General features: G+C 46.9%; 2 protein-coding genes across 3 annotated transcripts in view; both read right to left on the reverse strand.

The window, feature by feature from the left end:
* Positions 1-16,591, reverse strand: part of LOC136047826 (heparan sulfate glucosamine 3-O-sulfotransferase 3B1-like) — a 21,462-nt gene extending 4,871 nt beyond the window's left edge. Inside the window, exon 1 of the mRNA XM_065735127.1 lies at positions 16,140-16,591. Within this exon, the coding sequence (XP_065591199.1) occupies positions 16,140-16,555 (416 nt within the window). The 5' untranslated portion in view covers positions 16,556-16,591. The remainder of the gene's footprint in view (positions 1-16,139) is intronic.
* A 9,971-nt stretch (positions 16,592-26,562) lies between these two features.
* Positions 26,563-119,409, reverse strand: LOC136047833 (protoheme IX farnesyltransferase, mitochondrial). 2 transcript variants are annotated; one of them, XM_065735134.1, is made up of 7 exons: positions 119,305-119,409; positions 118,624-118,748; positions 117,533-117,854; positions 109,705-109,829; positions 59,077-59,147; positions 38,348-38,580; positions 26,563-27,521 (listed from the first exon to the last, which is right to left on the reverse strand). In XM_065735134.1, exons 1-7 carry the CDS (start codon positions 119,345-119,347, stop codon positions 27,079-27,081), a joined length of 1,362 nt encoding a protein of 453 aa, XP_065591206.1. In that variant the 5' UTR covers positions 119,348-119,409; the 3' UTR covers positions 26,563-27,078. The 2 variants fall into 2 exon arrangements, with proteins under 2 accessions (XP_065591206.1, XP_065591207.1); XM_065735135.1 differs by lacking the exon at positions 26,563-27,521 and adding an exon at positions 30,722-31,361.
* Positions 119,410-144,179: the final 24,770 nt, after the last annotated feature.

The following is a 144,179-nucleotide window of genomic DNA, read 5'->3' on the forward strand; positions in this document are numbered from 1 at the left end:
TAGCCTAAAGATGGATTGGCCTACTTTACCTATTAACCACTTAGACTAATGTAATAAAGGCCCTCCTCATTCAAACAGCCCTAATCCTCAGCCCTGCTCAGCTCTGAAGCCCACATTTAGACGGGATGCTAAAATAACCCCGCCAGGCTGCTGCCTGGAGGGACATGGGAGAGGGGGAGGGGACGGGGGGGATTTTATTTTGCTTTTTAACTGCAAACTTCTCCAATGTGAAAACTGGACCCAGAGAGACATAAATTTACAAAGTGGGAATGACAGGTGGCCCCACGGTAATCCAATCCTGAAGGCTAATGCCCTTTGTGGCAGCTTTTGTCTGCACAGGGGGGCTCCTAGCTAATCTGCTGCCACTTCTTCAGGAGGGGCCGGGGGCTGCAGGTAGGACAGAATGGCATGCAGGACAGACTGCAGCCTCCTGGGGAGTGAGGAGAGCAGAGCTGCTGGAGCCCAGTAGGACTGGGAGCATCACTCAGCCAGGAATCCCATGGCAAGGAGGGATGAGTGGTCCCTATAACTGCTAAATAGGAGGGAGCCAGCGATGGCTCATTCCAGTCTCAAAAGCCCCCCACCTCCAGCCCAGTCCTTCACCTCAATCCCCTCCAGGTGCCTAAGCTGTCTGTTTCCCCTTGAAAGGACAACAAATCTTCACTCCAAAAGGGAGAAAGCCACCAAAGTGACTGCAGGCTATGGGGCAGGCTGAGCAGTATTCATGTAGTCCCCGAGCCAGATATGGTGAGAATAGCTTTTTGTGCAAGATTTCCAGACTTCCCCCATAGCTGTGCCCCAGGAGCAAGAAAATATAGGAAAAAAAGGGGAGAAGAGCAAGTCAAACTGTTTTGGATACCAGCCATGTTCACATCGAGCTCAGCCCTGTAATCCAGAACCAACTGCTCGGCCACACAGCAGCGGGCATGCAGAGCACCCAACCTATTCCTGGCCACTTTCTGCCCAAATTCCTGACTGATGTTTCAAGACAACCAGAAGCAATTTCTTCCAAGACAACCAAAATTTGGAAACATTACACCTTCTGGGGAAGGTACCCCCAAAACCTCACAACAGGCAGTGTGACAGACCACATGGATTAGATAGAACAGAAATGGAAAAAGCAGACCCAGATTCCCCCAGCCCAGGAGGAGGCTTTTAGCCCTATACAAAGGTCTGGGAAGGAAAAATCCACAGCATCCCCAGCATCACAGTACAAGGCCAAAGGCCACCACACTGGACCCATCTTGATCCCATGCCTTTAACCACTGCTCACCAGTTGGAGAACCAACCCTCTCCCAGTTTCACTGGGATGCAGAGCAAGAGAACTTCCAAGGCTCTGTCCACAAAGTATGGCAGCACCCAGACCCATTCACTGGTATTTACCCTTGGCTTTAAGGTGGCTTTACAGAGCTTAAGTTACACACTGTTATCTCTGTTATCACTAGCAAGCAAAAAGCCCTTGTATTTCTTACAAGAAAGCAAAAGCTGAAACAGGCTGTACTGTCACGAGCACTTTTAAAATCCAGGATGAGTTTTGCAGAAGATTGGAACATCACCAAAGTAAGAGCCACAGGGACAAACAGCACGGCTGAGTCACCCCACAAGACTCCAAGGATTTAATGGTTGCTTTCCCCCAAAGGCTGATCATAAAATCATCAAGTTGCAGAAATATTACTTTAAAGCAAGAACCTGGCAAGCAAGGAAGGAAAGAACGTGAGAATAACAGAGGTTTAACTACAAGGCAGATCAGCACCGAGGTCCACTGGCTTTGGCATCACCAGTGTGGCTCCTGCTTGGCTTACTGCTGGCAGCAGATCCAGCTGGGAAAAGATGAAGACGATGGAGAAGAAGGAGCAGAGAAGACACAACAAAAAATTCCTTCCACTTGCTGGTTTATTATTTGATACACTCATTTTCTTGGTGAAATTTCCCTGCCTTGGGTTGCCCTCTCCTCCCACCACTGCACCGAGGACCTGTGCAGTAGCACTCAGCCTCTCCTCTTTTTGTTATCAGCCCTAAGAGCAACATGTGTGCCTTTGTCTTGAGCAGGAGCCCATTGTTTGGGTTGGCGAACCGTACAACAATAAAAGGGAACGGCTGTGAACTCAGCCTCAGCCTTTTTGAAACGGGTGTAACTCTATCCAGCTCCATCAAACACTCGCCATGACATTTACACAAACCAGATGATGGGAATTAATGAATTTGGGGGGTGAGAAAGGGGAGATAAAGGAGAAGGGAAAGGGGGAAAATAATCCATGGGCATGAAAGGCATGTTTTTCCCACCCTCCTTGCTCCCTGCCCCCAGATCTGCCAGGTCCCTTCACCTGTTGGGGAGTCTGGGGATTAGGGGAGGAAGAGGAAGGTAACAGTGTGAAGGCTTCCCATCAAGAAGCCGCTCCTCCCGTGGGCTTTGATGACGTCTGCAGGTCCAGGTGTCCACCACCACGTGGGAGCAGACTCCAGCCATGAAGTTTGATCTTAGCTCCTTTGACACGGATGCAAAACCCCATTACGTGCTGGGAAATAGCGGGGACGTGGGGCACCAGTCCTTACACCGCACAGTACAGCAGGAGGGGACGGTGCAATACCTGGTGCATCATAGAGTTGTAGCCTACAGGGGAGGGAATGACTTCTAGCAGCAGCAATGCTAATCTGGCAGTGCTGTCTGCATTGGGATGGGGTTTGTGCTTTCACAGGACCGAAGTGCCTCAAAGGTTCCTTGAGGAACATGCCCTTCCTCAGCAATGGGCACAAAGGCACCAGGTAGGTCTCTGAGGCTCAGGCTCCTGGCTTGAGCAGTTCCCTGCCCCAACACAGAGCTGCTGCTCCAGTGTTAGGAGGAGGGGCTGAAGGGGACAAAAACTTGGGAGGCAGATATGAAAGGAAGACCTGCTTGTTAGCTGAGGGTCCCCCAAGCACTAGTGCTGCCTACACCAGGTACTTGCAGCAGGGCAGGGGCAGCAAAGCAGCTCCTGGATTGGGTTTCTGTCCCAGGCCTTTGTCCAGGTCCCTCCCAAACCAACACAGACATTCCACGTGCACAGCCCACCCCGGCTTCTTGCTCTGCTCATCATGCACCAACCCAGCATCACATTTACAAACACCAAGAACTTTCTTCCCTCCTTTGCTGGAGCCAGGCGAGATATTCATCAGCTCCACCAGTTCATTATATCGGTCCCTTCTTTATGTAAAGAGAGAAGCCTCTTTCTGTCCCCCATCATACTTAAAAGCTCGGAACTTCCACTAAATAATGATCTCGCTGAGGGGAGGGGGGACAGCACTTTACATATCAAAGAGCTGCTTTGGTGGGATTTACAATAATTTGAGATGAAGTAGTAAATATTCCATTCACTTCACTTTATCTCCAATAATAATTATAATCCTATTAGCAAGGTCCCAAGAAAGTGACTGCATTATCATCTAGCGAGCATCTATGTGGATTTCTTGGAGTGGGAAGGCCATAGGCAAGTAAAGAAGGAAAAGCAACAAAAGATGTGATTGCCAGCACCTCCCTTCCCCCAGCAGGATTTGGTCTCCATTGTCCCCACGCTTCAATAGCGCTTTGCTCTGAAAATAACAGCTTTTGAGTGCGGAAAGGGGGTGGGGCTGAAATGAGCATCTTGCTCCTCCTGGTCAAGCCCGGTCCCATTCAGGGCCACCAGGTCCCCCCGCTGCTGCTCAGGGCACAAAGAGCCCCAGTTCCTCTTCCTGGCGGGCACAGAGCGTCGATTAAAAGCTAATTGCTGTTTCTGGGTGACTTCTTCAGAATATCGCACAGCAGCGAGGGGAGTCCACTGCCCACCGTCACGTGAGATTAATCTGTCGCCGTTTCCAAGAAGAAAAATAATAATAATTAAAAAAAAATTAAAAAAAGACTGTTTTTGTCTCAAAGAAGGACAAGGAGGGGGAAGTTCTGTGATTTAAGGGGGAAACCAAACCCTAAATGCAGCAGGAACCATGCCTGAGCTAACCTGCAAAGCGGGACCGAAGGCTTTTTCTCCCAGCAGATCCTGGGGCCAGCTGCCCACGCCAAGCTGTGTGTTTCACTGCGTGCTGCTGCCTCTCAGTGCACCCCAGCAAGACACGAGGCTGCCATTCATCCCTGTGCACCGTGTCACCTCCATCCCATCCCACCAGCAGCAGCCTGCTCTGCCTCCACCAGCAGCTGTCATCCACGTGCGGTGGCCCCGGGCTGCAGCACTGCCTTCTCAGTGCCCAAGTGTTCAGTGTAAAGCAGTTGTAATGTTTCTCCTGGTAAACAAAGCAGACGACAGTCTGGGAGGGGGGAAAGAAGAGGAAGAATTTTAGGCATCTGCTGAGATTCAGCACTCACAACTCAATCCCTGGGAAAGATCAGGATGCCTCTGCCTGACTTGTGGCCCTTACGCTGTCACAAACAGGAGGACCAGCTGCTTCTCTTCCCTGTAATGCATCTTGTGCCAGAGATGCTGCTTCTCAAACACCCTGTACCTGAGCAGCACAGGGCACAGACTCCATGGGAAGCTTCAACCGGCACCTGCTGAACTCGCAGCCGCAAGAATCAAAGTGAGGTCCTCATCCAAAAGCAGGCTGGCCTGGAGGAGTGCAAGAAGAGCTCCTCGGTTTGGAAATACAGCTCTTCTGCACCTCCTCTGGAGCCTGAAGGGGGAAATCATGGCTTCAGGAGATGATTTCAGACAGTCTGCACTCCCCTAGAAGATGGGTGGCAGAGGCTGCGGGTTTGAGAGCTGACATCTCTCTGCCCCTCAGATATGCCAGTACTGCAGAGGGGAACAGCAGCCGCCACCAGCAGCAATCAGCTCCCAGCAGCACATGCACCAGCCCAGCACAGAGTCCATAGCCCCAGACTGCTCCCACACCCACTGATTTTCTCTCCTAATTTGTAGGAACAGCACTAATCCTCTCAAAGACATTAAAACACCACAGGCACCGACCTTTAGACATCTCTCCTCCTCTTACTTCTCAGGGAAGCGTCAATGGGATCAACTCCCAGAGGGTTAAACCCCATGGATGTGAGAATGTGGGTGAGTACAGCTTGCTGGGTTTCAGTGGGTTTCCCAGAAGCAAAAGGTCTTTCAAGAACCCCAAACTCAGCAGCACTATGGCTAATGCAGGAATAGAACTGCCCATCAGCCCTGAGCATCCTCCTGGCTGCCCCAAAGGGAAAGGGATGTGCTTTGGGGTCAGACACTGCACCTTGCCCCAGCGTGGGGCCTCTGACAGCCTCAGGCTGTCACACTGGGGCTCTGTATCTCTCATGCCCTTCATCTGGAGGTATTTCCTATCCCTGCTATACCCCTATAACAGAGGAAGCCCATGAGAGGTTATCCCATCAGCCTCACCCCCAGAGCCCTTCTCCAGGGACCTGCTGTGCCATGTGCTAGGGGTGGGGAGCCTAGCGAGCACAGCAAACCTCATGCTGGATCCAACAGGCACATCTTCAATATCTTACGCAGGAGACAGTGGTCACTTCAACCATCCCCACATCACTACAGGACACCACTTTAGAACACCTCAGCACAACCTCACAAGCTCCCAGCCAGGACAGGACAGGGAGATGAACTGGAAAGCACGGGCACACAAAGCTCATGCACTACAGTTCATCCCAGGGACGAGCCACAGCACAGGGATGAGCCAATGCATCTGTACCCCTTCCCCTCCCCACGCTCTCCCTGGAGCAGCCCAGATACCACATTTCACCTGCTCCAAATACAGCTAGAGGAGAGCTAAAAGATAAACCCAGCAACTGCACGGCCAACCCTTCACCAAACACCGCACGAATCAACAGCCACCCAACAAAACCACCCCACGCTCCCCTCCTGCCCCGTTCATCAATCACAGCCCCACTGAGAGCTCTTTTGTGTCCTTCCCCGAGCACACAAACGAAAGCCCCCAACCTGTGTGCCTGCACAGGCAGGTAACAAGCCAAACTGATAATGCTGCCTTTTGTCCAATGCCCCCGAGCAGCCCCACGTTTGCACAGGGAGGGCTCTAAGTGCACCTAGACACACACTGCTCCCATCGAGCCCTGCCATTCAAAGGAAAGCTTGGTGATAAAGCCTGTGCTGCCTGCAGGGATGCCCTGCTGTTTGTTGCTCCTGAGGGGGCACCCTTGGGGAGGGACATGCCCACGGGGTGTGCAAAGATATCCGAAGGGAACTGGTGCTGGTGGCAGCTGTGTGACGGTTCAGCTGCTCTTCCTTGCTATGGGGAGAAGAGATAAGAGGGGAGGAGGGAGACTGCCTTGCCCATGGAGCAGAGATGTATGGGCACTTGGAGCCTCTAAGAATCCTCCAGAGCAGCCCAGCTCCTCCAACAGAATGCAGGAAGGAAGCAGTTGGGGTAGCAAGGTCAGGGCAGGCTATGGGGCAGCCTCCAGACAGATGTAAATATGCATCAAGCACCCCAAAAAAACCCGTACAATTATTTCTTCTGCCCTGTTTGCCAAGATCCACGTGTGCATGCATGCTGCTAACAGAGGCACAGCCCCAGTTCCCCTTGGATCACCACTCGGAACTGTGGGCAGCCCCCACGATGGCCCCGAGGACAACAGGACACCCCCTCTGACCATCACAGGTCACTGTCCCAGTGACAAGAACCACAGTGATGGACAAAATTCCTCACTACCGGAGGTGACAGCAGCTGTCGGGTGGCACAGTCGTGACCTGACCCGGTGGCCATCCGGCCACCAGCTTGTCCCACCTCGGGGTGAGCTGTGTTTGCCACCCACTGGAACAAAGGCCTGGGAGTTAATACACCGGTGATCCTCTCAGCACTGATCCCTAAATGCATTTTAGCACAAATGGGATTGCTGTCTCACCTCATTCCTTAATGGATTTGCGATTACAGCCAGAAAGGTGTAGGTGGTGCACTGGAAATTAAGCTTCCCATTGTAAACAGATCAGGTCTGACAACACATTTGTCCAGGGTGGGATTTCCCCCCCCCGGAATCAGACCAGTATTTGCCCCCCCCCCCCCCCCCCAGTCTCTCCCCACCCTTTCTTCACAGACAAGAAAAGCAATTAAACACCAGGACAAAAGAGTAGGGTGCCCAAGGAGAACATTCTGCTGGGGGTGGCTGTGCCACCATGTCACAAGGTGGGTGCCAGCAATGCTGCAGAGCTCTGTGCAGCTGAAGGAGCACCAGCAGCCCTGGGAAGGAGTGAGATTCCCAGCAGAGGAGGGAGACAGGCACCAATTAGGGAACAAGAAGGAGCAGGTCTGTCTGCAGACACCCCTCCTGCCCCCGTCATTACGTGGGACCACGGCTGGTCATAAGCAGTCAAGAGCTCTTTAAAGAGCAGACTCAGCTGGTGGAGATGCTCTGCTCCAAGTACAACAGATGCAAAGCACTACTTCTAATTAAGAAGGCATTCACTTAATTAGACACTGCGCATTGCCATACCAATGATTTGATCTAATCCTACACACTTGGGCTGTGTTTAGGAGGGCTCCTCGTGCTCGCTGCTCACTTCTGACTGCTTGGGTTGTCTTCCTGCGTGCTCTGATGGCTGCAAGCTGGGTCCACGGCTGCAGTGCCACCCCGAAAGGACCTCGAGCAGCAATGACACACTTGCCAAAACCCAACTACCAGCAGCAGATCCACCCATCAGCCAGGTCAGAGGAAACAGAGGCACAGATCAACCCTGGCTTTCGTGCTGAGAGCTGATATCCTCCTGAACCCTGCTGACTCCAGTCCCTGATGTGGGGAACACAGAGGGCTGGTATGCTGAGGGAAGGAGCACAACCCAAGTGAAATGACTTTTCCCTGAACACTGAAGAGTCTGAATGAGATCCATTGTCATTCAGATGAAACCGAGTGTCAGATTAACAAATCAATGGGCATAGGAGATATAAAATGGGTTACCATTGAAGCCTTTCAAATACTCAAACATATGGATGAACCAAATGTGAATTGTAATTGACTCACCCGCACCTTTGATCTCTACACCCTTGGGTTCCCAAAGAGACGGCCGGCCACCTCTGACTGGGACTGAACTCACCCGGGGCTCCATTGTGAGCCCTCACAAAGCCTTTTCTCTCTGCCTCCATCTCCTGGATGTAGCCACATCCTGGCACTTGGAAACCGAGACGAGCCCCTCTATCTCAGAGAGCTGCAGGGCTGGAGGAGAGTGGCTCAAGTCCTGCAGGTACAAGCTCACCCATGGAGCCCACCGACCCCAGGCTGCTCTCCCCACCACCAGACCATGGTACCAGGAGCCATGAAGGAGCAGCACAAGAAAACAATGAAGTGTGCAGCAATGATGCTCACTGCCCTCACTTCCTGGAGCTGCCCGTGGGGCGTGCTTGGCATTTTCCAAGGATTTCACTGATGGGTTTTGTAGCGTGGATGTGCCCTGACTTCCAAACCCAGCCTGATCTGGAAGTGCTGAGAGCTGCTCCGCTTCTCCTCCCAGCAGCATCTGACAGTGCAGATCACTTCTACTTGATGAAGAGATGCAGCTTTTAGTTTTCCTGGCAGGTTTCTGCAGCTACATCAAGAATAACCTGACTATAAACTGAAGTTTACCCCTAAATGTTTACTTATGGAGTTTGCACAGAGATTTGACCCATTTTGGATATCTATCCAAAGACACTTTGGAGCAGTAAAGAACAAGCATCGGTTTTGATGCTGTACGGATCTCAGCTCCAGAGGAGTCACACAGCAGGCATTTGTTTGGCTCTAATTTCATGCCTCGTTACATTAGGTTGCTCTAGGCCCTCCAGAAAACCCAGTACAGTTCATTCCTCCACCTCCACGCTCCCAACCCCACACCAATCAAACTTCTGTGGAGTGTTTCACCCCACACTGAAGTCTCCTCATCATCACAGTGGCAAATAAAAACATTACTGCTATGCTGAGCCTCACACCAACAGTGGTCTTGTAAGACTTGCTGTTGAAGGCGAATCCCATCAGGCACCAATGTAGAGGGCAGAGATGCTATATGTGTTTCCTCCCTCCATCCCCAGCAAGATGACTGGGTTTAATAGTGGTCTAGGGGAACTGGGGGGCCCAGGGGCAGGCTTTTCTCTGCCCCCACCATTCTCCAGCTCAGCCCCAGCCCTGCAGCTGCTCAGCACAACTGGTGAGCCATGCTGGGATGGCTGAGCACGACAACTGCATGGCTCACTGCAGAGGAACCCAGCGAGGAAACGGCCGTGGGGAGGAAACTCCTGTGCTTCTAATCTGCTTTAGGACTGCATGAGCTTGCTGTTTATATATAGCTTAATTAATTATTACACTGCATTTAGCAGCGTGACCTTGAAACCATCTCTGGGGGAGCCAGCAGCCCCGGTGCAGCGCGGAGGTGTGCGAGGCACTGGGACACCCCTCCCTGCATCACACTGTAATTAAGAGGCTTCAGAGCAGCCAGCAGCTCCCGGCCCCTCTCAGCTCACAAAACACTAACCTGCTATTCCACTTCTGCTTTGGCAAAGCCGGTATCTTCTCCCAAGGCTCTTCTCGCTGCTCAACAACCCCTGTTAGCTATTCCCTCTGAAAACACCATGCAGACAGCCCAAGGCTTGCTAGATACCAGATCTGCTCAGAGGGGAAATTTAAAAACGAAACTGTGAGCTCTGTGTTAAGCTGCAGCAAGCTCGGTGCACGGTGCTGGGGAGGACAGCAGGGCTTTGTGATTCCCATCCAGCCCCCCCAGGAGCAGCGATGCTGCAGCTGCTCAGCTCTCACATGGCTCTGTTTGCACCACTGCTGCCCAGAGAAGTCAAGGCAGACACTGGGGGTTGTTCAGGGATGCCCACAAACCCCATCACCCCACCGAGCACCTCCAGGAGCTCTCCCATCTCACCCCCGTGAGCAGAGGTGGGGGGTGGCAGTGCAACTGGCTCCATGTGTGGCCACAGTGGGGTGAGAGACCGTAGGCATCACGTTCACCATCCCTTATCCTGGTGCACGGGGCAGAGGAAGCTGCTGCCTCCCCCCAGTTTACTCCAGCACCTCCCACCTTCCTTCCAAGTCTAGCACAGCTTAAACAACAACAAAAACCAAAGCAGCAGGCATGCCAGAGCTGCAGGCCTTGCCAGTTTTTAAGCAAATATTTCATAGCTTGAAGAAGCAGCAGAGCACCCGATGAAGAAAGGCATTGGGGTTTTGTCCTCCCCCTAGTGTCGGGAAGGTCTCGGTACCGAGTGCAGAATCGTGGGGCTCGGCCTCCTGCACGTGGGGCACATGGGGTGAGACCGACAATCCCGATGCAGCTGGTCCCCTAATGACTGTGCCCCCCCCCCAGCTCACCAGTGTGCAGCAGACCTTCTGATGTTCGGACAAGATTGGATTTGATACTCAGAGGGGCTTTCCAGTGCAGTATTTATCCACAACACTGTTTTTTCTAGTTGTTTTTACTGAAGTTAATCAACAGAATGGGTTTTGCCCAAGAGGACGACGTGCATGATTCAGAGGCAATGGTTTCCAAATGCACCACCACTCAAACACACAATGGGCACCTGATCCTGCTCAGAGGGCACTGAATGCAGCCAAGTTCTGGGGCCAGATCCAGTTGGTGCAAAGCAACCTGCCCACGCAGGATCAGTGCCCCCACTCCAGTCACACTGTGCCATAGGTCTGCGGTGCAGGATTTGGCCTCACGTTCACACTCAGCAAGGGACGTGTAACACATATATATCCACCTATAATGCACTACACAGGCCTATAAAACACAAACCTATGCACAATCCCTGCTTGCAGCTGGAAGAGCTGACTGCAGGGCTGCCAGCAGCTCACACCGCTGGGAACTGGCTGTGCCAGCTCGACAAGGAGGCTCCAAAATCACTCCAAAATCACTAATCCTTTCTAACACAGCAGGCACTCCAGTGGATTTCGGGAAGGCCCTGCAGCAGCATGGAGCAGGCTGGCTGGGTCACAGCTCTGACCTTGGGAACTGGAGCAGCGTGACATTGACGGGGTGCTATCTCACAAGTGGGTCTGCTGCCCTTGAGCTGCAGGTAAGCTCAGGGGTGGATGCTGTAACAGCGTCCAAGGCAGAGGGAATGATTCATTGACTCAAAGTCAGCTTGAGGTCCTATGCAGGCACTTCTGCACGGCTTCTCCTCGGACGTTCCCACCCCCAGCAGCATCACAACCCCCAACCATCTGAGCCTCTCCATACAGCCCTTGAGGCAGGAGCATACACCTCCAGAGCCAGCACGCAGATCTGGGATGCCAGCAGCCCACAAACAGCCCCTCACGTGCCCACTGCTCTCCTCCGGAGGTCCCTCATGTCCTCCAGCACGAGGACACCGCATCCACAGCCACCATCTGCGAGCGTTCTCCTCTCGGAGCTTCAGAGCTATTGCAAAGAGAAAACAAAGCATAGGGAACATCTGGAGAAGAGATAAGAACTATCTCCTTTCTGCAGCACTTAGGAATGAACAGTAAGGTCTTCTGCTCATCGCACCTGCACAGTACCTGCTGCCCCAGGCAGGAGGAGCACGGGGGACCCTTTGGTGGGACCTTGGTGGCCCTTCTGAACGTGGCTCTGGACACCTCGCAGCCACCTCCATGGAACCACAGAATATCCCAGGTTGAGAGGGAAGCACGGGGATCACCAACAGCAACACCATGACCCCACATTAACCCAGGCTGCTAACCGACATGTCACCCCAAGCCCCCTCCTTGCTGCTAACGAAGCGAGGACATGGGCCATTGACCCAGCAGGCTCTGCTGACAGCCACCAGCCCGAGCTCCTCACCAAAGCAGCCAGCATCCATTGCTCACGAGCTAATTAAGAAACTCCCCATCAGCTGCTGAAAGACCTGAAATTGGGCAAGCCGGGTACAGTCAGCAAGTCCCAACCCAGCACTTAGTCACTGCCGGGTGGAGGCATCCCCTCCAGTCACTCCCTGCAGGGTGACAACAGGTAGCGTCGATAGCCCCTGACCCCCTAATTATGCTGCTGAAATAACGAGCCCTGGGATTTGTTGCTCCTGGAGCCACGTGCTGCCTGTCCGTTCGTTAGCCCCGTGACCTGCTGCTCACCCACGGTCACACCGGCAAGAAGAGGTGAGCGCTGCCGCTGAAAGATCGCTTAATTAGGATGGATTAATGACACAGAGTCCGAGCCGGAGCAGACAGAGCAGTTCAGCGAGCGGGGCCTGGTGGTGAGACAAGCCCAGGATCTGACTGCGTCAGAAATACATCTCCATGAGGGCAAGTTTTAGAGCCACCACATCCAGCCTCGCGTGGGGAAGAGACCACAAAGCTCAGCCCACCATAGAAAGGAAAAGAAAAACCAACACAACCCCCCCCAGCAGCTCGACAGGTGAGGCCGTGAAACCCGATCGCCGCACACAGTGCCGTCCCCCCCAGCGTCGTGCCGGGAAGGACTTGTCACGTGCGTCGTATCGGGCAACGCGCTCGAACCGCAGCGACACGAATGATCTTTGCCATCTGTTTGAACAACTCAACCCTCCTCAGATCTGGAGGAACGATCCCATTGCGCACACGAGGGCCTCGCTGACTCGTTCCAGCAGCTCAATGTGGGGCCGCTGGCTTCAGGACTTCGCCCGGCGCTGCTGGCACGCGTGGTGGAGGGGCACATGGGACCCTGCCCCCATGGCCATGGCACACAGGGCTGGGGACTTCGCATTGCTATGTATCACATTTCTTTATATAAACATTATATATAGGAATATAGGTTGATTTATACGTATGGATACATTAACTTTTTATTATTATTATTATTATTATTATTTTAGCGTAAACCAAATAAAATCTCAACCAGAAACTGCGTGGCAAAGCGACCCTGGAGGACACAACCATCCCACTGGGATGTGCTCGCTGGCAGAAGCACAGCTCTCGGGATCACAATGGGGACGCTGGTCCTTGCCCAGCTATGGGGCTTTCACACAGAGCTGCTGCGAGAACCACCTCTGTTCCCAAACTCCCCAGGGACGAGAAGCCTTTGGGAGCAGTGGGAGTTAGCAAGCAACCCGCTGGGGGGACAGAAGACATCGGGGTGTGACAATTGCCACGACCATAATTTCAGGCTTTACCATGGCCAAACGCAGGGTAAAATTCTGCGTCGCTCAGATTTACAGCATGGCTTTCAGCCCTGCTCCCACCCAATGCGTTACCCTTCCTCTGCTCAACACCACACAGCCATCCTTGGGGGGACAAAAAGACACTCCTGGGGATAAAACCAGGAAATAACACCAAGTGAGGATGTGTTCCCATCATTTGGGAATGGGTACGAAGCAGCACCCTGCACAGTAACACCCCCGCTGCTTACTGGGGTGACTGGGAAGCCTAAGCACATAGCTGGACCCTAACCACCCGGGTGGGGGGATGAACCCGGAGAAATAAAAAATAACAATCAGAACAAAAATATTAAATAGAAACACAAAGAGGAGGGGGAAAATACACAGTCTGGTTTGTAGAGCAGCCAGAGCCAGGGCACGGGGTCTGAGCGCGGGCTGCACACTCAGCACACGGATCAGCAATGGGCAGCAGGGCCACGAGTGCACAGTGCAGCCCTGTGGGGCCCAATATGAGAAATAAAGGGGAAAAAAAAAGCCAACAAAAAAAATAAACCCAACCCGAAATGTGTAACGGTAACAGCATGATGTTGCTTCCTTACCGTACATTCATTATGGGACAGAAGGGTTTTGAGTGCCTGTCTTATTAAAAATACAGCATTACTGCCTGAAAGGAAACTAAATGTATATCGATATCTATCTATATGGATATAAAAGTTATTTGTCCTTGTTTCTTGGGGAAGAAGCACTCCCCCACAGGAGCGGCAGCCCGTCCGCACGCAGCACCTTCCCGCGGGACCGAGGAAACTCATTTATTGCCCCAAAGCTCCACGTGCTCCTCACAATTAGTGCTCAGCATGGCTGGATCCCATTTCTCCTCAGTCATGGTGGATGCTTTCCCTCGGAGCAGTTAACATGCTGCTTTCATTACCGGGGAAAGCCCCACACCACGCGTGCGGGAGTCGTTTCCATCCGACTCCCAGCGATCTGTCTCAGTTATGGAGTTTTTCCCTCTGCTTTTTAGCAGCTCAGCACCACTTGGTGCTGTTCTGCCTCCCGCGAGAAAGGGGGGGAATATATTTTATTCCATTTAAAACTCCTCCACGTAATAAATGGAGCGAGAAGAAGTTTGCACTCCCTCCTTCCCACCATCCTCGCTGTGCGCGGGACCTTCCAGCACGGCACAGCAGCGAGATCGACGCAGTGAATCACAAACAGCCCCGAAATATAAGCTCTCCTCCAGCAAAACGAGCGAGGCTTCTGCCTCTCAGCCATCCGCACAAACTTTCCACTGGAAGGTGGAGTTGTGGGGCAGGAAGAAATTGGAAAAGAAAAAGGAAAGAGAAGAAAAACTCTACCAAACCAAACCAAACCAAACCAAACCAAACCAAACCAAACCAAACGCGTCGGATGCGACCACGCTGTGTCAGATCCACGGGGATAAATTCTCCTTCCAGCAGCCGACGGTCGTGCCTCCACTTTCCCAATGGTGATGGGTGGGGGCTGCAGCGATGGGCACTGTGGGCACAGAAGTGCCCCATGGCGGAGCAGCGCGGTGTGAAAGCCCCCGAGCAGCAGAGCCCAGCGCAGCAACGCAGATATTTTACAGCGGTTTTTATCCGGTTTTATTGGGCCGTTAACAAGCAAACACGAGCGCTTCTCCTTACTGATGTTGAGATAATAAATAAGAGCCTCAGTGGGGCTCGTGGCAGTGAGCAGGCTCCTGCGGAGCGGCGTGAAACCACTGACGTCCAGGGGAAGTTTGCAGCTACGCGGGACCTGATTTGTAACAGCAAAATTCATCACGACCAACTCCTGCGCCTCACTGAAACCCAACTCAGAAACTAAGGCAGAATTCACCACGCACGCCAGCATTATTTGGGCAAATATTACCGTCCCCCTCGGTGCACAGAGCACTGCTTTCCTTCCCCTGAGCCCACTCGGGTCCCGGTGCCCCAAGGCACCGCGGCCATGCGCTGCCCAGAACGCAGCTAAAACAGCGAAAAAAAGCCACGGCTCGGCGATGCAGCAGCGTGCTCGCAGGGGTAGGGCCCGCGCTGCTGAAAATGAAGCAGCTGATAAGGAGAACCCACGGAAGAAGCTGCGCCCAACTTTGATGACAGCTCCTCGAAACCTGAAAAACTCCGTACGTCCCTCCCAACCGACTGCCACCCCCCGCTCCGGGACAGCGCGGCAGCGCAATCCTAAGCGCCATTCTCTCCTTCTCCCCCTTCCACCTCTTCCTTGTAAAAGATTAATCAACCATTTTACGGTCTAATTTAGGCGCCTAATTAAAAACAGAGTTCAACACCTACAACACCGCTTTGCTAATAAATCCTGACAGCTCCCCCGCTCCGCAACACGTAGCTTCTCCTTCCCGAACGCCGAGTTAATGTTTGCTGGGACCGGCCGAGCGCTCAGCCTCACCCCGCGGCCGTGGGACACCGCTCAAACCTCAGAAATCCACTCCACGAAACCCTATCCCGCATCCCCTTCGCGATGGGATAACGGCACCAGAATCCCATCCACGGGCCCCGGGCTGCGGGGATGTCACAGCCCCAACTCCGCCGCTATACCACCCGACCCCGAGCAGCTTCGGTACCGCACGGACCGACCCCGAGCGCTCCGGGCGCTGGGGGGGGGAGGGGATGCGGTGCAACTTTGAATCAACGCCTCGCGTGTTTCTCGCTCCGTAACCCCTCTCCTTTTCCCCCGCCCCACTCTTCCCTCTCTTTTTATTTTATTTTTTTATTTTTGGGGGGATGTTTCTGCTGAAAGCCGCGATCCGGAGCGAGTTTTCATCTCGGAAGGAGAGAACGGAGCGCAGCGCAATGGGACCGCCCCGCACCGGCAGCGCTGCTCCGCTCCGGGCGCGGCCGGGGATCCCGAGGAGGGGGGGGGGGAAAAAACAGCCAACCTCCGTACGGAGAGCGCTGGGGAAGGAAAAATGAAGATGCGACTGTAGTTCAAGATAACGTGCGCTTCGCCGAGCGCGAAACCCGCAGACGCCCGACCGCTGCCCGCACCGCCTCGGACAGCGCGCACCGCGCGGAGGGCTGACAGCAAACCGTGGGGTTTGAGGGGTTATTTCTTTAATTTGAAGGGTGTCCGGAGCCTCCCCCCCGCTCCCCCTCTCCGCCCCGTACCTGTACCAGGCGAGGCCCCGCTCGTAGTTGCGGTCGAAGAAGTGGGGCTCGGCGCCGACGGCGCGCACGTCGGGGTGCACCCGCAGGAACTCCAGCAGCGCCCGCGTGCCGCCCTTCTTCACGCCGATGATGATGGCTTGCGGCAGCCGCTTGCTGCCCGAGCCGTTGAGGAAAGCGGAGATGGGGCTGAGGGCGGCGGGCGCTGCCCGCGGTTCCCCGGGGCCGCTCTCCTCCGGCGGGGCGGAGCCGCGGGGCGTCAGCCCGGGCAGCGCAGCGCAGGAACCGGCGCACGAGTAGAACATGTAGAGCCAGAGGAAGAGCATGATGGAGAGCAGCAGCAGCCTCCGCCTCAGCGGCAGCAGCGGCGACGGGAGCGCGCCGGGCACATCGAGGCAGCGGTTCAAGCGCTGCCCCATGTGCCCGCGGGCGCGCCGGGCTGCATGGCTGGGGCCGCCCGCCCGCCTGGCTACCGCCCGGCCCGGCTCAGCGCGGGGACACCGCCACCGCCACCGCCCGGCGCCGCATGGGTCCCCCCCCCCCCCCGAGCCCCGGCCCCGCGGCCGCTGCCCGCCCAGCTCCGCTCTCCCCGCCGCCGCCGCGGGCGGCGCAGGCAAAGGCAGCGGCGGGGGCGGAGAGCGGGGCCGGTCGACGGGCGGCGCGGGCAGCCAATCGGCGCCGCTTCCCGTCGCATAATGAGCGCGACCGCAGCCAATGAGGACAGAGGGTGGGGAGAGAGGGGCGGAGCGCCGGCGAGGTGGGCGGTGAGGAGAGGCGCTGATTGGCTGAGCGCCCGGCACGGCCGGGAGTGGCGCGGCCCTCTCGGCGCGCGGTGCGGTGGCAGCGGCTCCGCGCCCCGCCCGCCCGGGCCCGGCTGTGTCGCGACAGGGCGGCACGGTGTCGCGACGGGCGAGGCTCACGGCGGAGCGGGCGATCCCGATTGCGGGAATGAGGCCGCTCGTCCCCGGCTCGAACGCGGCCCTGGAGCCCCGACCTGCGGCGGGACGGCGCGGGCACGGCCGGTCCAGCGCGGCGCCCCTATGGCACGTGGAGCCCGGCAGACGCACCGTGAACATCCCATGTCCGCCCGAACTGCGGCACTGTCGGCTGCGGGGCTTTCGAGGCCGTTTCCTCCGCTTCACGCCCGCCTGCTGTCGTCCCAAACGTCTCCGCCGAAATACCGCCTCTCTCCGCTCCGACGGAGCGCACGGACCGGCCGGCAGCCAGCCGGGACACAGCACGGGGACAGACGGGCACCGCCCCACGGCCGCGTGCCACCCCGACCCTATGCTGGAGTGGGGCTGGGGTGGGATGCTTTGCAGTGGTCCGCACACCGCACGGCGCTGCGAGTCTGCCGTTTTCGGGATGTGAGCACCGCAGACCGTCCTACCCCGGCAGGATGAGGCTCTCGGGATGCCCACAGCTCTCGCGTGGGAGAGGTTCCCCTCCCCGACCCTCCGTGTGGGCTCCGGACCGACGCACCCCGTGCCTGCACCGTCCCCCGGGTCCCGCCCTCAGGAATGTGAAGCAGACCCACCCTTATCCCCAAACGAGGTTTAATGACAAAATAGTAAGCTTAATTGCTACAGTAAAGACCAGGGTTCAGAGGTTCCTCTGCTGGATGGGCACACACTAAGTAAAAAAAAGGAGCCGTAAGACAAAATAATGCAGTTCTGGATGATAACTGTCGGCCCGCGTTTCCCTCAGCTCCCGTAGTGTCTGTTGGCTGAGGATGCGGCCATCCCACGGGGGGGGGCACAGCCCTGCTGGAGGCAGCAGGACAGCACTGTGTGCTCCTGAAGGTCCTGGGCACGGTGGGATTTGTGCAGTCACGAAATGATAGAATTACAGAATGATAGAATTACAGAATGATAGAATTACAGAATGACAGAATTACAGGATCATCCAGGTTGGAAAAGTTCTACAACGTCAAGTCCAACTGTCACCCTAACCCCACGTCCTCAAGCTCTTCACTCTCCATGCACCAAGCTGGGGCTTGGGCACGGGGACATCATGGTGTTGTGGACATCTCAGTCAGTACCTGCTCTTACCCAAAGCATTGGGAAGTGCCTATCCTATGGACAGAGGGCACTGAGGTTGGATGTGAGGAGGAAATTCTTCACTCAGAGGGCAGTGAGACCCCGGCACTGCTGCTCAGAGCTGTGGGTGCCCCATCCCTGGAGGTGCCTGAGGATGTGGGTGGGCTCTGGGCAGCCTGAGATGTGGGGGTACCACACCTACAAAGAGTTACACACGAGCTAAACCAGAGGGAAATAAGACCCTGAGGAGTGTGTGACTTCCCAGCAGTTACCCAGGGGGTAAGAGCAGAGCGAAGAGCACCCCAGACCCATCAGTGCTGGTGCCAGGGGCACCACCCTGCGTGAGGCCAGGAACTGGCACAGCACGTGTTGGGAGCACTGTGCTGCAGCCACAGTCACACAGCAAAGCACTGCAAAGCACTTCTCTGCTGCGAGCTGAAATAGATGGCGTTGCTGGGCTATCTATGGTGTGTAAGTGCAGGAGATGGAGATGTGAATCGAGTGGGGATGAAACGCAAGAGGAATCTCTTTCCAGTTCCCCTCGGTGAGCTGGTGAAGCTTTGCTGGCTGACCCAGCGTGGTGACTGGAGCAGAATTCAACAGGAGATGGCCACGAAGAGCCTGTGTGCCACCTCCTCCCCCCGAGGTCCTGCTGCCACCTGCACAGGTTGCTCTTACGCCCATGAGGAAGGAGGAAAACCCTTCAGATGGAGTAATTCTCGTTGTTGCTTACATCTACCAGCACCAGCCGGGATAACATCAACAAAATGTCATCGAAAGTTTGGTTTAAGCTCTTAATATATGTCAGCTGGAGCTTGTAAAAGTTGGATTGGCTTTTTAAGACAAATAGCCCCAAGATAGGTTTTGCTGTAATTGTATCTTCTGCAGTTGGGCTTCGGGAGTTTTCTCCTTAGGAGTGGCAAAAGGGAGAGTTATCCACTGAGGGGTCCGGGCAGAGGGGGACGGATCCATCCCTCTGCCCACAGCAGATCCCAGGGAGCAGTGCTGGGGAGGAAGGGCACAAATAGAAGTGTGGGGCTGCAGTGCCTGGTCAGAGAGCCCAGAGAGCCTCCTACTCTGGGGAAACACAGCACCTGCAGTGCACTGAGCTGGAGGGTTTGGCCTGGGGCTTCTGCATGCTGTTGTGTACTTATATGTGTGTCTGCCTATAATGTTTTTGTCTTCTATGGTTTGTCACAGCACACTCACGGCCCTCATTTGTGCATTTCCCCCACCCTTGCCCCTGCACAGGGTCTCAGAGAAGAGAGCTCCTAAGTAGGTTTACTCCATTTCCTCCACCCCAAGGGGTCCTCAGAGTTGTTCCCTCCTCTGCCATGTGTGCAGGGCGCGCTGAGGGCTCTGCACCGCTGTGATTTTGGAGTGGGAGAGGAGCTGAGGGCTGGGGATGAACAAACTCAGTGCATCCATCGGCAGCTGCCTCTGCTCTTGTCCCACAGCAAAACACCACCGTGCACATCTGCTGCTCATGTCGATGCTATGACAGTGAGGTAACAGCCAGCAGAGAGGGCTAGGGGCATTTTACTCCTGAAAAACACATGGGTTAGCATTACCCCAGGGAGGCACAGGCAGGATCCTGGGGTCAGATCGCTGGACCAGCAGCCACTGCCCATCCCTGGAGCTGCCCAGGCCCTCACACCATCCCTGCACACCCACACCAGGTGCCACAGCTCTCAGATGTGGCTCAGCCACAGCAGTGCTTGGGGCCGTGCACCCCACTATGGAGCCGGGCAGTGGGCAGCACCGCTGTACAGATGTAAGAGGAGATCTTGTTTCTCTCAACCTGAAACCATTTCCTTTCCCCCGCTGCCCTCCCTCCCCTCACCCCCTAATTTGTCCCTGGGGCTTTAATATCTATTTCTCCAAGTGCCATGGGCCGAATTTACTGCTCGCATAACTCCGCCGACTTCAGTGGGGAAGAGCGTTTAGGGTGCTCCAAGGAGGCGTAAGTAGGAGTGATGTGATGGAATCGAGTAAAGGAAAATAGAGCCTGACTGTCAAGAAGAGTTTCCTACCAGGGAAATCTATAGGCTGTGGAAGTTCCCCATGGGAACAAGCAGAAACCAAGTTGCTGAAGTCATTTTCAAACAGCACAAGAGAATAGGAAATCAGCCCAGCGACCGGCCAGAAGGAAAGGCGAGATGACATAATGCTACTTCTCCATCTCTAATTTCTGTGGCTGCATTGCTTTGTCCTTGGAGTTCTTTCCCTGCAACTGGATTTCTCCTCTCTGTCTGAGTGATGCACCGGCCCTCGCTGCTTCTGTTTCCATTCCTCTGCTAAGTTCTGCCCTGGATTACAGTTAGTGCTTCTCTTTGTCCTGCAGGGCACACATCTCTCTCCAGGTTTCACCCCTTTCCTTTCTGAGCAATTGGCTCCTGTAGTTACAAGGCCGTACCAAAAGGGTTGGTTTAATCTTAGACTGGCTGTGGTGAGGACAGGAGCAAGCAGAGGTGTGTCTGTAACTCACAGAAGAGCAGAGGACAGAGCAGGGCTGGGAACCTTCCTTATCACCACGGCTCCTCAGGCAGACTCCTGGAGATCATCTGCTGGAAACCCACGGAGGCAGTCAGCACATCAGGAAACCCCGCTTCCCCTACAGCGTGGTTCCGAGCAGCACTGCCTGTTATGGGCTCAAACAAAATCCAGGTCCTTGCAGGGTTTTTTTTTGGGGGGGGGGGGTGCCCGGCTCCCACCCGCTGCCTCTGCAGTCTCTCGCACACGGCGCTCCCTCCTGTGCTCATTAATGACTTCACATTCGCTCACGTCTCAGCATTAGTGACTTGCAGCTCTGCTGCTCGCAGCCTCCTACCTCGCACAGATAATTACAGATTAGAACCGGCTAATTTTTATTTTTGTAAAGCTGTCAGAGATCTGTGTTTGTTATTATTGTCTCCTAGGTTGCCAGTTGCATAAATACATATGTAAAACCCCCTTTGATCTCTAAGTATAATGACACAGATTTATCAAATGTTTGCCTTTTTCTGTCTCTTTGAAAAGGCTGATTTATGGAGTGCAGTCCCTACCTCCCTTCCTCTCTTGAAATATGAAGTGTTTGTGAGCAGCCAAGGTAATATTTAATATCCTGCCAAGAATCCTTTGCACTTCCTAACAAATGAACTACAACCTAACCAAATGGTTCACATCTGTTTAGCCTCTTCTCCTTTTTAACTAAACAAATTAGCATTAGAATACCTGGGAGGCACACAAAGTCCCTTTCTAGATGACAGAACACAGACAATTATTAGCAAGGGGTGTAACTGTACTGAAAGGCGCAGGCAGGGACCCAGCAGATGCTTTCACATCTCCTGTCGTGCCCATCAATGACCCGCGTGGGGCTGACACGTGGGGCGGGGGGGGTGCTCAGTCCCCTCCCGAATGCCATCAGCAGTGTCCTCAGCCACTTTGGTGTTTCGTTTCATTCATGCACAAGTACATTTTGGGGGTGGATTTTTGTTGGTCTCCACCGTAACAAATGCTTGGATTTTAGAGCTGCAAGGTGTGGACCAACATCTGCACAGTGCGGCTTGTGTCAGCGTGAGCTTGTGCAGTTGGTATGTAAGCAACTCCAGGTTCCCCCTGTGCCAAGCAGCCCCGTGCTGCCGGAGCCTCAGGTACCCCAGACTCACACATTTGGGTCCGGTTTGGGGCTGTGCAGGACGGGAGATGCTGGGATGAACTCTGCTCACTCCGTTGGATTCATCGAGGAAGAAGAGAGCCAAAGGAAACACACGTTTTATGAGGGCTAACGCTCGGCTTTTGTTGCAAATGTTTTGGAAAAGAAAACACTTTAAAGCCTCACACTGATACTGCTATTAATATATCATCCAAAAACCAAGTGATTAAAACCAACAACAGCTACTATGAAAACGCGGTTTTGTAGCGCAGGACCGCATGGGATGCAGCAGGGAAAATCATTATGAGCACAGCAGCAGGGTGCAATTATAAATAAACCCAGCTCTGTTCAGGCTACAAAAGCAGCAATAATCGGTCGGGTCTGCGGTTTAGGAAGGACTAAAAACATTTAGCGGAGGTGCTATTTATTACCAGAGACAGAGACGCAACTGGGTTATGGGGTGCAACTTCAGGAGAAGTCAACAGAGGGAGTTCAGTGCCATCACGGCCAGGCGCAGCCCCGCAGCCTGGCAGCCCGCCTGCCCTCCATCTGCCTGTCCACCAGCACGGCCTTCCTGCCATCCCCCCCCCTAAGCAAAGCATCCGAAGGGTTGGGGGCTTTGGGTCCGAGCTGTGGATTTGGGTGATTTCTCCCTGGTGCTGCTCTAAGGACTGAGCCACGGAGGCTGAGCTCTGCGGGGCGCTGCCATAGGTTGTGCAGCAGAGGAGAAGCTGACCACCATTCCTCTCCCTGCCCCAGGGTGACCGTGTGGCCTCAGCATCCTGCTGCCCCCTGCCTGCCTACGGGGGTGATCACTGCCTACACCTGCCTCAGTTTCCCTCCCGTGCTGCTTGGTGGGGGGGGGTTACCCAGGGGTTGCTCATGGCAGTGTCCCCATGAGCCCTCGGGAGCTCAGAAAACAAAGCTGAGTCCCACCAGCGGGCGACAACCACAGCTGGCCCCTTCCTGCAGCTCCATCCCAGCCAGGCACCACACTCTGCTCCCTACCCCTTTCCCAGCCCAAGGACCTCATCTTCCTTGCTGGAAGAGGATGCAGGGCAGCTTGGCAGGGTCCCAGTTTGGACAAGGACATTTCAGGTTGGATATCGGGACACGTTTCTTCTCCGAAAGAGCAGTGACACATTGGCACATGGTGGAGGAGGGGTTGAGTCACTGTCCCTGGTGGTGCTTCAGAAGCATGGAGACGTGGCACTGAGGGACGTGGGCAGGATTGGTGGGTTGGAATTTGGACTTGAGAATTTGAGCGGTCTTTTCCAGCTTTAATGGTTCTACGATTCAGTTTTCAGTCTCTCAGGGCCATTCCCCAAAGTCTGTGTGTCTGTTTAAGGAAAAGGCAGCCTGGCTCCAGCTGAGGTTTATACTGGTACGAGCAGTGGATTTTGTAGCACATAGCTCACGTCCAAGACAATAGAAATAGAAAGCGCAGAGCTCGTGAATGGTGGCCAGAATGGAGCTCACCATTGGGCAGCACTGCAGGACGGCCCCAGCTCCCTGCAGCAGTGTGTGCCATCAGTGACCTCTCAGAGGCTCCCAACACGTGGTTCTTCCCAGAGCAGTTGAACACACCAACCCCGGCACAGAGAACCCACTGCCAGAGCCTCAGTTCTCGTTCCAAGGCCCTCAGGTGCCAGAGCTGGTTAGGAGCAGGAGGAAAAACATCACCACGTTGTGGGAAAGCTGCTCGCTCTGCCAACCACGCTCTGAGAGACACTCCAACTGTGCCTTTCGAAACACTGAGAGCTTCAAACCAGCCCGAGGCACTGAGCAGGGCTGGAAAATCTTCAGTGCAAACAGTTCATTCTGGGAGCACAAAACCAGAGGAGGTGGAAAGCAAGCAATGCTGCTGGGCTGTTCCTGCCAGCTCTGCCCAACACACGGCTGTCTGAGCGTGGTCAGTGGCTTTGGGATGTTGGAGTAGGATGGCCGAGTTCTTAGGACAGACTCTTTAGTGGGGTCTGTTGCAACAGGACAAGGGGAAATGGCTTCAAACCCCAGTCAGGTTTCTTCATTCCTGCAGGAACAAAGACACCAGCAAGGCTGCTTTAAGGGAAGCCCATCACAGAGTTAGCACAGACATGGTGTGGATCCATGCAGCAGCCCGGCTGCTTGGGGCAATGGCAATCACACAGCTGAGCCTCCTTCCTCGTCCTGCCAGGCAGGCATTGTTCCAATATTAAGTGATTTGCTGCAGATCAGCACAAGGAGCAGAAGCTGTAAGAGCCAGCTATCTTAATGCTGCTCAAACGCCAGCACATCCTTAAGGGCTGTAGGGGATAATGGGAAAGGGACTGACAGAAACGTGAGCTCGTCCAGCCAGGCAAAATATCATCATCTCCATTTTACAGATGGGATGCATTTCTTAAGCAGAGATCTGGTAAGAATGAAGGCTGCTTGAACCTCAGGGCTACCACTTCGTCCACAAAACCATGCTTGGAGTCACAGAAAATGTTTAAAGTGCAAACAGAACTAAGCTTCACCTCAAGTCACTGGCCCAGATCCCTCCGTGAGCCTCAGCACAGGCTTCTGGAGGTGCAGTGCTGCCAGTGAGGGATTTCCCTTGCAAAATGCTGTAACAGCATCACCCAGATGGACCATCACTGCAGCTACCAGCAGCGCTGCAGTTCTGAGCAGGAGCCACTGCTTCAGGTGCATGGAGCTGTGCAAAGCAAGCTGATGCTCACAAGGTCCAGGACCCAGCTGCAGGAAACCCAACTTTGGCAGTCACAATCACAGCGAGACACCGGCATGCACCTCGCTGCCTCGGATCCCAAGCAGCCCAAGCAGACTCAGTGATCCTCTCATTTCTAGGGGCTGCCCCAAAGCAGACACCTGACAGCTCCTACCACTGTCTGTACGTAACCAACATTTCAGCTGGGTGAAGTTTTCATTTCTAAACCATGTGCAGCAGCATATATACCGTGCTGAAAGGGCACTTTCTTCAAGTCCCCCCTCCAGATAAAGGATATTTTTACCTTCAAATGGCAGATCCACTCGTTCTAGCAACGGGAGCTCCCTGCAGGCCAGGCTGACCAGGCTGATGGTGGACGGTGCATTTTGCAGACACTCAGTGATGATTACAAAGCTCCCATCCAGATCCAAACCTGTGAACCTTACACGTTTTGGCCCAAGAAAAGGCAGCAGCCACTCTTCAAAACTGAACCACAGGCATGTCCTCAGGCCCTCTAATCACAGCTGAGCCTGGCAGGCCTGCACCCCAACCTCACAGGCCATCCTGAGGCCGGGCTGACCATGACCTAGGAGAAAACCACAGCTCCAGCCCCACTTTCTGCATCCGGGAGCCAAACCTGTGGCTTTTGAGAGCCATCTGCTATTTTCAGGTTCCTCTCCCAGCTGAAGGATCATCTTTAGCTTTGCACAAACCCCTTCCACTCACACTCAACCTGCTTTTGGTGTGCTTTTTGCACAGCAGACCACCACTTCGCAAGCAGTCCTCGCCCTTGAGGATCAGGAAGAAAAATGTTGCAGGGGAAATGTCACAAAACGATTGTCGTAATACCTCTGTGATGAACAGGATCACAGCTTCAATTACACACCAACTATTTAAAACAAACAACATCCAAGCACTCCCCTCTTCCTGTACAGTATGCACTTTATTGCAGAGAAGACTTGATCCATTTTTTAAATGAATGAAGTAGCTGCACAGTTGTACAGTACTGAGATATTCCCACAATGTGTTCCACCCAGTAACTCAGACAGGGAACTCAATGCCATCTCCTGCAGAACAGGGGGCCCTGCTATGCCAGCACCTCTGCCAGCAGTGCAGGGGTTAACCGTGTCACTCTGGATTTGAACCAGTGTAACTGAGCCCAGAGTTTGGGTGCATGGCATCCAAGCCACTGGGGGACATTTACAGCAGTGTGATGTGCTCGTGGTGCAGAGCTGTGACGTTTCTTGGAGGGAGTGATTAGGGAAACTGTCTCCTGTTTCAGGTATTGCTGCACCTTTGGGGTGATGCACAACAGCTCTGCTCACGTGGGAATGAATTCTTGGCAGGAGAGCCCTGGCAGGTAACCACCACACAACTGCAGCAGGCTGTCTCTGCTGGGTGCTGGTGTGCCTGGCAGCACCTGGCCGGTCACAGCCCACCCCAGGCATGCTGAGGGCTGGCACAGCCCTGGGTGGGCTGCACAGTCACATCAGATCGTGACCAGAAACGTGTTTCAGCTGTCAGCTAATGAAGGTGATGCGTTTTCCTAATCAGACCATCCCCAACAGTTTCTTTGGAGAGACACCGTCCGCAGCAGCAATGTGAACATTATAATTTTAGCTACAAATCCTAAAGTACAAATCCTAAAACGTTTCCTTCCTGATGACAAACCCCCGAGTGAGACCTCTGTGAACCACTGCGGTGCGATACCAAACACAGTTTCAGCCGTTGATGCAAGCCCAGAGCTTACCTGGGGAGCAGCACAAGGCACATCAGCAGAGAAAAGCCTTATGAAGAGCAGGCTCTGGGCCCTGGCCCTCACCTTTTCCAATACCTTTCCAGTTGTTTTTTTGTCAGCTGAAGCTCTGCCACGCAGGGCTCAAACCTTAGTGATGGAAATGTGCTGTGAGGGATCTACAGTGAAATGGCTATGGGAGTGCTCCAGTGTGTGCTACACAGTGCTCGCTGGGAGGCTGTGTGAATGCTGATGCGTCGTGTGCTGAACGACAGCTTTCCTAACTCCTTTAGCATTGTGAAAGCCTCGTGGAAACGGTATGGACACTACAGATCTACCAGGCTGAATGAGAACCTTGGGAAAAGCCTCAGAAGATGAAAGCTTCTGTGCAACAACAGAGCAGGGACAGCACAGAACAAGACAAAACCAGCTCACCCAACCCACCGTGAGCATTAAAGCTTAATTTGGGAAGGGTGCTTGGGGCAGGGAGGGCAAATCATTCATTTGTTGCTTCCTGACTTCTTCGCCAAGGCTGCCAGGGCTGGAGGTCAGTGTGTGTGCGCTTGTGACGTGTTATGGGAGGAGCCAGGACCCACAAGGATCTTGGAAGGCCGTCTCAAAGTGGTGTGCTTCTGGCACAGGCTGCATTTGAATCTGTGATGAGTGAACGGGCCCGTGGCAAACGAAAGCTTGATGCTCCCGTGTCTATTCCCTTTAAGAAGAAAGTAGAAAATTATCGCATGAAGTGGTCACTAGGCACAAATGATTCTTCTTCTAACAGATCCCACAGGTTTCCCCCTCGTAATCACTAAAATATACCACCTGATGCGACAAGCAATTGACATTTAAGGCAATCTAATTTCCATAGCCCTCTCATGACTTCCACTGAGCACGTCGCCTTTCTCTTCCTTCTCCAGGAGAGACTTCTTGCACGAGAGCATGACCAGCAGCAGCAGGGGCAAATGCCAGAGGCTGCAGAAGAAGAGCTTCCTGGAGCTGCTGCGGTCCGCATCCCTGTAGAACCGAAAGCCGAGGTAGGAGATGTACAGGTTAAGGGGGAGTGAAACGATGGGGAAAGTCCACGTGGTGATGTGGAGGACGGGAGCCACCGTGCAGAGTCCGATTAAGGCCACGCAGTGACGCAGAGCCACGCGCCTGCACAGCGCCGGGTGGGTCACCGACATCATGCAGTATCCTCCCCGCGAGTAATCCTCCCGCAGCCCCCAGCTCAGCGCGTTGAAATGGGGGAACTGCCACGAATAGAGGATGCCTCCCAACAGCAAAGCTCCTGCAGTGGGAGAGAGAGGAGAGAGGCGTTAGAGGGCCACTGCAAATGAAAGCTACAAACCTCAGAAGGCAAGGCTTGTTCTGCAGAGCAAGGCACGCTCCGCTTTTAGCAGCTCTTACATGGGGCAGCAGGCGCCGACTCTTCTGCTTTTTAAGTACTTCATTTGCTCCTTCCTAATGAACTCCTGCTGATTGTCTCTGCCTGAATGAAGCAAACAGGGCAGGGGGCTTTCCTGGCAGCCCTGTGCTCCCAAGTTGTGAGTTCAGAGAAAGCCAACTGAGTCCTGTCAGCACTGTGTCCTGTCTGTAACAGTGACCCTGTCCAAGGAAGGCAGAGGAGGAGAAACTGATGTCCTGCAGAGAACTGGGGAACCACCAGCACACCCTGGCTGCCCGTTTGTCCATTACACGAGGGGAGGAGATTAGTAGCTCACAGACCTCAAAGCCAGCACAACAGGAGCAAGTGGCTAACGATGTGACAGCAGATGGAGAACTCTCCTTCAAGCCCATTTCAGTGTCTTCTAAGCAATTTGATCAATTAGCTTTTATGTTTGAAAAGGAGCAACGTTTTCCACATTGTCCCAGCTCTCCTTGGGACACAGGGTTCAATAAGCACAGGGCTTATGGAGGCAGAAGCAGTTTATGCCAACTTCAGTGAGCATCAGGAAGGTGCTCAGACTGAACTCTGCTCCCCAATTTTATCTGAAGATACAAAAATCCCCCACAACTAATGCACATTAGGAGCATTCCTGGATTTTCTTTTTGTTTCCAAACACTCCACTCCAGCATTAACACTTCTGTTGCATCTTCCTGCCTCCGTAAGCTCACTCTCTATGGAAATGACCTCTCAGTCAGAGCCAGGAATCTACCATTTTCTTAATAATTTGATGCAAATAGCAATATGTATCTCCACACAGGGTAATGTCCTTCACCTCTTCCCAGAATGCTCGCTTCTTCCCCAGCATCTCCTTGGGCTGTAACAAAACTGAGTACCATCTCCTCTGAACTGCTCTGGTTCGTGTCTGCTATCCCACTGTTCTGGATTCCTTGGGGCTGGGCACGTCCTGTTCTTGTCTTACAGCACGTCTATTGCTATGCAAATAATAATTATAATTTAAGTTTGCAAGAAAGCCCTTTTGGGGCTCCCTATCTTATCAACAAGTAAAGGGATGGAGCATTAGATCTTCTGTAGGCTTCCAGTTGCCAAGAAGACACAACAGTGGTACACAAGACATACCTCGAGCACGTGCCACCAAGACCTGGCCAAGTATAAATGATATCATCGTTTAGCTTTCTCCAGTTCTTGTGAAACACATCACCAGAGCCGAAATCCCAAATTTTATAAACCTAAGATAGGAATACTCATCACGTTTCCCATCCGAGCTGCTTGAGAGATGAGAGCTCCAAGCACATCCTAAACCTCAAACACACACCAAAGCCTTTAACAGTTCTCAAATTGTAACACCATTAAAAACACACACGCACATACAAAAGGAAATATTCATCTGGAGAAACTTTTAAACACAAACAGACCGACTGAAATACTCGAGGCCGGATTCCCATTGACAAAGCTCTGGTTTTCACATGCAAGCCTTTGGAATGCAATTGCTTTGATTACATTACAACCATTGAGATAATTGATATTTCACAGAGAAGCTGAACAGTAAAACAATTTAACAGCCCATTATGAGGACTGTAACCAGCCTGATTTTTCGTTCGTTTCCCACATGCCCTGCACATCCTGCCATTTCCCTGCCTGCCTGGGATCACCAGGTTGTTGGAGATTTTCAGGAGTCACGTCGGGCTGATGACTTGCAAAGCACAGCACATGGCGAGGGACAATCCAGCAACAAACGAGTGCCAGGAAGGAGTCTGGTCAAGCCCAGAGCAGACACCATAATGCTGGCTAATTACTAGATGCATGTTAATTATATCGTAATTAGGTCAGCGGTGTTTTTAAGCAATGCTACAGAGAGACGAACTCTGGAGAATCACCTGGTTCCGAGCACTGCAGTCTGCTCTGTTTATTCTGCACAGTTCCCAACAGCTTGAAAGTCAGTTTAATCAATGCAAATCTTTTTCTTCACACAGTTTATAATTAAGTGAACAACAGATGAGGTCGTTCCCAACCGATACACAAGGAAAGCCTCAGCTCTGTGTTTGTATCGAGGGTTTCCATCACTCACACCAGGCAGCGTGGCACACAAGGACCATCTTTCAGCTCTTCCTTTAGTGTTGATACCCCGCGAGAATGCAGGTGCCTGGCTCTTGGATGGCCACGTTTTGAATAGCTGCAAATTCAGCTTCCAAACTCTTTGCTTCTCCTAGAGAGAGCCTGGGATTGCTGCAAGCAGGCACCGATAAATCCTGGTCACTCGGCAGAGGTGTCCTGTTTGATCTCCGAAAAGAAATCAAGTCTATTTAGGGAAACAGGACCCAGCTCTCCCGTATTCTTTCACTGCTGGGTGCAGAATTGGCATAAAAGTGTTTTCATGACGAGTTCCTATTGCTTAATTGCTTCGTACCAGCTTAAATCATCTCGCAAGTCAGTCCTGCAGAGAACCAGGCATGTCCCTGTATCATATGCGGTGTCAAAGAGCAGACTTTGCTATTCATCATGAACGTTAAGGTTAAGCTGCTTTTTTCTTAAATTCTTTTAAAAGTATTTAAATAGTAATAAGACTATTTTTTTTAATAAACAAGAGCAAGCTGAGATTTTTATTGTAATATCTAAGATAAAGCCAAAATGTCAGCTGGAGTTGAAGAAGGTGGAAAATGGTTCTTTCTTTCTGTAAATATATTTTTCTCTAGTAAAATACTGAAGCTCTATAAATTGCCCTTTTTTCCTAAAACAAACAAAGACACTAAATTCCACAGACATTCGGAAACTGCTTGGCAGGACATTTTAAGGTTCAACAAATTTGAGTAAGCCTTGGAAATAACAGTGAGATGAGATTTCCAAAAGCAACGAGTGATGCTGGGCTGTCAGACCAAAGCAGCTGGCAGCCCAATCTGCAGAATTACACAAGCAAGAAGCAGCCCCTCTGAAGTTACGCTCTTCGTGGTGTCAAGGACTCCCAGTACCTCTAAACTTTGATTCAGATCCCATTCTATATTCCTTTGGAAGCAGTTCACGATGACCTCATGTGCTGGATGTCCCCAGCTACTCATGTCCTGTAAAGGATACAGACTCTGCTCAAGTCTATGCATTGCCTACTCAAAATACAGTGGACTCTTTTGCCTGCAGAGCTAACAGTGACAGGAGGAATCTTGCTGGTAGAATGGCTCTGAATAAACTTCAATTCACATAACACAACCTGAGGACTGCAAACCTATTTCCTCATCCATTCTGGGGCAGAAGTAACAGCTGGTTCCTCTGTGACCATCCCATGCAGAGGATGCCACTCTCCTGAGTGAAACACGGCTCCTTCGTGCTGCCATTTCCAGCCAGCACATGGAGCAGTGGTGATGATTTCACCCACAGCTGAATTTGTTCCGTTTTCTACTTAAAACAAGGCACGACCCAATTGAAATTCTTCAAAACCTTATGGAGGAGAGTTATGGCAGGACAGAAGAGGACCAGATCTGGACAAGGTGAGAGGTTGCAGCCTGGTGCTCAGCTCTTTGTGCACGTGGCCATCTGCACAAGTGGGACAAACACAGCCAAGGTTATCAGCCAGGCCTCTGCTGTGCTGACACGGCGTTCCTGAAGCCACCAGGGACCAAGAGCTGATTGTTTTCTTATCCTTCTTGCTGCTCCTTGGAGCACGCACAGTGCGTCCTGTTACAATCTGCAAAGCTCTGCTATCACTTGCAAGCTCTAGACAGGACCAACAGCCAGCTACAAAGCAAAACAAAGCAAAAATAAAGAATGGGAGAGCTGATGTGGAGCACCCGTTCAGGAATGGACTCGCCCTTCTGCCTTTTCCTCGGTGCACTGCGTGCAGAACTGGGAAGTGGCCAACCCGGCATTAAAATAAGCACAGAACGGTTAAAATATCAGCTCCAAAACAGATGTTGAAATCTTACTGCATTTCCCAAAGCTGGTGTTTACTGCCTTGGCAACCTAAGAATGCTGTTTTGCTTAAAGCACAATTTCAGTAATTCTTCTGCCTTGAATAATGCGAAGGAATTTTCAAATTATTTCCAGACCTCAGTAGCTGCCTTATTAGAGAGAAGCACCGGCCTTTTGTCTCTGGGAAACAGCTCGGGTTTGGCTCCTGTCAGCAGGGGAAGGCTCTGGGAGCTGGAGCTTCACCTCTAAACGGACCGTAGGCAGGAAACAGCCACACGCCATTGGGAGCACCCAACTGGCCCTCCTCTGTTAAAAGATGTCGAACAAATTGCTGCTCTTGAATCCAGACGAGGTGGATCAGAGCTCCAAGGTTGAAGCGGCCCAGCCGTGCCCACCTGCTCGTGCTGAGCACGCGGTGTTTTCCACCTTTCCTGCAGGAAATGTAATGGAATCAGTGCAAAACGTTTCTCTGCGGCCCCGCCTGGCTTTTACAGGATGTTACACTAGCAAAAAGCATTATTTAACACATCCCCGCAGCTCTTATTTTCTGTCTTTTGTGCATGTTCACAACAGGTCTAGCACAGCAGCCCTCCCTGGGGATCTCTAACTACGCAGCAATTACGGGTGCAAAGAAAGGCTGTGAAGTCTCAACACGGCCTCGCCGCACACGGCATTGGCCACGTCACGTTAAACACCCGAAGGGCTCTTGGGGGGACTCAGTGCCAACACAGCGCAGTCTGAGGAGCGTGCTGGTGCTGCCCTGCTGCACAAAGGCAGCCTCAAGACGTGGAGGCTGCAATCTCTGCCTGTGGTAATCAGGTTCTTTCCTCCGACTTGTTTCAGGGACGGGAAATAAGCATTAGGGTAAACCAATTGGCCTCAGATTCCGCGTGTTCGAGACGCTGCCCCGATAAAATCTCCCTGAGGAAACACGTTACCCGCTATTCGATTCTTACCGTTGTCTCTGAGAGCAGCAGCGAGATTAGCAATATAAAATTTACATCTTAATTTGTGATTACGGAGCTTTCTCAAACACAAAGGCATTCGGGAATTATCTGTTCACCAACCTTAACAAAACCGAAACGAATTGCCCCACATTTTACCACTGAGGAATTTCCTAGGTTAGCAGCAGAGCAAAACAGCCGGCACTCCTCCTTCCAAAACAAAGCATATGCTACTGCCTGCGTGGGGTGATACCTGAGTAGCTCGGCAGCCTTGAGGAGGAAAAAGGATCAAAGTACCACTAGGAAAGCCTCTCCCAAGGTCCCTGTGCTGCTGACAATGGCACTTGGTGTGCGTGTGGGCACTGCGCTCCTGCCCGGCATTGTGAGCTGCCAAGGTTGCGTGCAGGGAACGCGCTGCGATGCTGAAAGGCTCATGGTCATGGGTTTGAATAGCTGCTCCTTTGGAGGGATGGCACAAAGAGTGTGTGGAACGGGACGGTCGCAGAGCTGCGATGGACTTCTCCACTGGAGCACAGAAAGGGGAGGGATGCTGGGTGTGCACACCGTGGGAGAGCAAAAGGAGCACCACCAGGAGGGAACGGGGTTCCTCACCTCCTGCAATGCTTCTGGCTTCAGCAGGAGGAAAGCAGGTGACTCAGGTGTGCTGCTCCAAGGAAAAAGAGAGCTACCTGTGTGCGCAGAGGTGCTGCATGCAGATGCACACAGGCAAGCACGCCTTTTGTGCAACACAACACATAACAACAGGTCACGACTGCCGACAGCATTACAGGGAAACGCCTTCCGTTGCACAGCCACGGTTGCGCAAAGCAACGCTGCCGTGCGTAACTCGTCTCTGCTACCCCAGCAACACACATCGTGTAACACGTGGGCCTGCTGGAATTACCGCAGCGCTCCTTCCTGCGCATAACGTTCACCGAAGGACCGTGTTCTGCAGAGGATGGAAAACTTCATGGTGAGGGTACACCTGTGGGTACCAGTTGTCCCCCGTGTCCCAGGCTGGCCGTGCAGCCCAGTCACCTCAGCTGCTGCCATTGAGCTCCTGGGGCTGCTCCCCCAGGTGTCCCACTGCTGGAGCTGCCACTTCTTTTGTCTCTTTTGAAGATGGAAAGAGGGGGGAAAAAAGAGGGGAAAAAAAGCAAGCAAAAAAAAAAAGCTCCCTAGCTTTTGTACTAAATTCAGACCAGCTGCTAACCGGTATTGTCCCTCCACCCCACTTTTTACAGTTTTTACCCACACAAAGCACACCCCTGGGCCCCAGCTTCCAAATCTCAGATGTCGATGACATGAATATCTCCGCTTCCTCCGGAGCGGACCACAAATCCTGTCGTCTTTCATCTGAGAAGCGAAACCCCGGTGAGCCGGTGCTGCGGGGGGAGCTGGGGGCTGGAGCTGGGGGCTGCGAACACACAGCCTGGCGAGAAGGGACGGGATGGCGAGCGATCCGAGCTCATTTTGCATGCAATTAAGCTGTTGCTTTCCTTTCTTCCTAGCAGGCAAGTGCTACGTCAGGGAAGGTATGAGAGACCCCGGGCACTGACAGGTTGGGCCAAGGCCTCCCCCCCCCCACCTCCTGTTTTCCTTTTTTTTGTGTGTGCCTGAAACTATCCATGTGCCAAATGTCACTAGCTGATAAGAACTGCCCGTTTTAAATCCCCATTTGTAAATAGATGTTGGCTGACATAATTAATGTCTACCATACAACATAATTTGAATTACAAAGTAAAGGCAATTTAAAAATCAGCCTCCACATGATTACAATTGATACGCAGCCTATAAATTCCATAGCCCCGGGAATTATTTAAATTTCTCAAAATGAATGAAAATCAGTACAAGATGTCTTTCAGGAAAACGAGACCAGAAGTGGAGCATCTGAGATAAACTAAATGGTCTCTTGAGATAAACACTCTTTGGTGCAGTAATACCTATGGCTCCAGGCCACCGCGGGTCTGTAATGTCTGCTGTACTGTCAAGGCTGCTATCTGCTACGCCACCGCCACCTACTCAGAATAAATCCCCTTAACTGATAAGCACATTATGTGGAGGACCCCTGCTTGTCACTTCCATCTATCTGGGTGGCTTATGTGAGCGCAATGGCACTGTGCTGTGCCACAAGGCACTGTGCCTCGGGCTGGGATCAGCCACCAGGGCACGGGCACGGGATGGCAAGCAGAAGCACAAGATGTACACAGCGAGATATGGGCTGAGGCACTTGGAAATGTTTCCTGCAGATTTGTTCACTTGCTAACAGAAAATAACAAGTTAAGATGAGCAACAAACGCTGCTAAGAAGCGAGGAGCAGCATTAGGACGGGGAGGAAGAACAGCAATGCAAGAGCAGCTTACAGTGTGCAGACGTATGCCTGCCTGCATGCCAAAATAAATAGCTTGGCTACTTCCTAAAGACATCTGCACTACTGAACACGCCCAGGCTCAGCAGCAGCATGGCACTGAGAGCTGCACTGGGGAGCACAGCCCTTGTGCACAGCAGCGTTGCTGAGCTGTGCCTCCTTCCCCTGTCTTTACACCACCACTGCAGGCTTTATGTGAACAGCATCATTTTCCTGCAAGGCACTCCTTTGTAAAACAGGAAGAAATGTTGTGAGAGAGCCTCAGTTTACCAGAAAAACAAATATCTGCGTAAACAAATCGCGCCACAGAGGAGCAATGAAGTCTGCTTTCAAGGAAGGAAACGTGTTACTGCAGACTGCAGGCGGGCTGTTGAGTTCTGCATAAACACACCAGATACGTGGCAGTGATATCTGTGTGATAAATTACATTTATCACGCACCTTTGACCACCTCACCTGCACCCAGCGAGGAAACGTGAACATTCTCAATCTTTCACCAGTTTCAAACAGCTGCCATTAAAAAAAAAAAACAGAAACCAAAGGAAAAAAAAAAGAAAACCCACAACAAAGAATTCCCAGAGATAACCTTATCTTTCTCTTTGTGATGTTTTCCCTAAATTGCATTGGCACAAAATCCAGGGTTGGGGGGCAGGAGGCTCAGTCAGACTTAAGAGCATGGAATTAAAGACGGGGAGGAACGGAAGGAAGCATCACTGGGAACCACCATGAGATGTGCAATAGTGTAAGAGATATTAGCATGTATTCATATCACTGGAAATAGTCTCCAATTTTGATCTGCAAATATGCATTTTTTTTTTCTGAGGAATTACCCTTTGGGATAAGAGAGTTATAAATGAAATGAAGATGAATGAAAAGAGGGGACTGCCCGGATCGGGGATGCTTCCTTGTTATGTCTCCAGTTGGGAACTGGGAATCACCTTCAGCTCCAACAGCTGAGCCAGGGCACCCCAGTGCAGCACAAACCCATGAGCAGCACATCCACAGCTGTGCCTTGAGGGCAGCACTTGGGATCCCCTGCTCGCAGTAGGAGAAGCTCGGCACTACAACCAGCAGCAAGTACAGCATGGCTGCTGTGAGATTACAAGGAGAGAAAATCCATAATAAAATGTCAACTGAAAAAGGCCCAGTTAAGCATTGAGAGCCTTCCTTCTCAGTTTTCTAACTGCCTTCCTTCACAATTCCTCTTTGTTACTGAGTGGAATAATCTCTTTTTTTTTTCTCTTTTTTCTTTTTAAATGAGGTGCAAATGCATTTTCACACCTCTAACTAAAACGAGGTTAAGTCTCCAAGCTAATTACCCATTATTAATGAGCTCAACAGCAGTGTGTTGGCCGGGCAGGGAAGGGATGTTTGTATGTCACACATATGTGTGCATGAAGATGCACATTTGTGCTCCAGGTGGGATGGATTCTTCCGAGTGCTAAACTCTTTTTTGGTAGCAGAATGCTTAACACTGGAAATTATTTTTACGGTATAGTTTTTTTTGTTTTTTGTTTTTTTTTGTTTTTTTTTTTTTTGTTTTTTCCCCTTAATTCTACTTTCTTTTTAAATGCACTAAAATATTCAGGTCACCATTTTCAAAACTCTCCCCACATCAGCTTCGTTACAAAGATGTGTATCCACTCAATGGTTTTTCTGTCATTGTTAGATGAGCTGCCCTGCCCTGCTGGCACTCACTGGGAGTGGGAGTTGAATGCTTCAGCTGCCCAGAACAGCCACAACAGCAGCAGTTATGCACCAGCACAGGTCGTTGTGGTCTGGCAAAGTCTGCTTTGGAGTAGCTGAAAAAGTTGTCATCTTCCACTAACAGCATCACCACCAGAGCTGGCAGAGGGAAATGCACCCGCGTGCCTAAAATTAACTGCAAATCAGATAGGAAGAGAAAGAAGATAGAAAGAGATGGACCCTCTTACAGCCTGCAGTACAGGGACAGCGTAGCTCATCGAGAAATGGGTCTGGAGGAGCAAGTTACAACTTGACGATAGAAGATCATTAAAGATAATGAAAACCAGTGCCCGTCTCCTTTAATGTGGTGGGCTCCAGCTGCAGTTTAGCTGCCGTTTCAAAAGGGATACAGCAATTTGAACTCCAACAGCCCCTCCAGCAGCACCCCAGGGAGCGCAGGAGCCCTTCCCCAGGGCAGCTCCCAGGGGTGCAGCTGAAGCATCCTACAGCATCAGCTCCACAGCAGCAGGACAACCCTCCACTCTGAGGCTCTAAGCCACAGCAGTCACAACGACCCAGTTCTTCAACATGAACATTTATGTTTTTGGATCATTCTCTTCACTTTACACAGAGCTTCTGATGACGTTTGTTACGCACTCCTTACCACGAGACACTACACACACACATCTGCACCACTTATAAGTCTGAACATAGACAAAAGTCTAAATACCACGTCCCTCAGTACAACATCTGAATGTTTTCTGAACACCTCCAGGGGTGGTGGGCCAAGAAACATTTGGATGTCACACTGGGGGACATGGTTTAGTGGGGAACACTGATGATAGGTGGATGGTTGGACTGGGTGACCTTGGAGGTCTTTGCCAACCTTGGTGATTATGTGATTCTGTAGAAAAGACAAACGTCTGTGCAGAAGGAGTACACGTGGGTGAAAAAACAAACAAAACCCTTCATCCCAGTTCTGGATTCGATCAGTATCAGAAGACTTGTGGCCAAAGCCTGCTCAGTCAGACATTTATAGCAAGCTCATGGCATAAATGAAGAACGGCGTGCCATGGATTTTGCACAGATTCTGATAACTCCTGGGTAAAAGCCTTGTTGGAAGAATTATTCAGTGCCACACTGTGGGATGAATGGGTGCTAAAAAAAAAATCCTTAACAGACCTGCTAATTGAACTCCATGAGTTCCTTTGGAACATAACCATGTAGAGCCACTTTGATTCTTAAGTTTGTAGCTGGCAGGACAAACAAGCCCTAATTGTGTCAGAGTTGCTGCTGAAGAGATCAGTGTTTTATGAGAGATGTAAAAATGGTTCACAGTTACTAAAACAGGAATTCTTGTTTGCTTTTCAAGGAGTGGGGGGGAAAGGAATATTTATAACTTAAGAGTCTAAAAGTGACCAATTAAAAACAAAACACCAGCAAATTAATCTTCCTAGGATATTTTCTGGCTTGTGGAAAGACAGTAGTAAACACATCTGGGACTTTTCCTGCTGAAAGCTCTTGAGTCAAAAGTCAGACCTAACTGGGTATGGGTTTAATACCAAAATTATAAGACAGAATCCCAGAACTGCAGGGGATGGATGGGTCCTCGGATCCCCCAGTGCAGCCCTCCTAAGGCAGGTCCCCTGCAGCAGGTTGCACAGGAAAGCACGAGCAAACAGCCTGCTGTGCCATGAGCACTTGGGACAGAAAGGAACCCGGGTGAAGGCACTGCCACCAATTGGTGCTGCAAGAGAGCCAGAACAGGACGATAGCGTTTCTCTGAGCCTCAGTCTACATGGATTTCCCACTTACCAGCATCTAGACTTCCAGTCGCCGCGGTCCAGCCCATCACAGGGGGAATGGCTCCGACAACGGCTCCCACCCACGTGTTGGCGATGCTCATTCTCTTCATGGGTGTGTAACAGCAGGTGTACAGGAAGATGTTGAACGCCCCGAGGGTGCCGGTGAGGGGGTTGACCCCCATGGTCAGCAGGGCGATGCCCGGCACGCCGCAGGATGACGCGAAGCATACAGCAAGCAGGGGGCTGCGGAGGAGAGCGGGGGCTGCGTTAGAGAATGATGACTACAAGAGTCTCTCTCCCTCTGCACTTCTTCCTACCCCCCCTGGAAAGCAAACCATGGATTTCTGTTATTTTTTATGGATTTTTGTTACTCGAGATTTTCACATCTGGCCCCGGCGGAAGGCAAGCCTTCCTAAAAAGTTAAGGCTAACTTTTGTAGAGTCACAGAATGGTTGGGTTGGAGGAGGATCTGAAGGCCGACCCAGTTCCAACCCTCTGCTGTGGGCTGGTTGCCCCCCATTAGATCAGGCAGCCGCAGACCGGCGATGATAGGTTGTTCTTCTGCTCCTCACTGCTGTGTTTGCCAAATGAGTTTAAGCGATGGAGGTCAATGCAATCGGTGCTTCCAGCAGATCATTTTCTTTTATTGTAATCTTAGTAAATTTTGACCTCTGGAAATGGCACTCAGTGTTCAGAGCGAGCTGAGTATGGTCGTAGCCTGCCAGAATTGTAACTGATTGCAATTTTCCAAGGGGCTCTTTGGCTGAAATACAACAGAGTTAGACACAAAATGAGGAAGCGTTTAAGAGGAAAAGAGCACATTCAATCATTTTGAAATTATGCTAACAGAAACAAAGTAATTTTTGGCTTTACTGAAAATGACTGAATTCTCTTGATTGCCTTTTAGCTTACACACTGTGCTAGGCAGAAGTAGCACACCAAAGCCACTCTGGTAACAAAATCAAAATTAAATCTTATCTCCTAAGTGTGGAATTAACCAAAGACGTTTTAGGTTTTCCTGAGAGAACCGAATAAAAAAAGATGCTAATTATTTCTGTTGATTTTTACCAGGCAAGAGCTCTAAGAGCTCAGGGAAAGTTGGAAACTCCTGTTAAAATCTGTAAGAAAGTGGTTGAAGCTGTGTAAACCTCTGCTAATAAGTTCCACAATAAACATCCAAACACAACGAACAAGGATTTTTTTGTTTGGCTACCAAAACCACATTTGCAGGCAGCAAGCACCATGATACAACACGGAGGAAGCTTTATTTGTGTTCCTCTGCATCAGGTCAACACGTTTGGTGCTGGTGGAGATCTCTTTGCATTCACTCGTTCACGGGATCGGGTAAAGTGGGATGAGAACGAAATGCCACCTAGAGAAAAAAATCATAGAATCACAGAATGGAGTTGGAAGGGACTCCTAAAGGCCATTTGGTCCAAGCCCTCTGCACTGAGCAGGGACACCCACAGCTCCTTCAGTGCTCACAGCATCCCTTGGCTGTCTGCGGAGATGGGGCACCACCACCTCTCTGGGCAACCTGTGCCACTGCCTCACTGCTTTTAGTGTACATCCAACCTAAACGAAACCATTTTCCTTTGTTCTGTCACAACAGACTCTGCTTAAGAGTCTGTCCCCTTCTTTCTTACAGCCCACCCTTCAGATACTGAGAGGTGTGGGAGACCTCTGGAAGGGAGAAAAATGCCATTAACTGAGCTGCAGTTAATACACACTTCCAGTCATACATATAAGAGCAGAAAATAAATGTGCTTGCAGCAAATGTCTGCGTGTGAACTTTAGCTTTACACACTTTGTCTAATTTAAAACTGTGTAGCCTTTGTATTCCACCATCACTCTGCCCTCTGGCCAAATCTTAACCCTAAAATATGTGTTGCAAGCGCTGCTCCAACCTCGTAAGGAAAATTTGCTGGTGGGGATGAATTTTATGGGAGTTTTATCAGCCAAAAAACCCCTACCTTTTTAAAAGCTTCATCAAACCAGTACCGTATGAAAATCCTAAATAACCAGAAGAATTACAAGGAGCAAATCTCACACCAAAAATCTGCCTCCGATTTAAATTAAATTGAGTCAACGCATCCCAACACATTAGGTTACAGAGCACACACACACCCTGGTGCTGGCTGTGGGCAGGTCTGGAGGCAGGAACGGATCGAGCAGGGTGCTGCCTGGCTGCCCAACAACAGAGCAAGGTCTACAGTCGAAGAATGTACTGCAAAGGGAGGCAGATGGTGCTGTGCCCTTTGGGTTTGCAGCGAGCAGTGCCCTGCTACGGAAAGGCAGCACAGCGCAAGCTGCATGGCGAAGCGTCTCAGCGCTGACTACAAACACTGCTCCTTCTACGTGTTGCCCCTCTATAGTGAAAGCCTGACTGGTTTTGGTTAAACAAATCCATCCTGACTGATTGCTGAATAAAACAGAGCCAGACGTACAGCTGAGCACCAGACTGGCACAATGCATGCACTGGAGGTGACAAAAGACCAGCGGGACCCTCCGAGCCGGGCACCCGCTGCCGCTCCCGCGGGGTGTGCGTGTCCTCAGCGAGGGCTCGGTGTGACCCAATGCAATGAGCACTCTTCTCACTAATCGACAGTGAAGACTCATCTGTATTCCTGCAGACGCAAGGGCCAGCACACACCGAGAGCTGGTGATGAAGGGATGACGCCAGAATTTAATCACAGAATCAGACCGTCCCAGAATTGGTTGGGTTGGAAGGGACCTAAAGGATGATCCAGCTCCGCTCGCTGCCATGGGCAGGTTGCCTCCCAGCAGATCAAGCTGCCCGGAGCCCATCCAGCCTGACCTTGGGCACCTCCAGGGATGGGGAACTGACAACAGTTGGTAAGAAATTCAGTATTTCCTTCATCTCTTGCTCAGGAGAGGGAAGCAGAGGCAGGAGGACCAAGTCTTTCGCGTTCACCCCTTCACTGCTCCCCTGCAGCACCTGCAGCCCCACAGGAGCCACGTGATGGAGCAGGATTACAGGATGTGGCTTTAGCTGAATGGGAAGGTGATGCTACAGGACTCCAAAAAAGTTTTTCACTTCCTTGTAAACAACCCTTATTTTTGTTTCTCATTTTTTATGTTTTGCTTCTTTTTAAAAGGAGGTTCCAGAAGGCAGTTTGATTAATGCCTGTATATTCCTAATGATCTCAGAGGAGGGCATCAAGTCAACGATGGCCAATCTTTACACGTGGTTTTCAGACACCTTAGTAGTATCCTATTTTCTACTTCTCTCCCATGTTTCCTTAAAAACCAAGGAACTGTAAAATCCTTCTCAAAGAGCAATTGTATGACTGACAACAGCCTGCACCAGAAACCCCGACTGAGATCAGAAACTCCAACTGTGATCTGATGATTCAGCTTTGTTATTTCTGCCCCATAAAACTCCTTGGCATTACAAAGACTACGCACTCAGAAATTAGGACCTTGCTTTCTTGGTGACACATGAGGCAGAATTCAGCTCACTCTCCCATAAATATGTCCTGTTGATAAAGTCTAGGAGATGTATAAGCAACATCTCATGGGGAAAGAGGCAATATTTGAGGATAAGGCAGAGTTTAGAATTATTGCTGCAGTTTTTACCATGTTTGTGTCTTGGAGGACTTTAAGAAGGAATGCCTGACCCTAGCTTTAAGACACCAGTTGAAGGGCACTCTGATTTCTAATAGTTGATAGCCTCCTAGGGACCATGATATATCTCCCTGCTCACATAAGATCTGTCAGACCTCATGGATGAGGTGTGCTGCTCGTTGGTTTGACACGCAGTTCCCTGCCTGCACCTCACCGAGACACCACAGGGAATGGAGATCCCAGTCTGCAGCAGGAGGAGGGCTGTGATGCTGAACTGTCACCAGCTCTATCCCTACCTATGGTCCACAAAGTCCTCCCAGGAATATGGGTACGAGGTACCCCAGCACCAGGGAATTCTCACGTGGCATGGAGAATTGGCTACAGGGTCTCTGCTGGTTTCCTTCATCCCTAAACCAGCCCCTCCACTAAGTGCAGGCTGATGACAGACGCTGGTGCATAAGCCTCATTTCACTTGGGCGTTCACTTATGCTGAGGGAATCACTCCCATGGGAAAAAAAAGGCAATCTTCCATTGGAAAGTTGGCCAAGCAGCTAGCTGGGAAAGCAAACATATTGAGTAAGAAACTGGGTTTTATGATGGATTCTTGGGAGGAGTTGGTTTCAGTTATTTGACTGATTAAAATCAGACTCTGGAAAAATACTACAAGTGCCAAATGAGTTCTCTTCACATTTCAACGCTAAAATACCCGAGTATGTCACCACATACGACACCTCCTCCAGGAAAACCAAAAACCGGTGGTTCTGCCTCATCCCTCTTCTCTCCTTCATTGAGAATGCAAATGCCCAACAATACAGCTCAAAGACATTGACATTCAGCTAAAAGCTCCTGAGAGAACTTCAGCTTGAACACTGAACAGCCAAACCCCTCCAGATCCGAGGAAAATTTGCTGAGATTTCCCTCCTGTGCAGCTCACCCTCAATGAACCCATCCCAGTGTTCAGGAGAGGACCCCCGCTCATCGTGTTGCAGCACAGCAGCCTGCTGTGACCCAGGAGCAACAGCAGCATCTTCGGATCTAGGTGACACTTACAGATGAGCTGGTTGCATGTGTATAATAATCTCACACACACGTGTGTGAAGCATGATTATTTAATAGGCTCCAGAGTCACGGGTAACAGTACTTTATTGACTCCCAGTGTTACTTGGAAAAATGGAAAGGGGAAAACAAATTAAAGCATTTGCCCATCTATAAAATTAACGTATTATATTACCTATTTCACAACAGCATTAGCAAGCCTAATGCGTACAAAGATCAATAGCTTTGCTACTGTGCATGCTCTCCAGCAAACCATTTTGTGAAGATGGCCATCAAAGTACTGATAGAACCACAAATTAAAAAAGCATATTAAAAAGGAGATAATGAATTTAAAAACAAATGGTGTTAAAAAAAAAATCACCCAGAAACTACACAAAATTTCCTCTCAAAACGTACCAGCCTTCAGAAATAGGATGAATTCCAGTATCAGCATCTAACACTTGGACGTAGCTCTGTGAATACACCGACACTCAGATACCAGCTCAGCCACACAGCCCATGTGCACTCTGAATAGGTGCATTCAAGCAATCAGCAGTTGCATGCAATTCATGTTCAGATGTTGAGTAAACACATAAGAAACTTAATTTGTGACCTTGTGTTAATGGGAAATTGGGCACGCAAAACGTATTTACATAAAAGCGTAAGCTTGAATCTAAGTGTCCATTTAAGACTGCCTGCATGTTTTGCAGGTGAAGCAGAAGTGCTTACGTTTGAAAATTAGATTCAAAGCCTAACACAGAAGGTAATAAAACAAATTCTCTCCTCTCCCTGTCTGTCAAAAACCTTTTATGGAAACATCACCCACTTCCAGAATGGCAAACTGGAAAAAAAACCAACAGATGAAACAAAACAACAGTGCCCTTTTGTTTTGCTACCGCATTCGCACAGCACCTTCAGTGGACTGAAATGTTTCAGTTCCTGGTTGAGCATTTTCTATTCGACCTTATTATTACTGACAACAGCCCCTGGAGCCATGAGGCCATTCTACCCACGGCAGGTTGCAGACCCAGAACCAGCAGGGGACGGTGAGAAATGAGATGCAGGGAGCAAATGCCCCCCACCAACTGCATCACCGCCCATCGGGACAGGTAAACGGGGCAGTAAAGGTGAGACTGATGCTGGAGATCAATCTCAATATTGTTCCTCTGGACGCAGTTTTTGGCTGCAAATAGTATCAAAACAATTTGTCACAGTAAGAAGAGGAGCAACCGGAACCAGGTTCACCCACAGCTGGGCTGAAAATAGCAGGGCTCTCAGGGAGTCCTTGGCAGAGCAGTACCAGCCCAGACACTCGGCCTCTCCGTTCTGCCATCTCAGTCTGAAATTCAAGTCCAGTGCACGAATGCTGCTCCAAAGCCATAATTAAAATCAGATTTGGGGAGTAAGCATCATAAGCTACTTATTATTTCTGGAATCTGTAGGTACTAAAAATGTCCCCAGACTCCTTGCCAGCCCGGCTGACAGAGGAAGCCCCTCTTCCCAACTTTTTCCAGGTCAGCAAGAAGCTGTTCAGGCTTCTGAAGCCAATTACAAGCTCAGACCAAAGCATCAGGCTGAGGGTTTTGCATTTTCCAACAGAAACAAGAGGTTATACAAACTGAAGTCCCGTCCCTTTGGCCGTTCCTAGAGCCAGGAAAGCTGACTCCGTGAGAGGAGGATCTTCAGAAATCCCCAGCCCCAGTGCACCTAGCCCCGTTCAGAAAACCACTGCCTCTGCAGTTCTGCTTCTCTCTTGGAATCTTCTCAGCTCCTGTGGCCAAACAACATGAAGGCTTGCCAAAAGCCAGCCCTAAAAACCAGTGCCAAAAGCCAGTACCAGGGTGGGATCACCACAGCTGCCACAGGGAGCTGAGCTCTGTCTGGGTCACCTCCCTCAGCCAACAGACTCTTTACTTTTTATTTATTTTTTAAAGGATCAGCACCCAGAATTTCTGAACCCTCTTTGAAACCTCTTTGAGACACACCAAGAGGATTCAGGAAGGCCACCGAGCCTGCCAGCTACAAGCAATCCCACCTCACCTGGAAGGGAAGCGAGGAGCCGAGGACGTTACACACTGCAACAACATATGACCGTACAGAAGCCTTCCTGCTCCCCTGACTTAGGTCATGGGGAAGGAAGTCCATCTTTTTCCAGCACACATCTGGGCTGTGTTTGCACAGTTTCCAGCCCTGCTTCCCCAGATTCCTGCAGCAGGCAGAGGGGCAGTCTTCTGGCACTCAGTTGATGGCAAAAAATGAGCCAGAAAGCTGCAAAAAGGCACATGTTGCCCCAAACAGCAACGGTAGCTTTCCTGAGATGATTTGGGTGGGAGGCTAAAAAAACCTCTCCAACAGCCTCGAAGCTCAAAGTAAGGAACAGATCATTCAAACCCAATTAGTAGTCATGGCAGACAACTGAATGATGGCAATCTACCAAGAGTGAAATTGAATTTTAACTTTCCACACAAATCCTTTCAGGCTGCGTATTTATATATTTAGTAATAAAAACCATATTCACGACCATTGTCAGTTGTAAAAGTTATATAGTAATAACAACAAAGCTAATGGAAACTGAAACTGGAACAACACTGCCTGGATCAGTAGCTTCACCGTGAATGAATGAGTGATGATTTTTCTGAAATGATTTTAATTTCTCTTCAAAAGGTATTAAATTCCAGAAGAGCGGTATGGGCAGATGGGGGGATGCACCTGATAGAAAAAAAACCCATGCCCACTCAGATCTCAGAGCCTGAATCAAAGCGGTTCCACCACGATGCAGCATGACCCCAATCAGCGCAGCCTTGAGACAGCACAGCTTTATTTTATACGGCACTTAAAGCATGACTAACGCAATATTTTTATATTCAGCGATAGCTTTCAATTACAGATCTGATTCGTTTCAAAACAGTGTTTCTTTCCAACTATAAAATAGCTTTACATTCATCTGCTGCTAGACTCCTTCTTTTCTTTCATGTAGACTTGATTCAGTGTCAGCCTCACTGAACACGAGCAGCCTGCTCTCTGCCTTCCCATACCATCTCACATGGGTATGCTGTGGCTGAACACCATGAAAAGCCCCCAGACCTCCCAAAAACAGCTTCAGTATGTTCTACAAGGAGAGACTGAAGGAACTGGGGCTGTTTGGTCTGGGCAAAAGGAGGCTGACAGGAGACCTTATTGCTCTCTCCCAATATCTGAAAGGTGCTTACAGCAAGAGTGGGGTTGGTCTCTTCTCACTGGTGACAGTGACAGGACGAGGGGGCATGGGCTTAAGTTGCACCAGGGTAAGCTTAGGTTGGAGATCAGGAGACACTTCATTACAGAAAAGGTCATTAAGCACTGGAGTGGGTTCCACAGGGAGGTGGTGGAGTCACCATCCCTGGATGTGTCTGAAAACCTTTGGATGTGGTGCTCAGGGACACGATTTAGCAGAGGGCTGTTAGAGTGAGGGCAGTGTGGTTAGGTCGTGGTAGGACTCGAGGATCTTTAAGGTCTTTTCCAACCTCAGTGATTCTATGGTTCAACTTGTGAAGTACCAAAAGTACATTAAACTGAACAATATCCATCGAAGAGCTATCAGAATTTATGGAAGAGGAAAAGGTAGAGAAAGATGCCCATAAGTACCCATTTGCTCTCTCCCAGTCACGAAAAAAAGATCATGACTTGTGACAAGGGCTGGAGGATGATTTATTTTAAAATTAAAACGTGAAACTTTTAATTGGGAATTCGATTTCTTCCCCCTTGGCTCCAAGCACCAGAATATGTGCTTGTCTGTCATTTACCACCAAAGATTGACAAGATGTCCTTTAGGAGGAGCAAATGAATGGGAGCATTGTCAAATCTCTTTTTTTATTCCCTTAATGAATTACTCAGTGTTAAATCTTAACTAGCAGAGAAGTGAAATCTTCATTCTGCCAGTGATTCAACCTCTGGTCTGCATTGCAAACAACCTCCCAGCAGGCACCTCATCCCAAAAGCCACGCTTCTGCAGCACACCACATTCTGCATGCACTGCAAGAAGTGCATGTCGTATCAAATTCCCTTCAGATGAGGATGGCACTGCCAATTTCTAAGACAGTCAGAAGCCACTTGTTGCAATCCTGCGTGCAAATGTTTTTGTGACTGGCTTTTTGCAATGCAGTTTCTAGGGGTAACTGTAACAGAGATGGTGATAACCTCCTATTGGACTGTCTTTTTCCCTATATGTAAATAAACACATATGCCTACATATATATATATATATATATATATATATATATATCTGTTCTAGGGATTACTTCTAACACAGAATCTGAGCAGAAGGGGAACCAGTCCGAGAGGAGGTGCTCCCCAAAGCCTGATGAGCTGGTTTTGAGGGCACCCCTGGCTCAGGAGCTCCAAAAGCCATCAAGCACTGCATCTCCTGCTGAAGGGTTTATAGCTACACCTCCTAACAGTGCAGATCTCTTCAATGAGAGCTGCCTGTCCGAAGGCACTGAGACCTGACTTTGCCCAAAGGGCTGAGCTCACGTGGAGGTGGTTTGCAGGACTCTGGGATGAGGAGCAGGGCCGTGGGGCAGACCCAGTGCTGAGTGATCTCTGGATATCCCCGGGAATGTCAGACAGTGAGAAGTTTGGCACTCGCAGAGCTCAACAATGGATAAACAGCAGAGCTGGCTGGCTGTCGTCAGGGAGCTGCTTTCAGGAGTTTGGGCACTGAACTGTCAAGCAAGCTCTGGCTTTGCTATCCAATATACTTGTTCAGAAGTCTACTTAGTGTAAATAAATACAAACGAGGATAAAATATCCTGTGTCTATGTCAATTCATTTCTCTCCCAGTGAAGAAACAACCCATGCATGGAGCCCAAGCCTCACTGTCAAGGCTGTGTACCACTGTTGTTTAAAGGAGTAATTGACACTGTATTTTAACCAAATTGGAGGCAATTAGTTTCCCTCGCTCCTCAAGAATCTGAGCTGCAGATGTTCAGTCTCCCTTGCCAGAGCCAGAGACTTTAAAACTATCATAAACAAACAGGGCTAATTTAAAAGAATCATTCCATCTTGAAGGACACATCTCTCTTTTTTACGCTTGCATAAATCAAAATCGCTTCAATTGATTCTACTGGAAGTTTCCACAAAGATGCCACGTTCACGCTAACAAGAGGGCAAGTTCAGCTCAGATGAAAATAAGAGAAATGGGAGTCCCACCCTCAGCACGGGGCCTTCTCCTGAGCACCTCCTGCCCATTCCACCAGCCAGCTCCTTGGAAGCAATGCCAGGATCTGCTCCTCCATTGCTCTGAGGTTTCAGACTTGGTTGGAGGACAGAACCACAGCAGTCACAGCTCTGGGATGAGACAGCCTAACACAGCCTGAGAACACTTGCAGTTTATTAACAGCACGGTCAGACAGAAATAAAACTTTTTACGCTGCCCGTTGGTATAAAGCAGAAACACCAATTGGGCTCCATCACTTCACTTGAGGTAAAAAAATAAAAATGAGAAGAACCCCTACTTCTCAAATGTTTATGCTCTCATTACGCCTGCTATACACAGCAGAACGCTAACCATAACAACCCCGAGCAACCCCGCAGAGCATCAGCACACTCCTTGTTATATGTCTCTGTTAGGTAGGAGTGAAGGGGTGAATAATAATATTCACAGCTTCCCTGCAGTCACAAAAATGTAAATATTTTGTTAAAGTGCTTACAAGACAAACCCACAGTAAATTTGAAAAATGTCCCCCATAATATTTAAACTAAATCCTCCTCTTTAACCTAACAAACCTAACCTTACAACATGGCAGTTAAGTGAGCCATTCGTTTTATTTCAAAATCTCAGTTCTCTCCTCGTGTAAGAAGCAGAGGCCAGCTGACAAACAGGCTGGATAATATGCTCTCTCCAGAAACATTTTTCTGTGATTTAGAGTGATTAAATCTAACACACGCTGCTGCTGAGCCTGCAGCCAATGCTTAGTAAGCAGTGAGTAAAGAAGTCTCAGGCTGGATCTCAATCTCGTTGAGATGGAAAAAAAACCTGAGCTTCTAGAGTATGTATTAACGTGGTCTTCAAAAGAGTGAAAAAGATGGTCCAGTCCTTGATTGTGAAGTGCAGGATTGCTGACTATTGCTTTCCAATAAATGGAAAGGAAAGAAGTTTTACCCACTACATCCAGAGACATCAGGACAAGAAGCAGCGGTCGGCAGCAGAAGGAAGACACCATGATGTGGAAGAGCAAGTGAGCAGATGAGACCATCAAATTGCAGTGCTAAGATCCTTCCTTCCTATCTGCGAGCATGCAGCTGACAACCTGGACCACTTTAGGTATTTGCTCTGTATCACCTGACGGGCAAATCTTCTGCAGAAATAGAAATGTGCAAGTGTGGAAGTTAAGTTAAGACAGAGACGTTCACAGCACCGACACTGTAGAAAATCCAGGGAAAATGACTGCAAAACATTCACAAGGAAGATCCAGGTGGTGAATGGTCAGCAGACAAATCACAGAAAGGATTAGGTTGGAGGGGACCTTAAAGATCACTGAACTCTGAGCCCCTGCCATGGGCAGGGCTGACAACCACTAAATCATATGAGGAACTGGAAAAGGTGATCAAAAAACGTGCTCAAGTAGGACAAATTAAGAGTTTTTTCATCATATTTTCGTATTTCACTGCATATTGTTCTAAATGTCATGGTTCTGACATACCCACTGCTGCCAAGCACTTTCACCTTCAGCACTGCCAGACACAGCTCTCACATCAACACTGAACTTGCCAGTAAGACTGCTTGGTTATATTCATAGTAACACATAGCTCTAAAGTAAATTTAACAGCATCAAAAAGAAAAGTCCAGCTGATGGCAGGAGGTACGGAGGACTGAGCATAGAATGTACTCCGAAACCACACTGGGTGCAGCTGCCTCTCTACAGGCTCTGTTCTACCACTTTGGGTTCAACAGTACCCTGTAAAAACAGCCTGTAAGCTGCTTTTTTCAGCTACTCTTGACAGTGAGAGCAGAGAACAAGGAACCTGTCCTTTCAAATAAAAAAAAATAAAACCCACCAACAGCCAGTCTCAGCACAGGAGTCCAGTGGAGGGCTACAAAGACGACAAAGGACGTGGAACACCTCTCTGATGAGGAAAGGCTGAGGGAGCTGGGGCTGTTCAGCCTTGAGAAAGAAGACTCAGAGGGGATCTGATCCAGTCTGTAAATATCTAAGGAGAGGGAGGCAAAGGGACGAGGCCGGACTCTTCTCAGACATTTGTGGTGATAGGATGAGGGGGAACGGCCACAAACTGAAGCACAGGAAGTTCTGCACCAACGTGTGTGGGAGCTTCTTCACAGTGCAGTGACGGAGCACTGGAGCTGCACACAGAGGTGGTGGGGTCTCCTTCTCCGGAGACGTTCAGGACCCACCTGGATGCTGAGCTGTGCAACCTGGGCTGGGGGCTGCTTTGCAGGGGGTTGGACTCGATGACCTCTGGAGGTCCCTTCCAACCCCTACAGTTCTGTGATTCAGAGACGGTCCCAGGAACAGCAGCACTGTGCATTCTGCCATCACCACTGTGATGGACAACAATTTTCCAAGTTACAAATTCATTTTTTCAAAACTGAAACCTGTATTTATGCTTCCAAGCTAGCCGTTCTTTGCTAGTTACAATCTTGATAGGCTTGTATTCTCAACGTAACCTGAAATTCTGCTCAGATGGATGGTACTGAGGATGTACAACATGGCAACAAAAAACATCTCGGTGGCCCATGAGAAAAAGACGTGTAGTTCACTGTAAGAGAACTGACACGCGAGACTGACTTGGCAGGCACCCAGGGAAAGGACCAGAAATGCACTCTCCAAGAGTGCCAGGAACACTGGGCACGATGTGCTGTTGATGCTTCAGGGCAGGTGAACCAGCCCTAAGGTTGTCCACCAAGCACAGCACCCTCACAGCGTTCATTTCTGCTGCTTAACAAGCTCAGAAGTAGGGCTCCTCTTCCCTACGGTACAATTGTACTCATAATGCTTTTGGGAAGAGAAACTCAAAGCAAAATCTTATCTGCAGAAGAAAGCTGGACCAGCAGTAGAGGCAGCCTACAAACATCTCAGCATAGGTGTTGCTTTGCCCAACAACCACCAGGCACTGCTTTCCCTGGCAAAAAGGATGAGAACGATCATGTTTGGGGACTCCTGCATTATTATTTTGGTGTTTTGTCTAATACGGTTAGCACCTGGAGTTAGAATTCACAAACAATTGGATAAAATAAACCCACACCCCTACATAGCTTCAAAGGGCATAAATGCAATACTGTCACACACAGTCAGCACCGTGAGTCACTGCGGCTCACACTCCTTTACAGCACCATTCATAATACAGTAATCCTGTGATTCTAGGACCCTAGCAAAAAAGGTTTAAATAGAACATATCAAAGAAGTTCCCTACATATCTTAACCTCAGGAATGTCACTTTTCTGGTAATAAAGACTAAAGAGAAAGCATCTGTGCTAGCAGAGCTAATTAAAGCATAAGAAAAACCTCTTTCATATCTGGCCTGCAAAGTCGCTAACATGTAAATTATAACTTGTGTAAGACATGATAAACTCTGTCCTTCACAGAAGGAAATGCACTTCTAACACGACTTACTGTAAACAGATCTCAGGGTATAGCAGCTCCTAATCAGAGGCAGCTCTGTAATGGACTTGTTGAGCAGTGACATTTCCTCCGACACTTGGCACCCTGTGAATAATGATGCTGTTGTGGTTAAACCAGATAAGGTTTAATACTAATAGAGGGAACAAAGCGTGGGGATTTTGACTGCATTAAGCCAAAATTTACAAACACGAACCCGGAATGTTTGACAGCCACAAGGAAAAAAACTCTGAATGAGTTGGAGATAGGATCCTGCGCTTTCAACTTCATTTTGCTTCTTCGTGCGGCACGAGAGGAGATATTTTAACACTGCCTCCAAATAAAACTACTCTTCCCAAGTCAGTTACAAAAGGAAAAGTAAAAATCAGTGGCTCCAAGGGCCATCCTTTGGCCGTCCCAATGGACACCAGGGGCACAAAGCAGTGCTCTGCCTCTGGCGAGGAGCTGACACGAGGGGATAAGACATCTCCATTAGCAGTGCTCCCTGGGAGCAGATGGAGTGGCTATTTAGCCAAATGCACCGTGACTCCTGGTTTATACATGAGCATCTGGGATGCTTCCTGACGGGAGGCAGTGCACAATGTCTGCCGATTTATCAACCGTTCCGCGCGCAATTACGGATTCTGATAAATAATTTGGCGGTGAAGGCCCCTCAGCTGAACTGAAAAGCAGCAAGGCGTGAGGGGTCAAGTGTTTCCACAGGATTTAGACTGAACAAACAGAGCTGCCTCCAAAGGAATGCCTGCACTGAGCTGCTGCAGGGCTGCTGGGCAGAGGAGCAAGCCGAGGAGCTGGCGGGTCCTTCGCTCCAGCTGAAACGAATCTGAACGCAGGGCTCGTTATTAAAACCACCCTCTTTATTGCCTTAAGAAACAAAACAGAGGTGTAGTTAGAGCTATATAATTTCCTGCTAATATACATTTTGATCTAAGGATAATGTGCGGTATCACCATTTTTTCTGTGAGCTCTACAAAAGGACTCTAATACCTTAGAACCATTTAATCAACATCCTATGCAGGCAGTGAATAGATAATTGAAATATAAGTACTGTCATCCATATCCCCCTTGGGGAAGTGACACAGTAAGCATTATATCATTCCATTAGTCCGCCCTTTGATGTGGGTTTTATTCTCATTACACTATGTTTTAGCCTCGAGGTTTCTCCCCCCACCTCTCCGTGACGTGGCCACGCCGTAATAAAAAATACCCTGCTGTTCAGAACACACCGTGTGCGTTTCTACAAGGACTCGTACATGTCACGAGCATAAAGCTGCCTTTCTGATTTCTTGTTTACCAAATACAGTCAATCACAGCTTCTGGAAAACAGAGGGAAGAAAACAAACCCAAGGCAGCCAGGAGGGCGGTGGTGGTGGTGGTGGCGAGGGAATGCATTTATTTGTTTCCAAATAATAAAGGTTGGCTACACGTGGGATGAAAAATGCTCGGAAAGGCTGCTGTGCTGGTGTCTGCTTTGAATCGTGCCCTGCTCAAACAAGAGGAAAGCCTCCCACTGAAAAAAAAAACATTTTTATCATTCAGAAAGATCTCAGGGCAGTCCCTTTAAAATGAGGTATTTTCTAAACAAAATATGGGAATGTTTCCCCGTGGGGAACGAGCATCAGAGCTCTTAAAAACCATTTTCCTTTGAGAACTGCAGATTTGTGGAGTTTTTGTTTTATTTGTTTTAACTTCAATACAAGGAAAACCTGTCTGAAATGACCACCCAAGGGAGCAGCCCAAGCAGCTCAGCAGGGGCTGATCTCTTAAATGGGAGCTGAAGTTGTGCTGGGAGCCTTGGGGAGATTTCAAACCGCTGCCTTAAAGCCCAGGGCTGGCTGCGTGCTGAACGCAGGTCTCAGCACAGCCTGTGCACATGGATTTCCTCTCACTTACAGCAGTGGATCTCCACCAATTCCAGCGGAGACGTTCCTGATTTGCATTAGTGTTAGCAAACAAAGATTCACGCTAATTACCCCGAGTTATCAACAGTGATTATGGGAGTGGGTTGGTTTCTTTTAGTCCTTATAATGCATGCGTGCTTTCTCAGCACGGAGTGCTTTTGCTGTAGCAGCAGTGGGTCTGCTCCGTGCAATGGAGGGAGGACTCGGCCTCATGCACTGCCACACAGGTCCGGTCCTGAGGCTCAATGAGCTTCTGAGTAAATAGGAAAGCCTGACACGCTGCAATCTCCTATCAGATAATGAACCTTCAAGCTGCAGTTGTCACCACAGCTCATAAACACAACCCATCAGCGAGAAATATCGCCAACTTCGGAGCTCTTTTTGGTCTGATTCCTCAGGAGGTTATCTTCGAGCGTAACTGACCAAAGTCAACACTGCACTCAGAAATGTCAACAAGTGGGAAAAGCATTAAAGTCTCCATTAATTGCTGTAATAATTAAGAGTGGGAATAAGAATCAGGAAGCTCATGTATAGAACACAGCCCCTTGCTCATTGCTGAGTGAGGAAGTTAATGGGATTCCAGGAAAAAAATATTTACCAAACAACATGAAGATTTATTCCTTTTGAAGCATCCAAGGCATTATCTGTGTTGTGCCTTCTGCCAAGTTAATAGACTCAAGCTTCTTAATTGCACAAGGAAAAACAACTTGAGAGAGCAAATATTTTGCATGAGGAGAATACAGTTAAATACCACAGCATATAAGTCACATGTTGAAGAGTTTTTGGACAGGACTGGATAAAACCTGGAGCAACCTCACAGCTGTCCCCGCAGGGAGCAGGAGATGGGACTCCGCTCTCCCGAGGTCCCTGCAGCCTGATGCTGCCTGCACAGACAACGAGCCCAGAGGTAAACCAAGGGAGAAATCATGGCCTCAGTCCCAAAGAAAGGCTGTAGCAGTGGGTGTGGGGAATAGCTGCAAACTGCTGCAGGGGCAGAACTGAGTGGTGTCGACATGGTCGTGAATTAGTCAGCTATTTAGAGCACGCTGTTTGATGATGGATATGGAAATTCCACCCCCCCCCCCCATCTTTTTTTTTTTTCTTCTTGTTTTTAAGATGAAAAACTATTCCTGTACAACTATTAAGTTTTTATGAGTGCTTAGCACAGCAGATCCAGCAGCACTGTAAGTTCATAAAAACAGATGCTTTGTAACAAGTGTGCACGCAGCTCCATGTCAAAGCGCAATCAAAACTGTCATTGTGAACCACGTAATGGAGCAGGACACTTGTCAGAGTAGAAGCTAAGCTCACTCAGCTACTGCAGCTAATGCTGGAGATTTATTTAAATTAATCTGCAGGAAAATTAAATCCATTACTGTATGAAGCAAGGGAATAAATCATACCCAACAGGAAACTAGAAAAAGCTGCTGCCATTTCAGGCCAATCTAAGGTTGCGTGAGCGCACCAACTTCTTTCTCATTAAGAGCATAAAAACAATTCATAGCAGGAAAAATAACATCAGCTGTTGTCCTAATGCAAAACACAAATAGGCCCAATGAGTTTAACACTGCAAGCAAAGTAAGAGGAACATCTGAAGCTGTTTGTATTTCCAAACAAGACTCGAGGGTCAGAGGAGGGAGGGGACGTGGCCAGGCTGGAATGATGGATGGCGGTTAGTGGCATGCTGTGTTTGGGTCTACCCGTGTTATTTTTGCAACAGGATGTCTCTGATTACTCTCTGAATAGAGAATAAGGATGGTTACATCTCATTGCTTGCAGGGGAATGTTTTTCAGAGCCCTACAAATTAAATGGGACATTGGAAAGCAAGCAGTCAATGAACAATCAGGTGCTGTTTGTCACAGACCTAGTAAGAGTGTCACAATTTTCCCAAGGGGCATGGGCAGCAGATTTGGGGTGGGTAGAAGGTTGTATGCACACCTCTCCAACATACAGGAGACCCCTGCTCTGCAAGGTCCATTGGCATCCCTGCCTGTATGCATTGCCCGGTGTCAGAGCCAGGCCAAAATGTCGTACAGCAGGGGCACACCAAGTATCTAGGTAAGTATTTCAGCCACAAGGTTGATGCAGTGTACAGGGGGCTTCATAAAGAATGGAAAAGAATTACTTTCTCGAAGTGCATCCTTCCTGAGAACTTGTCAGAACCGGCTCCTGGCTCACAGGGTGCTGCTGCCTGGTGTGACAGTCAGGATAAAGCTGTCTGACAGAAATAGCCCCTGATCCTCAGAGGCCGTGCTGACAGAGGCGCCCTGCAGAGCAGCCCTGCTCCGCTGAAGCCTGCTCAGGTTCGTCCATGATGCTGAAGGACAATGGCAGTCCTCAGCAATTTGCAGAAGATGATCAGCTGTGGGACTTTTGAGCCCCATGAATGTGTACACAGGTAAAATGAGCATAAAAAAGCGTTGCCAAGGTAGGTTCGCTCTGTTTTGTTTTCTCAAACTAAAGGCTTCAGGCAGAAAGGGAGGGAAACATTACAAGGCAGGAGCACAAGCCTCAAGAGGAGCAGCTGAGGAAACGGGGTTGTTCTCTCTGTTCCAGGGAAGAGGAGGCTCAGGGAAGACCTCATTGCTCTCTCCATCTCCCTGACAGGAGGTTGTGGCGAGGGGAAGGTCAGCCTCTGCTCCCAGATAACAGCGACAGGATGAGAGGTGAAGGCCTCAAGTTGCACCATGGGTTCAGGTTGGATATTAGGAAAAAATTATTCTCAGGAAGAGTGGTGATGCACTGGCACAGCTGCTCGGGGAGGTGGTGGAGTCACCATCCCTCGAGGTGTTCAGGAGACATGGAGATGTGGCACTGAGGGTCAGTGGGCAACATAGGTGGTGATGGGCTGATGGCTGGACATGATGATGATCTCGGTGGTCTTTTCCAACTGTAATGATTCTATAATTTAGTTATATGGCAGCTTCCCTCAGACCAAACTAAGCCCATCTAATCTTTGCTGAAGCTGCAGACGAAGGCCACAAAGCCAAACACATGGGAGTAATTTCCCTGCTACAGAATGACACATCTAATGAGCCAGCTCCATGAGATGGCTTAATGGAAAGGAAGACACGAGCTCATCCAGGGGCTGGATGACTCAGGGACACTCAAGACCTCATGCTGAGGGTTACCAGCTTGATTCTGACCCAAGTTCTAAAAATCAGAGAGCTGCCTACAAAAGAAGCCCTTGACCCCCAGTACAGTTGCTCACTGGGCACAGGTTCACACCAAAGCCACCACTGGAAGGCTTTCCAAAGAGGTGCAGTGAATCAGCATTAGTCAGAGTGAAGGACTTCTCACTTTTCCAAAGGGGTCTCAGGCTCAGAACTGGACTGTACGATTGTGCTGTCCATCCTGAACTGGTTCCCTAACAAGACCCGTGTGAACTAAACAACTGAATGAAAGTAAAGAGAGAAGGGAAGAATGAAAAATTAAGATCATCGCTGTATATCTATGAGCAACGAAAATGAGCGTGGATTGTAAAATGATGCCTGGATATTGCAGACATGAGTTTAAAAGGCACCAAACACTTCATGACATGAAACAGTTAAAGAGAAGAAAACATCAAAACTCAAATGTCAAATGGGTTTTGGACAAGAATTCTGTATGTACCCCAAGCTCTTTGAGTTCTTCCCCTGAGGTGAGATACTAGTCTCTTACCCATAATTTATCCATCTCTGCCCAGTCAGTTCTTGACTTATATGAGCATAATCATTTAAGGGTCTTATTTAGCCAGCCAGGAACGAAAGAGTTCAAGGAACACCAGGGAATACGTGGCAAAAAATAACAAGGTTACATCACTTGCACTGGATTACTCTCCTCTGGCACACCGCAAAAGAAATAACACCAGTCATGGTCTGCATGCTCAGAAGTCTACAGGGAATTAGGTCGGCATTATTTAAGGTAAGTGACACTTTAAAGAACTTTAAATTAGCTGTTGACAGTCAGGTAGATAGATTGATGAGTGATTACACGAAGTCCCCAGCGTTACCATTTTGTACTGAAAGTAAATATGAAAGGAGGGAAAGCAGGAAATACATTCAGTATGGTTTTGCCAATCTGTGATGCAGTTGGAAGACAGTGAAGTTCATTTAAAGATGCTGGAAACGTCTAAAACTAATTGCTTTCTCTAAATCAAGAGTTGTCAGAAGGTTTCCTAGCAGAATACCTGCAAGCAATGCAAGTAGACTACACCCCCCGCAAAAAAGGAATTAAAAAAAGAGAAAGGAAAAGCATCCCTCCATCACCTTTCCTCCTGCATGGCTGCAGGGGCAGCCCAGTGCTGCATGGAGCAGTGTTCCTGGGCTGCTCGGCTGAGGCGGATGTCCTGCACACACGACAGATGTCCTCACTGCAGTCGACCTTAAAATATGTTTTTAAATAAAATTAACTCAGCTTGGGAATCTGTAATTAGCACCATCTTTGAGAACAAACCAGGACGAGTTTATGGAAGTGCTCTCACTATTTACAAATGAGAGAGGATTTACCCTCAAGGTTCTCTTTACTGTTTTGTCTCCATTTTCTTGTAATTTCATCCATCACAATTTTTTTCCATCCTCCAAAGGTGATGGATAAAACACAGAAATAAACAGGACCAACTGTTCACAGAAGCCTAAGGGAAAACAGAATTTTGTTATAAATTATCCTTGGCACAAATCATGGAAACGCAATACTAAAATTGTTTGTTGAATCATTTATGAATTGGGCCTTCAGCTTCGGTTTGCAAATAGGTTACAGTTTTTGTTGATGTTCTTTTTCACTTTTTTAGCTGGGAAACAGCCTTTGAGAAGCTGAACTGATATATAATGCAAACAGAGTGAAGGATCTTTGTGAGGGAGCCCTATGCAAATACAGGACTCCTGGATGTAGGTGCAGGTGATGAGAAGCTAGATGATGATGACAAGCTTTTACAAGACTTTCTTAGATGCCACCACGCTGAGTTTTCACCCCAGCTCCATGTGTAACATGCAAAAAGGGCAAAGACAGCACAGTGCATTATACAAACCACTGAAAGAAAAAGACTTCCCATGCAGGTAATTTTTAGCAGCACCTCTGTGGGACGGCTTCTAGAAATGCTCAGGAAATGACATCCCTGGAGACTCAGATAGATCTAACAGATTGAGTGTGGGGACAAAAACAGCACACTGAAGCCCAGAACTGTAGGGGTTGGAAGACCCCAGAGACCTCCACAGATCATCTAGTCCAACCTCCCTGCAAAGCAGCTCCCTGGCCCAGGTTGCACAGGTAGGCATCCAGATGGGTCTGAAATGTCTCATGAGAAGGAGACCCCACATAACCTAAGAACACCCCTCCACATGTGGGGAGTCTGGTCATGCATGCAGGAATACACAACAGGAGTGGAAGTTGTGCTTTCTTGAGGAATTCAGGACTGTAAAGGACAGCTGATCGCCCGAACACCTCACATGAAAGTTACAACCATGAGACAGTATCACGGAACAGAGAAATGTGTTTCTTAGTCTTTTGTCTGTAAACTGCTAGTTTTCCTCACCTGAAGAGAGTGAGAGAGATACTTGGAGACAGATAAAAGCAGTATTAAGACCCACTGCTCATTAGCTGGAGCAGGTGTGTGCAGCCTTACCTGATCTGTCCTCGCACCAGGGGTCTGTTTTTTGTCCTGTTCATATTCGAGTCAAACGGAACCTCAAAGAACTGTAATGAAAGACAAAAAAAAGGAAGAACCGAAATGAAAGGATGCCGGAAACCGTGCCATGCGCGGAATGCCGCGTCTGCAGCTGCAGCTGCTTTAATCTCTGTTTTTTGAAGGTTCAGAAACGCAACTAAAATGGCAAACTCCTTTTACGGAGCTTTGATAGTCTGCAGTAAGACTTCTGGCATCCCTTTAGAAGGAAAATCACCTGGAGGACAAAAATAGTTTGCTGAAGTCCCCAGAAGTTCCTTATTTGAAGCAGGGGCCGATTCCAAGTTCCCGACAGGTTTGACAGAGCTTTTATACACACTGTTATATATACACATACACATACGCACAGCGCTGCCCCCAGTTTTATATTAAGACAAACAGTCCTTACAGATGTTGTGCTTCTGGTCTTTTAAAGACAAATGCCTTTTTTCAAGATTGTCTAACTTCCGAGAACCTATAACCCACCCTGAAATCAATCAGCTCTTGTAAAATGCTGCCCAAACTGCACCGAGCATCTAGCTCGAGCAGCGGGGAGCGAGCACACCATATGCTGTTATTTAATAGCACAACCCAATCTGACTTTAACCACCGCCTATGGGAACACTGAGGCAGCACTATCAGCACACTACGAATTCCTGCAGGCTGCTGTAGAGCTGCTTCATTCAGAATGGCACTGGAAAAGCTGAGTGCAGTTTTCCATGCAGTAGCATAATTTTACATGGACAAAATAGCAATAAAAACTTATATATATACATATATATATACACAAACCCCACCATACTTAAGAGATTCACCAAAAGCTATTTATAGGCAGCACAATATGTATTTATAGAAAGAATATCTTCTACTGACGTTATGTCTGAGGTTTTGGGGTAGGAACTCAATTACAGGAAAAGTTGCACAACAGATCAGAATCTCAAGTCATCAGAATGACGATATGCTGAGCAGCCAAGCTGCAGACGGATGTAAGATGACTGCTTCGTAAGATCCATGTCACTTCATCAAGCTGATGCATCCTTTCACACGACAAGACAAAGCTTGGAAACATCCTCACTCTGATAGTGCCACATTTCTTGCTTTGCTATTCGATGGGGCTGTGTTCCCCAGTGCAGAGTGGAAAAGGTCACTGAAATCTCTGCAAAAATGAAATACGTTTTTTGTTTCATTCGTCTATCACAAAATTTGAAGTGTTTCCCACACTTATCCACACACACAAAAAAAAATCACAATGAAGAATCGATGGGATTATAGGAAATCATAAAGGTTTTTATAAGGGCAGCACCGAAGCAGAAATCTTCAGCTGTGTTCGGGGCAGATGCTATCACACAGCATGGCCTCCTCGAGCAGCCAACGGCACCAAGAGGCAGCAGGCAGCACAGCGGGGCACTGCAGAGCTGGAAATGAGGGGGGAGGACACGTGGGGTGGCAGCACCCACCTTCCTCACCTTTCACTTCCAAGGAATCAGTGCAAAACAATTTGGGAACCTCTGCTGTTGCTCCTCAGTACTGCATGCGCAGCGGGTCCGGATCCCCATGGATCACTCACCTACCTGCCTGCTGGATCCCCTCCCATGGCTCGCAGGCTGAAGCACCTTCTGACAGCTTTAAGCCTTCCCAGCACCGAGGGAACAGGAAAATCCTGCCTGTGTTTGAGTGCTCAAAGCCCACGTGCTCCAGTGTTTCAGTCTGAACTCAACTCACTAACAGCACATCCTTTGGGCAGTGGACATGGGCAGTGGACATCACCTTCACATTTGAGACGCTCCTGAAAGGGCCTGAATTTGGGAACAAATGAGCTGTAGGGAGGAGGAGGCGAGGGGATGCTCCTGCTGGGGGGCTGCCCAGCCCCAAAGCTGGGGCAGCCCCTGCCCAGCAGCACCGAGCCCCAGGGCACAGCAGCATGGAGGCATGGGTCGGCTCTGCATCACTGCAGCACTGCAGTGTGAGTGCTGGGGGTCTCACAAAGACCCTCTGTCCAAAATGGCAACAAGTACACCCAGGGAAGGGAAAGCACTCTGTTCGGACTGGAAGGCAGTGATTGCTTCTGACAGCTCAGCATTTTGCTAATGGCTTGTTTCACTGTTACATTTCAGAGACAATTATGCTAAATGAAGAAAAAATGTCATCTGACATCAGACTGGTAGAGCAATACGAGGGAAAATTCTACCCAGCCAAAGTCTTTCCCTTCTCTTCTCCTGAACATATTTTGCACTCTGTGAGTTCTGTTTCATTTTGTTGGCACAACATTCCTTCATTTATATTTGCTCTGACCGCCCAGAGCTGACATCCAGCTGAAACCTGGGCAAGCACGGAGATCCTGGCTCTGAAATACTCACAGCTAAAGGTGTTCAGTGTGTGATGGGTAAATAACGTGCATGTTTTAAACTCACACTGAAACATAAGAGGGCAGAAATGAAGAACAGTCGGATGCCCAACACTGTTGAGAGAACTGAAACGTGTGCACTGTGACAGTGCTGTATCGGTTTAGGAAATATCACTGGATATTGATGGAGGGGTTGACCCCTGAATGGAACATCCTCTGAACAAGAAACTTCTCTTTGGGTCCCACAGCATCAGTCTCTGCTGTACACAGGCAGGTCTGCTCCCAAAATTAAGATGACTTCACGGCTTAGCTCTGAACTCCTTTGCTTTTCTAAATCTGACAATCTGAACAATCCGTTATGTCAACTGCATGCAAAGAAATTACATATCTCATTGAACAGCAGCTAAGAAAAATCCTCTTATTTGTAATGCCCTGGATTCTTTCACCGAGTAAAGTTGTGATCACATGTCAGCAAGATGCCATTTATCAAACTTCCTACATTTTATTCCCAGATGTTCAACACAATTCCCTCTCCACTTGAAATTATTTACCCCTGATATTCGAGGAAAATGAAAAAGATGTGTATCTAAAATACCACAGCACAGAAACGAAAGAGTGAACTCAAACACACTGTGTCATGCCAGGCCAGCTCGGTACTGCCTGCTTCAGCAAACAGTAAACTCAGCAGCATGAATCCTGGATAAATAAATATTTTAGAAGCTCTCAAGATTCTTTTGCCATGAGAAGTCTGAACGCATCAGACCAGGCAGACAAGGCAGAATACGGTATCTGGGAAGGCAGCCACCAAAGGACAGTCGGAGGGTTAAACCTACAGCATCTACAATCCCTGAGTGACAAAACTTGGCCACAGTTTTCCAGACCCCATCCTAAATTTTTATCAGTCTGCAATGAACACTGAAGACACAGTGTCGGAAAAAAATAAATCAGACCAGAGGGTGCTTTGTGGTTGATTTCTCTGGCAGACTCAACAGACTCTCTCTGTGTAGATCTCATGTAGTTAATATCCAGTAATTATATCTCAAACATCTAACAAATCTTAGATTAGCTGTCACATTACTGCTTACTGTTATTTACAGCTGTGCTTTTTGTCCTTAACTGCTTCGTATTGGTTTCCTCTTTGTTTTTAAGTGAAGCATTGCAGACCGCTTCATTTCTTCCAGCTACCTCGTGGCAATAGCAGCCTGCAGCACTGACTGGGACACACGTTAATTACGTTACTGAGACTCAAGCAGGACTCCCAAGCTCACTCCCTCTGCACCATCACCGAGCACTTGATTTGCAGTTAAATACAGCCACCACCTATTAAGTTCTCAGATCGAGTGGCCTGACTATTTGCAATTAATTAGGGATGGAAAAGTCTGAGCACGAGCTGTTTGCCTTCTGTGGTCATTCCTGCGGGAACAATTTCAGCTCCTGAATTATGACAATTCAATACCCTGATTCCTGTTAACACGCAAACATAAATAGAGCACGTTACGAGGAACAACATGTCATATAGTTTATCAAATGGATCGCCCACACGAAAGCCAGAGAGCATATCCCATGCACCCAGGGGCAGCTCTGAGTTGGGCCATGAGCTGGAACAGCAGACACCGGAGGGGACAACTGGCCTCCATGTGCTGACATCGCTTTTGCTCTAACACCAAACACACGTTCACATCAGAATGGATAACCTCGTGAGTCCAAAGCCTGAGTGTGACTTCGCTGTTAAAAGACAATTTAATTGGAGGCAATGTGGGGATCTCCCTGCTGCAATACCAATGCCAGGGCTGAGCAGGACATCACCCAAACATCACTCTGCCCTCCCACCCCACCCACGGGGCCCTCCCCAAGCCAGACCCCCAGAGGAGCTCCTGTTTAAGGCCCTGCTCTCTCACAGAGCACAAAACCTTGAGTCTGATCCTAAGCACTCCAAACAATGTGCTGTTCCCAGGGTCTCACCCCAGATCTAAGTACCTACCAGAGGCAAACAGCTTAGAGATACACTGCAATTAAAGCACAGCAGATTGAGTTTCAGTGCAAGCAGGTGGGCTTAAGAGTCATCCCACTTGACTTTGGGGACTTAAGTGAGGCGCCAGGCGAGGCGTGGTCTGCCCCTGGCTCCTTGCATCTTTCATCTGAGCAGCCTGCAGGTGGCTCAGCAGCAGAACTGCCCTCGGGATGGATTTCTTCCTCTCCCAAGCCCTCAAGAGAGCACAGGGCAGTTTGGGTGAAGCGGTGGCACAGCAGGGAAGCAGAACATGGGGCTGTCGCCAAAGGGACACCACCTCCTGCTCCGCAGTGCCACTTGTTTCCAACCCTGTGCCCTGCAGGGTGAGACTGAGCTATGGGGGTGGTGACAGCAAAGCAAATAACGATGCTCTGCTCTGTGCTGGTGTGGACTCACCTGAAGCAGCCAAGGCCTCACAGTGTGTTGAGCCCAGAGCAGAGCAGAGCTGCCCCAGAGGGCGGTGGGCACAGCCCCAGTACCAGAGCTCAGAGAGCACTGGGACACTGCTCTCACACATCGAGTTTGGGCTGTGCTATGTGGGGCTGGGGCTTGGACTCAGTGACCCCTGAGGGCACCTTCCAACTCGGTATGCTGTGATGATGTGATGAGTATCTCACGTGCTCAGGGAACAGTGCTGAAACAGGCACTGGAAATGCACCAGACTGCAAAGGTCCCAGCTCCTCCTTTGAGCTCTCTTCCCTTCTGTGCTATCTGGTTATTTCTACTCTGCGTGTTTTCAATGATTTATCTCATATTGTGATAAAGTAACATATAATTACATAAAAGGCAAAGAAAAACATAACATATAATTTATGGTAAATAAGATCAAAGTCAAGATTATTATTATAGCTTTTTCTCCTGGTTTCCTTTCAATCACTTTTATATGAAAACAACAAAGAATAATTAAAGTATATTACAAAAGTCTTTTCAATCAATTGTACACAGATGTGTCTAAAAAAAAAAAAAACAATGCAAGGGAAGGATTTTCAAAAGCACTCATGTACTGATCTAACACTATTCTCACTGAAGTCAATGGCAGTTTGACTTCAATGAGAGCACAGGCAGACCAATACTGAGTGATTCTGAAAATCCCACCCTAATTGTACAAACAAGGGAAGGCTTTAGAGATTGCTGGCTTGGAGATTGTATATTTGAGAATCATAAAGGGCACACAGCACCTGTTTGTCTTCAAGATATGAAAATAAAGCAAGCCAAATATTTTAAGGCTTAGAAATGGCTTTTTTTTTTTGTCTTTTTGTCTTTTTTTTTTTTTTAAGGAGTATCTGAAAACCCTCTGGCTCTTCACTTCCCAGCCTAGCTATAGACCTGCTTTTAATATTTTCCATTTCAAAGAGGATTCTAATTAAAAACGAGACCGGTGCAAGCCTGAACAATGTTACCTACAGGTAGAGAAGGGCAGCTAAACCCCAACTGTCACTCTCCAGTGAACTCGAGGAAAGCTGTTAGGTAAAGCAGCTGCCACACTGCGATTGTTTTCAACACACGTTCCTCATGCTGCCAGTGTTCAGCAGCCCACTGCTATCTAAAGGGAAGAGGACAGGAGGTAATTGCACAGAAAGTGTTGAGATCTGTCACTTCAGAAACATATTTTCAGGACTGTGAACGCAAAGACTCACAGACTTCAATTAGCACTTATTTGTCCTGTAAGATTAATGACATGCTGTGCAGGCTTGGCTTTTAGGTGCTCAAGAGGGGATATGCCGCTACTCCTGTGGCCACTTACGTGCATGGGACTTTCTGAAGGTCCTCAGAGACATCTGTCCCCCTGGCCTGAGAAATCTTGTAGGTTTTTGTGCTTAAACACTGAGTACACTTAACCAGAAAGTACCACAAAGCTCCATGGTATGCTGGGGACTTGTTTCAGTGTCTACTGAGTGACTGGTGATGATGCCAGCCCAGTTGCCCCAGGCACTGTGCTCTGAAACAAATGGAAACCCCAAACCCACGCGGGGTGCCTCCAGGAGTGACACCCATCTTGTCCCCAGCATCCTGCGACCACGGCAGCAGGGAGATGTGCCCGCTCTGTATTTGTTGCCAGCTCATCCAAACCCCATTAGAGACCAAGAAAACAAGGAGTTGTTAAAGGCTTGTGGCTTGGCAGCCTCTTCATCAACACTTTTGCCAAACAAAGTCCTCTGGTGCTATCACAAGTGCTGTTACAAGGAGCTGGAATAGCGTGTGACTGTGCTAACACTCAGGAGTGTCGGTGACATGGTCCAGACAGTGTGTGCCCCACTGCCCGTGTCGTCCACAGATCCCACCATGATGGCCAAGGATTGGCACAGTCCTGACAACGAAGTAGGAAAACATAATTAGGGGCTACACGTGGTCTTCAGTTGTATGAATAACTTCAGATCAAGTCACGGAGCGTTTGCACCAAATGTACTTTATCTACTTCACCTCTCCATCTTTCAATCAAGTTTACTAGCACAGAAACAATGAAGCTTGCTCTACCTCACTGTTCTCAAGTTTAAGACTTGATAGTGGCAGAAAAAATGTGAATCTCCTGCTTTGATGTTTTGTGGGACCACCCATCAGCCCAACTCTTCCTATTAAAATGGAATAAAATATAATACAGTACAATAAAAATCGAAGCCAGGCCTGCATTTTATAGGCTGTGTGATCTTGAAGCAGGCAGAAGTTCACCTGGTGGGCTCCATCCAGGAGAAACACCTTTCCATGGAAGAACATCTGTTTTCTGTCCTGCTGCCAGCAGCTTCTGGCAGTATCAAATATTTACCAGTAATAAGCGCTTTTTATTTAGGGCACAAATCCTGTGCCCACAAACAAACCTGCAGGAGGGCACTCCACCACAACTTGTCTGTCACTACCCCTGTGCTCCCAGAACCAAAAGCAGCAATTTCCAGGTGTCACGAATGCCTCTCCATCCCGTCCTCCGGGTGTGGACCTTGGCACCACGGTGCTCCTCCTTTGCACCTTAAAACCCAAATGGCCATAAAAGGGTCTCACAGGTCTGAACTCCACTTCGTGCCCATCCCTTGTGCTGATCCAAAGAATCACCCAACCTGGACACATTTCCCCCTGCTCTCTTCTGCCTAGATCATTTCTTGATCCTTTTAGTGGATCGGGTCACTTTGAGAATGACAACAGGAGAGGGGGAAGCTGTGATTCAGCTCCCACCTGAAGTGCACAACTGTGTAGCGCCTCGTAGAATCACCAAGGTTGGAAAAGACCTACAAAATCATCCAGTCCAACCATCCACCTATCACCAATAGTTCTCACTAAACCATGTTCCTCAAAACAATGTCCAAATGTTCCTTGAACACCTCCAGGGTTGCTGACTCCACCACCTCCCTGGGCAGTCCATTCCAGCACCTGACCACTCTTTCCAGGAAGTATTTCCTAACATCCAGACCGAATCTCCCCTTCAGGGGTTACACAGTCCTCTCTATGCTTGGGATAAGGCAATAAAGCAGCACATACATCATGTTTCCCTGGGATAATAAGAGAAAACTTAACCTACTTGTACAAAATTCAACAAATGGACTGCAGTCACCCAAAGTCGACCGCCTACCCACGCAGGATTTATGTATGTTCATATACAACGAACTGTAAGTTGATGTCAGATGCAGAGGTACGTGTTCTCTGCTGAACTGTTTTATTCCTATGTATTTTAGGAACGATAGTGAAGTTGAAGAAAAACACCACCTTTGTGCTTATCAAAACACACCCCAAATCCCTTTGCAATGCCACGCTCTCAAAGAGATTCCTTTGCATTGAATTTGTCATGACACCGGCGTGCCATGAGGACAACATGTAATTTAAAAAACAAACACAACTGCATACAGCAGTCCCTTTGCTGAAGATAGGAATTGCACAAGGTCAGAATCTGGTTTAAGTTACTCTGTATCCTAAAATACACCAGGCCAGGTCCTCTGGACCCAGTGCAGCTGCTTTGAGCAATACTACAGATAAAACCCGATACTGAAGATGGCTTATACAAATTCCTGCAGTGGAAGAAAGCTGCTACTCAGGAACTCTTAAAGCAGTATTTCTGCTGCCCAACGTAACTGGGAGATGTGCAGGACACTCAGCTAGGAGGCATGAGCATCCTCCAGATGGCAACTGAGAGCCAACAGGCAGCAGCTCCTCTAATGCCTGGCTGAGATGCAAAGCCTTCACTGCTCTCTAGGAACCAACCACAGGGATCCCGAGCCCTCAACAGCATTGCTATCAGCTGCTTTTTGGTCTCCTGGGACTACTACAGAGCTACAAAATTAAGTAGCCTTGTTGCTGCTCTGTTTTTTCCCAGGAGATTAGAGCACGGAAGTGTAAAGGTGAGGTTTAAATCATCCCCAGACACCTCCCGGTGCCTACCCATGTGTCCAGGATCCAGGTCATTTTAATCAGCTCTTTATAATTTGTCACTCCGACGATAAGAATACTAATCCACCACAGCGTGCTTCCTGCCAGGCACCTGAATACTAATCCATAAACTGGGCTCTTATATCATGTGTAGCTGCATTCATTTTAACTGCTCGTGGCTGGTACTGCCTGTTAGCAATGCTTTCTTACCAACCAGACAAAAGCAGCACCGTACACAGGCAGCAGGCTTGCCCGCTTTGGGCTATAGAAAGGTTATGTATTTATTCGCATACATGTAGTTTAATTACTCTTAAACACTTCTTAAGGATTGAAAATATAAAACTACTTTTTTCCTCGCACTTACTGACACCTGAGAAAAGATAATTCGCTTTGGTCTGTCGGCATTTGGCAGAAGAGTCCTCAGATCCTTCTGGAAAAGCCTTGAAAGCTCACAAATATTAAGAAAAATAATAAAAAATAACAAATCCCACACCAAAAAAAAAAAACAAAACAAGGAACAAAATCTGGGCTCAAGATTCTAAGTGCGAACAAGGGTGTAAAACGGCATTAACATTTACTAACAGAAGAACAGCATGATAACTTTGCCCAACTGTCGCAGCAGCGATCTGCTGGACCCACCAGCAGCTCAGACCTCTTAATATTAATAAAAGCATCCCTCGAGATTTAACTCAGTGAGGAACTGAAGAGCTGATGTCAGGAAGAGCTGATAAGGGGAAGAGCTGCAAGTCACATTCTTACACGTGGTGTACTTAGGCAATCTACCAAGTCTATAGGAGACAGAAGTACCTCTTATTTAAAAAAAAAATTAAACAACTTTTGCTGTTGTTCAGATGTCTGAAGAAAGAAAAGAAAAAAAAAAGCAAGAAACGTCTGCAGGGGATTTCAAGATTTACATTTAATGGGGAAGAGAACTGAGATCGAAAAGGCACTCATTTCTTTGATTCTTTTGTCAGTGTTGAAAGACTGCATCACAGGCACACTGATGAGAGCAGCACTACCTACATTTGTATGACACTGGTTTTATTTTTTAACGTAGCTGGGCGATAAAGCAAATTAAGACAAACAGCCATCTCCTGTCCCATCGGCACAGAACTTAACAGGGAGCTATCAATATCCTTAGGACACCTAGGTTTTCCTACTCATTTCCCAGACCACAGAGTCCTTCACAACACCATCGCAGTTCTGCTGATCAAAAGGCACCAAGAGCTGCCTACAAAACTAGACCAAGTTCCTGTTCAAGCCTGGGGGGTTTTTATCCAGAGTAAATTAGCTTGGGTAAGGGCTCTATCTTCAAAACACCACATTTCGATGCAGAATATGCACATTTGCCAAATATAGCAACAAGGTACAAGAAAAGAGATGCATTTAATTAACTCCAGTTTTGCAGGTAAATTGCAGTAGCTTTTTCTTTTTATAAAGCATCGTGCACAAGCCAGGACCATTCAATGAGGGTGGTCATCATTACGCTCTTCTGTTAAGGGCTGGATGACAAACCTCTGCATGGAGAATCCAAGTTACAAAGACATCTCAGACCAATAAATAGGTCTCTCCTTTTCTTCCCCTTCACCAAGATGGAGAGCGAAGCAACAGCCCCACCAGGACCCATCAGAAAGCACAAACAGCCCAACCTGTTGCAGGGCATCACATCATCCGTCTTTCTAAAGCTGTCAAGAAATGTTTGTCATTCCAGTACTGCTTGCATCTCCCAAAGCTAAGATAACATGCCCATCAATCTCAGCTGGAGTTAAAAGAGGAGTTGAAAAATAAATAGTTCTGAGTCATGTTACTAAGAGGGATTCCACACACTATTAATTTTAGCTTGGAAACCAATTAAGACACCAAATCAGCATTACCTCCCGTGGCTTTTCAAGGCATAATGACCTATTCGCTTGCTTAAATTTATTTGTTTTATGACAGGAAGCCTTTGAAATGCTTTGGGAGTTTAAATGAAAATAGGACATCATGGTCCACACTTTAACCAGAAGAACAACAATAAGGAGTGCAATGGCACAGAAACATCAGCGTGGCAGAATAAATGGGTTTCATGGAAAAGCATCTGTTGATGCTTTGGCAGAATGGTGACTAAAGGAGAGTTCCATGCCTGCCCAAGAGCCTTCAGCTCCTGAAGCACACGCTGCGGGTGTCACCCAAAGCAGCCCCATGCTCAGAGCACCTTTTTAATACTGACATGCAAATGCTGCTCTTGGCAGATTTGTTTTCCAGGTGCCTCCAATGTCACACACGGTTGCTAAGTGTTAGTCCAGTATGATGTTTCCTGACTGCTATGGAAGAAAGAAATCAGCCCCGTGGCCTCAGTCCCCTGGGTTCATGCAGGCACAGGAGAACTTAACGGGGGTCTTCACACGGGGTTAAAGCCAGGCTCTGCCTCATGGACACTGTTTTTATTTTCCATGGAACTAAATCCAGAAGCACGGGAAGTGTTTGTGTGATAACAGAAGTACGTCATGGCATCTAATCTTTGAGCAAAACCTGAATGTCTTAATTCAGAAATGTAGGAACGTACGCATGAGAAGACCAAAGATCAGATCCAGCACAAGGTCCAGCTTCCACTGCTGGCAAATGTAAGATAATCACAGAATCTCAGAATGGTAGGGGTTGGAAGGGACCTCCAGAGATCATCGAGTCCAACCTCCCTGCAAAGCAGCCCCCAGCCCAGGTTGCACAGGTAGGTGTCCAGGCGGGTCTTGAATGTCTCCAGAGAAGGAGACTCCACCACTTCTCTGGGCAGAGAACTTCACTTGCCTGTCCAGAGCCCAGGGCAGTGTATGATGCCATCAACCCAAGAGTACCTATGGGCAAGCATAAAAAAATTAAAGACCACAGGAAGCCAGGAGGAATTCTCACGAGAAGATTGTAAAATCAAAATGGTCTCTCTCATGGAAACTCTGAAAATCTAAGATAAAACCAATACAAACCAGAACTAAAATGGACACTGTTGTATTAGTAGGACAAATTCATATATCTGTTGAACATCTACTTTTGGACCCCATGCAAAATTCTTCTGCAGAGAAAATGTCCATAGTCCTGTCCTCAAATGTATGCTACCATTTCATTATGCTGCAGTTCCTGTGTCGACAAGTCCCAAGATGCACTTACATGATAATCGTTAAACACAAAGCGTTGAAATGAATTGCAACATTGGGTAATGCCTCTTATGAATGAAGATTTATAGAGGAAACATGAAACGAAAATAGGAAAGCACATGGTTACAATGCCTCATACTGTACTGAACAACAGAAAAAGGCCAGATATGAAAACAGCCATTGAAAATCACTACTAGCTGTGCACAGGCATCCTACCAGGAGTTCTGCTGCAGAAGCTGATGCTCAGCCCACCTTCTCACTAAACCCATCTGTATGGGAACTGCTGAATCACGGTCTGAACCACTGATTGATCATCCCAGGCGAGCACTGAGTCAGCCACGGGGGCACAGAGGAAGACAATTCACCTGTGGGACCAGAAGGCGTGGAGTCTGGCTCCACCTCTCCTAGACCCCACTGAAGGGCTGACCACCACCAAGGAAGGATTTCTTGTTGTAGATCTCATCTCTGTGGGGTTTTTCCCTGTGAGTCTCAATCCTTGAAGATGAGTAAGCATTTCTCTTTATACTGATTGTCTTCTTCCATCTTGATAATCTTTCTAAATTACACCATCTATAAAGTATCTCAGCTAACAATCCCATCGGTATTATTTATTTTGTTAGCTTTACACTTTACACCATGTAACAGGAGTCCTGAAGTTCCAATTAAACCCAATTGGGTTTTACAAGTCACTTAAATGCATAATGAGCATAATCTGCAGAACTGCATTATTTAGTAAATACCATTTTTGCTTCACTCCACGCTTCAGTTCTTGTTCAAACAGAGTGGTGGAACCCTCAATTTCACTGTATTAAAAATGGGCAAAAGATTCTCTTTTGCAAGACAAGCATGTATACATGGCTGCAGAAATGACATACGTGCAAAACACAGCACTTGTGCTCCCAGCCTAAACAATAAGAAAACAAAGAAATAACAGAAAAGAACAGTAATCAGCTAAAAGAAACTGAATCCAAGTGCCTTGCTGCAGTGAGGAGCAGCTGCACATCACCCTCCTTGGTGCACCTTGGCAATTCCTGTCTAAACATCCACTCATACACAAAACTTGGAGGGAGATTTTCTGCACTGAAACATACACAAAACAGGTTTGGAGGATTGCTCACATGGTTCGAAGCACTTCGTTTCCACACAAGCATATGCATTTACTATATAAATATTTATAGTTTGGCAGTTCCTTCGCCAAAGCTGCATGGGTTTTCTCTGATGGGTTGAACCAGTGAGATTTCCTCTGAAATTTCCACATTTCCAGATGCTTTGCTCAAGCAGCCTTGATGGAGAACAGTTGTGCCTATTAGCAGACAAGCTGCTGACAACTGAGTGCAGCTTCTAAAAGCTGGCAGAGAGATAATCTGGCACCGTGATCAGATAAGCTACAGAGGAGAGGCACGGAGGCCTGCAAACACTGCAAAGTCATGGGAAAACCTGGTCAGCTCTGAGCCCGTCCTCAGGTTGCTGCCACAGAATCTGGAGGAATTCACAATGAATATATTTAAAATGGGGTTCCTTCTCTGTGTTAGTTGTTTGAAATATGACAAAGGCAAAAAAAAAATAAAGTGTTAATTGTATTTTGCTATGTCCTCCTGCCTTTTCTCTCCACAAATAAGAAGAAAAGTATAATTTCTTCATTTTACAAAAGGCATTATTCTGAGGGGGGGAGGGGGGGGGAGGAATGGGCAAAAATGCATCAGGAAGGATGGAGATGCTGGCTGCCAGCTCTCTGATTTTCTCTGCAGCTCTGCAACCACCACACTCTGCTGCTATCACTGAGCATTGGTACCGAAGGACATGAGCAGAACAAGGGAAAACCAACACAGAATCACAGAAACGTAGAATGGCCTGGGTTGAAAAGGATCTCAAAGATCATCGAGTTTCGACCTCCATGCCATGGGCAGGGTCACCAACCACAAGAGCAGGCTGCCCAGAGCCACATCCAGCCCTGCCTTGAGTGCCTCCAGGGATGGGGCATCCACAACCTCTCTGGGCAACCTGTTCCAGTGCATCACCACCCTCTGAGTGAAAAAATTCCTCCTAACATCCAATCTAAATCTGCCCTGTCTTAGTTTCAAACCATTCCCCCTAGTCCTATCACTGCCAACCTGTGTAAACAGTCATCCCCCCTCCTGTTTATACACTCTCTTCAAGTGTTAGAAGGCCACAAAGAGGTCTCCCTGGAGCCTTCTCTTCTTCAAACTAAACAAGCCCAGTTCCCTCAACCATTCCTCATAGGGTGCCCCAGCCCTCTGATCATCTCAGTGGCCCTCTGGACAATTCCAAGAGCTCCACATCTTTCTTGTGCTGGGGCCCCAAGGCCCGGATGCAGTACTCAAATGGAACCAGCAAGATTAGCAATGCATCTCCACCTCAGCTGCTCACTTTCTAGACTCCTTTCTCACACTTCTTCCGAACAGCGTGGAGCCACAGTGCACAGCATGCACAGTACGGTCCGCTGCAATGCCATCCAGAAAAACAGCTATTGCACTTCAACCTCTTGGTCTGCATTGCCATCATGTCACAGCCACCTATTTCTATGAAGATGGCAGTGATGAGGAGAGCCTGGCCTCACCCCACTGGGTCTGGAGCACTGTGTTGCAGCTGCTCAGCCCAGGCAGGACAGGTCCTGGCAGTGCAGCTCCATCCATTCCAGGAGCAGGGCCATCCCAGCTCCCTAACAGGATCTGCAGCAAGACCCTGCACCATGCCAGAGCAGACAGAGGTTGTGCTCAGGCAGCACTGGAGTCATTCCATGGTAGATAAAATCTGGTGGTTATTATTATTATTTTTTTCCATGCGAAGAACAACCAAAAAAACCCCATCAAAAATATAAAACCTCATTTATACTCTTCTACTCCTCCTCAGGCAATCAGTTTTGGCCACTGTTGAGAGACAGGATTTCTTTGTTTTGACCCAGAATGACTTTCCCAATGCATTTTCCAGGTGAAGGGAATTCCCTCCTTCTCCCTGCCACCCTCCCACCCGCTCCTTAATTAAAGTCAGTACAGAAACCCTGCTGCAGACTGAAAGCTCTCAGCAAATGCAGAGGTTGGGGAAAACGCTCCGTTAGCCATTATTTTAGTGTTTATTTATCATCTTTGAACTGATTAAAAATAGGGAAAGAGGAGGATTATTGAAATTAACAAAGAGGAGGAGAAAAGCAGAAAACACATCCAAAAGAAGAAGGAAATGTGTTCAAAAGCAGAAGGAAACGCGTCCTTCACAATCAGATCCACTGCCAGGGAACAGGGATCTCTTGAAGAATGTAATTAAAGAATATCTTTAATAAAGTGGCATGGCAAAGGGAAGGGATGTTTGAGCAGAGCTGTCAGAGCTCAGAGCCGCAGCCCCAGCAGTTGGGCTCTGGTTGGGAGCACATAGGGGCTGGCAGCTCCCAGACATCAAGGCACTTGCACGGAGCCGAGCTGCCTCCGCGGTCAGGTTCACCCAAATACCTTTTCCATGAACTAATCAAACAGGCATTTATCAGCCAAAAGAGGAACACGCGAAGCAAAGGGGTTTATGGAGGAGTTTTTCCCTTCATAAAGAGTCCTGAAACTTTCAGTCCAGAAGGTCTGAGATTATCAGGGCAGAGCCAGCTCAGCACAAAGCATCCTTGATGTCTAGACCAAATGAAAAGATTAGCAGGTCTGCGGCAGCGCTGATTACACCAGGCCCATGCTATTTTTCCAGCGGATGCTTTCATAATTAAATATCAAGTAACAGGACACACTTTCACATTTATGTCATCCTCACCTAGGAAAATAATGAAAAAAGTTTTTGCACTGAGAAATAGAAAGGATTAAAACTCACTCTGTGGCTGTGGCAGCAGCCTGCCCCCGGGCTGCAGAGGGAAATGCAGATTTCAGAGAAGCATCCCCTGGGAAACAGACACTGTGTCCACGTTGGTACAGCAGAATGCCCGGCACATCACACCCGAAACTACTGCACACCATGGGCCACTGCTGGAGCAGGATCACTGCTTTGAGGCTTTAATTTATTGCTTTTGTAAGGGGAACAGCCCAGGTCCAGGCACAGCCATGGGATTGGGATGCAGAGAGGTGACAGCTTGCTGAAGGCTGGAGAAGCTGTTGTTCTGCACAATGCAAATCTATCACATTTTCAATTCAGACAGAGCCTTCTGTGGCAGAAAAAGAAAATAAGACTTCAAATTGAATGAGAAATTACTGAAGAAATAAGTAAAGAAGAACCTTTTAAATAGCAGTCATTCTTTCATGGCAATTCCATCAAAATACAAGAGCAGGGGGCAGGCTTTAAAGGGATGTTTTTGCTATAAACAGGATGCAAACCCTGAAGCAGTCCCTCACCACTTGTTGAAGCAAGTCCCCCTTTGCTGCTGGGGCTGAGCTGCCTCTGACACTCTGAACCAGGAATGGGATTATCCTTCTATTAACTGATAGAAGCTTACAATGGTTAAAAACATCCAATTTCCACCTTACATTCACTCACAGCTGATTTATGCCTGTTCCCTTATTTCCCAGCACCATTCTCTGTTTTAAACACTCTCTCCTCCCTGCACTCACCCCTGCCATGGCACAGAGCGGTACCATGCAGCCGCTGTGCGTGTGCCTTCTTCACACTACTGCACAGTCATGCTCTGATTTAAGAAACATGTCATTTTCTTTTTTTACTATTCCAACTCTTTCTACCTGAGAAGCCCTCGGGCTTGATCCAAGAGTAGGTAATATACAAAATGAGAAAACAAAACCCAGCCATTAACCCAGGTCAGGTCCTAACAGCCCTCGGAGCAATGCTGCAGAAGTCGCTTGATGTCTCCACGTTTGCTCCTTCGTTCCCACACTCACCTATTTAAATCCATAAGTCAGTCAGGACAAGAACAACTGCAATCTCAATTCAGAGCCTCTCAAGGATCCTGCTCGTGGCTGGGAAACCTCCACGCCTCCCAGCTTCGTGAAAGACTTTAATTCTCCATTTTGGTGACTTGTCACCGTTCGGGCAGAGCCACATGTGAACACCCACATGGAAATGCACACGCACAGAGGTGGGATGTGACTGTGCGTGCAAATAAAAGGACAGCTGCTGACACTGCACTGAATCGTGGCCAGTCTGAAGGCATTTCCAGCAACCTGCAACTCTGCAATTCCTTTTTGTGAATGCTCCCATAAACGTCCATTGCTGAGCGATCTTCGGGGAGGCTGCGGCGGGTGTGAAATTTACTGAAAATGAGAAGCAAAGAGGGATTGAGGGAGACATAAATTCTGTGGGCAATTTGCAATGCGTGCTATAAAACCAGCCCGGGGGGGGGGGCAGCGTGGGTTAGACTTACACCAGTCTCACAGCCTTATCCCCTCCCATAAACACAGGATCGTGGACTGAAGATGTATCTTCTCTGATATTTTTTAAGCATTTCTCTATAAACTATAGAAAGTGACAGGCAGGGCTAGCAATTCTCAGAGAAATATGAAAAAACTGAGAAAAATTGCCTGTGCTAGGATGAAAGCTCCTCTCTAAAGGTGCTCTCAGCAGAGGAAAGCAATCCTTCCAGACTTGTCCCAGGGAAGTGAGAGCCAGGCACTGCCATTAACAAACCCTCACATCTATCAGAGATGAACCACATAGCACTGGCAGCATCCAGGCAGGAGCTGAACGTCTCCTGCTGGGTGACTTGCTGAGCTCCTTCTGCAGGTTTCAACTTGCAGGCACAAAAAGCCAAAATTCAGCCGACTGCAAACCAAACCAGGTCCTCACCAGAGGCAGCCACCATCACTTCTCTTTAAAAATGTAACAGCATAAGCTACAGCACTGCATTAACAGAACGGCTTCTGACTTTAGAAACAGTGCCCTGGAGTTCAAGGAGCGTTCAGACATTGCCCTCGGACACAGGGTTGGGTTTGGGTGGTACGGTGTGGGGCCAGGGGTTGGACTTGATGATCCGTGTGGGGCCTTTCCAGCAAGGGATGTTCTATGAAAATAACACTGGATGTCCCCTGTGGAAGATGCTGCAGCAAAGCCAGCAGACACCAACAGGTGTATGCAACAGGATGACCCAAGGTAAGCAAAAGCTCAGCCAGCCTGCAGATAGCAATGACCACACACTGCAGCCCCTCTGCCCCTGGGGAACATGGAGATGTGGCACTGAGGGACGTGGGCAGCAGAGTGGTGGGGGTGGGCTTGATGATCTTAGTGGTCTCTTCCAGCCTTAACGGCACTATGAAATGCGTGGATATCAGTGCTGTGGATGGCACTTTTAATGGTAAAACACAGCAGGGCACTTCTGCCCGGTTTTGTATTCATTGGAGAAAAGCACACCGGATCACGCCGGGCCCTCTGTGACAGCCCAGCCTCGCTGCACAACAGCCATAAAACAACCCACTGTGAATATCAGCAGCGCCGTAAGGAAATTATTTTTATTCCCCATTATACAGAAGATTACCTGAGAGGTTATTATTATTAACTGCAATTAGCATTGCACAGCAATGTGCACTTTCCAAACCCAGACGCACACATTAGGAAAATATTTGCCGGCAGAAAGCTTTGCTTTTTCCCATTGCGTGGGAAACAAATGGGAGAATTTGAACGATTTGTGTCTTTACAATTGAGATGGGAAGCTTGTACAAGACTTATCATGCTAATGGTACATTGGGGATAGGCTCAGCAGCCTACAAATTATTCCGAGGATCTCTGAGTCACTCACAGACAAAATATTCTCCTGAACTCTCCTACAGGCAGACTTTACTACAGAGAGAGCAAAGCTTAAGAAACCACTGCGAAGCAAACACTAATAAAATTTTATAAAGAAAAAAAAAATCCCTTGTAAAACCATCATTATTCAGAATTATATTTGGACTCCAGGCTGAGAACTCAGCTGATGTAAATCTATCCTAATGCCATTTAATTGAGTTATAGAGATGGAAACCAACAAAGAATTCACTCCCAAGCATACCAGGAAAACAATTTCTGCTTACATTCTTTGCAAATGTTGGTCACTATAAATACATAATAAACATTCAAGGACGAGCCACGCACACATGGGGGTTGGACAGACGAATTTTAAGTACTCCTGAAGAGCTTAACAGGGGATACACGATGCTCAGAGCAAAGGATGCATTTCCACCTTATGGCAGAGGTGCCTGTGAGTCCCACTCTGACCTCTCTGCTGCTGTGGAGGCTTCAGGAAGGGTTTGGAGGTGGAACAGAGCAGGGATGCCCAGTCCTCTCTAAGAAGCCATGATGGCAATGTCAGCCTTGTAGATCCATGAAGGTCTTGGCTGGGATTTCTGGGCTGCCCAGCAGCACCAGCACAGGCTGAGCCTTGTGTCAGAGCCACGCACAGCTGCAGCAACCACTGTGTCTTTCATCCAACGAGTCCTCACGTGCTGCTGCTTCCATGCCTGAAAACAGTAGGCTACAGGGGAGCTGGGGAAGGAGTTGTTTCAACCTTAATCAATCCTAATGCTTCCAGTAAGTGACGGCTTCAACAATACTTCCCAGACAGAAGCAAAACAATTGACATTTTGTCTCCTTGAATCACCACTGAAAAGCTGAATTTTGGAGTACAGCAGAGTTACGAAGCTCACAGTTGAAGAATAATAAGGAAAGAAGTGCGTACCGAGGGACTTCTCAGCAAAAGAGTGATATACTAGACAAAAATAAAAGGATATACCATATGTCGAGTAATAAAATTGGCAAACCTACTAAGGTTCAAAAACTGCTATTATACACATCTGGGCAAAACGGGAAAAAAAAATCATTAAAGCAATCTGAGAACCCCCCAAACAAAGAAACTGTAAAATTCTGAACTGTAAAGCAAAGGAAACGCACTTAATCCCCCAGGAGTTGAAGTATGTATTTCAACTGGGCTATTCCATCCCTGGCGCGGCCGTGGAAGCGCACCAAAACCTACGGACACAATGCAGCCACTGTGTGCTGCAGGCAGGCGGCCAACTGGCCCCGTACCCGGCGGCCTGGGCACCTGTTGGGTTTATCATTGGCAACTGCCGTGCCTCTTCGGGGCACGCAGGGAGGAAAAATACTCTCTGAAGTGCCCGTCTTCGAGCAGAAGCGCATGACTGTGCGCTGGGAATGTTTTAAACTAGGATTTCCATCTGCAAGATGAGCCTTCTTCAAGGCTGAAGGAGTTGGGATTTTTGTGTTCCACGGAGATGGGCAGGGATCGGCAGCAAGCAGCCCATCAGCCAGCCCTGTCCTCACAGTGCTCCATGCCATCGGGCAGCCGTCCCCAGCCTGGCCTTCCCGGAGGCGAACAGAGCTACCAACATCCCCATTAAAAACAGGACTGCTTGCACGGGAGCTCCCTTTCCATTGGAGGGAAGGCAGGATGAATGCAGGAAGGAATGGCAGGACCATTCTTAATGCAAGATTAATGCAAGTTGCATTTTCTTTTCTCCTTATTTTTTCTCGAGTTCTCAAGATTCTTGGCAACATGGAAGGTGGTGACAGCGGGGCAGCAAACCGTGCCCCCATGGCACCGGCATGAGCGGGCAGTGCTGGGGGAGATGGTACAGCTCACTCAGAATGGGGATTTAAGAACAGGATTTGCAGGGGAGTCAGAGGGAGAAGGGGAAAAGAGAGTTAACATGGCAGGCTGTGGGACTGGGGAAACTTCCCAGAACATAAGGGATAAAATACGATCAAAAATGAATAAAAAAAATGCAAGAGCAAGATGCAAAGGGAAACACTTTGAAAATGAAAACAGCTTTGAGCAACAGTGGGGTGTGAGGAAATCGAACAGAGATGCTTCTGAATGCTGACAACCTCTGCCATGCTTTTCATCCCACACAGGGCCTTCTGTCTGGGGCTACACAATGCAGTTGGAGAAGAGCCTTGCAGTGATCCAGCCGTGCTCATTAGCTAGCCTGCACCAAAACTAAAGACAAAACAGAACAAAACAAACCTGCAAAGAACAACCAGCAGCGACCAACAGAACAGCAGCTGACACCACGTCCAAAACCCTTGTTTTCTGCTCCATTGGTAATTTACTGTTTTAAAACCAATATCCAAATCAACCCTAAAGGTTGAGAATGCCAGACATCACCTGAGCTTTGGGCTTCACCCTTCACTCAGGATACCAGCAGCACTGGTGCAGTGGCACAAAGCTCCTCTGGTAGTCATAGCGGGTCGAGAAGAAAAAGCTTAAAAAACAACAAAAAAATGAATTCAGTCTTTGGGGGGGGGGGGCTGCTGCAATTCCAATTCACATTTACTTAAACAAATCCCGACAGCCCCAGGCGACTGGGAGCAGTTCCCTTCCTGCCATTCCCGAAGCAAAACAAAGATCTGAAGGCAGAGGGCACTGGTTCTTCCACCCGAGGTTCCAGCTATTTGCCTCCAACAGGATTTTCAACGGCACTCAGATATGGCAGGGAAGCAGCTCCCATACAGAGCACCCCGTAGCATGTCTGGTTGCAAACCACTCATGGCGGCAGGGGCAGGCAGCAGCAGGCACAGCTCCGTGCTGGGAAGACATCCTCACACCATACGTGTGGAAACCAGGGTTTTTAAACCAAATGAAGAAGACCCCAGATGTAATTAAATCCCTAAAAGCTATGAGGAGTTGATTCTGTACCACACAGTGATGCTTGTGTTTATAAATAGTGGAAAAAATCCCTTGGGGAAAAAAAACAAACACGTTAAGTCCTACACGTTTGTGTAATGAAGTAAGGAAAGTCATCAGTAAGTTACACTTTTATGTCATCCCATTACCAAAAGCAACATTTGGGATCCCAGCTCTGCTGCTCTGTAGTGGTGAGCAGTGGGTCAGTGCTGGGGTGGGGGGGACGTGGGCAGCAGGTTTACAACGTTAAAATAATAAAAATACACGTGGATTAGGTTTGCAACTGCTCACAGGGTTGGAAATGAAACCAAAAAGTTGAAAGGGATAGCAGCAAACTGGTGTGAACCTAGGCAGCAGTAGCACTGGAGGGGTTTATGATGCAGAAGGAAAAAGCTGATGGAATCCACAATGACCTTTTTGTGACATCCCATCCCTTCCCGAAACCGTATTATGATACGATTTGATATTTTTATTATTATTACTCCAGAATAAGGGATATCTTTTGTCTGTAAAAACAGCACTACGCAATCTTGTATGCATAGAAAGTGCAATCAGCTTCAGGGCAACGTATTTTGCACTCAACTACTTCAGCTTTACCAAACATATCGGGACAGCCTCGCCAGCACGAGGATTTCTATGGCACCTATTTTCCTCTCAGACGTCCCAGCGTTACCCATCTCCAAAAGCTCCCCCAGAAGCGACACTTCGTTCCCAGAGGTCATCCCAAAGTTGAACATCAAAGTTCAGATTACCTTTTTCTTCACGTTGTTTTTTTTTTTTAAACATTTTCTTGCTTTCTTATTATGATTTTTCTTCTCATTTTGGAAGACTTTCTAAAAGCCAAAGAGCGCACGACCTTAAGCAACGTGAATCTTCAAAGGATTGCTGTGTCCAGAAGGTAAATAATGGGATTTCAGTGCAGTGAACACTTCCAGCACATTCGCTGTAGAAATCACACGCAGGGAGGAGCAGCAGTATCGGATGGAAAGCAAAGCGCCGCGTGCCTTTAAGGGCCATAATAAAACACCGCTATTAGCGCGCTCATCACATTCCCGATTCTCAACTGCGCTGAAGAAAACCTCATCGATTTCCAATATCGCACACTAAGAAACCTCATGGATAAGGACTATTTATTTTCATCCTGCCGTGGATTTTAAGGACACCGCAGCCAGATCTCTCCGTGTTTCTGCCAAAGCACGAGGTGAAGGAAGCAAAGATTTTCAGACAAGGAGGGAGTGCGCCCTCTAAACCAAATCCCCCCGGCTTTCCCCCAGAACAAGGAGCGTGTGAGAGCTGAAAGAGAATCTGCTCAGCTGAGAACCTGGGGCTGCAGAGTGCCACGCGGGAGCACAGAGGAACAAACCACGGTTATCTGATGGCTCCAAACAGGAAAGTGGAGGAGGAGGAGGGAAGGACGTGGGCTACCCCGCACGCAACTTTCACAATCGGAGTCAGAGAGACCATGAAAGGAAATATCGCAGCTCTGCGGGTCCCCGCAGGGCCGTAAATCTTGGGGCTCTTGGGAGCAGGTAGAAAAAAAAATAACAGCCCAAAAAAAAAAAAAAAAAAAGCATTTCAATCATTAAATAATAAAGAGCGGTGCTGAAACCTTCCTGCTGATAGCATGTGCAATCAGGTGTTGGCCAGACCGGCTGCAAGTGATTTACAGCACGGGCTGCGCAGGGAGAGCTCTCTGTGAATACAAAAAGATGGATCTAATTTACTAGTATTAAAAATCAACATGTAGATTTGGATAAATTCTCTAATCTCGCAATGAATTTTATCACGTGGGAGTTCTCAGCCAACTCTTTGTGGTTTCTGAAATAGCTTTACGAGCCAAGGGAAAAGGATGAATGAAATTTTTCATTTGTAGGCGCCGTATTAACGTAAAGGCTTGGGTTTCCAACTCCAAGCAATTAGGTTAAACGTGGAACAACCCAAAAATGATCCGATGGCTGCAATAAACATCAGACAGCCACGGCAGCTTCATCACTGAGGAGCTCTTTCCTTTAGTAACCAGCGACGGATCACCGGTGGAATAACGTGGGATGAAGAACAGCGTTTTATCTTCACCAGGAGTCAAGCAGAAGACTCCCGTGGGCTCCTTGTGATTGGGATTCTGCACTACAGCACTGCTACAAACCTTGAAGCCTCCCCCCCAGCTCTGCCCCACATCTCGCCTCCCCAGCAGAGCCCGCCACGCACAACTGCTGCAGGGAAATAAAAATACACAGATATAATACATTATTTATAACGTCGCAGAACATGCGAAACGTTAAGTGGCAGATGTTAACAGGAACAGGAGATTTTCACATATTTCTTTTTTTTTTCTTTCGAGAAAACGCTGCGAGTTGCTGACAGAGAAGAGACAGAGCAAAATTACCCCGTTAGCTAATTGAATTCCCGGAGCTCTTTCTAAACAGGAAGGGGTTGGTTTACTTAAAGGATCGCCAGCATTTTACAAGTGTGGTTCATTTTTTTTTACTTCATATGTGCATATACTTTAATGCACTGATAATGAACGATAATTTAGATCCAATTATTTATCATTCTAATTAAATTACACAGCAATATAGGATTTCAGATATTGATTTAACTAATCTAAAGCTACATGATGAATGAGTCAACTGCAGGAAACAAAAAACTAATGTTGCTCTAAAGAGGCTTTATAAATTGTAAGGACCCAAATCATGCAATTAAATTGCTGCTCGCTTTTAATCACTGTTCAAAAGAAAGAGCTTCGGTGACTTCCCCCCAGTAAAAAGTTTTGCTTGATGCTTGATCATTTTTCTGTGTTCAATTGGTTTTATTTTTTCAAGAGTCATCAGCACAAGGCTGTAGTACAAGCAGCCGTGCCTTCTCCCCAGAATTTCTTCAGCCATGTCCTGAAAGTAGAGGGTGCAGCAGCAGAATAGACCAAGGGCAGAGCACTGCCAGGTGACTGTGCTGGAGGCTTTGCTCTGAGGTACGTAAGTTAAACCCCAAAAGCGTTCTGTTGGAGGGAGTTGGATGAGACCACTTCCCACTAGTCAGATGAGCAAGTAAGATTTAGCCTTATTTTTGTTATCTCATTTTGGGTGCCCACCCATGTTGGGTAGACTTGGTGTCTTAGGGACAGGCAGACACGGAGGCCGTGCACCCAGCATCCCAAACACGCCGTCCTAACGCACTGCCCCAAGTCCAGGAACCAACCATTTCTATGAAACCACTGCGTTTCCATAAAGTCTCCTCTTAGATTTACTTTGCTTGCAAAATGTTAATGCAGCCTTGTTCTGCACCAATTAGTGCTGTTACAGAGGGGGTGACCCCTCAACCCTCCCAGGCAGTGATTAAGGGTCAGAAATGGTATTGATTTTGCTGTTAGCTCGATTCCCTTTGGCCACCCTGCTGTCTAGAGCACACTTGCTGCCACTTGCTCTGCTTACTGCCCATGAATCCTGACTGCTCACACAACACAAAGCTACACCAACATCAGTGACTCGCCAAAACTCAAGACATGGCAAGGGACCATCCATCCAGCAGCAGTCTGTTTGTAAGAGTGGGCACCAACCCCAGGCTGATGCACAGGATGCTGTGCAATGAGCTCTCCCCAGACATTACAGCCACACTTTGCGAAGGAGTGGGACATTAGGGAGTGAGTGTTAAAGCTGACTGTCAAAACAGACGTAATAAGCAGGGTTAAGTCATACTAACACAGTGCTCCAAACGTGGGATACGTTTAGCAAACAATAGCTGATGCCCCATCCCCAAATATTTAGAGCCCAAACAATGCACATAATGCTATTAAGAAGCTGATCCGGTGCGTGGCAACCAGCCCACAACCAGTGGGCTTTCAGCTCCCTTCCGACCCAAATGATGCTGTCGTTCTGTGGTTCTACCATGGTTTTCATGCTATCTCCTCACTGAGAACAATTCCTCACCAGTCCAGCAGTGGATCTCACTGCACATGCAGTGGTTCCACCTCCCCGCCAGCAATCACAGCTGCAGCTGAAAGACAGCAGAGCTTACAGGGCCACCAAACACCTCCCAAAACCTGCAATCAAATTGGCAAAGGAAGACGAAAGGACATGTAAAAGGAACAGCTCTGCTTTGCTGAACAAGGTTTGCCTCCAGGAAAGGCAGAGCAGGGAGAGCAAGCAAAGCTACGGAACTGACAGCAACAACACAGCTCCTCGTTTTTTACACCAGCCCTGTTACACGTTCTCCCAAAGGAAAGCAAGAGAAAGGAAAACAAAGAAAAAGCAAAGCAAGGGAAGCAAGAGGGAGAAAAATACAAAAAGTTGTGCCAGCCGGATTAATACAAGGGTTAGGGAAAAGGTGGAGAGCTGACAACAGATGGAAAACTTTCCCTTACACCAATCCACCTTTATTAAAAAAAATACATTGAAAACAGTGTGCGTTACAGAATGCACTCAATGGACCTCCCCTCACAGGGACACATTTCTCTTCATCTGTCAAGCTCCATTTTTCCTACTCAATCTAGATACTGAGTAAGCCAAATATTTTTTTTCTAAGTTATCTCTCGCTTCCCTCCATAAATACATTACTATCTGGAAAGACCCCTAATGTTCATATGAGGGCAAAGATGCTGAATAAACACCAGCTTGGTTTTTATTTATATTAATGTTTGAAACAGCTTTTAAAACATTCTAGGGAAGATGATTTTCATTTATGGCTCAGATTTTTGTGTGTCACATTTTTAAACAAAGGAGAGAGGCAAGAGAGCCTCTGCCGCACACATTAGGTGTCGAGCAGACACCAGGAAGGTGTATGATTTCAGAAATGGAAAGAACAAATAATAAAAGTAACGACACGTTTGCTTACATTGCCCACTTCTCTCCTTTCTATTCAAGCTGAAATTCTGTGTCGTACTAGATGCTTTTTTTTCAGAGCAACACACAAGTGCTGAGAAATCTGCCCGAAAGTTTCGGAGCATCGCCGCAGCCTCGGGAAGAAGGCATTAGAAACTGTGACGTTTGACAGGCAGTGGATAACAAGGTGCAAAAACTGCAAAGTTGCTGTAGGTAGAACGAAAGCAAAGCAGTGGAGTGGAAGAAAAAACTCCTGACAGCTCTGACACGTGGGACCTATTTTTCTCCTTGATGCACATGCGGTTCTCTCTCCCACGAGGAGGTGAGTTGTGTGCATAGGGGGAAAAGATGGCTCCACGCAGCAAACCACGCAGCCTGTACAAATGTGACGTCAAAACTTAGAGATGGTTCGGTCACTTTGGAGGCAGCAAACCTGTTTGCAAAGGCTTTAGGTCATTTCAAAGGAGGCGTAGGAAAAGGCAAATGTTTATAGCAGCTCAGTGAATGCCTAATGCCCCAAATCAATCACCTGTCTGCACAGGAGATAAGTCCCGAGATTCCGGTCCCGAAGTAACAGCTCCATCAATCCAGCAGAAAGCAGTGATAAGAGGATTGATTGTAAAGAGCGAGATTTCGGTGATTAACAAATATTGTCGAATAGCTGAATTACTCAAATGCCTCCACTGAATGTCATCCATGAATTACTGCGGGAAGGGGCCAGTAAACCCTCGTTAGGGCAAAGCAGGAGAGCAGCTGGAGGACAAAGGCAGAGCAGCTGCACTTCAAGCACTCGGACCTGAGACGGCACGGTGTGTTGTTGTGGAGGGGAGGAACACATCTGGGGGCAAACCATGCTGTGATGCCATGATCCACATCTTCTGCGCCCTCCAGAATATGTCGGGTTAACATCATTTCTTAACAACTTTCATCACGAGGCTGAAGAGCTGCCCCTTCCAGCACATGGCCAGGCTCTCCAAATGCACGTTTTGCAGGTCATAGGAGGGGAGGAGGATTGAATGTGATTGCTCTTCATTTTGAAGATGTCAAAATGCTAAGTCTTAATCATCAAAGGAGGCAAAAACCCTATGAGGAGCAATGCAGCCCTGCCAAGAAACGAGCTTCATTCAAGAGGTCTCTAAAATTTGAAGGAAATTCATTCTTAAAAATATATATATATAAAGCTAACTGAACCTTAACCTCACTGCTTCACAAAAACAAACAAATCCACGATAATGGCTACTTTAAACTGAAAAGCAGTCAACGGGATCTGTTTTGAAGCCATTTGGTGTTCTCCCCTGGAGAGCCACACACAGAAGCCGGGATGGGCCACGGGGCAGGGACCCACTCCCTGCACATGCACAGGTCGATCCACACGGACAGGCACGTAAATGCCCCTCTCAACCATTAGCAGAGTTCCTCATTTGTTACTCAACGACCGAACACCTAAATATTTGCAAATTAAAACTCCTAAGGACTTAATAAAGTAGACAGATATTAGAAAAGCACTTAATGAGGATATAAACCAAGCGGCCTTCAGTCCTGCTCCACCTGGTGCTGTACAGGAACACGAAGGGGTGACCAGCTGCCGTGTGAATAGCTGCGATCCCAGTGAGCACCCGGCAGCTACACAATAAATATTTAAGGTGCATCTTTTATGCAATAAAACGCTTTCTCTCTCCAAGGAGGGTCGATGCATGGATCTTTCACTCCTCAAGCTGATAATCAGTGTTAATTTTAAGTTGCGCACTTCGTCCCGTTTGCAGCTACCGATTATTTAAGGTTTTGCAGCTTAATTCCCTCCCAGCAGACTGCAAAGTACATGCTAGCGTTGTTCAAAGTGAACCAAAGCCAGCACAGAAATCCCACCTAAATCGCTGGCTCTCGAGAAAAGTACAGACTACTACGTAATGCAAATTATCCTGTTTAATAGAACAGTCAAAAATTAGGAAAATGAGAAAATGTTACCATATGTGAGGATGGGTGCTTCTGTCAATTAGATGTAATATGGTTTTAGGAATATATCTTGCAAGCAATGCACACTGGTGCAGTGTAATGTTGGAAACTCCACGCAGTGCTGCTGCTGCCTTGCACTAAGGGTGACACCAACCCCCTGTGTGCTCGGAGGATGAAGTGCTGCACTGGAGGGCACGGGGCAGCTCTGCCCAGCTCAGGGCCAGCACCGTCAGCTGGAGGCTCAGCCCTGCCCTGCAGAGCCCCAGCGTAAAGGCAGCACTGGAACAGGCAGCACAAGGAAAAGCAGCATCCTGTAAGATCCTATTAAGCGAGACTCCCGAAGTACTCGAGAAATCATTCCTCGCTCTACCGCTCTCCACAATCTAGATCTTGATCCTAAGTTATTTTGACAGAATCCTTTTAACATTCTCCATAGCAGAAAGGGGGGAAGCCGGGCAGATTTACATGCAGGAACTGCAAAATCTGGGCTGTGGGCTTTTTTGTCTTTGCGGTTTGCTGCTATAATTTAAAACCCACACACGGCGCTGAAGTCTGAGCCCGCCATTAGAAACGCGACTTCGGGATAAATTAAGAACACTCGTGGGAAGGAGGAGAGAACTTTCATGTGGCTTCCTGCAAGCTGTTCTGGCACTGCAGGAAAAGCAGACGCTACACAGTAGTGCACTGGGAACAAAGCACCGCTGCCAGACACGCCGTGGAGTGGGCAGAGAGCGCGTGCGGGGCTGCAGCCGTGGGCCTGCTGCATTCCTGCTGTGGTGGCAGCATCCCTGCGTGTGCACAAAGGAGCTCGTGGGCAGAGGGAGGTGTCCATGCTTCAGGAATGAAGCTGCAAGGCTCTCGGAGGAGCTCTTCATTTGCTGTCCTCAGTCAATAACTGCGTTAGAGAGACGTGTTTATAGGACCCCTTGTTGTCAACATTAAATGCGTCGTTCTTCAGATAATAAACGTGGGGGGGGTTGTGTAAAACAAAGAGTAAATTTGTGAGATAAAGCAGAACCGCTCAGGTCCTCAAAACAAGAAAGAGCCCGGCGTCCAGAGGCAGAAAACACACGCACCATGACGTGCTTTTTTTTTTTTATCATTAAAAGCTCTATTTCTGGCGATTACCACCGAGTTTCCTCAAGTTTTCCATCCTCTTGAACAAAGATTTAATTCAAGTTTTAATTACATTACGAGGAAATCATAATTCTGTAGCAGATAAATAGCATTAAGTCAGCTACAAGTTATTCTGGGCATGACAAAGTTACAGCAAAGTCCTGTCCAGAGCAGCCCCTTCCCCACAGCGTGGCTCTGCTCCCTACTGGGACCACAACACAGTGACAGGCATCCCAGTAGGAAACCCAACCCGCCCGCATTCACATATTAAAAACAAAATCAAATCAAGTGGACTGTCCCCTAGCGCTTTTGATTACTGCAATTATAAAATCAAAGGCATTCCCGCCTTAGGGGTGGGGTGGATGAATGAATTGCTGTGAGATGTCTTCTGCTGAGGTTCACTGCTCTATTTCCCAGCAGTAGAGAACAACGTCCACATTGAGCCCTGCAGGAAAAATCCCACTCCTGGCGACGAGAAGAGAATCTGCCACTGATCTCTGTCTCAGCAAAAAGACTGCAGCAATGACCCAATAACGCACTCACAGTGCCCTGCCACGAGAACGGAGCACAGCACCACACAAAGCCATAAAAAAATCTTTTAGAGCAAGAAATCTGTTGTTTTCTAAGAACTGTAACCCCCTCAAGTTGCACCAGGGGAGATTCAGGCTGGATGTAAGGAAAAGTTACTCAAAAACAGAGAGATGCAGTGACACAGGGTGCCCAGGGAGGTGATGGAGTTGCGGCTCCTGGAGGCGATCGAGAACTGTTCAGATGTTGAAGTGAGGGATGTGGTATAGTGAGAACTGTATGAGGATGGTTGGACTGGAAAGAGGGAGAACAATGAAACTCCACTGATGCAGACACGGGGCGACCAGCACGGGGAGAACACTTCTCAAAGAGCACAGGATCCCCCGAGAGGACGGGGAAAACGCACTCTGAGGGCACGCTGCACAGCACAGCCCCACCACCAGCCCAGCTGTACAGCTAAAAGGCCAATTAAGGGAACATTAACCTTTAACCAAAAATATAACAGTAGTTTAAATTAGTCGGGCAAGTCAGAAACAGAATGTTATTTCAAACTCCTTTTCCTACGCAGACTCCTTTAAAGCGTTATCCATTCATTTTTGTTTTATGAGGGCAATGCTGCCCATAAAACTAACATTTTTGAGGTTAACACATGGCTAACTTAGAGAAACAATGTTTTCGCAGGAATGTGGAGAGAAAAAAATAAAAGGGAAAAGCCAGACTGGCCCCAGTGTCTGCACTGCACATCGCACAGGCTGGGATAGCAGCACGGCTCACGACGGGATCCCATGCGTCACCACTGCATCCCATTTCTGTGTCTCACTGTATCTAAATCTACTGAGGAAAAATAAATATATAAAATGGAATTCTGGAGACAAAAGAATTGCAACGAGGCGAAAGCACAGGGTTACACAGAGCTGGGGGCTGGGAGACATTCAGCATTTACTGCACAAAGCAAAGGGTGTGCAACAGGGACAAAGCAGTCAAACGCATCCCCGTGGCTTCCCTCCTTCTGTTCTGCAAAAATATTTTGCACTTCAGGGTCTGTTAGGCTTCAGTTAGCCCCGAAGTGCCATCTAATAGGTTTCCTCCTAACTTCCCAAGTTACTTCTCTTTAAAAAATACTTTAATAACAGCAGACAACGTTTGTTTCTCATATTGCATTGGAAGAAAGAAATAACAGGTCATTTAATGACTGATTTGAAAATATTTGCTTTAAGAAACAGGTTAAAAAAACATGAAGAATTTGCCTTGAAAATTACTCTGACAGTATTTTTGGATTTAATGGTATGCTCCATACCAGGGCTATTTCAAGAATGTGTCAAAGGGACATTTTCTTCCCGTGCACCTCCCTGCGAGCCACTGCTGAGCAGACTGTGCAGATAAAGCTGGATGTTAATTAAGGTTAGCTTACAAAAACCGAACCCTACCAACGTCTCAGGAGTAAATTTATCATCTGATTTCTGAAGCTGTGCTCTATGGAAATGTAGGCCACTGGTACAGCTGATGAACTTGAAATTAAGCTTCAAAGGGAAAACATGACACTCCAAATTGCTCTACTACAAGGCAAGTAAAAGCTTCCAAAGTTGGTTTTGGAATCTGGGGGCAGGATGCTGCATCCCATGCTACCCCATGAGACCAATGCATGGCACCAAGGGAGTGCAGGACCACCCAGCAAGGAGCCCACCGGGCAGCTCTGCCCCGAGTCCGAAAGATCAAGCACTTACCATCAAGCTGAAGTGGATCTCCCCAAAGGAGGAGACACGCAGGGATGCTCACTGCTCAGCTGCAATGTCTGTGTCACCGGGTGCTGCACCACTCCTTCAGCAAAGCTTTCTCTGTCCTCGTTCAAGTGCTCTTTGGTAAAATTGTTACTCCAGAATACGAAAGGAACTTGCAGTTCACGCGGATAAAACCATTTCCTCAGACAGCAGTGAAGCTGCTTTCTAGTTGCTAGACTTCTTCAAACGTCTTTGGGTTGGCCAAAACAGGAAAGTGCTGCACACTGAGCATTTCCATCTCTCCACGACACTTATGCTTTGTTTTTACTGCATCTGTTTTCAGATGTCACAGGAGACACACTGCCAAAAGCTGCCCACCAGCCCTGCTCCCTGCATCCACCCCAGGGGTACTTCTCCAACCCAGGCTGCTTCTGAAGCATCTTTAAATCTCCTCAGCCCCATAAACATTCCCTACTCTTTGGGGCATGGGGGCAAACACACCGCCTTGCAAACTCCCTATCTGACCCCAGTGCACTCATACCACCTGCAGCTGTTGCTTTGGAGGGGGAAGATTACAATCCAGCAACTGGGCATTTCCCACATCCCACTGCCGGGTGCTGCAGGAGCCTGATACACAAAGGCTTTGCTGGCGGCTGCCTGGGTAGCACAGGAAAAGTAGCCATGGCCCCATATGGTTTGACTTAATATGAACTGATTAAAGGTATTTTGACTAGTTCTGCAGTCAAATTACATGCACCTGTTACACGCATTAGTAGCACCTACATCCTGCTGCAAGCACAAGGACACGGGCTGGGGCATGTTGGACTCTGGGAGATTACATTTCAATGTTTAGCACTGGAACAGAGTAGATTTATTCATCAATTTCACAGTCCCCTTGAAATAAACCATTTGCATTAAAATAATTCCACCTAATATGCCATAAAAATAACATTTAAATACTCTAATTTATACCTTTTAATACAGGTCGCTCTATTATTTTTATGATCTGTGCAAAAAATAATTTTATCAGCATCTTGTTTGTATTATGTATTTCCAGGTTTTCCAGGGCCAAACTATACGAATCACGAGGGAAAACGTCCCTGCCTCGTTACTAGCTTTAATTTCAGTAATTAACCACAACAAACAAAGCCAGACTATTGAACATGTGCAAGATTTTGGATGCACTCATTGCTTTGGCTCTGACAGCCTTCATCCAGCCACCAATAGATGCCAGGATCCCCAGAAACTGTCTGCTCCTTCAGTCCACCAGAGCAGTGACACCGAAGAGATTCAGCTTTGATTTTAGGTCCATTTGGGTAAAACAGAAAGAGGTACTGTGAACAACACCTCGTGGGTACATCAGCACAGCAGAACATAGCTATGCTGCATTTCTAAATGTTTCTTTTCCTGTAGGTTACTAGAGCAGACAAGATTTGGTGGGAAACAGAATGCATTTGATTGGGATTCTGTTTCTCAGAGACAGTTTTTTGGGAAAAAAAGATAAGCTTCTGAGCACCCCAGTGAGCCTCCAGATCTGAAACAGATGCCACTGCTGGGCCATGCTAGGAAAAGGAGGAGTCACTTCTTCTCCTCAAAGGCAAATGAGAAAAGAAAGCTCAGTGACAATGTAGGAATACTCAGTTCCAGCTCCAGAGGTCCCTGCAGATCCGAGCCATGTTCCCACACCAGGAATGTGGGGCAGCTATGTGTGCGACTCCCACCTAACTTTAAAATACATGGTTCCTAATGCAAAAACCACAGGCATGCACAGCCTTCCTAAATGGCTGCGCAGTGCATACAGAATTCAAGGCCCTCCAAAGGAGGTTCCCAACCTGCCCAGCTGGGACCCATGTGAAAAAAAAACCCAACAATGGAAAGGCTGAAAACAGAGCCCTTACTGAGCAACCTGTCCAGCAGGCTGACAAGGAACAGGGCAGCATGCTGGTGCAATGCCAGTACTCCTGTCATAGGTGACACAGCTGTGGCATCCCTTGCAATAGATGCTCCTTGCTTTTCTCAGCGTGGCTGCAGTGAGCTCTGGGCCGTTCTCCCTCAGAAATGACAGCGCATGGCAGTGAACAGAAAGCTCTATGAAAGTCAGCCCCTGTTCAGAAATTATTTTGAAAAGAAAATAAAAGCTAGAGACAGTGTACCAGAGAGGAGCTGATTGCTGTGATTGATTACTGTCCCAAGAGCTCTCATCTAATTTTAATTACATTAAGGACTCGATTAATCAAATTTGCTGTTTCCAGTTCTACCCATCAGCAGTGTGTGTGTGCATGCATTTACATGCACGTGCCTGCTGAAGAAAGGATGCTGCCCTGCATGTACACTGCTGCTGTGCAAGTCCCTACCTGTATCCTCAGTACACGATGCAGGTTGGGTCTTTTTTTTTCCTTTTTAGCTCCAAAACCTGGCTAAAAACAGCACAAAGGCAGCCAAAAGTAAAAAGCAGCTTCCACACTGGAGTGCCATGAGGAACAGCTTTACTCAGCCTGGAAAAAGGTGAGACAGGGAGAGATGTCTATAAAATAAGCAGCATGGAAATGCAGCATGGAAATGACTGGTCACTGCCTCTCCCAGTGCTAAAACTGCACATGAATAGACGAAGTGATCAGGAACAAAACAGGTAAAAGGAAAAGAATCCTTTTGTAGAGAACTCTTGTGCCTGACAGCCTGACCTGAGATGGCCACTCTTGTGTAAGACAGCTATGAAAACAAAGCGTGCTCATAGTTTAAAACAAGCAAGGAGGGCATTTTTCCATCGCCTCTACCAGTGCTGTTCGTGCCCATCACTGAGAAAGAACTCAGACGCCTTCCCTAATTCTCTTTTGGGAACACCGAGCAAAGCTCCGCCGCATCCCATTCCCACCTGCAAAACGGACAGATCCTCAGCTCCAGGGATGTCACGTGGACCCTGGAGTTAACGTAGGGGCAGCTCAAGCCCTAGAAATGGGCTTCTGGAAATGCATGCTGCTGTTCTCATCTTGGAACAGTTCAGCAGCCTGGAATCTATGTGCTGCGTAACGTCGTCTGCCCTCGAATGGAGAAACGGATTCATAAATAAGTCAGAGCCCATCACAATTAAGCTACTTTCAGTATTCAAGATCATAATCAAAATCAAAGAGATGATTTACTCTGAAGATTTCAGATGACATCTGCTGAAATAAAAAAACAGTTTGGAAAAAGATTGTAAAAGGATGACTACGTTATTACCAATAACTTTTACATCTGTCATTAATTTTCACTTGGTTTTATCTGCTCTCCTAGTCTGCATCCAATTTCACATTGACTTGTGTTTTATTACAATCCCAGTGCGGATCCCATCAACTGAAAAGACTAATAATTGCCTATGAAATGCCTATGAAATGCAGCAAATAGTGGGGATATTGTTTCCCTGTACAGAGCAAAACGTAAGGTCTTTAGGCGACTTGCAAAAAAGGAGTCAATAGTCTTTAAACTTTGCCTTTCCCAAACATAAAAGAGGGCACAGATATATATGTATAAACCAGATTTTATTTTTCTCTCCAAAACCTGCAAAGGGTTAATTAAGTTACACTTCTTGAACTGGTTAGTGAATGACGTTGAAATGGCACAGAAACATTTTCTGGCACAGTGGACCCAGACAAACTTCCCCCAGTGACCATAATTTAAGGCTACTTCTTAAAGAGCCTTTGAAAGCTCAGTGTTAGAGAGAACTGCTGGGCCTGTAATAGTATCTCTCTCGCCTTCCTTCCCTGAAAATACACCCAAGTCAAAAGTATACATTTAACACCCAAGGGTCCTACCTGTCTGTAAGGAATTTTTATAAAGTCGATGGTTACCTCAGGCTATTTAAGTACTTTGTAGTAAGACATCAATGGCATGTATAGAGATATTCCTTTGATCATTACACTGATGGAAAAAAAGAAATGTAAAAGAAAAACCCAACCTCTAACTCTTCACTGTATAAATTTACACTTGGAACTCAGCTACGTAAGCATCATCATACTACAAAACCACAAACAGCATTCAATTTACTCCTTGTGCTCTCACTAATGTGATTGCCTTTGATATTTCGGAGGATGAAAAATGAGGATATTTTTACCACAAAGACGACTTGTGAACGCGGCCCCTTTAAATTTCAGTTTTCTACTGAAGAAAAAAAGGAAAGAAAAATCAGAAGTTAAAGGGTGTGATCAATAGCTAGGCCAATTATTAACCGCAACCAGTGATCGCTGAATGGAATTGAGATTTTCCCTTCTTTAATGTCTACCAACATGTTTTTTTGCCGTGTTGTTTTTCAGTTTGGAATTCAAATGAGGATCCGAGGCAGAATTTAAACTGTTTTCATTTCCATTGCCTGCACTGAAGATATACGGTCCTGTCTGCTTTGAGCCGCGCAACGAAAAGCTCAAACAAGAAAAAGAAACCTCAGCACGTTACAGAAGTTTTATTTTAAGGACGGCTCTTGAAGAGCAAAAGGATGTGAACATCTGTGAAAAACAAGTGCAGAAAGAAGAGTGAGATAGGTAGATAAATCATTAGTTATATTAAGATACGAAACAGGCACTCAGAGAATGGCATAAAATGTAAATGAACTTTGGGATCTGGTCTCTTAATTTGACAGCTGTTTGACAACTGCAAAATGGAAAACTGACCTCAGACAACTGTGTATAAATGAGACTATTAAGCAGAAGAATTTCACATGGAATGATACAATATACACTGCAGTAACTCCTCACATGGGAATAGATAAATGTGGGCTGGAATTTTTATTGTCTTTGAAGGTGGCGATGTTAAAAAGAGTTGAATTTCACAAAGGAGAGCTGTTTGCTACATTATCACAATCAATGGCACTCTGAAATACAGTGGGTGTCACACATAGAGGTACAGCCAAACTTCAGCAGCGAGAATTAAGAAGAAAAAATAAAGGCATCCGATGAAGCAGCTCTGGAAACAGTGAAGAAAATGTCTTCTGCTTTGGGGCTGCAAATCTGAAGCCAGCAGAAGCAGTAGTGACTGGTGCATGGGATAAGGTGCAGCCACACGTGGAGATGGAAACACGTACCTCCAGAGAACCAGCAAAACGTACAGGAACTGCTGGTGGGGAGAGCGGGATAAGGAAATATTCTGCAAGTGCAGCCCTGATGGAAGAACCTTCCTGGAGGCAGCTGGGAAAACTACACTGAACGCAGGGAGAGAGCCTACTTGGGGATGTAAGCAGCCATTTGGACTCAGTTCTGCTCCAGATCCCAGTGAAACAGAGCAGATCTGCCATGAGCATCCCCAAGCGCTACTACTTCACGTTCCCTAGCAGTGCAAAGAGCTATTTGTGATAAACATATTTCAATTGAAAGCAGTTAAGAGCATTGCTGTTTCCTTTATTTCTCTCTTTGGGATAAATACTTAAAATCAGCCTTCCTTGCCTTTGTTTTTTAGCCACAAAAGAGGCAGATGTACAACCTGCAACACACAAGGCAAAAAAACTCACGCAAGCTCTTGCAATGAAATCCAGACTCAAAAAGAAAGATTACATCTTTCCAAGCACAAAAGGTTAGCAACAACAGCAGCAGAGGCAAAGCAGCTTTTTGGGGTCAACTGAAACCAAATGGTGGATTTCTGGATAAGAAAGCAATTTACTGTGCAGCTTCTTTAAGTTTCAGCAGTATTTTGTTAAAAATCTCCTGCTTGGTCGTACGTCTCAATGCTGTTCGTTTTGTAGCTAAAATGAAACTGGAAAAGAAAGAAGGCAAAACCCAAAGATGCAAAAGAGAAATGAGGAGCAGCAGCAAAGCCTCTACCACCAAACTCTCACAGTACAGAGCCCCACAGCGATGGAGTACTGGGTGAGGAGCAGGCTGCTTTCACCCACCTCAAATGGCCTTCTGCTGGAAGCCCTTATCTTTGCTTTCAAGTTTTCAACTGTTTCCTAAACAACCTGACTTTCATCACCTTCTGCCTCACTGCCAACTCCTTAATCCAAATTGGAAAGCAATTAAGGCATTGATTTACCCTTACAAAATCCTGACATAATCCCAGTTCTCAGAGTCCACGATGACCAGTCTGTAGTTAACACCACAGCTCCAGGATGATAGCTGCACGATGATTTGCAGAAAGTCTGTGTTTTATAGGTTATCCTTTTTCTCCTACTCCAGCAGTTCTTACAATAAAGTGTTTTAACTCTGCCTAAAAAAGCTGCCCTGCTCCCAGGCAGCTGCATCACTTCTTGGCCTCACTTCAGAACAAATGTTAGAAACACCCAGGTCAGGAGGAGTTACATTGGCCATCCCCTTACAGAGGAGGCATGAATAGTTTTCACCAGGAGCAGTCCTCACCCTACAGACTTTACTCAAGGATGAGGAACGTGAGTCTGACACACAGACCGCAGCTCCAAGCTCCACCATTACAGGTGAATCTCTGCTAGATGATGCTCTGCATGTGTCCCTTCCAGACACCGCTCTGCTCCTTTCTCGTGAGCTAAGGGGAACACTTCTCAGGGTGAGAAAACCCCAGTCCCAAGTGGGGATGGGGAGGAGCAGGCAGGCAGCTGAGAAGCTACCAAAAACGATGACAAAAACCTTTACTTCACCCCAACTTCTTCCTTTACTCACTAAGACCATTTCAGACAAACATTTTTACAAAGGATGCCCTTCAAAGATAATATTTTGGTTTTATTGCCCTTTAATAAACACAAGACGTTCTTAGTCTTAATGCACCTTGTAAAAGTATTATTTTTAAAAGCATCTAATTTCAGAACATAAAAACGAGTTTGAAGCTGAATCTACTCAACTTGCTTTCAAATGCCATCACCTTTACGATGCTTTCTGAAGTTAAAATGGATTGTCATGTCTCTGTTAGGAGCATCAGCATAAATCTTGACTGTAATAAGAAACAAGTCTTAAAAGGAAGATTATGGGAACAGATTTTCATCTTTGAGAAGTCTGTTTTCCTTCAAAAATTTACATAATCTACACAGATCCAGACAGAGTTAGCCTTTCCAGTGACCTGAGAATACCAAACCTCAGAGATCTGCCAGCGTGTTTGGTTTCAAGTCAAAGCTTATATTATTAAGCTGCTACAACTTTTATATTTCCATGCACGTGTCCCACTTTATTTCTCATCCTAGTTTAATGATGCTTTCAACATGCCGTGTGCTTTTTAATCTGAATGATGCACCTAATGATTTTGGTATTGAAAACCAACCTCTCCCTTCAGTTTCCATACAGATGTCATAAAAGCCAGAAGAAATGGATTACTGCCCAGAGCTGTGGTTTACTCCTTCATTAAACAGCTTACGCTCAGAATCCTCTTAAAAAGTCACTTAGTGGTAAATGGCTATTCAACACTACAAATAAAAATGTTTTAAAGAATTTACTACAGCTTTCTATTCATACCAGTGTAATAATCCCACTGGGATACCACTGATGGCTTTGGTGCAGTAGGGACAGTTGTTTCCCAGCAAAGCCCCAAGCACCACAGAGCAGCAGAGATGCAAGGAACATGTCAGATACCCACCCACCTGAAGCAGGAGAAAACTCTAAAGGAAAAAAAACCAACCATCAACAATTGTGGGCAGTAAAGATCTTTCAGGATAAATGACATGCCCCAGAAGCTGGCAACATTGGTATGGCACATGCCATGTTAGCTCTTCCCATCATAAATTAGGCAGATGACATATTGGAAACTTCTTGAGTAGTGCAGGCACGCTTCCAAGAAGTAACATACCTTGATGGTGCCTAGAGCAATTTCTAACCCAACTTGAGAACAGGCAAAAATTAAAAAGCATTCTAAGAATAAGAATTTATGTCAGCTTCAATCAACTCTCAGCGTCTCTTACTTCTTCTAGAACGTGGTGTGTGCTGCTTTCTAGTAAATTCTAGGTTGACACTAGCAAATAGCTTGACCAGCAAACAAGACATTTGCCAAATCTCAATAATTCAATCACCTCTTCGAGGTGAATCTTGCTGCCCCATGCAGAGGGAAGATGGATGGGCCTTGAGTTCTAACACGCTTCATTCAGCTTGTTCTTGCTCCAGATTACAACCCCTACGACAACCACCAACCACCTTCTTTGATTTCTACAGACCAAACAACTTACTTCTACTTCTCCAACCTTCCCACTACACTCCCCTGAAATGCTGAAATTCATGACTCAGAGAAGTGGTTTTGTTTCTTATAGGCAGGCACACACTTGTTCCCATTCTGCAGCATCTGCAGAACATGCATTATTATCTTAAGTTCCAAAACCAGTGGACACTCAACAAAAGAGTGTGCCCTGGTATATGGTATGGCCACAAGAAGGCCAGTGGTATCCTGGGGTGCATTAAGAAGAACATGACCAGCAGGTCAAGGGAGGTGATCCTCTCCTTCTGCTCTGCCCTGGTAAGGCCACACATGGAGTATTGTGTCCAGTTCTGGGCTCCCTGGTACAAAAAAAGACAGATGTTCTGGAAGGAGTCCACTGGAGGGCCACAAAGATGCTAAAGGGCGTGGAACACCTTCCTTAAGTGGAAAGGCTGAGAGAGCTGGGGCTGCTCAGCCTCGAGAAAAGAAGAATCAGAGGCGATCTGATCCATGTCTATAAATATCTGAGGAGCAGGAGGCAAAAGGACGAGGCCAGACTCTTCTCAGCAGTGTGTGCTGATAGGATGAGGGGAAATGGCCACAAACTGAAGCATAGAAGTTCTGCACCAACGTGTGTGGGAGCTTCTTCACAGTGCAGTGACGGAGCACTGGAGCTGCACACAGAGGTGGTGGGGTCTCCTTCTCTGGAGATGTTCCAGACCCACCTGGATGCTGAGCTGTGCAACCTGGGCTGGGGGCTGCTTTGCAGGGGGTTGGACTCGATCTCTTCCAACCTCTACAATTCTGTGATTCTGTGAAAAGACACCGCTACAATGACAAAATAACAAAACTCTGCATTACCACCAAGAACTTGGTGAGCACAGATACAAAGGAAAGGACCATCAGTTAGTTGCATCTACCTTGATCTGAAGGCTGCTTGCAATACCTGCTATGGGACCTTCAGAAACAGAAATCCACCGTTGTGTCACCACTGTGGCAGACTGCTATTGCATATGACAGGGAGTTTTCAGGAACGGAACGAAACACATCCATTGGTACCTCCCCTGCGAAGGAGCCAACTTCAGCACGCTCTCACGACCTGCTACACTGACAATCCTAGAAGTGTTTTTCTAACAAACCACCTATGGAGTTTGAAGGAAAAATCAAAAGAATTATGTCACTGTGGTAACTGCCAAGCTACCAGGAAAGCCACATTTTCTACAAAATGAACAAAAAATGGAATCAATGTGAAAGGAAAGAAGAGGTGAAATAATTAAACATTTCACACTACACTGCCTCCAGACTTTCTGATACTAGTTACTGCATGGGCTGCAGAGACACTCACCCAAGCATGCCCTATGTAGGCTTACATTTACACCAGACCCCTACTGAAACTCAAGCACCCCATGGGAAACATCCACAGCAACAGCTTCTTCACTCTCTGCTGGAAGAGGTACAAGCCAAGATCCTCATCCACAAGAGAGAAAGAGATGGCTCCCTGAGGACACCCACTTCAGGTAAATTAATGCCTTGTAGCCCATACAAACAGGGATGCAGTGAGTGCCCACTGCAGCTCTACCTGCCTCTACCAGCACCAATCATAAAGCATCCAATTCATCCTCCCCACTCCTCCCAGGCACGGGCAAAGTGAGGCAGGTGCTGCAATGTGCACAGAGCAAAACCAGGTGTGAGCAAAAGCAGGACTCACTCAGAATTAAAGGTAGGGGATTGTTACTCTGCTTCAACAGACAAAAATCAAATGCAACAGGATGAAGACCAAGTAGAATCTGAATTCCCATTATTTACACAGTATTTCACACCCATAGCAATTTCAAGGGAAAAGCCTAAAATCATTCAAAAGGAAAGGGACTGTCAGAATGCTCCGGGTCAGTGTTTCATGAGCTGTTCCCTAAAGACATGGTACCGGTAGGCTGGCTCAAGAAACCAGGAAACAATCAGCCTTAACCCTTAAAAGCCATACCTCCCTGTGCACCCGCAGTGCTGCACTGCCACTGCTGGGACTGGCAGCAGCCCCAGGTAATAAGCAGGGTAAATATGCACCATTTAAATCATAAAAAGAATATGACAATAATTACCTAACCAGGTTAGAATTTAACAGTTGCATGACTAAAGAGACTTTTATTGATTTGGAAAATGTCAAAACGGTATTTAATACAGACACACACACACAGAAAAAAAAAACCTGATGAGTTATTTTCCCTTTTCTCTCTCTCAGCCTAGAAAGGCATTGCCCCTATGGATCAAAAAGCCAGATAAATCTTGTTAAGTACTACGCTTTCCCTTTTGTCTACTGCTCTCTCCACATTCCATCATTTCAGCCCTTTGAAATTCCTTTGTTCTGCCTGCGTTCAGGGTTTCCAGGGGATAGCTGGCATTGGATCTAAAGGGAACCCCACACCACTGAAGTACTCCTGACAATTAATCATTTGGCAAATTCTTTCTTTCCCCGTACCTCACTCACCTCCAGTATTTTCAGACAGCGTTTCAGTACGGTGCTAATGAGACCAAACCTCCTGTAGTCTCACAACACCTCGGGGATTCGTTTATGCACAGAAGTGGCTTCTGCAGATATCTCCCCAACGCTCCCATCTATCAGGTGGGACAGGAGTTTTCTTTACATCCACTCTTGCACCACATGCATCACCAAAGCCTGCCATAGGAAAGGGCAGATTCAGCTGAGGAGAAAGCAAACAGTGGCAGGGCTGCTTCCTCGCTGCGCCCACTCCTCGTGGTTTTCCCTTTTCGTTGACATATACGAAACAGAACAAGGAAAAGAACCCCAATAAAACATCGCCATTTAAACTTCCCGATAACCTGAAGCTTTACACCAATACACAGAGGAAGGGAAAGCAGTAAAAAAATGATGCTGGTTTATTTATTTTCATATGACCTTTAAGGGTCCCTTCCAAATCAAACGGTTCTGTGGCAATAAGACCTTGCAGACAGGTGTCCAAGTGCTGCCCCTCTAGAGCCCTGGGAAGACATCCAGTTTCTTCCTAAGCCTCTTCCTGTGCCACATCCATGCAATCTGCATAGGAGGGGAAAGAATTTCTTCCAACAATGGTATGCATTAATTTATAACATTTTTCCAAGATCCTTTATCAAGTTTCAGTTGTAGGTCAAATAATTTATGCTTTGGAAAGATAATCTCTGCATTTAAAATTTATCGTTCCTTCAGAAGTTGGTTCTCATTAGTGCTCATCATTTTCACTGCTCATGAAATACATCTTCACAAGCAGAGCCATTCCCACTCGATATCAAGGATTCCTCCACGCTAACTCGATCTAACTGTTGCAATTATGAATCATCTGACGGAGCCATAAGTTATGATCTTCAATGACCACTAATGAAGGCTGTCTAGCAGTTAAAATATCAAAGCAGCATATATCAGCTCACTTTAGAGCACAGGATAGACTTCCAGTGTTGCACTTCTCCTGTATTTATGATATACTGTAAATTACGTCCCAGCTGCCTCCAGCACGGCCAGCCCTGCACCCCGAGTCAGACACCAGGTTTTAATAACCACTGCTGACAATCTTTTGATCGCTGGGGGCGAGGGGGGGGGAGGTGCAGATGAAAGGCCCGGCCGCCTGCTGCAGGCAATCTGCTCAGTCAAAACAAAGGGAACTTCAGAGGGAGACAGAGATGCATCAGGTGTTAATCCCAAATGAACAGGGAGGGGTGCTGCTGATGGACTTCAGGCTAAAACCAGGGAGCGCCAGCAAACGGGCTCATCCAGGACACACCAAGAAGAGAAAGGTGCTAATAGCCAGGCACAAAATGCTTTGATTTGGAAACTCAAAGCTCTGGAATCTCTTTATAGGATCCTTCGACGTTTCTTTAACTCAATCATGCAACAATCTGATATTTCAAATACGCTGTATGCAATGCATGTCTGGCACTGAGAACAAGTGCTCTTATTCAGAAATGGCCTTGTAATAATCTGCTAGAGGAAGATGAAAAACAAATTTTCTGAGCTCTGAAAAGAGTGGACAAGACAACAATGAAAAGGGAATGGGAAAAACCTCTAACATGGAGCAGGGTTGGTCTGGACTTAACAAAGGTCATATCTAACTTGGGTCTGAATGAGAACATATTAATAACACCAGTGTTGTCATAAATCCAGGCTCTCACTACCTGCCCTCAGACATTTAATAAAACATGTGTTTGGCAGGAGAAGTCTAGGCATGATGGGGCAACAACAAGAAAAACCTGGTTTGGGGACTACAGAAAGAACTATTGCTGCTCTTTCTTTAGTGTTCAATTTCTTCACAGGGAAATAAAGAGAAAGAGGCCTGGGGAATTACCTGCCTTCCTCTATTTTGCTTTTCTTCAGTAATCCAAGTGTCTAACCATCATTTTCTCTGCATTAGAATCACAGAGCGGCTTGGGTTGGAAGAGACCTCGAGGATCATCAAGTTCCAGCCCCCCTGCCATAGGGATTAGCTTAAACCTTCCTTTACTTTTTTCTGTTGCTTCATTCCTTTTAACAGATTTCTCTGTAGATTTCTTCAGAAACCACAACAGCTCTGACAAGAACACAACAAGTAACATCACATCACTTCAAATCCCTTCTTACAGCCACAGGAAGCGTTTACTTGGGGTCTTACAGTCCAGTGTGAAACTTCCATAGTCAAAAATCTTGAAATAAATATCTCTCAGATAGAGATACTTCGAATCAAGGAGAATATTTCCAAAGCTCTCATAAACAAAAGAAGATGCAAGTAGAAAAACCCAGCACTCACAGGGTCAGCAAGACCCAACTGCACAAACCTCCCAGGTGCCAAATGAAAGCTGTTTGATGGGGCTGGGGGCAACGGGGGAGAGAAGGGTTGAGTTAATACTTGAAACCTGTTTCAGACGCTGTGTCTCATGCACATACAATGATAATTGTTACTGCTTGAAACAAAATGTGGAGTTGATGAGCAGAAGGCTTTTCTTCACCGTGGAAGCTGGCAGCACGTCTCCAGCCGCCCTCGGCCTCTCGACAGCACAGGTGTTGGGATAACCAGTTCCTCGTGGGTGTTTTTCCACCTTTAAAAATGAATTATTTTTTCAATTGGGCAAGCAAGCTAACACAGCCAATCTGTCTTGAGAGAGGAACAAGGTGTTGGATTCCTGACAACCAGTGATACGCATTCTTTCATAACATTTTACTCAAAGTTTAAAAAAAAACCAACAAAAAACAGCCAAGCTTACTTCTTCCTACTCCTTTCATCTAGTTCATAGATCTTAGATATCAGTTCAGAAAACTGCAGATATACAACAAATGTCAGTTTGCTGACTGAACACTTAGCTTCAAGAGCATTAGTATGACTCCAACTGATTACACTGCTCTTCGGCCACCACAGAACCATTGAATTCTCAGGCTGGAAAAGACCTTCAAGATCAACAAGTCCAAGCACAATCAACCCACTGCTGAACATTCAGGGATTGTGACTCAACCACCACCCCTGGGGAGCCCATTCCAGTGCTTAACAACTCTTTCTGTAAAGTTTTCCCTGATATCCAACCTAAACCTTCACTGGAGCATCTTGAGGCCGTTTCCTCTTGCCCCGTCACCAGTGAGAAGAGACCAGCCCCACTATCACTGCAATCACCTTTCAGATATTTGAAGAGAGCAATAAGGTTTCCCCTCCACACTAACAACTGTTCATTGGGCATGGATCAATTTGGTTCATCTCCCGGGTTCCAAGTAGTGCTGATTAACCCTTTCTTGTAAGAACAACTGTGACAATGCTGGCTTCAGGTGATGCCAGCAATCCGTGGCATCACCTACGTGCAGTGGAGCAGGATTTCAAAGAGTTGCTGTATTTGTACAACATAATCCCAGGATGGCTAGGGTGAGAAGGGACATTTGAAGGTAATCTGGTCCAGCCCCTGCTCCAGCATGGCCGCCTGGAGCAGGCAGTGTACACACCTGAATACATCAATTATGGATACCCCAGCAGGACCTCCTCCTCATACTCCCTCACAAAACTTAAGAAACGTACAAAATGATCATAAAGTATGACAAAAATTTAGAGTGTTTTAAGAAGTGCCTTAACCAGCACTGCATGACTTTATAATGAAAATATACTATATCCACTCACTTCAGTCGACTTTCTTCGGAAGAGAAGGCAATAAGTATTTATGTAAGTAGGCTTATTAAATCTCTAGCATTCATTAAGCTGCTCTGTGAGAAGTGGTCTATCAAGTCATTACAGAACAGCAAAATATCAAAGTTGAAAGCTACAATTATCCCTTCATCAGTGTACAGATAGAAAGAGGATTAAAGCCAGGAGAGAAGGCTGCTCTAGTTTGGTTTGGGTCTAGTGCCCATCTCAAGCACACAAATGTTTATGGCTGATAATACAAAAGATGATATTCAGGTCCACGAGCTAGCAGCTAACTCAGATCCTGAATTCCTCCATTTTTTAAACACCAAACCTGTCCTTCCCACCCACTGATGCTGCACTCCTATGGGATCATGGCTGTCAGGAGAGGCTGACATCAAAAGCTAAAGGCAGCCATCAGATCAGACCCTGAAGGGACAGGGACATGAACTGCCCTCAGATTTGTTCTCTCATTCTGACGAACATATTTACCAGGGTTCGTGTTTTCAGCTCTCCAGCTTCAGCTAAGACATTCAGTCTGCTTCCTTTCCAAGCTGCCATCAGTCAAATCCAACCACATCATTTTATCTCTCAGTTACTAAATTCAAACCGTTTTAAACATCCTGCTTTCATCTTTATAGCTCCCTCCCACTTTTTAACCATGCTGCAGTTACAGAAGAATGTACTTGACATATAAAACGCGCATGTGATTCTTTTAACATTTTAATGCCATGTATTGTGTTGTAAACATCCCCTCACGTTCTCTCTCTTTCCCTATAAATCAGAGGCTGGTATCTTAGAAGTCTCAAAAGTGACATGTTTTCTCCTCAATATAAACGTAAGACTCCACTCCTTGAAACTTGAGTCAGATTTCAAAAATCATCAAAAAAAGAGCAACCCAGAGCTAAGAAACAGCAGCAGATGATCAGCTACCTTAATATTCTTTTCTCCCACTCCATTTCGATGACACAATACGCAGACATACACAGTGTGATGTAAGTCTCACCAAGCTATCACAAAACCAACGTTTTGATTACTCTTTGTTGTCACTTGTGTGGAACAATGTAAAAACAAAATACCTTCTTCTGCATCTATACTGGTAAAGGATGCCAAAGTAGTTGGGAACACGGGTATTTCTATAGAGTGAAACGCTAGGAATGTTTTATTCACCATTAACATGCAGTACTTTACTAGATGAAATCCCACAACACTGCAATTAATAAGACAGGTCTCTTATAAGTGGAGTCCTGGTGCATTTGGCTGTCTTCATAGCATTAGAAAGAAAATATGCTTCAAGCTCTTCCTTGGTAAATAAATTAGTGTTTTATCTTTTTAATTAAAACCACTGTAAAATGCCAGTTACAAAAAGAAAGAACACCAATAGAGAACACCTGTCCAAAATAATTTCCAGTTGCTTTTATGCTGGAAAAAGAAGGATTGCCATTAGAAAAAAAAAAAGAAAGACAGAAGAGGAAAGCAGTTTGAGCAGGTGGGACTGAAATGTGGTGACATGTTGTAGTACAATAGCGAAGGGCTGAAGGATATAACGCAGTGTTGCGTGATGTGGAAGAAAACTGGGGACCACTGGATTAGCAGGCCACTAAAATGCTAGATGAGGTGAGACGTACAGCTCTGAAGTATTGTGATGGAAAGAAGTGAGGCAGAGGCAGCACTGCTGGTAGCAGACAAGAGAAACAAAACACCCCCTATCCTCAGTACCTCCAGCAGGAATTAACTCCCACATCAGCCCTCAACATGACACTGCATTCTCAAGACCCAACACTGGTTCCAGGAAAGCCAATGGATCCTCTGATACGTACCCAGATCATCAGAATGTACTACATCTTCCACAAGCCCATTTCACCCTAATATCTCTAATATGAACTACTGCAGAGTGCTCCTCTTGAAATTTTGTAAATCAGAGTTCTAGAGTGACTTTGGTGGAAAACATAAACCACGCTTCCTGCTAATGCAAGCTCAAGCTTGGATGCTTTTTGTCTGCATTTTTCAGGATAATGTCCAACAACTCTTTCACTGTCATTTGTAATCAATAAATAAAAATAGATCCGTTTCTAAAATAGTTAACCAGTTACACAGAACCACTGTGAAAACATACTACTTCTACTTGCATCAGAAAGTACAGCCTGAAGTTATGAGTTACAAAGGAAACTCGTTTCTAAGTGCCATTGGTTGACAGTGACCCCGACTAGGCTTCTACTGGCCATCGAAAAGTACAGTGCCACCAACTCCCAACATTCATTAGGACACTGAAGGTGGGGTAAGAAGCTGCACTCTGGTACATTTTTGTGACATTCCAGCTTTTGTGGTTAGACAAAAGAAAACACGTTTAGAGAATGGCATGCACCAATCCTAAAACGAGAGGGCAAGTGATAATTAAAAGATTATTTTACAGCATTTCCTTAAAACACAAAAAACCCACAAACCATGACCCCCTGCTCTCTGTGCAGCCCCACTTCCCCCCAGCAATCCCCACGCAGCCAACTTCAGCTCAGTCCGAAGGGCAGACCTGACCCAGCTCCCACCACGCTGTGCCCATACGGCCAAGAGAAAGAAAAAAGCACAACAAACCCCAGAATTTCAGCGTTCAGAAGTTCCTAACTGTGCTTCCATGAGTATGATGGAATCTCTACTGCATTTTCACAGGATCAAGTTCTTCACATCCTGTCCTAAATCACGGGGAGGAATCTGACACAATCAACACGCTGCCTTCCCACGGCATACTTGGGGGGGCTGTAAATTGCAAAGGCAGATTCATCAGGGAAATGAGGGGTGGGAAAGACGAGTTGCCCTTAAAGATGCACAGATTTATTGAGATGCGGGAAGCGGAAAGAGGTTATCATATAAAGAGGTCCTTGAGGGACAGCGAGGAGCAGCGAGGGAAACATGAGTCATGAGCTGCCAGGGAAGGGGATGTGTGCTGGGAGCAATGGACAGAGCAAAGTAGCAATAAAAGGAAGTTCCGAGCCAAAAGTGCTTTCCCAGAGGTCAAGACACACACCCCAGCTTACAGTATTTATTGAAAATTAAATTCCCAGCCCATTCAGACACAAACAGCACCAATAGCAACGTCGGGAAAGGGATAATCATCGACTGAAAGGTTCTATTGATAAACAAGGTCATAAACCACAGCTGTTTTCTTTTGCTTTGTTACCAACTCTGCTTTGTTTTCCTTAGTAAGAGTAGCTGCCTTGAAGGCCTGTCTAAATAGCCAAGTAAGTGACTAAAAAAAAGGCGAGGGTGCAAATTTAAAGCACTCAGCTCTGATTGTGGAGGGGAGGCTGAGAGGCTGCAATAAGCCTCCTTGCATAAGAGCACACTGCCAGCTGTCCCTGCTGCGAGACAGCACTGAGTAAATGGCAAATTAAGGGACCCAAGCACAAAACTATCACACTCCTACTTTTCCCTTCCCATCCCAAACTCCAAATCATGGCGTGGGCTTCCTGGTACTCATAAATATCTCAAGAGTTCAAAAAGCAAGAGGTTAAAAAGGCTATCAAAGTATCAGGCAGTACATGGAAGCCATAGAGAAGGAAAAAAAAAATCAGTATTTTGTGCAAGATTATCATCTGTAGGAAGATGCATCTGAATCTCAAGAATGACATATTACACAAGAGCCTCTGAACAAGAATTTCCTTTTGAGTCCAGCAGCATCTAGGTCAAAAGGCAAAGTAAATACAATAGTAAATACAACAGTAAATATTTCAAAGGATTGATAGGTCACAAAACAAATCCTATTTATCCGGACCTCCCTTTGTGAAAAATACGCCAAATGCATCCTGCATAAAGCACAGTGTGACTGTCTTAAAATTATTTTTCAAGGGTACTTAAGTGTCTTCACCCAAATATTTCCAAGGCACTAGAAAAAAAAAACCAACAAACAAAAAACAGCACGCGTCCTTTTTGGAGAGCAGACACAAGACTTGCTGCCTTCCCTAATTCTTGACAAGCAGCACCATCTGCTCTTATCTGAGTCAGAACAGGAGGTTTGTTACAAGTGCAACCACAAAGAGTACAGCAGGTGTCAACACCTGAGGTGTTACAGGGCTTAAGCATCAAGGAAGCCAACTCAGGAGGGGTGTCTGCAGGACAGCAAAGCTCCATGCTCTGCTCCACCAGAGGCATCCCAGCACTCAAGACTCCAGGTAATTGCTGAATCCTCAAAGTGCTAGAGAAGGTGTCACTGGCACTTCTTTTTCAGGCCTTATTTTCCACTCTGTACCAAAAGTTCACTAGTTCAGTTCTCCTCTGGGACTTTGGAGGAGCCTAAGAGACTTTGCCATCCAGCTGGGCTGCAGAAGAGCTAAAAGATCAGCATCAAGTTGCACAGGCACCTCCGCATATGAAAGGAAGCCCAAGCTCAGGCAGCTATCACATCTGCAGCATGACACAGCTCCCCAAGACTGAGACTTTCAATTTGTTTTAGAGATGTACAAGAGATATCCCAATTCCAGGCTACCACTCAATTTTCTGCGTGCAAGCACAAACCCCACCAATGTCCCACTCAATGAACTAGCTGCTCTGAGCCTTCCCTCAGACAGATCCTGCAAGGTCATGCAATGCAGCATCCAGGCCCATCAGTCTGGAGCCCTGCTGGCTATTCCGATACTCCAATTACACCATTCTTCCTGTGTCATTTTCACTGATCCATGCATGGTATTATCAAGATAAACATTGTTATTGGGAGGCTTAAAACCTCATCAACTTGATTCTGAATAAACACACTGTGCCTAGCAACTGCACTTTAATTCACAGACACGTCGCCCTTTCGTGGTGTCAGTTTTAACAGCCCAGGGCTGGGGCTGAAGGCACAGCATGCCCTGCCATTCACTCACACACAGCAGCAATCCCAAAGCTAGGACACAGCAGCTCACAGAGGGGCCGAGGCACTGACCTGATTGATGGAGTTGGCAGCACAGGAAGCCAGGCCAGTTCCTAGAGAGGCGAGCAGGAAACAAGGCAGGTCAAACGGGACGGGAGCCATGGCAAAGCCAGCGGACGCCGTGCTCACCACCAGAGCTGCAAGACAAGCAAGAGCACACAGTTCAGGGCATCAACAAGAAATCATCTCCTTTATGCACACCACTAGTGTTAAGGTGTGTAATTCCTGTAAGAAGCCCAGTGCAGATTCACTTTTTATACCTTCTTTGGATCAAAGTAGCTCCAAGAACAAAGTCCTGTTAATGCCAACGCAGCCTAACAAAGGCAAAGATGGGAAGGAGAACAGTCTGGGATGAAATGAGAAACCTAGACCCATCAGCATATAATTAGAAGAAGTGAGAATAAAACCACTGTACTCTTTGCTTTATGGACTAATATAGTATCACACTGCCTCATATAACACATACACAAGACACATTTTTTCCAGTAGCCCACGTGCCATTGTGAAGCCTAACACAGAAGAAAAACAGTAAGGAAAATTGCAAGCTGAGATGCAACTTATGTCAAATAGCATAATTAGCAGGGACTCAAGCAGAGCACAAAACCAAGAGGCCGAGGATATGTAAAATACACCTTGTGCATTTATTAACCTTGCTGCACAAGCATTTGCTCACTGTTTCCATGGGACATGCCCACCTCAAGCAGAAGATACAATCACATCACTACACAGAGTTAGCAACACTTAAAGACTTCCACATTTCAGTGGATTAACAGAAATCCGGATCGATTTTGTCATCCAAAATTATAACTTCAGCACAGCACTGCAAATCACATCTTTACAAAGAAAGAAACCCAAGTTGCAGTCTTAATACTGTAATTACCTAAATAATAGGTCATATGAAACATGCATTTGGCAAGAAATTTTTCATTTTCTACCCTTTCTTAAGACTATAAAAGCCAGCACTTATTGAACTTCTTGCTTATGACCTTGAAACTTACAATCAAAAAATAATACAGTTATTAAACAAAGCAGTTAAAAAAAAAACGTATTGTGTGTAATTACATTCCAGACCTCAAATCAAAGGCATGCATTAAAGAATCAGAATATTCTTATCTTCCCAGTTCCTACAAAGCCTCCCATTTATCTGAAGTTAAGCGACAAATAAATAACCTTTGCTGACTGAAAATATTGGGATTATCTGCTGAGTGGTGTTACTTGAGATGAGAAAGTAAATGACATGGCAGAGACCCGTCAGCAAGGATGCACACGCACAGCACTGCTTTGCAGAACCATGCCTGCATAAGAATATTAGGATTTAATCATAAAACGACAGCGAAGATGACTTGCTGCTCATCAAAACTTTCCACTAAGTATTAAAATCCATCGGCAGCTGAATATTATGATAATAACGTATCCAGTATTGTTACAAACACCACTTAGCCTCGTGAGGGGTTCACAGGATGGCTGTTACACAAGCTGTCTGCGGGTGCAAGGCTCACAACAAGCAAAGCTCATGGCTTTGCCTCTCCACACCAGCACCTGGCTCCTCCCACAGCTCCTTTCAGCTGCTCCTCAGCCACCAGGAACCTGCGATGAAGATCCCTCCAAGCAGCTGTGAAATCACAGCAGAGCCTGTAATCCCCAGGCTCACTAACAGCCATGCAGGACTGTTGTTTCTGAGTGCTGCGCCCCATTTATTCAGGAGTCAGAGGCACGGCATCCTGCTTCCACACTGAACATCCTTCATAGCAGAGAAAGGAGAAAATATTAGACTCATTGGTTTACAACTGAGAGTTAAAAAAAAATACACCCCAAAGAGGATAGATAGTAAAACAGTGGCATTTGCATTACTAAGAGTGATTGCATTCATCTTTTGGCATAATAAATCACCCTTCCACTTCTAGACAAGAGTTTAATTAAAACTTATCTTAGAGAGCACTTCACACCAATTTATTACAGGAAAACACCAACTCATTTACTGAAGAGGAAAGGTGGAGCAGATTGGCAAACAGTGAGTGTAACACAACCACTACACTGACCTCACAGAAATCCTCACACGGTACAGCTACAGCGCTAATTAAAGTCCCAATTGATTTCTCTGGATTAATCTCAGCCAGTCGTTTCAGCACGACTTATCAGGATCCTGTTACAGAAAGGCTGTAGCACGTCCTCAGATGTAGCCAGCTCTACCAGGTACTTTGGTTGGCTAGGGCCATGCTCTGAGCACGAGGCTTGCTGCTCATCTCATTGCCTGGAGTTTGAATGCAACACATTGAGAGCAAATAAGAAAATGTTCTCTTTGCATGGAAAAGTTTATTTTCTTTTACTGTGGAAGCAATAATTTACTCTTCTACTTTCTTGGTGGAGGAAAAGTATATTTAACTGAGATCACATCAAGGGAATGAGGTCATTGACTGTTTGTTTTTTATTCTCTGTTAGTTTAGTGCTTTAGGGACTGAATTAACTTCACCTTATTATGGAATAGATGGAATCGATCCTTTCAAGATTTGTTGACGAGAGCTGGCATTATCTTCAAAAGGAAGCCAGGATTTAAACTTATGATCTCAACCTATTCCTAACTTTATGTCCTTTAAGCATCTTTACCAGAAATTAACAAGGCACTTTTGACTACAATTTCAATGTAAATGTAAAGAAAAATGTTAACACAATGGTGCAAAAAAAAAAAAAAAAAAAAAGGAAGAGTGAATAGTGATGTTTCCAGCATAAAAACACATCCAAAAGGTCTACAGCACACTGTATTCTTTGCATTCCTTTTCAGTTTCATTGTAATGTCATCTGCCTTTATGATCTCTGTATTTATAGCATGCAAATCACTGCACTGTACTTTGTTTACCTCCTATTAAAAAGTAGCCAAGCCAAAATAAATGGGTAGAAATCCAAAGCAAACCAATTCAGCTTTAGATTTCCTTTCTGTCCCCTCACTGATGATACACCAGCATACATGGAAGAACAAAAGCAAATGTATTTCTATTTTAATTGAGGACAGTTTCCTTGTTCTATTACAAGTCTTTAGGTACTCTTTCAAGGGACACTACCCTTCCAAAAGCTGATGGAATCCCTCAAGTTGTCACGCTTTGCTTTCAGGGAAGCTAAAGGCAGGGGAAGGCCTACCCACGTTTTGTTGCAGACCATAACTCACCCACTACAGACAGCCAAACTCCTGAAACAAACGTAAATTCAGGACAGCCATTTGAAACAAATCTTCACATCATCTCATATAAAATTCAACTGCAATAACACGGAGAGAACAGCACTCATCTCTCACTGTTAAAATGCATTGAAAGCCGCAATGATAGTTTATTTTTTCTTTCTTAAGTTCTCCTTGTTATTGCTAGTGAAGTATCACTATCAACCTTTGTTTCTTTGATAGGATAATAGTTACTGCTTTAATAACCAGAGAACAAGAACAACTTTGACAGGCCTATGAGCTATATTTAGCACCGAGAATACATGTAGACTAGTAACAGTCAATACAAGGAACACTGATAAATCTTTCTCAAAGTTTCTGGCTGTATTAAAGCTATAATTTAAAGAATAAATTCTGCTCTTGGTTGGAGCGGAAATGTACTGGAACTCCGCTAAAGCAAATGGAATTTTTTTTACTAGGTCAGCTGTGAGCAGATTTTTAGCCCGTGCACACACAAGCACCTTATTTAGTCACTACTTGGCAGCTCAGCAACGCTCAGAATCATTATGTAAAGCTGGATAACCATCATCTTCATTTTGCAAATAGGAGATGGACGCAGGGATGAAGCAGGGTGTTAATGATCACTGTGCAAGGCAGGAGCACACATCTCCACTCCTCATTTCCACTTCAGTTTGTCTGTGCAGGAGGATCACTACTACTACGCAGACACAAATCCATACATAAGCAATACATCTAATTACCTCTGACTGTTTTCTAGTAAATGAAATAGGATAATCTTCTTATAAGCAGATTTAAATAAAGAAGTGAGAACAATAGCACAGATTCCTCCAATTCTCACAAGAATTTTGGCCCCTGATTTGGGAACATCCAGATTTTCCTTCCTGAGGAAGGAGCTACCAATGATTAGATAGCAGTAGAACAACCCATAAATCTCTGCTTTAAAAAACAAACACCAAACAAATCCATAGGCTTCCTCAGGGAACTGATTCCACCAGCCCTGGAGTCAGATCGTAACACACAGCACCCAGGCAAGGACAAAGAACAACAGGTTTGATTCTGATCCAACCGTGCTAAACCCTGGAATGACACTAATAGAGATGACAAATGACCTCAGATTTATTAAGGTACAAACACCCCAAGGCTTGCCTTTTTGAACTCTCTCCTAATGTACAGATCATCGTAAGATCAGAGACAATTTACTCTCAGAGATTCTCACGTAATATGGATAGGATTCTGGGTTGAACCCTCTGAGATACAACCAAACATCATCTCACATCCTCAGGGACAGCAACACAGCAAAATAGACTTCAGAGAGTTCCCAGATTTCCTAGTGCTTGGAGAAATAATAATAGATTTAAATGGAAGCAAAACAGGGCTTGCATTGGATCCAACATGAAGCTTGTCAGCAGAAAGGACGGGAGCACACTGCAGCAGATCAAGCAGCAAAGCTGGGTATTTCCCATTCTTGGGTGGTTTTTAGAACAGAATAATATGAAGTCAGGAATGATACACCTGAAGTAGGTCCTACCATGAGAAAAACTAGCTTAGATGGCCTCCTGAAGTCACTTGAAGGCCTCTGTGACTCACAGATGCTGTGCGCACAGAACCAAAGCAAGAAACCCAGTCAAGAAGCCAGCCACTCCAGTGAGATATGAAAAGAGGCTTCTGTAATCAGAATAGAAAGGAAAAGTTCATTACATGTTAATAGATTAACTGTTCACATGTATTTTGAAAAAAATACTACCAAATTTCTAAAATGGCTTTGAAAAGCTAAGAGATAGATGTGCTTTGTAATGAGATGCTGTAAAATACAAAACTTCATGGGAAGGACTCTGGGTAAAAAAGCAAGCAGTTAACATACAACTGTGTAGAACAGTCATTAGATGAAAATTAATGTGTTTAAGAAGTCAAATGAAAATGTTTACTGTAGTATATTAAAGTATGGGATAAACAGCTGAAATATAGGGGCATTAGCATGCCTTTTCCAAGAACTACGGATTGGTATCATAGCAGCCACAGGAGAAACAAGAGCCAGGACCCAACGACTCCAGGCACAGCAGAGGGAGAGGAGCTACAGACACAGCCCCCTCCTCAATGAACTGGCAATGTAGATACAAACACCACAGCTGTTCAGAAATTAGCAGCTTCATTTGCAACTGTCTGACGACACACACCCACTTCTCAGACTCGCACTACACAACATGTTGTACCTCCAACCGGTTGTCATCACCAGGAGAGCAAAGTGCAAAGCAGCCCAGAGCACGGGAGCAACAAGGATGTGTTCACAAAGCACAGCTCTCTAAGGAGGACGCCCAGCGCTCTGCACACTGTGCCTTCATCACACTTCCCCCACGTTCAAAACCAAAGTTTAACTTCCCTGCACAGCTCACTTCAGTTCTCATCTGTGATCACAGAGGAAAACACAAAATGAATTTTGAGAGGATGAGACAGCCTGAAATACTTAACAGTGTGTTCACATTACGAAGGATTAGAATCACCATACTGCTGTACTTCTTTTTTATTTTTTCAGCTCCACGTGAACTTTGTGATAAAGCTGAAAACAATGAAATTTATAATTCTGAACACTTATCAGGCAGATGCATTCGTTTTCCAAGTGCCATGATGGTAAGAGACAGCTGTTCAGAGGGCAGCCAGCAGAGAATGTAGGATGGGAAAGGACAGAAGCCAAACCCAAAAAGGTAGATTACGTGACAAGTAATTAAAAGTTCCCTAATCATTTTTTATGGCAAAGGAATATAAACAACAATCTTTTTTCTGTTGGGAAGGCAGTTTCTAATGGCAGAGTCATATGAACTATAGTTTACATGAGGCAGGAGGGTATGGTAATAGCTAAGCTCATTTCCTTTCAAAGGTGAATTACAGTTCAGAATACAAACAAACACACTCTTTACTTCAGCAGCAGGAAAAGACAAGGGCATAAGGAAGTCCCACTTTAGCATAATGCACAGTTTGTTTTTTTGCTATTTTATACTTAAAAAGTATAAATAAAGAGCCTGCCAAAAACAACACAGAGGATATGAGATCTATCAGTATTCCATGGGTGAAATGAATTGAGTTGCAAAAATAAAAGTGACCTCAGAATCTATTTTTTCTTTAATAACAGAAATAAATAACTCAAAGACCTCAAATGCCATACACCGTACAGAATAAGTATTTGTCTACAAAATAACACAACTTGGATAAAAAACTAAAGCTATTTTCTAGCTCCACACATTACACCGAATATTTTTCCTTCTTGCCTCCTACACTCTCCTATGACCCAAAGGACCAGCACAGCTCTCTTCCTACAAACCTCTCTGCATCCAAAATCCAACTTATAGTTTTGTGCTCCTCGATTCTATAAAATATCCCTCATCCAAGAGGATCACAACATAAAGAGAGATTCACTTTTTCCTGCATCTTTATACCTTCTTAACAGCTGCAGTTTATCACCTTGGTTCCCTGACACATCTGAAGACAACTGACAATTTTGAACAAAATTAAATTCTGTAACCTTTACCCTCTCCAGCCTTCCAAGTAACACTAGACTTCAAACCAGAAAAAACATAGTTGCCTGCAATGTGGTCTTCAGCACTTAAAGAAGACCTACTAGAAGCTATTCTGAAGTTCGGTGGCAACAGTGAGGCCAAAGAAAGTATCATGTAAAACTATTTTCTCCAGGAAAAAAAAAGAGATTCTCCTCCCACCTTACTACAGTACTTGAGACTCCTGTTCTGAGAAGCACTGCTGTGGCACTGAGCTCCTACATATTATCTGTGGTGAGCACTACAGAAACAAAATACTGCCAAGAATTTAAAAGCACAAGGAGGAAAATATCAGTATCACGCAGAAAGAAAAGAGGATAATTCTGATTGCACATGTCACAAAGCTGCTGCAAAATTTGAAGTACAATAAACCTGAGAACTGATGAATGAGTCAGTAAGAGTGTTATATGCCTACATTTGAAATTATCGAGGCTATTAAGTAAAAAGAACACATTACAGTATCAAACATTTGCCATTCCTCAAGTCCACTAACTCAAATGTTTACCAGCAAGAAAAAAAGACACCTTGAGCTTTTTTTTTTTTTTTTAAATAGCAAGGAGGAACATTTGGACAAACAGACAAGATCAGTTTAGTCAAGTCCAAAACATGGCGTGTCTCACCAACGCTGAGAACTAGAAGGTTTCTTCAGTGGAGAAAAGTGTAAACAGCCATTGTGCACTGTATGTGACCACTACAATATCACCATGGAAAAACAAGGCTGAAAACACAGAAGAAAAATCAATTCCTAATCCAGTTCTACGTTATATTTTTGTATCAGCATTCACTTACAATCCCAAAAAGCTAGCTGATGATATAATGCAAGCTTTTCCTTGAGATAAATAAATTCAATGGGCAAAGAAATACTTGCTTTGAATTATTTTTTCCTGCACATATTTGATGGAGTTGACTCACGTGCTTGTCACTGAATTGGAAGCTATCACAGAAAAACATACACAGTACCATTAACCTTGGGGATTAAGGGAGTTACACTAGATGATCTGGGGGTTGGACTAGATGATCTCTAGAGGTCCCTTCCAACCCCTCCAATTCTGTGATTGTGTGAATGTGGCAGAGAACTATAAATGCCAAAAAGGATGCACAGAAGTGAAAAAATAACCAGTAGTACCTGTAAGCTTAATTTTGGACAAACGTGCCAGAATTCCTGGCAAATCATCCAGCCTCAGCTTCATTTCTTTCCATTGTCTTTCTTCTTTGGATTCTGCTGTTAGTGGCACGGCTGGGTCTCTCATTTCTGCAGCTGACTGAATTTTTCTCAACTCATTTCTGTTTGACATCTCAGACAAAGGTTGATGAACAGGTGAAATTGGTGCAATCTTGTGTATAACCTTTCTTTCTTGATCCAATTGACTCTCACGGAATGGAGACACAATTGAATCTGACTTCGGTTTCACTTGTTGGCTGAGGTCTCTGTTGTACTGTGTTACATACTAGATAGAATGATAAATTTTAAGATAGTTAATTAAAAAGATGTTTTTGTCAACTTCACAGTGCTATTATCACCAACGTTACTGCTACATTATTATTCTCAATGATAATTACTTCCTATGACGACATGACTGAGTTAGCCTGAAATTCACATTTACCTTATGGGTCAAAAAAGTTACTTAAGTTGGACAACAAACAAAAAAGGCATCTTTTCATTTCACAACTGTCTCAATGACATTTACTTAACCTTGAAGAACTGCTTCTAAACAAGCAACACTTCCCTTTGTACTTTCAACAGCAAACTTTTCTTGATTCATCTTTAACAGCACCAGACAGCATCATCTGATTTATGAATGATTAATTCAGATGTATGCAAAGAGGTACATGTAGGTTTGTAACAACTCCAGCCCCACAAATTATCTTCTGAGCATTTTAACAAATAATAACTGTAAAATTAATTCAATTTCCTGCTTCCCAGGAAGAGATAAGTACCATACTCCACAGGCACAAAAGCTCCCTGTCAGGAGAGGCCATACTGCAGCACACAGCATTATCCTCGCTGCAGCAGGCCTTCTTCAACTTCAAATGTTTCAGACCCCAATTGCTTAACCCCGCAATGCAGAAAAGGAGATGCTTGCACTTGCCTGAGCTGGCCAAATATGACAAATATATATATATATATATTTAAACTAATCTTTGGTTTAACTCACCACATGAAACAAAACTACTTAAAGAATAGGAAACATAGGATAAACACATTCAATGACTTACCATTCGTTTGAGAAAGTTGAAGTACTGAAATGTAATCAGTCTGTCATTAGCCACACGGCACAGGTGCACAAACTGGCATGGTGCTTGCCGGATTCCTGCTTTCTTCAGGTGCCAGACAAATATTCCTATTGAAAAGAAAGAAGAGAACATCAGGTTTCAGTTCCTCCTCTTGCCTGTAACTCTCAGCATGCAGTGTGTCACCCGATGGGACACTGCATCACAAGAAATGAGAACCAGGCTGCTGGGAGGGGAGAGACATATCAGAGGAGCCCCAATGGGTGCACCAAAAGCACAGGGCACGCAGCTTCACTTTCAGATTCATCCACCCCGCACTGACAAGCACTGCTAAACTCGTCTCCTTCCACCTGCACTCCACAACCATCTCAAATACAAACAGTGCTCGAAGAAAGCAGATGGCACCAGATAGGACGCTCGCACCGAGGCCTGTGAGCGTACGTTATTAGCCGGCATTTAATGAACACGAGAATGGGGTCACACAGAAACGCTACAGAGTGACACGACCCCGAAAGGCAGAACCGACCCCGAAAAGCAGAACCAGCCCCGGCCGCTCCCACAGCAGCCGGGACAGCGGGGGAGCACACCTCGCACCCCCAACCCAGCCCTCCCGCTGCCCCCAGACCTACCACACCACCGGCCCCGGTCCCGCCCTGCCCACGGTACCTGCCAGCGCCTGTGGCGGGCTGCAGCAGCGGGCAGCCCTCATGACCGCGCCGCCGCTCCCGCCGCCCTTTCCTCTCACCGCCTGGGCGCCGCCATGTTGCCCTGTCTGACCTCTACACGTCTTCCGGGTCGCCACTTCCGGTTGGGGATGGGGGCGGCTGTGTGAGGGGGTGTGGGGTTTTCGTGGCGGGCTCTGACTCCTCAATGCGAAGGAGCGGCCCGGAGCGGCGCGTCATCGGCGGTTTGCAGTTAAAACCCTCAATTAATGTAGTATCTGTGACCGCGGGACGGTGTCATGGGGGAAATCACACCTGGTGCTTATAAGAACTTGTACAACATCAGAAAACGCGCGCGTTTTCAGCTGCTGAAGACGTTTTCCTGAGTTGAAAGCAGCTTTGTCAACCGCTTGTTTTTAGCTGCGTGTTGCAGGAGGTCACGCTGCGGGGCTGCTGCTGTCCCCTGCAGTCCCTCTTCCCTTGCTGGGTCCTCTGAGCGGGCTCAGTTGCTGACCTCGAGACAAAAACACGCTGGTTTTGCTGTTGGAGCCCACCCTGGGCAGGTCTGACAGGCTGGCAGTTGGTGCAAGGCGCTGAGGAAGCGGCCTCTGCTGCAGTGTGACCTGAAAGGGAGGGGGATGGCTCGGACTGCTCAGGCTGTAAAGCATAATCACACCCCCAGACACCTTTAAAATGTTTTCTCTTAAGAGTTCAAGCTCAGAGGATGTGGGCTATAAGTCACTGAAATGCTTAAGAAAATGGTTCTCAATATTTTAACATAGAAATCTGCCTCAGAACTGTCTTCCCCCAGGCTTTCATTTCTTTATAGCGCTTAAATTTATGCAAAAGTCATCTTAAATCATTATTAGGAAGATAAAATGAAAACACTCACTCTAATTCACCAAGAATATCCTACTTGGAAGCATTTATTTCCACTCCCAATCTATTTGGGGAGCTGGGGAGAAATTAGGACTTCACATTTCTTACAATTAATATCCTGTTTTACTCTGAGTTCTCATCACTCAGCATATATCACCTCACAGTTCCTGTTTGCATCACTAGTTTTTGTAACTTCCAGAGATTTGGTCTTGAGTTAAATTTACACCTGAGAAAATAAAATAAGCATCGCATAGCAAGCACACACAATGGCTGCACAGAGGGCTGGGATGGCTGGTTGGATTCAGGGCACTTTGGGTCACAGAGGGAAAGGTTGAGGTAGGCAATGGTTCTGTGTCAGGGCTGAGATTTAAGGTTTAATGATTTTCATTGCCTTTCACTTGGGCAATAAATTGCACCCCTGTAGAGAGGGGGTAAAACAGTGCTTTCCTAATTAAGGAGAACGTTATCCGTGGGCCTCAAGGCAGAGAAATACCTCCTTCTGAAACGATAATGATGATTTAAGGAGCACTGAATGTCACATACCCGTTTGGGTTTAACCACTAAAGCTAATCGTACAGAAAAAAAGAACACAAGTATCCAAATGTCAGAGTTGTATTTCAGCCTAAAGAGTCTCCACAAGCTTTGGGTCTTCTTGGCAAGAGTTTGGGTCTTAAATTCTGCAGGATCTGCCTCCACGAAATACTGAACATTCCAGAAAGCATCAGACTGATCATTAGAAAGTGCACATGGCCCTTCCAGCATCCACACCAGGCTCACTTTGTCCCACAGTCTCGCCCCCCAGCAGCAGTGCTGCGGGGTGACCCAGAGACTGCAGGAGTGGATCCTGCCTCATCTCAGTGCTCCAGGGCCAAGCACAGGTTGGTGCAGTGATCCCTGAGGTGTCTCTGACTTTATTTTTTTGCTAGTTGCTAAGATTGCTTGGTATCTATTGCTGCTTCTAGGAGGTTATAAAATAAACACTGCACCTAGAGGTCCGTTCTCAGGGTGATGCAAGGGGTGTTTAACCACGCGACTCCCATTAATGTTAATTACGGAGCACATATTAACAGCATTATACGATCCTTTTTCCTATTAGCACTATCATAAATCTGATTGGTGGGGCTTAATTAGATCTCGTCAGCAAAATGCAATAGTTTGATATACAAAAGAACAAATTTGTAGAGACAGCACACTATTATTATACCTTAATCTCAAAATCTCTCCTTCTCTTACTCATAATACCAACAAGGCTTCTTGTAAGATTGATTTGTTGTCAGAAATTGATTTAAAGACCAACTGTAAAAATATTATATTTTCCTTGCTTCATAGAATGCAGCATTGATGTTAGAGCTCCACAGAGACTCGATGTACTTCCAGATAGGGAACTTTAAAAGCCAAGCGCAAAATAAATAAGATGGCATCCTGCTGTTATTGTGGTAACCTTTACAGTTCGTTTCAGAGCTGTGGCTGTTGTTGAGTTCCGCAATACACCACGTGGGAAGCTGTAGCTTAGTGCTCTTCTACCCCCATGAGCTTGAACCCCACTGAATTTGCTTTTGGGGGGCCCAGCTGCAGCACGTAACATAAGAAATTATATACAAAGTTAATGACAGTGAAATATATCAGGAACCCAGAAATAAAGGATAAGAAGAACTAAGGCAATACTAGAGGCCAATCCCAGTGCTTTGGTGTAGCTGAAGCTTCCAAGAGCAGATGAAGTTGTTGTCCTGGCAGCTCAGGGCTCAGTAGCCTGTCCTAACAGGTGTGCCAGACCAGTTTCTTTCCCAAAGTAGAGTTCAAATGTACCATAGGAAATCAGCAGCTCAGAACTGCTGCCTCTTCCCAGCTGTCCAAGGTGGCCTCGTGCTGACCCTGTGGTATGCTGATTTTGGCAAGCCCTGCATAGTTTGCTCACCACCTGCAATGGACTATGAGCTGTAATAGCTTCCTTCAAGGAAAAAAAACCTCCGGCTTTTCTTTAGGCAGAGTTTTGCCGAGTAAATTCAGCTGTGACACAGTTTGGAGCTGACATCGAGTCAGGTGCAAATATGTGAGTAATGAGATGTAAGCAGCAAGGTGAGAGGGGATGAACCGTGCTGAGGGAATATCCTCTAAGACACAGTGAGACCTACAGAACACTGAGGAGTTCTGTTGGAAGGGAGCTGCAAAGATCTCAGGGTAACCAAAAGATAAAGTATACTATTAAGATGATTATCCAAAAGGGGATGGGGGACAGGGAGGAGGCATCAACCACCTCTCTAGGAAGCCTGTGACCACCCTCACAGTAGAGAACTTCTTCCTAAGACCCAGTCTGACCTCTCCTCATGTTCCTTCATTGGCTACTGCAGCAGAAACGAGCCACGTGTTCGCACAGGAGCTGCACGGCGCCCTGCAATTCCCCATCGTGTCAGACATGCTTTCTTAACTCACCCGAACATTGCTGTTTCTGACAAGCAGCGATACCCCTTATCCCTTAAAAGTTCTCAGCCAGCATCAACAATGGATTTTTCCAGCAACTCTTTGCCCAGAAAATGACACTCTGAAGAAAAGAACCTGTGTCCTGTGCTCTTTCAGCTGAGAATTGCAGCCTAAATATCTTTAGACTGTTTCTTTTCTTTCCTTCTTTCCTTCTTTCCTTCTTTCCTTCTTTCCTTCTTTCCTTCTTTCCTTCTTTCCTTCTTTTTTTTTCCCATACCTCCTTTCAGAGGTCTTTTTTTTCCTGGAGAATCTATGTGAAATTCCCAAGGTACCCACGACTCAGAAGATCTAATAAAAATAAGATTTATTAAGAGCAGAGGGAGGAAATCAGATTAAAACTGAAGAAACTGCTTGCATAACTGATCTCTTATACTCAGCAAATGCTCAGGAAGTGCTCGGTGCACACACATTAACTGTTTTGTGGAAGCCCTTTCCAGCCTGACAGCCAAATGGAGCAGGGACACAATCTGCAGTGTGTCCCCTCTGCAGATATGGCCAACAGCTGCACAAAGCCCAGCAGTTCGTGCTCACAGCTTCTCAGCCCCAAACTCTTTTGCCACTTCTTTCATCCTTGTAGCCGTGCAGGAGGAGCAGCTCTTGGCTATGAGTCTCCAGGCATGGTCTGGCCAGGGCACCATGCCTCCAAGCCCCAAAGCTCAGTGTTCTCATCACAACCAGTATCTCCACTTCTGCCTACCACCAGCTCTTGTAGCAAGTGGTGCAGTGCTGTGTCTCATCAGTGTATGCTCTGAGATGTTCAGGATTTCTGCCTGTTGTCCATCTGCCCATTGCTCTTCTCACACCAGGCTGTGCTTTGCTATCCCAGTCATCCCATTACCGTACAGCTTCTACTTTGGCTAGGTTTAGACCCCTGCCTACAGCACCCACATTGCAAGATTCTGTTCCTGACTCATTTTTCTCCCCTCGCAGCATTTTTGCCCAGGTAGGCAGCACTCTGGCAGCAGTGCTCGTGTCTGGGGACACAGCAGCACCCATCTGCCTGCCATCCTGCTGCGGGGGCTGGCTGAGCACATGAGCCCTGTGTGCCAAGCACCAGGAGACAGCTTCAGCTTCCTCCTCATTTCAAACGATGCCCAAACAGTCCTAATTCAGTTGCAGTGGGCTCCAGCTCCTAGAAGCAGTTCTTATGATTTGCTGTTCTCGTTTGATTGCTTTTGCATCTGTTCCTCAAGAGCAGATTTTTCACTGATGGGCTCCACCAGCCCCGTTAACCAGGCATCTCCCTACTTATCCATTGTCGAACCCAAGCAGCACATCTTTCACTTCTGCTCCCACTGGTGTAACTTCTCCACTTATAGTTTCTCGCACCTCCTGGAAAACCTCCCACTTTGCCTTACTGCTACTTTACTAAAAACCTCATAGCTGCTTCAGGCTATTTTTCCTGTTCTTTCTCCAAAATGAGAGGGAGCAAATGGATTTTGTCCTACATCTCAGCACACACCTCATCCTCTACTACTTCTCAGATGCAGTTTTGCTCCATGTTTGTTGCCACCTTAACCAGATGCAGGATGGGCTTGGAGAGTCAGGAGTGGAGATAGCCACCATGAGATGAGCTTTGATTTGAGGTGGCTGTGAACCCTGTTCCTACACGTGCAGGAGCCTCCATGGCCAGCTCTTCCTTCCCCAAAGCAGAACAGCATGGTTGTCCTAAAGCAGTTTTGCCTAAACCTTCCCACCAGAGGGAACCTTGGAATACCTTGCAGGCATCTGCCATTCCCAAGGCAGGGAGGGACGATTTGTGCTGTCTGAGTTCCTGCCCAACCCTGTGTGTGAGAAAGCAGCAAAACCATGCCAGGATATTTACATATTGTGTTCTATAATTATATGTCATTTGTGGATTCTGGACTTTTCGATAAAATCAACTGAACTTCAGAGAACTGCTGGTATTTCTGCACATCTTTACGTTTCACCTGGAAACTTCAGCCCTGAACCAGGTTTACTGATAGCCATCAATAAATGCTTTAAACAAAAGCTGAATTAGATCTGCTGCCAATGCTCAAGCATACCCAGCAGGCTGCCTGCTGCATGGCTGGGGCTGAAGCTCCACTGCATCTTGTGCCTGCCCACACTGGGGCTTTAGCAGTTTGTAGAACGTGTCTGTAGCTTGAACACTGGTAACATCAGCACAGCTTGCTCAGTGCGTCACGTCATTTGGCTCACCGACTTCACAGCTTTCCAGCAAATTTCTTGTTCTGCGTGACTTCCTTCTGCCCTGGACTATTCCAAGCCTTTATGTAAGAAGCATTGCAAGCCACTTAACACAAGTTTGTTTGGACAGTTGTTCTGCAGCAGAATTTGTTGGATTCAGCAAAAATGCCTTCTGCTGTCATAGCAGCACCAAACACGTTAAGTGCAAATGACTGACTTGCAAGGGTAACAGCACTCCTGAGCCTTGTAATTATGCACAGTGCTGCTATTATATAATTGATCCGGGGATTTCATAAATTATTCTTTTTATAGTTTCTGAGAACACCCAAAGTCAGGTTAGGGAGAGCTTTAATGGTCACAGAAAGCCACCCAATGGCTGTGTGTCTGACTGGAAGGGCTTTCTGCCCACTTCAAACCAGCACAGAAAAATCACGGTCCTTGGCAATGGGTGGACTGGACCCTGAGACACTGAGAGCAGCAGTGTTTCCTTGCAGGGGTTCTCCTCCATACTGCGTGGCCCTGTTGCACCCATCATGCTGGTGGATCAGGCTGAGTCCCTCCCAGGAGCACAGTGAGAAACTCCAGCACTTCCCCTCACTGTGGAGGGCTTCTATTTTTATTTTTATTTTTTAACTTGTGCATGAATGGGTTGAGTTTTCAAGGACATCATGCCACATCTGAGACACGTACCACAAGAGGCTGGAGATGCAGGAAGGCCCTCAGCCCTGCTGCTCCCAGCCATGGCCTGCAGCCTTCCCAATGCTTTGGGACATTCAGCAGACAAAAGAAATTGATCTCCATCTTCAAATCACAAAACACATCCAAGACTCAGCAAAACTTTTCTAGAGAAATGCCAAGCGTCCTATTGACTGCAAACACCACAAGACAAACCACATCCAGAGAAATCTCCTAAAGCTAAAACAAAGGAGAGCGAGAGCAAGAGAATGTCTTGATTACAGAAAAGCAGAACACCCCTTCTCCTTATTTATGGATAAGATGCTTAAGAAGTCAGAGTTTCTATAAATCACTCAGCCAAGCAGACATTTTTCTGAAGCTCTCACATCCCAGACCAACTAACCATGCTCACATTAGCTCAGCAGTTGACAACCATAGCAAAGAACTCGCAGAAAGGATAACATTTATGAACATATCAAAATGATTCATTATGGGCTATTAAAAATAGCAAGAGATGAAAGAGGCAGCCTACAGATAAGCCATTTTGAGATCCTCAGTAATTCAGAATGCTGTTTTAAAAAGTCAAGTTTTAGCTATCACTCAGCCATCCCTGCTGCTCAGTAGATAACAAGGTGGGCTGTTCCCGTTGTGGTAAGGGCTCTCCTCCACCTAGGGCTCTTTATTTCACTCTGGCAGCTATCACACAGATATTGAAAAAAGCTGTGCATAACTCAACACCCACCTTCCATCTCCTGTGCTCTGCCAAGCAACCATCCAAGCACACACCACATTCAGCCTTTTCTGTAGGCTGGTTTCACTCAGTGCAAACATATTCTAAGGGTTAATTTTGGCAACAAGGGTAGCTGGTCAAGTACACTGCTTGTGTACCCCCTGGGCAGTTTTCAGAGTCTGTCAGGCACTTGTTAACACACTAACCCATTCATTTTTTGATGAATTTGTGGCACGTTGGACGTGAGCCAGAGGCTGAGCTGGGAACAATATTTATTTATATCTACACACAATAATTCATGTCTGCCCAAATCACGGACTTTCCCTAATCCTCTGTATTTCAAAGCATTTGCAGTTCTCTCAACCCATTAGCATTGGCTTTGCTTGGCCCAATCTAGTGGAAAGAAACGTAAGACAGTGGGTGCAGCTGAATGCTTTGATTCACTGATAGAGGCTGACATTCTGTCCCCGGCTGCTTCACCAGTCCGTAATTTAAAGATTCTTCTGAGGTGTAAAGAGCCATGTTTTGTGCAATGACAAGTAATATTGGACATCCAGTCCTTGTTCTTTGAGAGAAGCCCTGCCAAACTGCAGCCTGAACAGAAGGATGAGAGGTTTGTATGCCACTGAAACAAAGAAGGAGCCTGCAAAAGTTGCTTCTTGAGAGCTATATCCCCAAAATGAATTACTATCTGCAATCAGGAAGGAGGGAGCTGATGCAGCCTGCACCATCCACTTGATGGATCGCAAAGCTTTCATAGCACAGGTTTCCAGCCACTATGCTCCTCTCTAGCAAATATAAACCACTGGCCTGAGAAGAACTGCACAGCCATGTGTGGAGCTACTGAAGGTAAAAATGTCCTGCATATGTGTAAAAAGAAAAAAGAAGAAATAAAAAGATTCAGAGCTTCGTTATACAGGCTTGCAAATTATTTCAGGAAAAAATGCAGCCAAGATGCAAACAGATTTAGTGTCCATTGTAACTAGAATGAGACAAATGTGCTGGAACCCAAACTACATTTGACCCAAACAGGGGTCCCTGGATGGAGATACTGGTGACTGTAATAGGAAGAACAGTTTCTGAAACAGCATATGCCTTTCACAGCTTTCAGAGGATCAATGGCATGAAGGCTGATGTAGAGAAAGGGAAATAAAGCACAAATTGGAGAGGAGACTTGATGAGATTCAACCAGAATACCATAAAAAAATCCTCTGTGTTCTCTAGACCCTGGACCATTCATCAGTACATATAATGTCCTGGGTTTAAGTGTGAATAATCAGAAGGTCTCCCTATCTGCAGCTCTGAGAGGGAGATGGGGGTATGGCCACACCTCAGGGTGCCAGCAGAGAGGTAAGAGCTGAAGCAACACTAGAGGGTTTTATAAAGGCAGATCTGTATTTTTAGTATGGGGCTGAGTTGAATCAGCCTGACCAGTCTCCCTTATTCACCAGTCCTCCATTCGTTTGTCAAGGCACTGTTTGTTTTCAAAACAGCCAACATGACTTATTTATATATGGTGGTAGCCCGGTCTTTTTGGTCACACATTCACCTTTGGGAGACATTTGTAATTTTCCATGCAGTCTGAACAGTTCATCTTTGGTATTTCCAAACCAATTCTTTCTCAGACTACACTCATTTTTGCAGCCATAAGTCTGATTTTTTATACTTGGGGAAACTTGAAGGGGTTGCATCATTAACAACAGCTTTATCTGACCTGAATTTGGCTACTGCATAGTAAGTCCCTTGGAGACCTTCATTACTATAGCATTAAGGAAGCTTTTGGAGCTTTTAAAATCCTCATAAATGTTCTTTTCAGAACTACACTATAAATTCAGCCTTTTATCATAAACTTTTTCCCTCCCTAAATAAAAAACTCACAATTTATTTCACTCTATTTCTTGACAGTGTTTTAAAACAGAATGTAATACTTGTGAAGTGCTCTGCAAATCAAAATTTCGTGTATGTGGGCCAAATCAAGGAGGGGATGCTCCGATTTTGGCCAGGGCTTTTTTTTATTCTCTCTCCATATCATTTGAATTAAGCTCCCTACATATGCCAGCCAAGATCAAAATTGGACAGCACTAAGTACCATACATATAGCACGAGGCACAGTCCAGGTCATTGATACCTAAACTGAGGAGGGAGGGAAGAACCTCCATCAGTGCTCTACAGGTGGAGACAGCTGTATCCCCAAGAAACTCAAGTGATGCTTATGCCCATTAGGAGCAGGGCAGCCCCTCACCTCCACAGTGAGGAAACAAGGTGTTTTGAGAAGACAGAGAACTGCCATTAGGGCCCCGAAAGATCTCAAAGGAGAAAATGGAAGAGCAATCGTACCCAAGCACCAAGGAAGGTTCCAGAGGGTGCAGCTCTGCACATACACTGCTTTGCCCTGCTGCTAGGTGTGCTCAGGAGGGCACCTGGTAAGGACCACAGGTCAGGTGGGGCAGAAGGAGGCACCTCCCTCATTTTTACTCTGAGTTAAAACTCAGCTCTCTTCATTTCTTCACTCCATCCTTTACACACCCTTGTAATTGTTTCTCTGTCCTAGACACCATGAATAAAGGCGAGTCAGCCAGGCATGCAGATTTTGGTACTTCATTAAATAACAGTGATAGTAACTGATTATTTCCCTATGCAGTAGTATCAAAGGACACCTCTGTTTACATTTCCTACTCTGCAAAGCCCTCAGCTGTAAACTCTCTCAGTGACAACCTCCCTCCACAGCGCACTATGCTGCCGACCTGGTGCCCGTTGCGGTGCTCCCTCCCTCCCCCAGGTTTTGTGTGACACATGAGTCCCTCTGTGACAGCTCCAACCTCCCCATCGGTGCAGAGGGGCACCGAGTACATTGGAAAGATTGTCCTTCCTAACGTGGCATGTTTGCCACCTACCTGCCTTGAAATAACACAGAGCATCTCTACCATTTCACATTGTATCACAGCCTCAGCCCCAGCATGTTTATCCTGGGCAATAGCAGTGCACTGCAGAGAGTCAGCTATTCTCCCTTCAGGAAAGGGGCTGCATTTTCAACTGAAGTGAGAATTTCCCAAATGTAAGACAGGTTTTAGTCTGCTTAACTTTTTGATTTCTCTTTCAGATTCTCTCTCCATCCTGCTGAATTATTTTGTCCCTTCCTAACCAAATTGCCTTCCAGCCTAATGACCTTCAATTAGGCCAAGGTGTCCCACGGCTTGCACAGAAATCCCAGTTGCAAACTGATAGCGGTTGAATTCCTCTTTGCAGTGCAAGATAAGCTGTAGACCAGAGATGGAGAATACTAATGCCTGCTCCAAAAGGAACAGGAGGGCTTTTCTTAAGTAAAAATGAGTTCAAACATGTGGGTGTGTAACAAGAAGGGCTGGGAGCACACACTTGTTATGGAAATGTCAATAATTTCTTTAAGGCACAGCAACTATTCATTTCAAAAACTAATGCCACCAAGATTTTTGGGTGTATTTTATACCAAGTGCATCCATATATACCCACAGAAAGAAGATAACTAAACCAGCACCATCTCCACATAGTGACCCAGTAAACACTATCCACATAATGTCAGTGCCATGAAGGAGAGTGCAGGAAATCTCAGTGGGGCCATTTCTTGACAGCCTATTTGCACCATGGAGGCTGAGCTGGAGCTATTAAGATTGGGGACTTCAAAGCTCGTGGCAGTGAGCTCCTTGGATGCCCCTTCATTGCTCAACTTGCAAATCAGGCTGTGGTTTTTGGAGCCAGAATTTGGATACTCATCTTCAAAAATAATAGCCTACATTCTACCGGAGGCAGAGAAAAATGAAACTGTCTGCTCTGGAAAATAGCCATTCAGAAACAATTTCCCCTAAAATTCTCACTAAGGTTGATGAAAATAGAAAGCAAAGAGAGGGAAAATAAAGAAGCAAGATGAATTAATTCTCTCTTAAAAAGCTTTTTACAACTGATTTCTAATGAGGCGTGGCCAATTTTGACATGCATTTTGGATCAGCTTGAACTCCAGTTCTAGCTGCAGTAGAAGGTCCACCCAGGAGGTTGTTTAGGACAGGGTGATCAATTCCACGTCTCAAGACTGGCTCTGCCAAAAAGGAAAGAAGGGTAATTATCATAGGCAATTCCCTTCTGAGGGGAACAGAAGGCCTCATACGTCAGCCTAACATGCCTGTAGGAAAGTCTGCTGCCTCACGAGGGCCTGGGTTTGGGACGTTACTAGATAACTTCCACGTCTGGTTCACCCCTCTGATTATTACACCCCTCTGATTATTGCCCTTTACTGATAGTTCAGGCTAGCAGTGATGAAATCTCTGATAGAAGCTTGAGGACTGTCAAAAGGGACTTCATGGGACTGGGGCAGTTAGTTGATGGAGCAGGAGTACAGGCGGTATTTTCCTCTGTTTCTTCAATGGCAGGGAGGGATACTGAGAAGAATAGGAAAGCCTATCTGATTAATATGTGGCTAAGAGGGTGGTGCCATGGCAGGAATTTTGGCTTTTTTGACCCTGGTGTGGTTTACTCAGTGCCTGGCCTAATGGCTGCAGATGTGTCTCACCTATCTCAAATAGGAAACAGATCCTAGCTCAGGAACTGGCAGAGCTCTTTGGGAGTGCTTTAAACTGGGTATGAAGGGGGTAGGGAATAATGAGGTGGTAAGAGAGCCTACCAGGGAAGATGAAGATGCTCCACTAGACCTGCTGCTGTTCCCAAACAGGGAAGGACTGATGGGAGCTGTGAAGGCTGGGAGCTGCCTTGGGCAGAGTGACCATGAAATGATAGACTTCTCAATCTTGCCCAAGTGGCCAAGAAGGCTAATGGCTTCTTGTGTCAGAAACAGTGCAGCCAGCAGGAGCAGAGAGGTGATCATCTCTCTGTACTGGCACTGGTGAGGCTGCATTTTGAGTACTGTGTTTAGTTTTGGGCCCTTCACTGCATACTGAAATACACAGAGGCTCTCTGGAGCACATTTAGAGAAGAACTGGGGGAGGGAACTGAAGGAACTGGGATTGTTCAGTCAGGAGAGGACAAGACTCAGGGGAGACCTTATTGCCCTCTATAACTCCCTTACAGGAGGTGGTGCTGAGGTGAAGTTCGACCTCTTCTCCTGGGTAACAGCAATAGGATGAGAGGTGATGGCCTCAAGCTGCACCAAGGGAAGCTGAAGTTGGGTATTTCTTCTTTGAAGGAGTGTTCAGGCCCTGGAACGGGCTGCCCATGGAGGTGGTGGAGTTGCTGTCCCTGGATGTGTCCAAGATGTGGTACTAAGGAACGTGGTTATTGGGAAATATTGGTGGTGGGTGCACAATTGGACTGGATGATCTTGGAAGTCTTTTCCAACCTTAATAGTTCTGTGATTCAGTGATCCTGGGACAACTGAGTGATGAATGGACAAATTCCAGGGCTGGATACAAATACTACCTTCCTCTCCCACAACTTCTCCCACAGACTACTTAAACCTCCACCAGAAATGACTCTACTCTATATTTGTAGTTTAATTAAAAGTTTCCATACACAAGTTGCCTTTACTCTCACTGGCACCTGAGTGGGAAAATTAAATGCGCAGCAACAGGGAAAGGCTTTGAGCTGGTTTTATGGGGAAACCTGCTGACTCACTCAATGACGTTTACAACCCACCAACTGTACCATGCCTGGCCCAAAAGGCTGTGGCCAAGAGAGAGGCTGTGCCTGCATAAAGCGGCTCTCTGTAACCCCAGCTGCAAATCTCTACATGTATTTTTATCCTAGATAAAAATCCATGTCACTTTTTGTGAAAAGTAAAACAAGAAAGGCATTAATGGCAGGAGCTGCTCTTAAAGTCGCCTGTGTTTGCAGACTGGACACCAAATGTGCTTTCTGGGGGAAAAAAACCCACCAAGGTTTGACCTATTTGTGTGCCCATCCGCAGTTCCTAGCCCTCGAAACTCAGCTCTTGGCTGGTTTTAATCAAACCCTATGTACAGAGCTTCTCTTCTGAGCAGATCCACCAAAAAAATAAAAAGTCTGTGATGCCGTATCCAGCTCCCTCTCAGAAAAAAAAGACACTCATTTTGGGCATTGAAATAAAAGTAAATCGCATGCAAATCTAGCTTCAAAGAAGTGTGGGAAACAGAGAGGCTTTACCAACATCCTAGGGGCTCGTGCTGCTCAAGGGGGATGTGGGCAGCCCCAGCCCAGCTCTGTGGCATGCCCCAGGGATCTGCACCATGTCATAGCATGGGCTCGACCTAGAAGGATGTGGGGTCAGCTGCATCCTCTTGGCCCTAGAAAAATATTTTGTAATAGATGGAACTGATCCCACTGTGATGAAGCTTGCCTGAGCATGCATTAATGGCCTTGTTTTAGCCCTTGCATGGAAACAGAGGCCCTGAACTGTGATCAGGCACCCGTGGGAACTGTACTTGATCACCCACAGCCTCATCACCTGCTCTGCTCCTGACCTGCTGGAGGGAAGAGGGAGATCCCCATAACAGTGTGCATGATATTCCTTGTCTGAGCAGAACAAGCTTTGAGCTCTAGGAACGCAGCTAAAGCCACATAGGTTTTGTAAAAATCACAATAGCTTTGCCTTAACCCCAACCCACATGAAGTCAACCAAAGGACAGATGTCCAGACATGGTCCCCGTGTCCCCCAGGCACCACTTGTGGGCCCCAACTCAGGCTGGCAGTGGGAAGGCAGGCTGCTTGCTCCAGCCTGTAAGTGGAGATTTAAGATTCACATAGGCAGCCCAGAACTCTTGGCTACAGTCTAGTGCCATCAACCATGCACCTTTTATGAGCATTTTATTCATTTCAAAAAGTCATCTGAGTGGAAAAAAATTATATATATATAAACATGATATAGGGAGTGAGCATGTTACAAATGGGAGCTGGGTCGAAATAAAACCCACTGCAGCGCTTAAAGACTATTCTAAATAGATTCACACAAAGCTTTGCTATTTCATAAAACATTAAAGGGTTTAAATGACTTTAAATACATCTCTAGAAATACAGGCCATATTTTATTAAAGGTGTCAGGTCTGTCTAATCTCTCCTGTGTAAGGTGTTCATTTCGCAGTAGCAAAGGCACAGAGATCATTAAGCCCATCTCCAGTGCTAGTGAAGGAAGCCTTCGCCAGCTACCAAACCCTCTCCTCATTAATATTTTAACATTTGAGGTAATGCTGAGAAACTGTCCTTTGTCACAGACACCGGGGAGATTAGCAGTAAATCTTTTCAAAGAACTACTGCATCCTCTGTACCAAAGGATTCAAATTTAAAAATCGCCCTGGTTCCTGCAGGATGCAATGGGGCATGGCCACCAGACAGGTACTGGCACTAGCAAAGGGGGCTGTTAGCCTATCAGTGCAGTTTTGGGATTTCTTGTGGCCCTGAAGCCTCCAGTGCCAGACAGGTCCCAGTCTCACCCAACGCAGAGACGCTGGGAAACAGCAACGTGAAACCCAGAAGACAAGCAGGGTACAGAGGGAGCCCTAAGGACAGATTGGGAACAGTTGCCTTCTGTTAGGGATAAATCTGACTTTGTGCCCACAGAAAACAAACAGAGAAACCTTCGGCTTTGAAAGAGGAGCAGAGAGGAGTGGCAGAAGGGAGGGAGAGCATCAAAACATGGAGTGTTTCGGAGGGAAGGTGACAAGTGGGCACAGTGGGCAGTGGGGACACAGTAGGGTATCACCAACAGCATGAGGGCTGTTGGATTCTGATCCTACCTTCCAAAGCAACCTCAAGGCTACTATGGGACAAATCACTTCCCAACATCTCACATTTCCCCACCTCTGCCATGGGAAAAGGAACTCTTCTCCCAGCAGTCCTGCTTCCCACATGTGGAAGGTCTGTGCAGAAGATGATATGTAAGAAAATGACATCACTTATGCTAGAACTGCCTCTACAGTCACACATGGCACCCTTGTGTGCTCTGCAGTGCATGGAAGAGTCCCTGCTTGTGTTAATGGTCAAACTGGGCAAAGAAACAATGCAAACATCATGTATCTCGAGCCATGAGGTCTAGAAAGGAACTTTCACCTCCTGAGTACCATCATCATTGCACTGATGATAAGATGGGAGGGTACTACAGAAGGACAAGGTGACAAAATGGGACAGAAAGAGATAACCCAGTGATGGGTGACAAACTCTGAGGAACACAGAGACAGAAAGTGCTCCATCAGCACAATGCGTGTACCCCTGAGAGGCACCGAAACCATGGAGGACAGTGATGAGACGACAGATGTTCTACCACAAGGACAACGGAGGGGGAAAAGGCAATTACATGCAAAGATGGCACTCCAGTGCTTGCATGCGTGGCTTTTTCAATTAACATAAATAAATAAATAAGTGGAAGACCCCACAACATCGGATCTGAAACGTTTTGGCATGCGAAGCTGTAACGAATTTCCTCTGCGCGCACGTTTTATGACCTAGTTCATTTGCTGTTTGTGAGCTGCAGCTAATGGGCACGCTGTTGCTGCGGGGCTGAGCAAGGTGTGCTGCTGCACGCACAGGAAGAAGAGAAAGCAAAGCAAAGAAAAAAAAAAACACCAAGTGAAAAGCATTTGAGTGCAGGAAAATATGTAAATGGAAAAGCAAGCAAGGAAGCTCGCCGACTGCAAATGAGCAAGCTCCAGGAGATGCACAGAAAATGGCTGTGGGAATATGTCTGACCAGCAGCACTGGTCAGCATCGTGCTTTGGAAGCTGCAACCCTGGCTCTGTGCAAGTGGCAGCCATGGAGGCAGATGGATGCCATTCAGCAGGGCGCAGTCATTCTAGGAAAAGTTTTACAGCCCTGTTTTCCTCTCCTAGTGGGTCAGCCTGTCAGCTGCACCATGTTATACTGCCCCAACGTGAGATGTATTGGCTTGTGGCCACCAATTCAGGAGCAGCCTTGAACTCTACTTTCTCTCCCAGTTCAGGTGAAGCAGATTTATTCTCAACTCACCGCAGATTTGCAATTCAGTGTTTATTTGCAGGATGCCTGGTTCCTTGGGCAGCGATGCCGGGTGCGCCGAAGGTTTGTTTTGGATCCCATGTTGATTGCAAAGGAACGGTTGGTTGTGTCAGATTCCTTCTGGTCACATGTGCTGTGTGGTATACACAGTAAGTGTCTGTTAGGAGTCAATGAAAATACCATTGAGGTTGCATTAACATAGCTAATAGCTGTGTTAATAAATGCCATATAATAAAATGAGAAGGAACATTTTCAGCCAGATCTGAAGCTATGTGAAAAATGTATTTGATGAATGAAATCCATTTCTGACTGAATGGGAGCTTTATGACCAGCTGACAATCTATCTGTGTCTAATTCTTGCTGGGTAAGTATTTGCAGCTCAGCTTTTTAGGATATATTTCACAAGAGCTGCTATCTGCTCAGCCTTTTTCATCGGGTGCTTGGCAGGAGATGCAGGAGGATACCTGCAGCTGTGTCCCCTTTGGAGGCAGAACAAACTGAGGCCACCCAGCAGTGCATCAAAATGTCAGATGTGCCCCAAACTCTCACCCGCACAGGCTGAGTCTGCTTCCCTGTGCCTTGCAAAGGCTGTTATCATGCAGCAGTGTATTCCCAACCGGACAGCTCTGATTTCATCCCCCAACCTGAGACAAAGGAGGATTTTCCTTAAATTATACCTACTGGAATTGTCAAGGTGGAATGGGGTACAATTAACAGGAAGGAAGTCTCAGATTTAGGAAGAATATCCAGCTTTTTGTGCTTCTTAGCAAGTTCCATTTTGAATGGCGTTGATTCATATTTGGGATTATAGAATCATAGAACCACAGAATGGTGTTGAGTGGCAAGAGACCCCTAAAAGCCACCTGGTGCCACCCCCTGCACTGAGCAGGGACACCCACAGCTCCATCAGTGCTCACAGCCCATCCCCTGACCTTGGCTGTCTACAGGGATGGGGCACCACCACCTCTCTGGGCAACCTGTGCCACTGCCTCACCGCCCTTATTGTACAAAACTTCTTCCTTATATCCAATCTAAATCTCCCATCTTTTAGTTTGAAACCATTTCCCCTTGTCCCATCACAACAGACCCAGCGAAAGAGCCCATCCTCTTCTTTCTTTTAGCCCTCCTTTAGTTATCAAAAGGCCGCTCTCAGCTCTCCCCAGAGCCTCCTCTCCTCCAGACTGATTCTCCAGTTTGCATTAAAGGCACAGATGTGAGAGCTCGCACAGTTACCTGCAAAGAGTGCCCTCCTCCTTTGAGACAAACCAAGAATTAAAGCAGTCATCTACTTTCAAGAAATCTGAATTGCATAACCCATGCAAGAGTCACCCAAACAGCATCACAGGAGGATCTCGCCCTGCGCTGGCGTCCCACCTCCATGTGCTGGCCAGATGCTTCCACTGCAGCACCAGCAATCCGGCGCTGCTGTGATCTGCTAATTGTTTTGACACCAGGGGAGTTGAAAAGCGCTGGTGAACACTTGGCTCGACTGAAATGTGTGTTTTAGTTAAACGACCCCAGGGATGATCAGAGTCAATTTTCCTGCTTATGTCTGCTGCCCTGGTGCTTGAGGTGGTTCTGGTCAGTGCTACAGAAAACAAGCGAGTATTTAGTTAGTTCTGTCTGCATAACACACGGAGAATGGGAGTGCCTGTTCAAAGCCAGAGGCTCCAACTCAAGGAGGCACTTAAGCACATGCCCTAATCAGGACACCACTTGAGTGCATTCATGCTTATCTGTAAGCACGTGCTTGAGTTTCTCTGGGCTGCGTGGGGTTCACACCCAGCTCTGAGCGTCAGCACAGCTGAAGTGCTCCTCCAAGACGTTTTCCAGAACCGGGACCTAAGTGAGAAAAATGAACGTGTCACATCTGACCACATTTGAATATATTGCTGCTGCTTTTGCAACTTGAGGAAATACTGACAAACTTGGTTTCCCTTCAGGTCATATAAATTATTTTCCACTTATCCTCTTGCTCTCTCCTCAGACACCGGAGGTGGAGGAGGGCTTTAGCTGCAGAAGATGACCTCAGTTCTCTGCTCATTCGGGTATGGGTTGGAGCGCAGAAGAATGTTGGCTCTGGAAAGAATTTGTTTCAGACTCATCCATTAAATGCGTGTTGATTCTTCCACAGTTGACTTATAATGACTCCCAGGAGTTTCTCTCCCAGAAGTGAGGTCAAACTTATTGACTTTTCTTTCTGTCCTTGCAGCTTTTCAACACTGGACAAATGATTGCTGTGATAATTAAACTTTCACAAATACAAGGCACGGTAATGGTAAGGAAGGACTTTCTCTAGCAGCAACTGCCCTCGTTCAATGAACTTGCAGCCTGTTAGGGACTAAGTATTCCTCATGAGCAGAAAAGTTGTTAATTAGGGATAGTTTCAGTTTAAAGCCAAAGTGGTGAGTTCATGAAATTCCCCTGAATGGTGCAGTGCCTTATTCTGACTCTTGCTGAGCCCCCTGTTGCAGTAGTCATGCCATTTCTAATCATGGCACAGTGGAATCAGGACATGGAGAAGTCCTCCATCAGATCAAGGGAATGGACTGCCCAGGATTCAAAAAGGATAAGTTAACATCAGACAGAGGATTTTGAAAGGATATGACTTCTTACAGTGGCAACATTTATGTCAACAAATTACAGATGCGGTTAGGAAGATCTTCCCTTTGGTCACAGCTGTGGAACACCTGGATGCAGCCATCTCATCCAATCTTGCATTTTTAGAGGACCCAAGTCTGTTTCGCACTAAAATGGAAGTGCAAAAAGTACTGTTTCTGCCTTACCTTTGTTCTTTCACCTTGGCTGGATGGTGTTAGGGTCAGCTCAGTGCAGGCAAGCTCTCAGGTACCAGAGGTTTGCACTCAGAGCCTTCTGAAGCCATGTGCACTAGGAAGCTGTCTCCTACCCTGCAAATGAGATCAGTGCAACTCTTCTTTGTGATCTCATTTCCAGCTTGGAGGCCTGTGGAGTTTTCCACATCTGTGTGATGAGTATGAAGCTCCTGATCACAGCCTGGACCTCTGCATCCCGCTCTGTAGCTCTCGAGTATCCCTCGAGGGCTCAGCCAGGACAAGGAGTAGGTTGAATCCTCTGTTGTTCTCAGCCACAGGTACCCTGATTTCATGTGCTGAACTGCAGACACCTCCCTGCTGCTGCCAGGCAGTTTGGCATCCGCAGGCAGGACTCAAAAAGCATTGGTAGTGCAACTGCCCTGGGAAAGGCTGCCCCATCTGCAGCATCCCATCCTAATCTCCTCCACTTTTCTCCCTCCTGACACACATCACAAGGCCCTATGTCCTCACTGGGACAATCAGTTTTCTCCACTTCTTTCACGACAGCTGCACCTCAGCTGCTCTCATCCAACCAAAGCTGTGTATCTGAGCCCCCCAAGACAGGAAATCCCCACTTCCCTCTCTGGCAGGGATACCTCCTCCTGTAGAGGCTTCACCTTTTATAACCCCATCCATCAAATTAATTGGTCCTCTCACATGAGGGTTACCTGACCAGTGTGATCTGCTCCAGCCTCTCCATCTTGGTAGTGGAGGAGTCTACTCAACCACACTTACCCTGAAGCATTTAGAGCTGCACTCCCCAGGTGGTCTGAGAGCTGAAGTTAAACAAATGTAGATTAAAAGCAAGGTGAATTATTTTCCTCCCTAGCAGTGACCTGTCTTGGTTTCAACTGGGATGGAATTGTTTTCTTCAGAGTATCTGATACGATGCTCTGTTTTGGCTGAGGGTGAAAAACAATGTTGATAACACATCAGTGTTTATAGTTGCTAAGCTGTGCTGTACAGAGCCAAGGCCATTCTCAGTGAAGGGCCCAAGGAGCTGGAAGGGAGCAGAATTAGGACAGTTGACTTAAACTGGGCAAAGTTATATTCCATACCACGTGACATTATGTGGAAGGAGTTTTGAAGGGGGTGGGAGTTCATCTACTGCTCTTCCACTGCTTGGTAGCTAGCTGGGCATCAATCAGGAGGTGGTCAGCAATTGCTTGTACATCACTTGTTATATACACTTGTATATATGTATATCATAATTATTATCCTTTTCTCTATCTTAGCAAATAGTTTTATCTCAACCCATGAGTTCTACTTTGTTTTTCCCAGTTCTCTCTCCCAGTCCACTGGGAAGGAGGGAGAGTGAGGAAACGACTGTGGTGCTCAGCCACCTGCCAGGTTAAACCACAACATGACCCTAATTAATCTCTGGAAGAACTTGCAAGACTTAGGGCAGATCTTTCCATCACCGGAACTTTTGAGGTCAGGATGGGATGCTTTTCCATGCTGTGGTTCAAACAGGAATAACTCCTGCAGGCTAGGAATGAGTCTAGGTGGTCATGATGATCCCTAGTGTTTATGAGACCACATCAATAGTGAACTTGAGGAGGCTATCCCGAAGTCATCCCAGGTCTAAATCTGGAAATGGACTCTGGCATTATGAGAAACGCCTGTGTAAGGCTCCCAGGGGCAAGGGACTCCAGGTTGGATGAGGCAGAACACGCCGTGTTCAGCTCTTGGACCTCTGTAACTCAACAGGGTTATCTCCAGTCCAGATGGGCTCCTGGACATCCCACACTCCAGCAGCTGTGATACCAATGAAGAGGTTTTAAATATGCTAACAAGCGTATCATGGTTAGGCCTAGCTGCAATTAGTATTTACTAACTTACTTCAGCTGTTTTCAAAAGGTTTCAGAGTCAAAGCATATTATTCCAGCCCTAAGCAAACCTCCTGTCTCCATCTTGATCTCCATCACACACACACACAGTACTTGGACATTCAGTTCCTAATTTCACATCAGGAACTAGTGAAAGCCTGATGTTATTTCCTGAGATGAGGAAGAATTGAAACATACATCCTCAGGAGGTGACGACTCAGGGGCTGGTTTACCAGTAGTCTCAGTAAACATGTGTTTACAGACACCTCTTTCAACCCTACCAGCTGCTGTGGGTTTTCTTGGCATGATGGGAGGTGACTCTAAATGAAAGAGACTCAGTTGCACAGGAAGAAATCCAAGATCTCTTGTGATGCAAGGACGGATTACAAGAAAGTGCCCACATTGTCTGAGCAGGATATCCTTTACGTGGAGAGCAAACTGCTATAAATGAATGAGGACACCTTGCTCTGAATGAATCACACCTCTGTTTTCACTTTGCTGCCTCTGTGCTCCAGCCCTGTGGAAACATTTTTCCTTAAAGACCTCCTGACATTGTCACTAGCTTTGCAGATTGCTTGTGTTTTGTACATGGAAAAAGTCACTTTTGGAGGAGCGTTTAGGTGAAAGAAGATAGACTTTTCTGCATTGAGGAATAGCTCCTCATAAATCTGCCAGAGCACATTCATCTGTCTTGCAAGCTTGCCTCAAGCCCCCAGTATCTCTCCTCATCAAGGTCACATCTGTTTAAACGTGCAAAGGGAATCTGAGCCAGCCACTGGGGAAACATTGATTTGTGATCCTGCATTGCAACAGCCTGAGCAATTAATATGATCAAAACATCCCATTCCATGTCGTTATTATAGACCTCATGATATTTATTTTCATTACCTACAACTTAAAGATGAAAAGGGCAGCAGAGGCTCTAGCATATGGCTGTAGGTGGGAGAACCCTAACTTGTCTCAGCTGCCTGCACGCCCCTACATGAAGAACAGTTCTGATAGCCCAGGGCAGGAGCTGAGGGATTTTTCAGCCAAGTCAAGAGGCCACCAATGCTGGTTTCCAGCTGAAATGTTGATGATGTGGGTCAGGGCATTGGAACAGCAGTGCTGGTATGGATCAAGGAAATAGAAACATAATGCCTAATACCCAAGTATTGCAGGGATCCTGGTCACCCTCTGTCTGACTCTATTCACCCATTATTTTCTAATGGAAGGAAGTATTACCCCAGCAAAAGAACCACCTCTGAAGAGATGAACAGTTCTCAGCCCCTTCACTGGGAGCAAAGCCATCCCCTTGGGTACTGCACAGATTGACATCCATCCTTCCCAGTCAAGAAACACTCTTGGCAAGGAGCTCATACAGAGGTATCCCCTCCACGGTCCTGTCAAAGTGCAATCCTGATCCTGCAAGGAGTCCCTTTGTCCTCGAGGTTTGTCTGGGCAGCTCTTCTTCCAAGCAGAGCAACATGAGTGAGATGTGGAAGCAGACAGAGAGGAAGCATAGTTAGCATTCATTTGTTGCTTATGTTGTACGGACTGTCAGAGCTAATGAAATTTTATGACAGACGGGCAGTGATCAGCTTCTTGGTGTTATTTATCTTTCTCACTCCTGGCTCTATGTTTTGGGTAATTCTTCATTCGTCTTTAAAAATGCCAGGATGACTAAGAGCAGCATCCACCTACCCAGAAAACCAGCAAATTGCATCAATGCATGGGGATAATTAATAATCACCTGGCTCAAGTGATGAGTGACTGCCAGGCAACACATTCTCTCTCTCTCTCGTTGATTTCACCCTCCCCCCCCCACTTCCTCTCTCCCACTGAGCTCCCAAAAACTTCAAGAACATCCATTACTGGGGGCTTTCACCTCCTCCTTCTGCCATCTCTCCTCAAACTCCAACAGATGTTCACAAAGACGTTCCTCGGGCTGACAGCACGCACGGATGGTGCAGTGGGCACAGGCGGCCCCCGATCCGCATCATTTATCCTGCAAGGTGCCAGCAAAGCTTGGCAGGTCCATTTGTAACAGCTTTGTAGTCAATGATGAAAATTGATGCAAAACATATGAGGGAATCTAGCTTCATTCACCACCTGTTAATGCGTGTTTGTGCCTTTACAGAAACTGCTGAACTGGTAGAGGTTGCCTATGCTCAGGTTGCTTAGTGTGAAAGTAGTGATGGCAGAAGAAGAGGAACTTAAAAGTATGCATTTTTGCCTCAAACTGGGAAGATGTACCTCCTTATGATAGTGATATAGGAATACGGGCTTTGCTTCAGGTCTGTCTGCCATGCAGAGATACAAAAATCTGTATAGATCTTTAAGATGTAATGACTTTTAAGGTCCCTTCTATCCCAAGTCATCCAAGGGTGGGGTCTGCAGGGTGCTCAGCCCTCCATCTCATCTCTCAGCATCACCCAACAGATACTGATTTTTACTTGGCAGGGTCTCAAACCAAGGTTGACTATCTCTAAAATTCTTCCTTAAAACACTCTTTAGACTTCAGAGTTAGAATGCAGCTGAAATGAAGCATTCAGCTCTGCCCGGAGCTGTGGGGCCTGCAGACCTGTGTCTTTGCTTCTCTTATATTCATTCCATATCTTAAACTAGAGAGCCAGATTCTTGACATTACTACAAGTGGGCGTTTCTGCTACTGATTTTGGACCATGCATTAAAAAATCAGTCATATTTAGGCACTAACAATGAAGAAAGTTATGAGAGACATGCTTCTTAACTTGTGAGATTTACAGCTTCTGTATGTGTTTGTGATGGCTCTGTTTTTTTATGTAGAAGGGATTGTGATGCTGTGAATGTTCACACGGGTGAAAAAAAACTAACCTGCTGCCTGCACCAGACCACCAGGCTTCTTGGGATGAATCTCAGACAGCAAGCCAACCTGTTCTGAGGTGGTTATGAAGAAAGAGAAAAAAAAAATTGACTTCTAAAAATCATACAAAGATAGGACAAGTTATGAGGAAATATGCTCAGTGTAATGAGATGTTGAAAAACCCAGCTGGCTTCTGCTTAATGTAAGGTGATTCCCAAACAGCAATCCCTATGCTCCTGGTACACTGGGTCAACACAAGACATCAGAACAAACCATGAAGCATGAGAGACAGACCAAGATTTTTCCCATCCCATCTCCTCCGGATGGAGCTGCTGCCCATGAACCGGCCCAGGATGTTTCATAAGGTCACCTCCTTATGGCACAGACCACAGGCATTTCACAATCTGCTGCAAAACCCCTGCTTTCTTCTGGCTGTTTGTCCTTTTCCCTGGGATTTTTGGATCTATCTGCCTCCCCGGGCAGGATCTTCTGGCAGAACACAGATGAAGAACCTTGCTTGAGTGAATCTTATTTCCAAGGGGCTGTCTTGTGCTCTCCATGAGCAACATATGGGTAGAATCCCCAAAGCAATACTCCAATGGTCCATGGTCTCATGACAGCATCTCTATAAGAACTGAACAGAGCTTTCTTCCCCGTGGTGCTGTGGCCTTCCATTGCTCTTACATTCTGCTCTAGGAGGGCAGGGGTTCTCCCTGTGTCCCAGGTTAGGATGAGGGGATGGGGATCGCAGTGACTGCCCCTATCCGTGCAGCCCAAGCAGCTGCTCTGCTTGAAATTTTGCTTCTTTGGAATTGTAGCAGAGGGCTTTGGAGGCTGATGGGCTGATCTTTGGGCATGAGAGCTGGAGAAGTCAAAATCCCCCAAAAGGGATACTTTCATCCCCTCCTCTCCTTAGATCTCATGGCTGCAGTGCCATGGTTTATACATTCCCTCAGGAACAAACTGCTGGGACCACAGCATGAACTATGAATTAAAATAAATTATCAAAACCCTTTTAGCATGTTAAGGAAAGCAAGAGCCTCCATCTGGGACCTTAAGGCCACACTTCTATGTCCCCCTGCTCAGCAAAAGACACAATGGAAGGCCCGGTATTCCTTTTGGCAATGGGACACATCCTCCTCTTCCTCCCAGGTGATGTAACCACACAGTGGGAGCTCTGTGGGGTCAGGCAGGAGAAGGAGCACTGGGATGGCTTCCTCCATCACCTTCATGCTAGGCATCGTATGGGACCAGCACATACTCCAGACTCTGGGAGCTGTGGGCTCGCAGGTGCCCAGACCCAACAGGTGTTATCCTTTCAGACAGGAACTGTGAAATCTCTAAGGAAACTGGGCCTGGCTTCCACTCCAGGGTCTAATTTAATGAGCAGCCTCCAATTGACTGTAATGGGTCTGGACTCTATCACAAACAAGAAATCAGGGTCTGCATCTAATAAGAATGTCTTCAGCATATATTGTTTCAAAGTCTGCTTCAAGGATTCAGAAAGCCAGTTTGCCCCATGTTTATGAGTGTTTT

Source organism: Cyrtonyx montezumae, unplaced genomic scaffold (genome assembly GCF_038088225.1).
Source record: "Cyrtonyx montezumae isolate F1298 unplaced genomic scaffold, pur_monq_1.0 scaffold_19, whole genome shotgun sequence".
NCBI lineage: Eukaryota > Metazoa > Chordata > Aves > Galliformes > Odontophoridae > Cyrtonyx > Cyrtonyx montezumae.

What these genes read in the sequence shown, in the direction of transcription:
- LOC136047833 (XM_065735134.1), bottom strand. Translation starts at nt 119,347, where the DNA reads ATGAGGGCTGCCCGCTGCTGCAGCCCGCCACAGGCGCTGGCAG. An exon ending in GTCCAAAATTAAGCTTACAG is followed by an intron (nt 109,830 to 117,532) that starts GTACTACTGGTT and finishes CTTGTCTTGCAG; the next exon opens with CTCTGGTGGTGAGCACGGCG. An exon ending in CTGCCAACTCCATCAATCAG is followed by an intron (nt 59,148 to 109,704) that starts GTCAGTGCCTCG and finishes CTTTCATTACAG; the next exon opens with TTCTTTGAGGTTCCGTTTGA.